The sequence below is a fragment of the Mizuhopecten yessoensis genome, unplaced genomic scaffold, assembly GCF_002113885.1.
Source record: "Mizuhopecten yessoensis strain PY_sf001 unplaced genomic scaffold, ASM211388v2 scaffold2329, whole genome shotgun sequence".
Lineage (NCBI taxonomy): Eukaryota > Metazoa > Mollusca > Bivalvia > Pectinida > Pectinidae > Mizuhopecten > Mizuhopecten yessoensis.
Window position 1 is genome coordinate 3,040,875 of NW_018404492.1, and position 144,179 is coordinate 3,185,053.

At 35.5% G+C, this 144,179-nt stretch overlaps 7 protein-coding genes across 10 annotated transcripts in view; 5 read left to right on the plus strand and 2 right to left on the minus strand.

Moving 5' to 3' along the window:
- LOC110445722 overlaps positions 1–5,111 on the plus strand; it is a 47,586-nt gene extending 42,475 nt beyond the window's left edge. The window contains exons 29-32 of the mRNA XM_021490501.1: positions 1–67; positions 619–645; positions 1,817–2,002; positions 3,081–5,111. The exon at positions 1–67 is cut by the window's left edge and continues 205 nt beyond it. Coding sequence (XP_021346176.1) covers positions 1–67; positions 619–645; positions 1,817–2,002; positions 3,081–3,122 — 322 coding nt within the window. The 3' untranslated portion in view covers positions 3,123–5,111. The remainder of the gene's footprint in view (positions 68–618; positions 646–1,816; positions 2,003–3,080) is intronic.
- Positions 5,112–10,172: 5,061 nt separating this feature from the next.
- On the plus strand, positions 10,173–16,494 carry LOC110445724 (hillarin-like). The gene is made up of 9 exons (XM_021490502.1): positions 10,173–10,328; positions 10,664–10,780; positions 11,490–11,716; positions 12,106–12,308; positions 13,143–14,041; positions 14,583–14,751; positions 14,958–15,238; positions 15,663–15,848; positions 16,252–16,494. Exons 1-9 carry the CDS (start codon positions 10,173–10,175, stop codon positions 16,492–16,494), a joined length of 2,481 nt encoding a protein of 826 aa, XP_021346177.1.
- Positions 16,495–25,353: 8,859 nt separating this feature from the next.
- LOC110445725 (hillarin-like) lies at positions 25,354–38,271 on the plus strand. The gene is made up of 9 exons (XM_021490503.1): positions 25,354–25,452; positions 28,631–28,744; positions 29,613–29,830; positions 31,639–31,847; positions 34,182–35,110; positions 35,599–35,764; positions 35,923–36,203; positions 37,245–37,439; positions 38,212–38,271. Exons 1-9 carry the CDS (start codon positions 25,354–25,356, stop codon positions 38,269–38,271), a joined length of 2,271 nt encoding a protein of 756 aa, XP_021346178.1.
- Positions 38,272–49,655: 11,384 nt separating this feature from the next.
- On the plus strand, positions 49,656–72,275 carry LOC110445726. Its single transcript, XM_021490505.1, has 13 exons — positions 49,656–49,732; positions 52,245–52,464; positions 54,626–54,739; positions 55,396–55,613; positions 56,481–56,689; positions 57,095–58,026; positions 58,902–59,067; positions 59,224–59,504; positions 59,863–60,057; positions 69,740–69,905; positions 70,052–70,332; positions 70,796–70,924; positions 72,153–72,275. Exons 2-13 carry the CDS (start codon positions 52,363–52,365, stop codon positions 72,273–72,275), a joined length of 2,916 nt encoding a protein of 971 aa, XP_021346180.1. The 5' UTR covers positions 49,656–49,732; positions 52,245–52,362.
- Positions 72,276–77,121: 4,846 nt separating this feature from the next.
- On the plus strand, positions 77,122–84,474 carry LOC110445613. 2 transcript variants are annotated; one of them, XM_021490302.1, is made up of 2 exons: positions 77,122–77,269; positions 80,726–84,474. In XM_021490302.1, exon 2 carries the CDS (start codon positions 80,841–80,843, stop codon positions 83,433–83,435), a length of 2,595 nt encoding a protein of 864 aa, XP_021345977.1. In that variant the 5' UTR covers positions 77,122–77,269; positions 80,726–80,840; the 3' UTR covers positions 83,436–84,474. The 2 variants fall into 2 exon arrangements, with proteins under 2 accessions (XP_021345977.1, XP_021345978.1); XM_021490303.1 differs by lacking the exon at positions 77,122–77,269 and adding an exon at positions 77,671–77,820.
- Positions 84,475–84,600: 126 nt separating this feature from the next.
- On the minus strand, positions 84,601–111,267 carry LOC110445616 (15-hydroxyprostaglandin dehydrogenase [NAD(+)]-like). 3 transcript variants are annotated; one of them, XM_021490306.1, is made up of 7 exons: positions 97,688–97,858; positions 90,940–91,063; positions 88,897–89,003; positions 87,942–88,038; positions 86,937–87,013; positions 85,407–85,537; positions 84,601–84,931 (listed from the first exon to the last, which is right to left on the minus strand). In XM_021490306.1, exons 1-7 carry the CDS (start codon positions 97,778–97,780, stop codon positions 84,811–84,813), a joined length of 750 nt encoding a protein of 249 aa, XP_021345981.1. In that variant the 5' UTR covers positions 97,781–97,858; the 3' UTR covers positions 84,601–84,810. The 3 variants fall into 3 exon arrangements, with proteins under 3 accessions (XP_021345981.1, XP_021345980.1, XP_021345982.1); XM_021490305.1 differs by lacking the exon at positions 97,688–97,858 and adding an exon at positions 94,958–95,123 and having other exon boundaries at positions 84,602–84,931; XM_021490307.1 differs by lacking the exon at positions 97,688–97,858 and adding an exon at positions 110,771–111,267 and having other exon boundaries at positions 84,605–84,931.
- A 15,332-nt stretch (positions 111,268–126,599) lies between these two features.
- Positions 126,600–127,112, minus strand: LOC110445727 (protein RNA-directed DNA methylation 3-like). The gene has a single exon (XM_021490506.1). It carries the CDS (start codon positions 127,110–127,112, stop codon positions 126,600–126,602), a length of 513 nt encoding a protein of 170 aa, XP_021346181.1.
- Positions 127,113–144,179: the final 17,067 nt, after the last annotated feature.

A 144,179-nucleotide genomic window follows, 5' to 3' on the forward strand; every position in this document is an offset into this window, starting at 1 on the left:
AGTAGCCATTCATGAAGTCATGAAGGCCACTTTTCTACTTCTCGGAGAAAGTGAATCCGGTACTGTGGTAAGTTTTGGTACAGTTTGATATATATATATATATATATAATTGCAACATGAAGAAGATTGTGTAAAACGATAATATCCTGTTAACTCTTAAACACGTATTCTAATATGATTTGCAACAGTTTACAATTTGAACATTAATCTGAAAAAAATGTTTAGAACTAGTTTCTATTCACAACTTAGATATGTTTGGTATTTGTGAATGTGAGTTTTCCACGATTGAATTACACTTGTTTTTAAAAATGGTTCTACTTAGATGAATCAATCCAAACGCAAAAACAACGCAACGCTATTAATAGATTCAATGCTTTTCAAGTAAAAGTGTTAAACGTTGAATTTACCATCGGACAACAGATACATGCATAATAAAATTGCTCGAGTCAGTAGACAGGAAATCCTAAAGGCTGGAAGGATGTTTCAATAAACTAAAACTCTCTTACACGTATTTAACGGACGGATGTGTGGCTTGCGTTCGATACATATTTTAGATAATTTACGATTTCTCTTCGTTATGAATTATGGATACATGTTTTGTCTTTATACTGAATAAAGGGGGTCGGACCATCGACGTCTCTCAAGGTAACATCATCAAAGGGCGTTCATGTTCTCAGTATCATATTGCATACTATGCATATATTGCTTTTTTTATCAAATATATGCGACTTTGCTCTTTATCTATTTTTTCTATTTTACTAATAAATGCTGTTTTATGACTCATATTACAACTCAGCAAACTATTTATGAGCATAACGCTTAATGAGTTTATTCAACGAGACATAACTTTCTGATCATTTATTAAATGGTGTGGGTTTTGTATTTCTGCTGTGGCAACGTGTTGATACACATATTCAAATTAAAACCTTGAACCTTGATAAGATTAGGTAAATAAAACATAACATGCAAAATACAAAAATCATTTTTCATAATTGATATGTAGATATCAACTTGAAATGAGAAGATTTAGATATTGGCTTTGCTGGCTATACATGCAGATTTCAACTTCAATATTTCGAAGTGTTAATATGATAACGAGACGGTTAATTGGAATTTATTGACATATCTCGTCTTGACTATCGTTTTTCATTTAATCAACAAGAAATATTTATCAAATCACAGTCTGAGTTGGTATTACAATAATATAAATTATTCCACAGTTGTTGTTATGTGTATATTTGAGGCTGTATATCATTTGCTAAATGCAGTTGTCACATCATTTGCATATTATAGTAATGGGCATATCCGGTATAACAAATCTTACTATAATGCAAGGATCGTTCTATCTGCTGCAATTGTACTTTATATATACGCATGCTATTTATCTGTTTGAACTACTAACAGAATTACACAATTTTATCGTATTTCGTAAGATATGTTAACATAAGATATAATTTGAAATACTTGTGTTTGTAATTCAGTGTTTTTTTTTGTATTTTCATTGTGGTTTGACAATCTATTACATAATTATGTTGATTTTATTTTCCTGTTGCCTTCATTTATATGCGGAATAAACCCTATTCACCTATCTGTCTGTGCAAATTATACATCTTAAGCTGGATATTAGTTTACCTTATAAATATATCAATACAGTTTCACGGATATATCAACACAATACAATGTTTAAATATTAAACACGCTCTAATACAATTACTATCAGGGTGGTGTTTTTTTTTTCAATTACCTTTACTATATTTTAAACAAAGTGTCATTATCGTTCACGACATTACTTTTTCTTTTCATTGTACTTGCATAGGAATGGATAAATGTCCAGAATCTGCTGAGGAAGACGGGTGCAGGCAGTGTTATTTCTCGAGTGAAGAAGTTTGACGCCCTTTCGGTTCCACTGAAGACGGCTAAAAGGGTCCTTGCTATACTAGACCCATATGACAGATTTGAGGTCACTGACGCCAGTGCTGGAGCAGGAACATTCTTTATCTGGGTAAGGATGACACATAGTGATGCTTGAAGCCTATTTATCTAAAGTAACATACATAATAAGACAGTGCTTCATTTGTAGACCATGACCGACTCTATCTTAGTTCGGAGTGGATAGAATGAGGCAGTATAGAAACAGACATCTTTTTTTGTCTGGCTAATCATTAAATATAGCGAGACATTGATGAGGTGTGCTTCATTTTCTATCCAACTGGGTAGATATTGATAAGAATGGGAGAGTGCTGGGAAGGAAACTTCTCTTCCTGGTCAAGGATCACAAAATAATTGTCCTTCTGTATATTAGTGCGGTTGAGATATGATGATGCAATGCAGGAGCAGTCATCTTCTTTACTGGGATCATGATAGAACATACGCCTTCCCGGAGATATGAGTGAGGTTAGGGTAAAACGATGGCGTGCAAAAGCAGTCACATTATTTATCTGGACAAGAACTGGGTATTGCCAGACAGTGATAGATTCTACTCCTTATCTATATCAGTAACGATTACTAGAATAAGGAAGTGGAGGAGCAATACACTTCTTTATCTGGTTAACAATTTAGTATAACGAAGTTTTGATATGACAGCGCCTCCATCACCTGGTTAAGGTAATGAGAGGTAGATATAGAAAAATGATGTCAACATCGGTTATGCTCTGTACGTAGAAGCAGAACAATCGTTCCAGTTCGAATAGTTAACAAGAAAACACATTACCATTTAAACTTATATTCATACTTGATCGTTGACATTAAATCACCTCATCTGTTAATAGGATGCCCAACCCAATAAAACAAAACAAAACATTTGTCTGTAAGCTGTTTGGGAATAATTCAATCAAAACGGTAATTGATCATATTGGTACGCATCAAGATGTGCATCAAAATACAGGACCGTGTAGTAATGCTATTGGTATTTAATGATAACTGTATCTTTCGTCTGAATATCAAACTTTTTTTTTTTTTTTTTAAATTGTATAATAAAAATGGTTGTTGTGAAATATCATACTTATATCTCTCATCTACAATATTGTCTGTGTTGATTGTAGGGGATGCGTTAATTAGTCGTTTCTTTGTTATATTTCCAGGCCAGTAACATTGCCAATGACGTGGTTTCCATGCATACCTGATTAGGCTACATGTGACGGATATCGATTCATTCCATTTTGTTCCCAAATCCCATTGGCTTAGTAGTCGCCATCATTCGTTCAAAATACTTTAAACATTTTGGATTGAATTTATTTACTTTGAATATCAGTAGTATTCAGTTAGTGCTTATTATTGTTTACATTGCCAAAAGTGATTTCCATATCCATGTGTTCATTTCATCTCATTTCTCTGATTTACATGTATAAAAGACGCATGTTGAGAAATGGATATTTCATAAATATAAACAAATGTAAAGTCTGGATCATTTCGAACTGTCATAAGCATCAAATGCAATACATATATACAAGTATTTGATGTATTCATATGTATATAGTTCATTTGGGAATTATCTACACCCTCTTGACATAAATAAATACTACGTTCATCTCCAGAACTGCAATTATTTCTGACATACATCAATTCTCCTCTCAAAAATAGACCTCCACACAAAGAAAAATATCGTTAATCATCCGTTTTAACAATATCTATTGTGATACAAACCGTATAATGTTAAAAGGACTGTTTGAAGCTTTAATGAACCGCTAATCATTCATTAGCGTTAATGAACGTTTGAGCAACGTCATAAAATTCCTAATGACGTCATGCTATTTAATGATTTAATGAAGGTTTAATGAAGGTTTAATCCATCATTAACTTTTAATGAACGTTCGAGCAACCGGTCCTGGTCTACATATTGTCAGCATAAGTTTTAAGTCGATTATAATTATGACAAATAAACACTCAATACAAAATAGAAATATGAACATGTAGTTGTATGTCCCCGATTTTTTATACACTGCTTTACTGTATCGAGATATACAACACTTGCTTTTAGCAAGACTAGTACTATAGGCTTTATACGTTACTCCTTCCTAAACTTTTGAATGTACGTACTTTTAGGTCTGACTAGTTTGAGTATCCAATCCAAAACAGAACACAGAGGGCGAACAGGTTTTTGCATAGGGTGGAAATATATCAAGTGAGTTTACACACAAGTGTCCTCGTTTTTTTGTTGTTGCCATAAGCTTGAGTTTCTCTTTTGTCCTCAAATATAAGTTTTATTACCACATAGAAATGAAAAAGAAAGTGGGAAAGGGAAACAAATAAATTTGAGTTAGCTCCCTTGATGTGTCTATATACACTATCAAGCCGCCTTAATCCAGTATGTGTGATGTCGACAATATTGAAGTTTTCTGTTCAAAATTGACGCAGTAATACATTTTCACTTATCAGTTTAATGTAATTTAATGGTATTTTTTTTAAACAGCTGTCAGTAAGAAGGTTTGGAAAATATTATTCTTATTTCAAGGTCTATATAAAAAACCCGTCTATGTTTCTTCTGAAAACTAATATTTTGCAGGATTTCTGAATTTATATATTAACAAAAAAGTCCAGAATAATATTTATTCGTTATCCAAATAGTAGATCAACATAGACTTAAAATGAAAACGACATATCATAGAAGACAGATGCGCATCCCATGTACACTTTGCAACTATATGTATGTATGTGGTTAATTGCTTAAAAACATACTTCAGTTGTTGGCATTCATATGCATATATCTTTCTTGAGCATTTCTGGTATGGTACAAAGTGATATCCTTTCATTATTAATCATCATTAAGTTCCAATCAAAAAGCAAATATCTTGTATACTTGTAGTAGTGAACCTTCTGGTTCACTACAACACATTGTGCCCGTCTTAACGTCATGATGATAATAAATCATTGTCATGTCATTTATTATTGTTATGAATGTCAAATACATTTATTGATATTTTGAACAATATGGTTTCTGTTTTAATTATTATCATTGATATGAGTTACTGATATTGTTTATGGAACTTGTTTCAGAGATGGATCAATAAATATTCAATAAAACTGACTATATGATTTTAAATCTTGTGTAGAACGTCATTATCACCTTTCAACATTTTAACAATCAATAAAATGAGAAAGGGAATATAATAAAAAAAAACATCATTTGTTTCTGGCTTAAAGTGTTATTCATTCGACTAAGAAAGGAAACAAGCACACAAAGGCATCAAGACACAAGGACAAATTAGAAAAAATCAAAATCGATACAAAAAATAAAGAAGAGGATCTAGGAAGATATCCAAACATACGGAAAACACAATGAAAAAAAAGTCGAAACTTGATGCACCAGTGGAGGATGCCAAAACGATATCCCATTAAGTCTGAGAAAAAGTATAACGGTCACAAACAATTTTAGGCTAGGAAACAAATTGTACCAGATATCGTTATCGTATAACTAGAAATTAGGTAAGGGTGACGACTGTTCCTTTATAGAATATCAAAACCTATCGGGTAGGTACGATCGGCAAGGCAGGTCATACACATATAAAAACAGGTACTAATTGTAATGGGGGACCATTACAGATGTCCCCCAAACTGCCCCCATAGTCGCAAAGATGCATCAGAAAAGGATCGCATTGCCATAGTAAACCTACAATGTACATACTGTACTAAATTTCAGTGAAATTGAGCAATTTCTAAATTGCAACCAATCAGAAGCCTCTGTGTTGTTGCTATGGCAAAGAATCCTATGCGGTTGAATTCACAGTCCCCTACTATCCATATATACAAATTTTGATCAAAATCGAACAATATCTTAACTTCGACCAATCAGAAGCCTCCGTGTGGCTGCTTTGGCAACAAAATTAATGCGGATGAATTCGCAGTCCCCTAATAGCCCTATATACATGTACAAACTTTCAGCAAAATCGAACAATATCTAAATTTCGACCAATCAGAGGCCGTGGCGGCCATCCTTGTTGACCGATCGGTGAAAGGTCATTTGCACACACCCTGACCATGATGAACACTTCTGTAAAGTTTCATTTAGTTCCATCCAATAGTTTTTGAGAACAGTACCGGAAACTTTTACGGCGGACCCGAGAATAATAATAATAACCAGAATTGCAATTGCGAGCAATAGAGGAAGTCCTCCCCCCCCCCCCCCCCCCCCCCTGCTAATTATACAGCCATTTTCTTTTTTACACAAAACGAACACCGCAGTTGTGTTCGTAGTGACATACTACACCTACATACGAAATGTAATCAAAATTGGAAGATATTTAAATTACGACCAATCAGAAGCCTGCATTTGGCCGCCATTTTGAATTACATTTCGAAACTCAGATTACGAAAGGGACCGGTGTCCCATGTTATACCTAAATACCAAATTTCATGAATATCAGACAATATTTAAATCTAATTTTTTTCACAAAACGAACATCTCAGTTATGTTTGTAGTGCCATACTTCACATTCATACCAAATTTCATCACAATTGGACGATATTCAAATTTCGACCAATGAGAGGCCAGGAAATGGCAGCCATTTTGTCGAAATGTGAAACTAAGGCTAAGAAAGTGACCGGTGTCCGATGATATACCTACATACTAAATTTCATGAAAATCAGACAATATTGAAATTTTGACCAATCAGAGGCCAGGAAATGACAGCCATTTTGCTTTTTTACAAAACAAATACCGCAGTTATGGTGGCAGAGTACAGTAGAAATGGCTTGACCCTAAAAATAAATGGCATGTCTCGGATAAACATGGATAGCGGATTCATCCTGCACATATATATTTATAAACGACATTTCGAATAGGTGTTTTTTAGAAGAACCTTTTTTTTTCAAAAAGTTATTTCCCCAGATTTGGGACTTCTGAAAACCATGGTTACCACATCAAAAAACACCAAAATATGTAAAAAATCATGGTTTTTAACCCAGAATTTGACCCCCGCAAGTAGAATTGTTTTTCTTAAAACCTGTCTGAAAATAAATATCGCCTACTCGGTAACAGAAATACTCACGTTTTAGCATAGGTCATTCCGGTGGATTTTTCACAATATTTACACATGTGCTGAGTACAAAAATAGACTACATGAAAAGCTAGTTTTTGTTGTGTAGACACAGATTTGTAAATGCCCAAAATTGTAGTCTCAAACCGAATTCAATTTATTTTTTTGAAAAATTATGAAGCCCACATAGTCCACTTCATCATGTATATGCCAATTTTAGTGCTGATTTGTTTTTAAAAAAATTGATACATGTTATATTACAGGGGTTATTCATTGTATAAAAATATCACCCATGGCCACCGTACGCTACTGTACTCTGCTACCTATGTTCGTAGTGCCATACTACACGTACATACCAAATTTCAACGAAATTGGACGAAATTTAAATTTCGACCAATCAGAAGCCAGCATTTGGCCGCCATTTTGAATCCAAAGTGAAATATTTTTTGTCGAAATATTTTTTGTGGAAGAATAATAATAATAAGTAAGAAACGGACCAATCACAATAAGTCGCCCCGACTTCGTCTGGGGTGAATTCATAATAATAAGTAAGAAACGGAAAACAACAGTAAGTCACCCAACCTCGTTCGGAGTGACTTAATAATAAGAAACGGAGCACAAAAACAATATGTCCCCAAACTTTGTTTGAGGGACATAAAAAAATTCTCTTAAGGCTTTAAGAAAGAGAATCAAATGAAGCTGCTATATCACTCAGGGGGGAAAAGGAAAACAAGATTTGTTTTGGTAATTTAATTCGTTGAGTTTGTCAGAGATACGGCCAGCGAGAGCTTATTCATAACCATATGTGTTAAGGAGTATATTTAATGCAATTGTGTCCGACATTCTGGAGAAAAATAATCAATCATGCAAGTATTTTATCTGCAATCTTTAATAGCGCTGGAAATATTTGATACAAAGACACGTGTACAAAATAAATCTCCTTTGAGTTACCGAATATACATTTTAATTATTCTTTGATGTTCCAAATGATCGAAAAATTGATATCTGGTTTTAAATTTTTAGACTTTAGAGAGTAGTGATAGGTAGTAAGAAGAATTATTAATAATTTTGAAAATACACAACGTTTTGTGTTGGAAGTGTACATGATGTTGTACGCTTGCAAATATATTGTTTTAAAACGTTTTTAGTGGATATGTCTTATCACCATCAAGGAAGTTTGATTTCCAGTTTTAAAAGCACGATCATGTAGGAATTGTTTGGGTTTTCATTTTCTTGATCAGGTAAGATATTTGAGTCTGTATCATAGGTCAAGTTTATTAAACAAAATCAGACAGAGCATCATGAAACTCTTTTTAGAACAAGAAAGAAAATGTTAAGTTAAATAACACAAGCAACTGCAACGTTCGTTTACATTTCAAACCATTACTTGTATATGTAATGTTTCCTATATGTGTGCAGTGGTAGGAAATGTTTGATCTTTTACATGTGAATTTTCAGAATTAATTATATTGGGTAATGTACAGGTGTTCATTTCGTTAATTGCCTTATAACAACAGAACACGTAATTTTCGGTTATCAAATCAGAATGATGGAACACATAGTTTTTGAGGTACTGTAATAATGTACCAAAGGACATTCTCGGGTGTGGAAATATTCGCGTTGTAACTCTTGAAACTGATCGCGGCGTGGAACCTTTTGTGTAATCATAGGTACTGTGGTATATTTATACATGTACTACATAATTATCTATAATCATTAAATATTTATTTGCTTCGAGGTAATTTACTCAACGCCAAAAACACAAATATTTCGAAACTGCAAAAACTTTTTCAGTATGCTGTCGAATAGATATTAGAAATAAAGGTAAAGACGCACGTGAACTAGAAAAAATGACTGAATGACCACATGCTACGACACTGCTTGTTTGGTTAATTGTTCCGACAAGTTCGTCGGGATTATATAGAAGAAAGAAAAGTTAACTTATGAGAATATACCTATACTATTTATGCTAATGATTGAAAGTGGTCATTTAAAATTATTGGTGACACACTTGTCCTCACAATAAGCCCTATTATATAGGTAAATTAGCCATAGAGCTAATCTTCTGAGCACTTTCTATACGGGAATTATCACCAAGCGTGGCAGGAATAACCCGGCTTAAGATCAAAACACACTGTTAAAACATAGCATATATATATAGACATTGTGTATATAAAACAAAGATCTGATCTATAAAACTTAAATAGATAACCCATATACACAAGATACTCAAAGAATATAAACACTTTGATAACACTTTGTATATTAAATCAGTATTGGGTAAAGTTTCATTGGTATAACCCTGGAATGAATTAACGATCAACCGCAGTACTATCCGGCCGTACAAGGGTCTCGACCTGACCCAGTGTGTGCTAGCTGACCCGACATGGTGTACTGACAATCTGTTTGTATCCAATGTGGGTTATAACTATCTTCTTCGACGTCCACATGTGTAATTCGAGAGGGTACATACGTCCACATGTGTAATTCGAGAGGGTACATACGTCCACATGTGTAATTCGAGAGGGTACATACTAGCACAATGCTGGTAACAGAGGATCGCCTTTATCGGGTAGTGGTAACTACATTTCGGACATACTGGTTCAATCAGCAATAAAAATGGAGACGTCTGGGCCAGTTATAAGTGACAAGGTATGTTTATGCTTTTTAATATATATGTTTAGGGTCGAAAAATATTATTTTATATATAAACCAACATATTATAAACATCAAACAAGCACAATAACAAAAGATCGAAGAAACCAGTATACATGTAGTTAATCTGTATAATTAAGTAAACTGCGGGTTGATATCCTATAATCTATTAACATGTGTAGAATTATAATAATGCTTTATTTAATATTCACGCTGATACATACCTATACATGACCACTGCCATGCAAGTACTTTATTACGCTATTCGACCAAAGAAATACTTAAAACAAGAGCAGGAAAAAGTAAATGCATTTCTATCATTTCCTGTTATATATTGAAAAAAGTTATATATACTTTATGGTTATCAATTTTTATAAGCTTGTCAGCTTCAAGGTTATGCTTGTTTATGTTGCCTTCATGTTTTCTTCGTGTGTTTAAAAAGGCAATTGTTGGTCTTATATTAATATCCGTTGTTTATAACAAGTCATTGTTCGTCGTATATGAAGTTCCGTTGTGTTTTATAGGTAATTGATCTGTACTATCACAATGGGAGGTAGTCCATCAAAGAGTTCATATCGAACACAACCGGGGGGATGGCTGACTACGAGGACTCCTGCAGAAACGCAGGAGCCGCCCACAGAGACTCAGGGCACACAGGAAACAGCGGCACTGCCTCCTAGGAATGCCGGGAGTAAAGATGGCGTACGTATGACATTACACATCTCGGGCGAATGCCGAGAGTTATGATATAATACCTATCATTGTGTATGTATAATTGTATATTATCCTGTTCCTGCATTTTTTTTAAGAATGTATACTAATATTTAACTTTTGTTGTAAATAAATTACTGCTTTCAATAGTTTTAAAGCAACACAAATCACTGTATACAACTTCACTACTGGAGAACAAATGGTAAACTGAAATGTTCGCATCCCCTAACACCGACCCCCAACATACATATATATATTTAAATGAAGACATTTTTTTCTGATTGATTATATAATGATTATATAATGATTTGCTTTCCTGATTATAGAAACGTTCGTTGTATACCATGGAGCCTGGCTATCCAACACCAGTGCCACCTCCGAACAATCTCGTTGGTATCCTGAGTGTTACGGATGTCACAGTTCCGAACTCCCTCGCAAAAGAGGTATTAAACATACATTGTCGTTTGCATGAGACACTTGAGAGCGATTCGATCTTTTTTCAATATGTAAATAAATATAAGATCATCACACTAATCAATGTTAATTTATTGATTGATCGTTTATTATTGCTGAAATTAGAGAATTTTATGTGGAACTAATGTTTAAAGAGCAAGCGTTTTTTTATGAACCCCAAAAAGCGAAAATGTAGATGTTCTTCTTTTAGTGCCTCTCCCGCTGTATATAATGCGATAATCTTTTTCAGCGCCAACTATATAAATATATGTGACAAGTGAATACGACTTATAAATCATAGATCTAATTTACCATTGGGCATCACGATTTTGCACTAATATATCAAATGCACTGCGAGACACAGTATGTCTGTGTTAATATGTGCTCAATACATCGTTCACCTTATGATACACCAGGAACAGTACTCAGATTGTCCTATTTCATTAAATAGTTTATATAATAGAAATGTAAGTCAGTCACACTGGGTGTCTGATCTTACAAACGGCATTTTCGTAAACACGAACTAATCGCTGGTCATTTCCGTTTTTGATTTAAACATATTTTATTGCAAATAACAGATGGTGCAAACGAAATGGACACAAGTTTTGCCAACTTATTGAAGTCCTCTTCGACAAAAATAAATTGATTACAATGTTAGAGCTACTTAAATATACATATGAGTCATTTCCGTTATTGCAGATAACTGCAGACTCTTGTAACACCATGGAAGAATTGGTAGAGGAATTAACCGGTGATTTTAATATGGATATCCTCAAAGTAAGGGCCATTTTTATGTGGGTTGGGACACAGCCCTTCACCGTCCAACAGTACCCCGACGACGCCGACCCCGAGTCACCAACTGGATACCTGCGACGGATGGCCATGGGCAAAATGTCATATGCCGAGATATTCACGATCATGTGTCGGTAAGTATAAAGACAACTACAGTGAGTTCAGTTTGTGCTTAATCACCTTGTAGTTTTGTTAAAAGATCTATTCTTTTATAATTGTTTAAAAATAACCAATATTATGTTCATATACTTAGTGAGAAACATTTGTCTCCCCTATCGCATTATACGTACAGCATGTTTAAGATTTAATATTTAACGAATAACCTCTTACAATGTACAATTATATTAATTATTTTTCTGTTTATCCTCATTATGATGACACATTGTGTTTTGTTTAATTGGGTCTCCACTGTGATTCTGTATTTTACATACGTGTAATGGTTATTGATAAATATATGTATATTAATATCAATTTCCGTTCTAAAGATTGTGAAATTATCATGTAACGATTATGTACCGTTCAGACTGGCTAAGGTGCCGTGTGTAATGATACCCGGGGTAGCAAAGTCCTCTGCGTATGAGGTGGGCGACGAAAATGTAGACAAACTAAGGAATGTGTGGAATGCAGTATATGTGGCGGGAGGTTGGAGGATCATTTTCCTGCTATGGGCCTTCCGATCCATTGCCGGCAAGAGCACAGGAGTCGTACCCATCGCTGATCCGACAAGTACGAATACATATTTATTAAATGCGAAAATTCCATCTCTCTTTGTGAACTGTGAACCGTTATATTTGTTTGTTTGTTTGATTTTGTTTAACGTCCTATTAACAGCTAAGGTCATTTAAGGACGGCCTCCCCTGTGTGCAAGATGCATGCGTGTAGTGTATGTGTGTGTATTTTGGGAGGCTGCGATATGTTCGTGTTTGTCTCCTTGTGATAGCGCGGAACTGATGCCGACTTTATAGTGCTACCTCACTGAGACATACTGCCGAAGACACCCAGCAGGACGCCCCACCCGGTCACATTATACTGACAACGGGCGAACCAGTCGTCCCACTCCTTATTTGCTGAGCGTTAAGCAGGAGTAGAAACTATCATTTTTAAAGACTTTGGTATGTCTCGGCCAGGGGACCGTTATATTTTCACTTTGCTATTTGTTTGGCCTAGCGTGTGTCAAAATATTATTTTTTTCTGTTCCGAATTCACCTACCTTCCCGTTTCAGATTTATTTACTCCACATATGTATTTGAAACGAAAATAAATTCAATCAGTAGCATATGCATGGACTGAACATTTTCCTTCGTACGACAATTCGATGCTATTAATTTGTCTACTGCCATACTTTCCATCAAGTACTTTTAATATTAAGCTATGGATATTATGTGATCATGTGGTTCCTCAATTATTGATTATTTGAATGCTGGATCCAATTTTTTTTCTTTACGTTTGGGTTTCAACGTAAACCTTAATAACCTAATGTGAACACCGAATTTCTTCGTGGGTTAGTTCTCCTAACAGGGTACATACTATTCGGAGTTCACTTTATATTTCTGTTTGCAGGCGAAGATTACAAGAACCAGGAAAAGATGCTAAAGGAAAAGATAATATCTACTGTGAAAGAATATTACTTCCTCACCAGTCCTGAGGAATTCGTGTATAGGTGTTTACCTGATGAGGAAAAATGGCAGATGTCTTATAAAAAATTCAATAAGGCAAAATTTATAAAAATTCCGTATCTACGTCCAAAGTTCTTTGAGCTTAACCTGCAGTTATCGAGTGCCCCCGAGGGTATTCTGACGACAGACAATGGCGTGAGTGAGGTGATGATTAAGCATGGTGCTGGGCCCGTGGCTTTGGTACACGACCTTCTATACAACGAAAGTCAATCTAAACAGAAACTGCCTCCAGGTGTTCAGTTACCCCGATACTGCGTTATCATAAATGACGGCGACAAAGTACGCTTTAGCATGCGTTTTCCTTTCGCTGGCGTATACAAACTACAGGTTCTAGATGCGGAGTTCGAATGGCTTTGCTCCTTCAAAATCATATGTAAAACTGCAAAACAGCTCTGCGAGCCTTTCCCTGAAGTGTCTAATATCGGATTTGGGCCATGTCGGGCGACACTTGACGCCAAACTCACGGCCGAATCCCACAATGAGGGTGTGATTAAGGTGATAGAAAAGAAGGAAATTGAGATGATGTTCTCTGTTCCCCAGACCGTATCTGTGAAGGCAGTGTTGAATAGTGCTAAAATACCGGGAAAAGCTCTAAAAGATTGTGTTAAACAGCGGGTACAGTTTGACAGTCTGACAATCAAAGTGACTGTACCTCACAGAGGCGATTTCTGTCTTAAATTACTGACTAAGGGCAAAAATCCCTCAGACAAATACCGGGTGGTCTGTAATTACTTACTTACTACAGACGAGTTTAACTCGAAGAAAAAACCGAGAACGTACGAGGTGAGTGGACATGTTTGTGTGTTGATGGTTTTACTGTGTACGTCCACCTCGTGACACCTAAGGTGATGTGAAGACAGCAGTCGGTATGTATAGCTTGATGTGATTTTTAATTATATGTATAATTACAAAGGAAGCCACACAAGTACATAAATTGATCTATGTACATTTACTTGCCTAACGCTTTAATATAGCTTTACAAATGTAATAAGGTAACGTTTGAATGTGTTTATATAGATTATATTTCTGATACATTAGGAAAAATCATTCAAACGGACAACACAATTCAGTTTTGGATGTAATGATGTCACAATCCAGCAAGGTAAGGGTTGGTCAGTTGTAATCAATGTTCAATTAGTTTAAGAAACATGGTTTCATTTCAATATTGTAGCGTAACATGTTTATGATGAATTGTATCCTGTTATCCAATATTATTGAAACTTCATATGTTTTTTAATTTACTGATTGAGTTCGTTTTGTTTTTTCTATATTTGACGTTTTTGTTTTCATGACATACGTCTTGCATACACTTGTTTATGTTCAGAACGCCGAAGAGAAGAACGCACGTACACGTCTATTCAACGCACTGATAAAGGGGGATAACCCCGCCGAACTTCAGGAAGCAATAGACAAATTCAACGTGTTAAACCTGCCTGACGACGGAGAGGTAGCGAAGGCTAAAACCCAGGTGTGCTACCTTAAAACAATGAAAGGTGAGTACAAATGACAAAGGTATGCTACCTGAAAGCGACGAACAATTTTTGTCAGAAATAGCATGGTGCTACATGGTGTCAATAATGTATGAACAATGTTCTTCGCATTTGTCTCCTATTTATGACAGGGTATGTCTTTTAAGCAGCGTTTATCATTTACTTGATATGCTAAAATGGCAAGGGAAACGTTTGCTTGTACATTACAGATTTTAAAGAAGGTCTAAGTCGACGAAACCTTCCCATATTAGAAAAGGCTATGGAAAACTCCAAAACCCTGCCTAAAACGGATGAGATAAAACCTTTAATACGTCAGTCCTCAAAGATGGTCAGGAACCTGAGAACTCTGAAGAAGCACTCTCATGATGTACTTGCATTGAGTTCCAGAACAATATCAGAACTTCATCGGTACAAGGAACCCGTGCCTATTATGGTGGACATTATGCGCGCCACCTACCTACTTCTGGGCGAAAATGAGTCTACAGTGGCAGTCAGTATATTGATGATATGTCCAAATACAACAATAAAAAGGAAACCTTCTATGACATTCAAACATGTTGTAACTCTTAAATATATTTAATTATGGAAATTTAATTATTAATCTCAATTTGGTATAATTAATATATGTTTAATAGAAATTACGTAAATAATTTCTTGCTGCAATTTTTAAACACACAGAATTAATGAACCGCATATCAGTCCTTAATGACTTGCACTGCATAGCACACAGCAAAATTACACAAAGTTATAGTTTGATTGCCCTTGGACTACAGGTGCTGTTGAACAGGCTTGTATAATGTTAGGTTTTAGGTATGGTTCATGGTAGTTTTTCATGATTTCATAATGATATTTAAATCGTCCGTAATTAACGTTTGTACGCAATTAAAGGAAACATCATAAACGTTTTATTGTAGGAGTGGGAAGACCTCCAGACGTTAATGAGGAAGACAGGTCGTGATAGTCTAAGTGTTAGAATTCGTCTTTTTGATGTAACAAAACTGAAAGTTCCATTGGCCAAGAAAGTGCTCGGGATCCTCAGTCAGTACGACAAAGAAACAGCTCTCGGGGCCAGCGCCGGCGCAGGCACCTTCTATCAGTGGGTAAGGCAAAACAAAGGGGAGACAACTCCTTAAGAGTTACTGCAATCAGCATAGGCGTTGTTTACATGCAATTAAGCTTACATTTCTTTACCGAACAATTTCATACCTATATACAAAATTTGCAAGAAAAAGGACAATGCATTTCATTTTATGTAGAACAGGGAACATATTGAAATTATTTGATATATTATTTCGTAATATCTCATTTCAAAGTTAATACATGTTATTCGTTCATATTTTGCGTGAATCTAGTCGTTTGTAGCTCATAACTTTTGTGAAATAATCCCTATGTATATATGACTTTCAAGCGTTTGACTTAACAGTAAGTATAATATATTAGCACAGTTGTGTTATTTACTGAAGTGTATTCGTTTTAATAAGCTTTACTATTTGATTTTTTTAGGCAAGTGGCGTAGCCCAGGATGTGATATCCGAAGAATCCACTACACAGACAGATAATTCATCCACCCCTTTGGACAGCCCTGACACTCCACAAGGCAAACAACGTGACACACCACATGATACACCACGTTTCACACCTATTGACACATCACGTGACCAAAAACAAAATACTGAGGAGAACGGAGTACCAATAACTACCAGGAGCGATTCAGTTTCACCGTGTCTTAGCTTGATAGCTACATAGGTGTCTATCATTTATATATGATAATTTAATGTAAAAAAAAATATCGATTTGACATATTTCTGAGTCTATTTTGCCATTTCTGCCGTTTCAAATATTCAAATGCTATTGAAAATTATCAATATTCCTAAATAAGGAAAACATTCTTAAAAACTAATTACACGCTGTGGTAACATTTTTTTGCATGAAGAGTAATGAAGTAACAACGTCGATCTTATAGTTCCCTATTGTAATTGTATTCGTCCCGACTGTCAAAGTTTCTAATCCGTAATATAGTATTAATTATCACACGGGAAACTGTGCACTGCCTCTAAATAATAGTTGTGTTTTTGTTTTGTTTCTGTTTTTATGTTGTTGAATGTTTGTAAGGGCTAGTACAGTAAGGAGATAAAAAACACATTTTCAATCCTTAAATACAGGTAACAGTATAAGATGTACTGATGATGACTTATCCCTGAAAAACATAATTTTACGAACATATTTACTCCGTTTTATGTTCGATCTGTACATTGTCCCCTTCATCAGACACATGACCAGTGAAGCGTATGTACACAAGGGTGTAAAATGTGTACGAGTTGTCAATTTTGTGGACAACTCGTACACATTTTACACCTTTGTGTGCATACGCTTCACTAATCATTTGTCTGATGAAGGTGATAGTTAACATACCGTATTAGTCATCTAATCGTCACATAGAATATCTTATTGGTTGTGTAAAAAGGACTTCATAACCCATACTTAGAAAATGTTTAGAAATATTTACTCCGCTGACTAGACAAATGTGTATTAAATAATATACAAATCCTTTGTGACGAAGGCAGAGAAATCTCATTACGAGGTGGGGTATTTTAAGTAAAGCGCAAGGCTTTACTGAGTAATAACTTAACAAATATATCTCGAGGTTTTTTTGGCGTCACACAGGAGTGTTAGGTTATTTTCTCTTCAATTTTCTATCGTAAAAAATAATATTAAATAGTTTACCCAGTGCATCGCGCTATGATCAAGGGCGCATGAAATGTGTTACAAAATCGATTACTCTACATAAAGTGATGACGCGATGAATACGTTGTCAGAATAAAACCACTAGGACTAAAGACAGTTGATATTTCCATTAGCAAAAACGATATTTCAACCGGATGTTATCAAGAATCCATTTGTCTTTCTTTAACAACTAGTTTCGAAGCAGCTTTTTGTGAGAATCTTTGCTGTCTTCTTTTTTGTTTTGGTGTTGCCTCAGTTTTTACTTTTTTTCCCTCGACCATCAAGGATTTTGTCATTGAAATAAAACGCTATGGTTTTGTTTGTTTGTTTTTACATACAAATGTTTCCTTAGAATTTTCAATCAATCTGACACAACGTTACAAGCGAAAACAGATATTGTATATCTAGGGACTCGGAATTTTTTTAACAGATCAACAGATACAATAAGTATAACATAATTGGCAATTGAAGGTGTAGTGCTTTAGTCCATGTATAAGAAACTATTTTGTCTTGTAATTTTATATACTTGACTGATGGCGTCTTTAGGAGATGTTGAATGTTATTTATGATAGTTTATGATACAACGCGGTAACTACTACAGGTAGGTACCATCAATAAATCGTTGTATGCCGGTGCAACATGTTATCGGCCTCGTTTGTTGGTGCGCTAAGCCATGATATTAGGCCTATTATTGATTTTCACCCACAATATTAATGCTATTTAAGGAGTTTAATATACACGAGTATACCCGAAAACTGAATATACATCCACATGTAAATTTATGATAAAGACCTCCAGGTATTCGTCTTAAAAGTACCCACCTAAAAGAGACAAATTAAAATACCCTTCTCGATGTACTCGTCTTACGTACTTACCTAAAGTGACCCACCTAAAAACGTACCCTGCTAAAAGTACCCACTGTACCCATCTAAGTGTACCTACATAAACGTACCGTCCGTAACATAACCTACCAAACGTACCCTGCTAAAAGTACCCACTCATAAGTGCCCGTCTGAAAGTACCGATCTAAGTGTACCTACATAAACGTACCGTCAATAACAAAACCTACAAAACGTACCCTGCTAAAATTACCCACTCAAAAGTGCCCGTCTGAAAGTACCCATCTAAGTGTACCTACATAAACGTACCGTCCTTAACAAAACCTACAAAACGTACCCTGCTAAAAGTACCCACTCAAAAGTGCCCGTCTGAAAGTACCAACCTAAGTGTACCTACTTAAACGTACCGTCCTTAACATAACCTACAAAACGTACCCTGCTAAAAGTACCCACTCATAAGTGCCCGTCTGAAAGTACCGATCTAAGTGTACCTACATAAACGTACCGTCCGTAACATAACCTACCAAACGTACCCTGCTAAAAGTACCCACTCATAAGTGCCCGTCTGAAAGTATCAATCTAAGTGTACCTACATAAACGTACCGTCCTTAACATAACCTACCAAACGAACCCTGCTAAAAGTACCCACTCAAAAGTGACCGTCTGAAAGTACCCATCTAAGTGTATCTACATAAACGTACCGTCTGTAACATAACCTACCAAACGTACCCTGCTAAAAGTCCCCACTCAAAAGTGCCCGTCTGAAAGTACCCACCTAAGTGTACCTACATAAACGTACCGCCCTTAACATAACCTACCAAACATACCCTGCTAAAAGTACCCACTCACAAGTGCCCGTCTGAAAGTACCGATCTAAGTGTACCTACATAAACGTACCGTCCTTAACATAACCTACCAAACGTACCCTGCTAAAAGTACCCACTCATAAGCGCCCGTCTAAAAGTATCAATCTAAGTGTACCTACATAAACGTACCGTCCGTAACATAACCTACAAAACGTACCCTGCTAAAAGTACCCACTCATAAGTGCCCGTCTGAAAGTACCCATCTAAGTGTACCTACATAAACGTACCGTCCGTAACATAACCTACAAAACGTACCCTGCGAAAAGTACCCACTCATAAGCGCCCGTCTAAAAGTACCCATCTAAGTGTACCTACATAAACGTACCGTCCGTAACATAACCTACCAAACGTACCCTGCTAAAAGTACCCACTCAAAAGTGCCCGTCTGAAAGTACCCATCTAAGTGTACCTACATAAACGTATTGTCCGTAACATAACCTACAACACGTACCCTGCTAAAAGTACCCACTCATAAGCGCCCGTCTAAAAGTACCCATCTAAGTGTACCTACATAAACGTACCGTCCTTAACATAACCTACAAAACGTACCCTGCTAAAAGTACCCACACAAAAGTGCCCGTCTAAAAGTACCCATCTAAGTGTACCTACATAAACATACAGTCCGTAACATAACCTACCAAACGTACCCTGCTTAAAGTACCCACTCAAAAGTGCCCGTCTGAAAGTACCAATCTAAATGTACCTTCATAAACGTATTAATTTTAAGTATCAACATAAATGTGACAAGTATTGCGATTTATAAACATACCCACCAATACTTCTTGTGTTTGATATACCTCCTACCTTCACGTGTCAAGATACATTTAACGACCTACAAGTATCAAGCAGCAATATCAGTTTTATTAAACACCTACCTTGCACGCCTCTTGTAACCCGGCACCCTGTCTTTGTTGAGATATGTGAGTTTAGTCACGTTTTACTGTTATGTTGATTATATAAATTTCAATTGTTAAGTTGTCTAATGTGATAGGTAGACATTTAAACCTGCCGTTGAAATTCGACATCACTGAAACATGCTTCACGAGTATATTGTCATAGTGTTGTATTCTTCATGAATAATAATAAAATAGAAAATAAACTATGTACTGCTGCTTGTTTTTTTCTCTCAAATATATTCATGGACTATAATAAGTGAAAAAAACACCATTTAAAGCATTTTTGATAACTTCTGGAAAAACTCAAATTTTCATCTATATCTTAAATAATGTCTGTTAAAACCTTTGACGCAGTGTATAACAAAACATATTTTACAAATATTAACCTAAAATATATCATATATCACTCAACTTGTAAACGCTGATATTAACATATAGAAAGTCTAGTGGACTAGAATTGTGTTGTTGAATAGCTAGCAAGATCACCGAGTTACCAGAGACTCATATCAACAACTGGAATGGAAATCTAGACTCTAATTGGTTGCATGGTAGAGTACGTCTGGCAGTGGCCAATTCAAGTTCATGTTAAATTGTATTCAGAATGAGTCACACCTGTTGGATCTGTCTATAAATCTAAGTTGAAAACTAAACAGTACTCAGCTGGAGACTTCCATAAAAATAATGTGTCTTTGTTCACTTCAAAAAGGAAATATAAACAGTCATAAACATCGACATTACAACAGTATATAAATGATGAGGTATCACTAATAAACCAACTGCATTGTATTCGTTTTACTAACATATAGTAACATATTTAGACATTTGTCTAGTTTTCAATATGGCCCTGTAAAATACATAATATATACATATTACATACACAATATGGACGATTCACAACTGACATGTAAACAATGTTATATACCACAGAATTGAACACAAACATTGTAAGATACAAGCTAGTTAATTAAATCTTCATTTATATGACAGATATTTATATTTGTCTATACTGCATTCCAGAAATTCAAAACTGTCCCCGTAAACAACATTTTTTCGCTGGCTTATAGTATCCTTTTATCAGATTATAGTGTATTTCGACACTGTATACTGTTAGTGGAAAAGTTTAAACGTCGAATTTATTGAACTCAAAGAAGGATTTTTTTAATTTTAATTTTCAATTTAGACCACCTTTCATTCAAAAAGGTTTCCTCAAAAGGAATGCATTTGTTCTCCTAAAATGAGAGCTGCATATTCCAAGAAAGGCGTTCAGCGATAGAAATACTGGTTGTACAATACTTTGGGCATAATCTGTGAAAACAAACCAACAAACAAACGAATGAAATATACTAACGATGCAATCTATGAACCGTCCTCTCCTGGTCTACTTGTTTTGTTGTCATATCAGAACAGGCGACATAAACCTTTTCAAAGTTCTTCGTTTTCTTTTCAAACTATATCGACGATGTGCCGTAGTTAACTAACAGGCACGTTCTTGACCACATCGACCGGGTACGCCCTCCTGAACACGAAATCACTTAAAACTATTCTACATAAGTCGCTTTTCTTTATCTTATCTAAAACATGGCCGTGATGGACAGCTTACAACTCAGCATGTCGATTTCAGTTATCCTATATTGAACTTTCTTTTGCTTGATATTCACTTCCTTGCATATTCCACCACCGATGTATAAATGTCGCAGTTGAAATCATTGTTACCGTGATAGATATCGCACACTGAAAGCCATACTTAAGTTCCGTAAGGTTTGGATTGACGAAAACAAAGGACATCTTTTATCCAAAATATTCTATTACTTCTTGTCACTTCTATATATTGACAGTTTTCAGTATGCACATCAATATGCCTTGTGGTCTCGTTGTCAATATCCCTGTTATCTCTTTGAAAACGTTCTATTACTTAAATTTGTTCTAGACTTACATTGCAGTACACCTTACCCTTTCGGACCGCTTTATTTGCTTTGGGTATTTTTTACTTCGTTTGTTATTATTATCCAAAATTCATATCTTTTTAGTCAGAGTGACGGTTTTATACAGAGTTTTTTTCAAATCGACAGAATCAGATTTATTGACGCTGTGGTATTTCTTTACTTATTTTATTTAACTTATTGTCACATGACGCATAATGACGGTGGGGATGCACTTTTCTTAGGCAGTGCTTTAACTGTTTTAATGTTTCGGTCCATATTTTCTTGGGACCAAAAGATATTATTTGATCTGATATATTTACACAGCAAGGGATTAACTTTGGTAAATATCATATATCAAATTTGATAGGTATTTTGACTTTACCTTTTTTTCCGAATTTAAAAATACTCTGCTTCACCTATTTACCTGACCCAAATCGTAAATTGACTTAAATTGCCTAGCTACCGTAGCCAGAGAGTGTGTTATGCACTAATTGATGTACACACGTTGAATTGCTGTTCCAACAAAATTGATCATTTTTCTTCGTTATTATTGATTGGTGGTTACATATTAGATGTGGTGCAGGGCCGAGCTCTGACAAGGAAGGTACAGGTACGTGTTTATGTAAAACCATTAATACACATATTACATTTGCCAGCAAGTTCACTGTGCAATGTTTTGATTACTGATCAGGATATAAGGGATGTTGTGTATTAGTCGAGTTTAAAAGGAAATTGTTAACATGAGAGGAAAGAAACGAGCTATTTGTTAAAGGAGATCAATACATCTTTGTAAATCAGTCACTTTGCAACACAGATCAATAGTTAGAGGTAATCATCTACCTACTACCTCAAGTCTTTAATATATTTACATTATAACAACTCAATATCCTTAGCGATTGATTATATTTGATGTTAACAAATACATTAAATCGGGGTTACATTTTTAGATTAAAAACGTAAAGAATGTTATATAAACTACTCACCTTTTCTTCATCACTTCTGAAAAAAAGAGTATAGTTATATATCTTTAAAACACTGTAATTGCATATTGGTGTTCTGTTTTACTGATTAAAACCTCTATCGCTATAATCGGCAAACTCTAAGTTCCCTACTTCTTCTTCAAGGAACCTGATGCACGGTTTGTAACTGTAAACCACAATTTGCAGAATAACTATTATATATGTTTTATTTTTTTATTTTTTGTAATTCATACTCTACACATAGATAAATCCCCAATAACACTAATTATGGAATGAATTATGTATTGAACCCCATTAAAAAGCCGGTCTAACAAACACCACGTTAACAATATTTTAAAACAAAAAGTTGCATAATGGAAATATGCTATGTTACAACGCTTTCAAAGCTAGAGATAAGTAAATGATCTACGATGATAATGCATTGTGAGACTCCCAAACTCTGATGAAAATTACTTCTCATGCTTACTAACAGTAAGCATGTGAAGTATTTTTCATCAGAGTTTGAACATCTTATACACTGTTACCAACTATGATTTCCTTCTGGGAAACAGATTTTTAAAATTGGCAGAACAGATCAACGTGTAGTAAATTACAACAGCGTCCAACCAGGAATATTGATTATTAAACCCTCAAGCGAGCTCTGAGTAAACATCGGGTTTGCATTACGTGACACAATACTGAAAAGAATGTGAAATATATTGACACAGAGAGTTATCAATAACCGCTTTTCTCCTAGGTGCATTTCTCATTTGATACCGACACAGGCCCGATGATATATACAGCGACTCATATGGGGCTGCAAGGTAATCCCACGTGCACTGAGTATTGGGTGGGTATGTTCTTTGTTTCCTATCCAAATTAAAGTCACTTTTATGTTTTCTTCTATTTCAGCAATTTTATTGTCTGTTTCAATTATCACGATTTTATAAATTCATCATTTTAAACTTTAAGATATGTCTATTCATGATTTTTCTATTCACAACAAAACAGTGTATTGCATTTGAATACTGATATAAGCATTCAATTCATATTATCCTTCTATGATAACCCTTCGGCATACATGTATTTTGTTTTCTGTACCAGCAGCAAATATATTTTTAGTTCATATGCCATACATACGATTTAATAATATCTGCTGCGGGAATTTTGCAAAAAAATTCATTGATACTAGGATCAGTTGTAATCCTATGAGTGAGAAGTTGTCAGTAGGTTGTACACAAAAGCTTTGTATTAACATTACTGTTATGATGAAGTCAATGTTGACAAAAACATAAAACCTTTGATATGAAAATTCAACAACGAACTGTCTGCAAAAGGTCATATAATAAACATGTTGATCAAAATTTCTGTTCTGGATTAAATTAACATCGACATACTCGTTAGGAGAATGCACGTAGATATAATATTTGTATTATTTTAATAATATTTTTTTTTATTTTTTTATTTGTATTTGTTACTTACATATGTAATATAATAATCAAACATTTGGTTGGTTTGTTCGTTTTTGGGGTCAAACATCATTGCAAGGGTCATTTAAAAAACGGGTGCCTAGTAAACATCGCCGATCTTACACCCCATAAGGGGTGAGATAGGGGATCTCAATCCAAGGGGGGAAGGGATAATTAAGTTGCCAATCACGAGGCTTAAACTTAATTCTTTATGTTTGTGTATGGTGGTTTATGGTGATATGACAATTATGGTTGTTTTAGCAAATTATCTTTTACATATGAAATTGACGATGATGGGTCTACTTTATTTGTAATTCCATGGTGTTGATGAGAACAAAAAATAACCAATTTGAAACTATGGTTTAATGCCAAGTTAAGCGATCAGGCGGTTATCTTATCTCCTTTTCTAAAATGCATTTTGTGAGGATAACATTTGTGGTATAGACTGACGTGTCAAATTTAAATTTAAACGCTCAGCAGATATTGATGAGATTTATCGTCAGTGACCAGTATAATTCGACACTGAAAGGAAATAGGTCAAGTTTTAAGAGTGGTTGGTTACGTTTTTGCTTAGTCTAGATACAAAAATATCTTGCCGGTATGTATAACATTAGATAATATTGTAAGATCAACATTGTTATCTTCGCAATTTTGAGAGTCAATATATCTTCAACTGGACTATCCTCTTTTACTTGTTCAATGTAACTAGAAAAATGGAAAATCTCGTGAATTAATTAAACAGAATAAACATATTGTTCAACTAGCAATGTCTAAATATTTAGTCATCAATTGTCTAGTGTGTCTTATCATAAACATACGCTTCGATTTTCAGCTGTTTTGATTTTCACTTCAGTTAAAAACAGTTCGGAAGCCGAGTCAAAGGTGAATGCAGTGCCACCTCATCTGTGGATGACGACTGAGCTATAGAGAATGGGGTGTGGTTCAAGTAGCGGTACTAATGATGTTACCATTAACACCAAGAGCAAGAACAGCGGCAGGAACATCCTGGTGGAACCCCTGACTGACCCGGTACGTAACGAAAACACCTTTACGTTGTACAGTTGTCAGCGGACGGAAACATGTGTTAAACGACATCAAATAAGGAAAGGGTAATCTGGCCAGTATGATATTGTGTCAGTGAACATAAATTTATCGGGATCAAGGTGGACAGTGTGAGTTGGCTGACTATGACGGTGATACAATAGGAGATCTTAAATGTTTAATGTCCGTGATGTCAGGATTCATCATAATCAATGAGTGAAAGAGTACCATACCTACATAACTAGGAGTAAGTTTTCTAATTTACGTTACCCAAATTTCAGCAACATGTTTCCCATATCATATCGAAATCCGTCGCAACCACAATAATCGATTTATTAAATACAGACAATGGATAAAATAACGTATTTGAAGGGGAAAAGGCCTGTTACTACTCGCTAAGTTAGTATAGGGAAACGTAAAGAATGCACTAGCTCAATCATAGGTAATTTAAATATAACAAAGGTTTAATTATGAATTAATTATAATAAAATCTAAATTCGAGTTTGTACATAATTGAAGAAGATAAAGGTCATGGATACCTTTTAAAAATCAACACAGTAGGTGGAAACACTGTAAAACTAACACATTACATAGGCTATCACTCAAAATACTTTTCACAAACATTAATGATTATCATTCATGGAAATGTTATAGGTTTTAATAGACTTTTTTTAAATGTAAATTAACATTTTAAGTGAACGAGAGAAGGCAATACCATGATACCTCGAACAGAGCAATGAACTTTGATGTACGTAACCAACCCATGTACAGATAAAGATGTATCCGGTGTATATTTAAAAGTGTATAAACATTCACGGACTTCATCCTAAAATCTTTTCATTTTCTCATTTTATTGGGCTAACAAGATACTCGCTTGTTTTTTTCTCCCTAGTATGATACATGTAGTTATTGTGTGCAAACTGATATAACATTATACAGATGCGAGTCAAAAGTATTATGAAAAAATTGTAACAAAAACATTAATGTTTAGTTATTGTTAGTAGTTGTACATACAATGTTACAAATTGATACATCCCGTGTATTTGTAAGCTAGGTCCTGTAGATTTGGAGTAATGAATGATTAAAAGATCACGTAATCTTAAACAAAACAAACAAAGAACATCCAGGGTGCGGTTAATTATTTTTAAGGAACAATGAACACATTGTTTGGTCAATCAAGATTTAAGCAGTTGGTATGAAAACAAAGAAGAGTTATTATTCAATAAAAAAACATCTTTAAGTTCGGTAAATTAATAATGTAATATTTACAATTCGTTTAATAATCCTTCGATAAGCATACCAACCAAAATGTTGGCATTAACCAATTATATGAATAATTCTCTGCATGTAAGTGTTCTCTTACTGTTAAATTAATCGGAAACAAACTAAGACATGTTGTCGAATTATAATATGGCAGAAACCCCAGGAAATGTTTTCTGACGGAACTGGTAGTCATCGAAAACAAGACATTAATCACACAAAATTGGCTATATGTTTTGGCTAGATATTTAACTAGGCGAATTTTATCAACCTGGTCATAGACCTTATGATATAGGTCACTTTGCTGTCCACAGAATATTTGTTTGATGTTGAACCACCTCGTAACAGCAAATACAGTACATGTGCTTGTTTATTTCAAGTTGAAAAGAAGTTAACTTTCACTGTCCTGAATACTTCTATATGTTTTACTCGTGTTTCGGTATACGTCGTTAAATATGATGGCATTCAACGGGTAGGATAACCTAATATGTATTCATATATAGATAACTTATCTAATACTTTGTTGTACACACAATACACAGACTTGTGGAGGCCAATAGGACACTGTGCTACCGGGTATGTGTTTTACCTTATATAAAATATGTAACACATTATTGATTCCTTTTTATCGTGATTTATTGCATGAAGTGTATCAGTCGTCTAACAAGGCTGGAAATCGTCAATAACAATGGGTTTTAAACAAACAGCCACATAGTATGTGTTAGCACTTGACCCAAAATGTTAACCGTTAGTTTCTGACACATGAAGTGGTTCAATAAATTATTAGAAACCCGGCAGGAGAGTGTTTTTTGCATACTCCGAGTGATTTTTTTTGATATATTTTGATCAACTGGCGTTATCACAACGGTCTAGAATACAATGTATATGTTTCAAATTGAGAGAGAGAGAGAAATGAATAGAAACAAAAATCAAGAAATTACAATCGAAATAAAAAAATAATTGGGAAAGGTTTGGTTAATAATAAGGTATGTCTCACTAAGTGTAAAACATTATGGTACCTTTGCTTTAATTTTTTCAACGTTGTTGTGAAGGGTATTATATGTAACGTTTTTGTTAGTAATTAATGTTAAAGATTTGGTTTTATTATGTTTTACGTCCTGTTAACATCTAAGGTAATATAAGGACTTATATTTATGTGTTGTGTATGCAAGCATGTGTGTTTGTGTGCCGGAGACAGGGTATGTTGGTGTATTTGCCTCCTTGTGATAGCACGGATATGATGCCGACTTTATAGTGCTATTTCACTGAAATACCATGACGAAGGCACCAAGCACAGTATTTCGCCCGGTCACATTATACTTACAACGGGTGAGCCAGTTGTTGCCTTTACCTATTGCTGAACGTTAAGCAGGGAAATAACATCTACCATTTTAAAGATTTGGATATGTCCCGGTCTGTGAACAGAACCCATTGTCTTCCTCACCTGGGCAAACGCTCAACATTAATGCCAAATTTAAGGTGTTGCCAAGCAAGGCGCTAAGAAATCAAAGGTAGTTAGAATAAGAGAGAAATATCAATATCCCAAATATTGCAAAAGGTGCAGCAGATTAAGTTTGGTCGTTTTTGTGTCCCAAAGTAGAAAGCACAACATCAAATCCCAAATTATGCAAGGGATTCCCTCATTAGTCGCCTCTTACGATACATGCAGTGGGTAACAGCAGGTATATTCTGTTATCGATCCCCGACCTGCAGGGGTTTTTATGTTTAAGAAGAAACCCTCAAAGCTACACACCTCATTTGTTTTATATACTACATCGAACAAGTTCAATGTGCCGATTAAAGCGAATTTTACTGATTTGTTTTCATAGTATATTATAATATTACGTTTACACTTTCTTCTTTTAATTCTTCTCAATTTATCATGGTATGTTATTTAATATTTCAGGCCGATTTCCCTTATATTCCTGAGGGGTATCCGCCTCCAAAACCATCGCGGACAAAAAAGGCTACCCTTTTTGACGAATCCAAGTACACCAACATTGAAAAGCGAGCGATAGATGTAAGTGATTTATTACTTACTGCACATACGTGCACATGAATAAATCTTATCCAACTTTTCGTATCAGCGACGTCCCCATAGAAACATTGACAGGACCGTTTTCAGAATGATGCCACGGGATACGGTTTCATGCTACCCTGCCAATGATTCATGTTTACTAAATTTCAAAAAGTTCATTTTTTTTTTATAAATCTCTTAAATCATACACACCAAAAGCGGTTTACCACTTTCAGTCCTTTCAAATATTCCCCCAAATCACTGGGAAAATATGCAATTTATATAATTTATCACCGAAACAAGGAAATGGAATTGAGCATATACTTTAAAGTTTGGGCATGACGGTTTCGGAAATGCAGACAAAGGTTATATATTTCAATTAGACTGCACTTTAAATAGGCGTCACGCATTTTGCGGACACCGTCATCATAGGTTCTGTCCTGTCACAAAGACGTAAAACCCCAATCGATAAATCACAGGCCCCTTTAGGTTTATTTTCAAAAGACGTCGTTACTATTGCAGTGTGATGACATGTATTTAAGACATCATGATGTCATTTTTTACTAAACCTGAAGAGCCATGTGAAGGGAGAAAGCTGCTCAATCATTCATGACTTCACATGAACATTTATTCTTTTTAACAAACATTTTTTATGTATATCATATTTAGCTATCTCTTTAATAAATATGTTTATTAAATATACATCAATGCGAATGCACAAAACACTAACATATTTCTTCAAAAAGACAAACGGATAAAAAAAAATGGAAGTTATTATCTTATAGACATCAATCATTTGATTGATAAATGTTGACCTTCGTCATTGTACTTCATTGATTAATGCGTTCCGTATCTCATCAATGAATTGAAGGCGCCTGAAGCAGCTGGCAACAGTTATACGGAATTATTTGAGCATCTATTCAATGGGCTGAATAAAAACCTTGAGAAAGTTAGGGCTATATTCTGTTGGATCGGACACAAAAACCAGACACCATGCAAAGGTGGACCAGACGATTCTCCAAATGCAATTCTACAGCAAGTCCAGAATGCGAACATGTCGTTTGCATACATGTTCGCAAGATTATGCAGGTATTTCTTACATTATATTCCCCTATTACATGTACAGCCCTAGGGAAAAGAGGGTCTTTCCAAACGTAATATAAAACACCAATGTTCTATCTTAGTGTCACAATGCTGTACTATATTTCTATTAAGTTCCAACAAGCTCCTTGGAAAATGGTATAGCCTTTCTAAATGTCAACCCTCAGATAATCATATTCAAAGACTCAAACTTATATATGGACTTGCATTAAAGCGAATTTGTACACTAACTATTGAAATTGTACATAGCGACGTTTGATTAGTCTATAAGAAGGCTTTAAGGCTGATGTCTTCATGAAAGTCGTTCACCGGATTTATAACATATCATTCTTTTTGCTACCCAAATGATTCCTACGAAATTACATATTATCTAAAAATGATTTATATATTGATGTAGATGTTGCTATGTGAAGTCCTTAAATCACAGTAAAATTCCCTGATAATGTATTTTGGCAGATTTAAATCAGAAAACAAAGATGACGTAACCTAGAACGATTAATGAACTGTAAATGATGTGTCATTTCATAACACTCTGTGATGTTGCAAATGCGATAGACATGTTATCAACTTTGTAAATAAAAGGTGTTATAGTGTTATTTTTTTCTAGTTTTTATATACTGTGTAACAACAATAAATGTTTGGAAGGAACAATGTATGGGAAGCTCATGTATTCATTACAGTTACATGGCAACATGTGTACTCAGACAATTTACCATGACGTTTGTGCACTCCATTAGCCACAATCATCGTCTACATGAAGCCCCGCATGTCCTAGGCATATACAATAACTTCAGATAGTATAGCGTCTCGCAGCATTCAGCTGTGTTACAAACGAGATAAACATTGTACAAGTCCACTGAACGATTTTTAGCAAGACCTCAGCCTTAATACCATATTACTGATTATGTTAACCTCGTTATGCACCATTCTCTTAGCTTTGTTCAATACCTTTAAATTAAAAATAGGACTTCCGACTTTTAATAAGTGTCTTTAGATATGACTTATCAGGGGGTTGGTATTTTGGATGACCATACAACTTTTCCAGGGGCTTCAGAAACCTTAACTCTCCGGAAGCAAAATGTTGTTCCGCAACGATAGATTGTTACTCATATTTATCTATGTGATATTCTCTAATTGTTATATACTTTTTGTAACATAATGCTGTTATTTTTTTTTCCTTTTCTATTTTACTTAATGATCATACAACCCTTTTTCCAAAACATTCACTGAACGGTCAATAGTTTTACCCGTGGAAGGTTTGTTTTGTCATCCCTACGGTATATTTTCTCTGTCACCCGTATGGTATGACAGATTGCGCGCGAAATGGAACGCGGAATACAATGAAGTCATGGGAACAATAAAATATATGCCGTCATTATCAGATTTTAACACGGGAGGTCGTGTGTAAAATCACATATAACCATTGCTTTCATATATATGATTGACAGGATGGGAAAAATAAATTAATCTCCTACAATGATTGCATACCATCGAAATAGCAACCCTCGGTGTGGGATTCTTTAATGTTTAACCCTTGGCTTGAAGTAGGCCTCGAGCTATACAATACATAACATTACCACTTCGTTTGACATTTCTCACGATAGGGGAAAGATCTATGTGTTATATGAGCTTATTGTCACACGTGTTGTTCTCGGTATTCTTCGATAATAATTGTGTTTATTCTATATTTTCGAAGCTTAAGGAAGCGCATTATCATTAATATTATTACGTTATTGTTATTGATTTATAGTTCCATACTTATATTTATGCTGATTATTGTTGGTTTTCGAAATTAGGGAAGCAAATATCCCCTGTGTGATTATCAGGGGAGTAGCGAAGAGTGCTCGGTACGAAGTAGGGGATGACGAGGCCAAAGTTAGTGAACTAAACAATCGGTGGAATGGAGTGTTTGTGGCAGGCGAGTGGAGAATTGTTTTCCCACAATGGGCATTCTCGGCTCTCGCTGGACATAGCACTGGCAAATTTACCCTCGTAGAAGCAGAAGGTAAGGCCCACTGAATTCTTTCTACTGCTAAAACGAATTTGCATTTCCCTGTAAACACTCGATTTTGATGACAACTGGTCGTGTAAAATAATAAGTCGAGGAAATAGGTAGTCTACATTAAATCAACATACGATATGTGATAAGTTAATAAAGAAGGAATATAAAACTAATGTTAATTTCAAGACACTGACGGATTCGGAGGAAGACTATGCCTGACAATGGGGACAACGAAAGCATTCTGAATTACATTCACTTTCTTAGTGCGTCGCATCTATCAGGTCCATCGTTTTAAAAGGAATCAGATGCTTAAAAATTAAAGTAAAGGAAAATTAAACACTGTTTTCTTGATCCGGTGTACAAATCACACTCAACAATATGCCTTTTAGGTGTGCCATGCTTGTGTCTGTAGACGAAGCATCTAATAACTTATAAAAAAAACGTTTTAGCGCTGGCTCTTCTTGTTACTCCCCCACACATTTATCAGAACTTCTCGCTTCCATTATCAGTACCATTGTATCAGGGTCACGGTCATGTTGTGACGCTCTATATGCAAAAAGTGGAATTAATGTTTACATTTCGTAGTTGATTCGCTATTCAAGAGCTTGCTTAGAATAATATGATAAATGTCGACTGCTGACGGACAAACTGTCAACCAGGGGAGGGTTTCCAAGATGCAGTTTGATGAAGACAAGTTTTATGCTCGCCAACATGGTTTCATAGGAAAACATGTTTTTTCCTTGCATGAGTTAAAAGTCCATGTTTTTGATAATGATAAAAAGTGTGCCATGTTTTAAAGTCACTACCAGAGTTTCGATAGGACGACGTGACCTATATTTACAAAGCAGAAGGCGCTTACCCTCCTGTAACACCAGGTCTTACACGTTTTCAATGGTCTTCATGTAAATAGTTTTTTCATATTCTTCCCAAGTGCTATTGATTTAGAGTTCGAATAATTTTGTTGTTGACACTTGACACACGAGTGAAAAGGTAGTCGTATACGAATTGCTACTTCAAATGACTTTTAATGAAACGCGCTTCAGTTACGAGTTTAAAAAATATCATTTGGAAATGAACGAATTTAAGAGCTTTTTGAGTTGAACAAATAAACATATTTTAGAATATTCACATTTGATAACTATGAAGGAATCATGGTGTCATCATGTAACTTGATTTTAAGCAAACAAATGTAAATAAATGAAAACTCGTTTTCAGACTTGATACCACCTGTGGCGCATACTCCTTTCATTTCTGTTCTATTAAACGGATTTTGAGTTTTGAAACACATACTGTGGTAGAACGTTTAGTTATTTCAGACGTTTTGTATTGGTGATCAATTATTCTGGCTAACAAATTCTTAGTAACCTCTTGATATTGAAGTGTATGTGAAAATGTGCCACACGAAGTCAAATATACACAACGCAGAATGCAGAGGTTACGGATCGCAAAACAATATACGATGTGCGGTGAGCGCAGATTGCCTACATGGTGTCTTTATTGTGAAAACACTGTGTTCGAACATCGAAAGCTTTGCAATAGCTATCCTGTTAGGTATAAGTTAGGAACAATATTCGAATGGATTACGAAAGAAATTTATTTCTGAACAGCTATATTTCCTGATCTCGTATGTCAACCACTTTCATTTGATTTTTATTAATCTATATTTTATTTTATTTTAATTTTTGTTCTTTTTGATTGCTTGTTTGAAACGAATTTCATCAATTTACGGATAAAACATCTTTCAAACAAGGTATTGTACAAGTATACCGATAAACTTGGTCGCCTTCCTTGAGTTGTTTAATCAAACCATTCTCGTAGAAAGATAAACGTTTCACCTGTACACAGGCCGAACAATTTGAAGAAGCTAGCAAGGTCAGAACGGAACCATTTATAAGACCTATGACGACTGAGTACTTTTTGATAACTTGTGTAACCTCACACGCCGAGTTGTGCAAATGGCGTATGTGACACATAGAAGGAGAAACCACAGGCTGAATATATGCTAGAGAAGGTTTTCAAAGCGCAAAACTAATTGCGTCAGAACACTGGGCACGCAAAAATATTACAATGTCGAGTTTTGTTTTAATGATGAGTGACAAATCACCGATCAGCCCTTTTTTCAGCGATCAACAAGAACCTTCCAATTCCTTTTGGTTCCGTTATATTTAAGAACAAATCGTCAGTGCGAAAATTAGTGTACAACGGGGCCAAAATTGTTTAAATGCAGTATTATGCGCACAAGATGCGCACGATTTTTGATGCCTTAAGCGGTCAAACAATTATAGGTGATTTACTGATTTCTTTATTAAGCACAAATTATTGTTGCCCTATTTGCAGGAAATGCAGCTCGGGAGAAGCAGACGAAATCAACGGGTGTGAGTATTGTTCAGTTGAATGAGTATTACTTCCTGCCTGACCCTGAAGATTTTGTGCATGAAGCTATGGCTACAGAACCAAAATGGCAGTTTATTGCAAAGCAGTTTAACATGAAAAAGTTTTGTAGTGTTCCGCTCCTTCAGGAAAGCTACTTTGACCATAACGTTGAAATAACCTACGGATTTAACTCGCGTTTATACTCTGAATACGGCGTGGTGACAGTTGGATTCAAAGCAAGAAATGAAAAATGGGAAAGCTTTTTGACGTACGAACTGTATTTTAATGACGAAGAATCCGATTCAGTCTTGCCGACAGATTTGCAGCTGGACAGGTATGTTGTGATGGAGAGGAATTTCGAAAAATGGACATTTAGTATTAGATGCCCTGTCACCGGAGTGTACAAATTATGCATTTATTCTGAGTCCAGTGCAACAAAAACATTGCTTTGTGAATTCAAAATGTTCTGCGACGAAGTGACGGTAGGTGGCACCAAAGCTCTTCCGTTGAATGTTGGTCCAATTGGCTGGGGTCCAAGTAATGAAATGGTTAAGGCGGGGCTAACAACACCATCACAAAGTAAAGGAATCGTCAAGGCCACGGCCAAAAAAGAAGTAAATTTCAGTTTCACTTGTTCGAGAACTGTTGCTATAAGGACAGTTCTTGTTCATAACGAAACATCTACAGAGGAACTTCAGTCATATGTGTCTCATAAGCGTGACAAAAAATCCAACAAGTTGAATGTGGCAGTGTGTGTGCCTGATGAAGGAGAGTATGCACTGCAGATCCACACCAAAGACAAAAACACGAACAAAGAACTGAACGCATGCAACTACATTATCTCTACTGAACCGACACCACAACAAAAGAAAAAGAAAAAAAAGAAACGGGAGGTAGGTGACATGCTTTTACATGTTGATTAATGAATATCCTTGGTTTAGCGTGAGGGCTATCAGTAAGTAACACATAACAGCATTATTAAATAATATAGTCAAAGTCTACTTCATATTCCAGATAGATTAAAGACTTTATCAAAATTTCAATTGTCATTCCATTAGTGTTTCATGGATGACTTAGCAACGTTCTAACATAGAATATATCTAATGAAAATATGTTGAATATACATGTTAGTGTTTGGAAAAAGACAGCAGACCTCTAGGTATCCCCCCTTTTTGTATAAGATTTAACAAAATCTTATATCATTTGTTAACAAAGATATCGCCCTTATGAGCTCTTCGAGAAGATCAAAGTTAGATAACTATGGAGTCAGTGACACTTGATAAACAGCATAGGTTACTTGAGCACTCATTTACGACATATTAGTATACCTTTTACCGCCTATTTTCCATTTTCACGCATTCGCTATCGCTATCGCTTTCAGAACGTGACCGAAAGGAAGGCAAGAGATGATTTGAAAATGACATCGACTGGAAACGATTTGGAAATATTGACAATATCCATAGCTAAGTTCCAGACGATGGGTTTAGAAGATAAGGGTGATTTAGAAGATGCTCTGAAGAGACAAAACGTTCTTAAATTGGAGAAAGGTACCTTTCTATTCTTTAAAAGATAAAGATAACTATTTAAAATGTGTGCTTTCTTACTTCTGTATTTGTAGATTTAATGTGTTCTTCGCCTTGATGTCGCAGATTTTATAGCATTTTGTAGATTATGTAGTAGTATATATGTTTTTGTTATCGCAAAGGTCTAAACGAAGCCATTATGAGGCGTCATATTGACATTCTGGATACTGCCATTGACAAGGCAGAGAAGTCAGAATTCAAGTCTCAGCTCGCACCAAAGATCGGAGAGGCGGATCAGGTGAGGCAGGAGCTGATCAAACTGAACAGATTTGCACACGACATACTGGCTATGCGACAACCAACGGTATCTGAGCTCCATAGCTACAAGATACCAAAACCCCCTGTAAAGGACGTGATGGTGGCAACCTTCACTCTACTTGGAGAATCAAAAGATAACTTAGAGGTAACTGTATGGAACAGGAATAATATTAATTCAAACACAAAGGTTTATGTGATATCAAGACATATCATATTTTACAACTAACCTCATTTCTGAGAAACGTAAAATCTGTTTTTGGCCTTTGTAAAATAAAAATAAAAATTAAAAAAATCTTTCTCTGAATTTTCTCATCTAATTTTATAGTTTCTCTGTAATCGTTGCTGTAGTTTTGCAAAGACTTTGATTCACCTATTTGTCCTGAATATTGACGATAGATAGATATTTATTTATTTTTCTTCTCATTTTGTTGCATTGTGTGTTAGTTGAGTGTATGAAATCCTTGCATAAAAACTGCAGGTTCGGTGAAAGAATGCGCTTGCTGTACCCCATCCCCATTGAATGACCTAAGAGGCGATTAATGGGGTGCCCCTGAAGAGTTACTGGTTTTCTTCCTTGTCTTCTGTTAAGGGTATATTGAAGAGAACAAATTGATCTACTAACCCAATAGTAACATCTTTACATTTTCTTCCTCTCCCTTAAAATTTTTGATCCTTAGTATCTTGCTTAGCAATACCGTTCTTTTGGCCGTATTGTTGAACGTTCGTCCAAGTGTGGTAGGAAATGGGTTCCTTCCCTAGGCCGGGACATTCCAAAGTTCTTAAAAGTTGTAGTTGTTATTCCATGCTTAACGTTCAGCATTTATAGTAATTTCACAAATGGGTATCCCGGCATGGTATTTTAGTGAGGTAACACTCTAAATTCGGAAGCAGATCCGCGCTAGCATAAGGAGGCAAATATTACAACATACCGCCTCTGTCAAACATACACTCATGCTCGTGTACATTTCACACACGGAGGCACGTCCTTAAATGACCTTAGATGTTAATAGGACGTAAACAGAATAAATTATAACCAAATCAAGAAAGAAAATCAAAAGATAATTTTGTCGAAATCCAAAATATGTTTTAGAAAAAGTGTAAAACAATAATCCAATTCCGTAAAAAAATCGTTGTTTTCATCTTTGCTAAATTTTAAACTAGTCTAAGGTAATTATCATGTTGATAGGTTTGGCAGGACATTAAGACCTTATTGAGGAGGGTAGGACCTAATTCCTTAATGCGTCGTGTCCGGCAGTTTCCTGAAAAACAAGCCCATAATGTGGATGAGAGTACCGCGAAGGAAGTCCAGAACATGATCCGGGTATATGAAGAGGACACAGTCCGGCTTTGTAGTCCTGCTGCTGGAACATTCTACGTCTGGGTGAGAATATGTTTTGGTATCAACTGCTAGCTTACAGCACGCCAATAAATTAACAAACATATGAATAACGATAGTTGTATAAAGTTCTCAGTCGTTGATGAACCAGTATGTAAATATTAAAATAGACTTTAAGCAATTTATAATGAGAAATCAAAGGACCACGATATACACATAGCATTAGAGGAGGCACGGTAGTCTAGTAGTAGGACGTCGGGCTCGTGACCGAAGGGTTGCGGGTTCGAGTCACGGCACGGCACTGTGTTGTATCTTTAAGCAAGGCACTTTACTACGCTTGTTCCAGTCTACTATAATGCCCTATAACCACGGATAATAATTTGTGAACCGCTTTGAGACGACACGACCTACAAACAAGGTTGTGATAAAGTGGTATATACGAAACTCGAATTATTATTATTATTATTAGGATATTAAACTTGAACACATTTTGTGTACAGAACGGAAATACACAAACATTTTACATACATATGTATAAAGATATGTAATTAAACTATAATTAAACGGCACTATGATATCATATTTGTCCATATCTATATATAGAATACATATTATTACACGGTGTATTAGAAAACTAACGTATAAGCATTAACCGAACGTGTTAATATGACATCTAACCGCTAATTGTGTAACAGGTCAAACACTTATTCTAAACGAAAATCAGGACAACAAAGCCAGTCATGCAACAAACAATTCGTGATATTTCAAATAATGAACAGTACGATAATGAACTTATAATTCCATGTGACTGTTACAGGTTAACAACATTGTGACAGATATCATCGAGAACGGTAATACAAGGAATAAGGGTACATAGACATTGTAGCCATTACAGGAAAAAAGATTGGCGTCGATAGTTGGTTCTCGGAACATCACTGCACGTTACGACATGAAGAGTGTTTTCAAAACTCCACTACTGTCTAATCTCGTCGAGTCGAGGGAATCGTTGTTTACAAATACTGAAAAGTCATTTTCCTAGTTCGCTATGCCTGAAGCTGTCATAAGCTTATCTTCACTTATCGTGGACTTGGTTGGTTTGGTGTTTGAATAGCTATGGTAATTTAAAGACGTGCCAGGTTATTGTGGTGGAGGAAAACCGGAGTACCCGGAGAAAAATGTTCCGACCTGCGACCAGTACCTTGCGAATGTCCAACTTAGGCCTAGAGCCCGCGACCAGTGGTGGTGGTGGTGGGGGCTAGTGATAATTCCATTCAAAATATATTTTCTTTATTACATTATAAATCGGATTGGCAACATGTCATAGATGTCAGACACCAGAACCACTCAGCCCCCGTACACAGACATTAGTTTACATTTTTATCAGATTAATTTGTTTTTATCCGAATGACTCAAATATGAGGTGTTGATTGTGAAATTCCGTAAAATGTCCTTTGAAAACAAAATGTACGATATCAAACCGAAATTTATTCTATATGTTAAGTGTTAAATTGTAAAAAATCAAAACGTAACGCAGCCATGATAATGAGTGTTACATTAGGACTGTCTCACGTGTGATGTGTATTGGCAGTAGTAACGTGGTAAGGCTATAGCTTATTTTAATTACAATTTATTTGATTTTATTTTTAAAAAGACGTTGGTTTTTTTTTCAAGATTTAAAAGAATGACAAAGCGGATCCCAATACAAGCAGTATTCTGCTGATGGAAATCTGCGGCATGACTCTGATAACACTTTAGTCCAAATGTTATGTTTTACATTTACTTGTATTTATACAATTGGTGATAAACTACGTAATGCCAAAACAGCATGTACATTCTAGTTATTTATATTATACTTTATTTACATATATTTGTTCTCGCTTTTTTAACTTATATTGTACACTATTAGTGTAATATTTATGTATATTTTTATTATTCATTTGTAATTAATACATGAACTGGAACTATGTTATGTATATCTATATCGATTGGAATTGTACTTTCAATTTGTATTCTAATGTATATTGTATGTCATTTATATTCTAATGTTTATATTATTGTTGCTTTAAATAATATATTTCCCTGTCTATTAATGACAACAATTGCAAATTGAAATATAGCTGTTTTTGATTTTGGCGAATGTTAATCTTCGCGAATGTGTAGCTTGTAGCACAATCTTGAAAATATGTACTCGTAATATCAAAATGATACGAAGAATTGAATACACTCTCTATTTATATCTAACATTTACACCTGCGTTAGAGTCACTATTGCTATTCATGTGAAATCTTAGATCTTATATATATATATATCTTTGAACACTAACATTCGTTTTTATCTTCATTAAAGCATTTTGCATGTATTTAAGTCCCCAACAAGGGACAGTGATGCCAAATGTTTTGTATCACTTGCACACCTACGTTCAGCTCTGATTGGAGGAGCTACGACATGTAAGGAATCTGTTACAGACCCCATTCTATCGACAAAAAAGGGTCGCGTACGTATTCCCAATTAGCAGGTTTTTGAATCTCTTATAGACTAATCCGAAAAATAGAATAAGTCTGCTACAAATTTACAAGTCTCATTGGAGAGGAGACTTCACGTGAGGAGTATGAAACAATCTTACAGACTACATTGTGGGAATAACAATAAGTGTTAGAAACTAAAATGGATTATTCCATCATTTGATTTAGAATATTTCAAATGTGACATACGTCATCATTGATATACCTCACATTACATTACACCTTNCCCCCCCCCCCCCCCCCCCCCGGACTTATACCATGTCAATCTCTTCTACGACCCAAATGAATACTAAGAAATGACCTTATTTTAAGTTTCGTTTTGTAGATTTTAATTGGATGCATATAGCGGTTGTTACTTTTACCAATGCTAATAACAAATGCACATTTGTTTTTATTTAAGTATTTCGATCTATGTAAAAATAATTTCAGCCTCTTTGTATTACATTGCTCCCTATACGAGTTACCATATACCAATGAGTATTGCCGGGTGCGCACTAGCCTTTCACTAAAACGGCCTGGGTGCAACTCCCCTTTCGTCGTGAAATGTTTATTGATGATCCTAGCCTTCTGCCAAATTCCAGAAAGGAAATGTGTTTTTGAAATAGATGCAAGCAGAGTTCATTGTACCGATCATATCATGTAAAACCTACTACTGCCACGTTTTAAGTTAGATACACGTATCTGGATGTACACATCTACATGTACCAATCCACACGTAAACCCTTATAAACTTACTCACCTAAACGTACCCTCCTTAACGCATTCCCGGAAAAAGTACCTAGCTACAAATACCCGAATAACCATACACTCCTTACAATTACCCCTAGAGGTACTCATCTAACGTACTCACTTTATTGTACTGATGTAGGTGTATCCCTTAAATTACCACGTTCCCATAAAAACTATCAACCTACATGTAAAGTATAAACACTTAGATGTTATAGATACAATAATTAACATACCCACGCATGCATATCGTTTTCAATATCCCTCCTAACCTCACGTATCAAGATGAATAAAACGACCAACACGTACCCATGAACACTTACTGCTTTGTTAAACTCATATTTACGTGTCTTGTAACACAGCCTCGCCAGTGTCGTTATATTCATATCAGTGATAAATGTCGAATTCTGAAAGACAAGCTTACTACACAGGGTTTAGTGACATGCTTATTAATGAAGACCAAGGGAAAGATCTATGGAAATCTATTTCTTTGTGCGATATGGATATCGGCTTTTTTTGTTAACCTCATTAGCACGCCTTGTGTTTTTTTTGGCAATGTTCCATATTCGTTCTGAGGACGCGATATTAACTGGATTCGACCTAGCCGCTTACCCTTCCGGACCACCTCGTCCTTATTCTATTGTGCTTTTCCGAGGTCTCCGAAAAGTATTTTAAATTTGGTTTATTTTTATCCAGGAGGTAGTCATCAAATTTCATTTAGAAAAAGATTTGTTGGCGATTATATATTTCCTTGTTTACTTTTCCATTATTTTGTAAAATTAAACAAAAATGCAAACAGAGACAATTAGCCTTATTGATGTTTTTTTTATTCATTTTTTATCTTTATTTTACTGATAGTCTGTACGTATAAAGACGGAGGTGAGGCAGTTTTCTTACGTAATGATGTCACAATTTAAAAAAAGGCTTACAGCACGAGATATATTTTATCTAATAAATTTACATATAAAGAGATCAGTCTTTGATCTGATATATTAACACATAAAGAGATCAGTCCTTGATTTATATAAAATATCACATCAGATGATTATAATGACTTAACACTTTTTTCTAAATTTTAAGTTACTCTACTACCCATGTGTACGAAAACTGACTAAAATTGTTTAGCTACCGTTCCCCAAAAGTACGTTTGTACACAAATCAATTGGTGTAGTAGACATGGAGGAATGTAGTTTACCCCTCGTTTTACAAACGATAAATTCCTGTTTAAATGTGATGTATTTGTAATTACATGTTAATGTATATATTCGGTCAAGGCCAGGCTCTGCTAAGGAATGTACCGGTACATATCTTAGGTAAAAGTATTCATACACATATAACATTTAACAGTGGGATCCTTGTGCACTGTTTTGATTACAAAAAAAGGAGTTTGTGTGTGACCAGTGTTTAAAGGAAAATGTGAACATATAAAAAATAAAACGAGCTGTTTATAAAAGCAGATCAATACAACTTTGTAAATCGGTAAATTTATAGTACAGATCAATACAACTTTGTAAAACAGTAAGTTTGTAGCACAGATTAATACAACTTTGTAAATCGGTAAATTTGTAGTACAGATCAATACAACTTTGTAAATCGGTAAATTTATAGTACAGATCAATACAACTTTGTAAAACAGTAAGTTTGTAGCACAGATTAATACAACTCTGTAAATCGGTAAATTTGTAGTACAGATCAATACAACTTTGTAAATCAGTAAGTTTGTAGCACATATCAATGCAACTTAGTACAACAGTAAGTTTGTAGCACAGATCAATACAACTTTGTAAATCAGTAAGTTTGTAGTACATATAAGAACGTGGTCTTTTTGTACGTCTTTATTAAGATCAACAATGAACACAGTCTGAACATTTACCAAACGATGTGTTGTTCCGATGATAAACATAATTAACATTGGAAACGAGACAAAAGAATAATTGACACAGTGCATTAATGAACAATAAGTAAATGTAGTCAATGTAGTAACATAATAACTGAGTATCAATGATTACTTACAAATACTATGCCTTAAACAGGCTAATGTAAGAGTTTCCTCAAATGACTCCATTTGTATTACAAATGGCGAGTTTCCATCCAAGGGGAGTAACTCTGAAATGCCTCGATTATAAAGGGAAGTAACTATGTAATTATCATTGTCAATAAACAATTATCATGTATCCCCCTTCGAGTCTTTTGTAATATTATGAAACAAAGGCTGTTGTGAAAAGGAATTGTATCATATGTTTTAAATTACATTGACTAGAGCCTTGACTAGGCAGAACACTTAAGCAAAACAACGCAAACACAGAAATAATGACGAAGTCAGAAAATATTTACGAAGTCCGAAACGAACCGCGGTCTTATCAGATTCATAAGACGTGTGTCGTGATAAGACACCTACATATCAAAGTCACTATGCCACGCAGGCTTTTTTGTTGCGCGACTCGACTTGCGCAGTGGTGTAGTCTGCACGGAATGGCTTGGTGATGGGTTATTTCGTTGTATGGTAAGTGTGAGTGGAGGCACGAGAGGGACTGATGCGTTGGTAGTTGGCTCCACCGGCTCGCTGACTGTGGTAGCAGTTGTTCTGTGTGGATCTGTATGTGGAGGTCTATTGACTCTGTGGATACGAGGGACGGTCGTCATAAGATTTGATGACTTCCATTGCGATGTATCTGCCGTCGCAGGCGGCAATGTTGAGCTTGTTGTCTTCCCTTGAATGTACTCATAACCAGGATCCGACGAAGGATTTATTGGCTGATCCTTCGGTCCGGTTATGGGCTGTGGTGGGTATTGTCGACATAGTGCTAAGTCTCTATCAATCGTCAGTTTCGACGGTGTAGGATAAACTGGGGCAAAGCGTCGCAAACAAATTCTGTTACGGAGTGTGACTCGTCCTGATCCATCGATGCGAACCACGTATTGATCGAACTGGCGGACTTCAATAACTGTTCCAGTTTTATCCCATTTCAGGGGATGTTGGCCTATTTGATTCTGGATACGGACATGATCTCCCGTAGCCAATGGTGGAAGCCGTTTCGTATGTTGTGATAATCGCTCTTTTTCTTTCATGTGGCGCTTCCTCAGAGCGTCTTCTCGTAAAGCTAAGGTGTCGTGCCAAGTAGCATGAGGTTGATATCGGCCAGGTGGGATGGGGATAAAATCACGAATAGGGCGACCAAAAACGCACATGGATGGAGAGTGTTTAGTGTCTCTATCTGGTGTTTTTCTGTATTGAAGTATGGCCCTTTGGAAAGAGTCTGTATCAAGACCCCCATCTGGTTTTGTATTGTCCATTATGAGGCGTTTCACAGTTTTAACCCCAACCTCTGCACGACAGTTGCTATGAGGAAAAGCCACTGATGAGAGACGATGGTGGACACCCCAATTCTTTAGAAACTTGCGAGTGGCAGTGGATGTAAATTCAGGTCCCCCATCAGAGGCCAATTCATCAGGGATGCCAAAAGTGACGAACGTACGACGCAGACATTCTATCAAACCATAAGCTCCGCAATGTGCTTGCTCAACTATTGGCCAGTTGGAGTATCTATCGACCACCAATAAGTAGTTACAGCCCTTATAGTGAAAGTAATCGGCGCACACGCACTGGAATGGGTAATCTGGGTCTGTCAATGGCGTTGGTGGTGCGCTAGGGTTGGAAGGAGCTATACGGTTGCAATGCTGACAGGTTGCACGTAGATTGCTGATGGCTGGTGTAATTCCTGGCCAGAAGACTGAGGATTCTGCTCTAGCCGTCATCGCTGTAACACCTTGGTGCGCGGAATGCAACGAGTCCAGAACCTCCTGTCTAAGAGATGGTGGAATGACCACTCGATCTTTGTATAGAATCACTCCGTCCGCCGTGTGCAAGTGATCTCGAAAAGGGAAAAACTCTCGCAGTGTTTCTGGGATCCCCTGGCGATTGTCCGGCACACCAGACTCGATTATACCCAGTAGGGTGTGCATGTCTGGGTCACTTGAAGTGGCAACGCGAACGCGATCCCACGTAACTGACTGGATGGCATTTAAGGAAGAAACTGCTGCAATCACAACAGTATCGTCTATCAGCGAAACTGTGTCAGAGGTACGGAGTCCATACATCAGCGAAGGGTTATGAGTGATGACAGGTAACAGAGACTGCACTGAAGCTATATCATCTGTGAGCTCCATCTTTTCCGGTTGGCCAGTCGGGTGTCGAGATAAACAGTCAGTTGCCCTATGTTTGACACCAGGGATATGGACCATCCGAAACTTATAGCGCAGTGTCTTTTCTTTCAGGTTTCGTAGACGTGGGTTGGAGATGTCCTCGATAGATCTATCACCAAGTACCTTGAGTAACGGCTTGTGGTCAACAGCAACGATCAATTGATTGCAGCCTAAGACAAAATACCTTGTCTTATCTAAGGCGTCTGCCACAGCTAGGGCCTCACCTTCGATTGGGGCATATCTTGACTCTGCGCTATGAGTAAAACGGCTTCCGACAAGGGTAATCTTCCAACCATCATTGCAGCAGAATGGTTTAGAAATGGGACAGGAACAGTGTTTCTGTAGCAGAAAGAAGCCAATTCCATCTTTCGACCAGTCTGTTGCCAAACACGTTGGTTTGTTAGGGTCGAATATTCGAACACCCTGTTCGATTTCACCAGCAATTACGCGTTTAGATTCTTCGAACAAGCCTTGTAGTTCTTCTGTCCAGCGAAATGGTACATTTGACTTTAACAGTTGTCGGAATGGCATCATCTTGTCGGCCATGCTGAATGCGAACGCAACTTGGTTGACAAGCCCAAACCACGAACGTATGTCCGTTATATTCTTCGGCGTTGGGAAGTCGAGGATTGCTCTAAGGAACTTCTTGCATGGACGGACGTTGTCTTTTGTTAACTCAAAACCTGCGAATTCAACTGTGTCCTCAGCAAAGACAAACTTCTTGGGGTTTAGGGTAATGCCGTTCTTGCCACATAAGTCTAACCAACGAACTGCCTGAAAGAAACTTTCCTCTATGGAATCGGACCATAACAACACATCATCTACGCATTTAGTCTTGTTGGCGAAGTCTGAGACAAGTTCATCGTACCTTCGTGTGTATCCGTCACCGGATGCAATGTACCCCTGGGGTGCTGTCTTATATCTGTATCGTCCCCATGGGGTGATAAAGGTTGTCAGGTGACGGTCTTCCTCACGTATGGGTACGCTGTGGTAACCGTTCCAAGCATCAAACACTGTTTTCTTTTTGCCATGTGGGACGGAACGGGCTTGGTAGAATGGTGATTGAGTATGATGAGTTTCACGTGTCGCGTGAGCATTGAGGGCTTGGAAGTCAACTGTCCTGCGAGGCTCGCCGTTTTTCTTCGCGCATATGACCATCCTGTGACACCATGTCACAGGTTGACCGATTGGGACTGGCTCAATAACGCCTAAACGGACATCTTGGTCTAATCCAGCCTTGACAGACTCGCGCCAGTGAATAGGGACAGGTATAGGTGTATGGTGGGCAATGGGTTCCGCAGTGTTGTCTACCATGAGTTTCATCGGGTGTGTGTCCATCAACGGCAGTGGCTGATGCTGGCATGTGTTGAAGGTACTAGCACTGTAGTGGTCTAAGAGGAAGGTTTTTAAACGCTGTAAATTCTCGGCCGTCCCAGGGAATGGCATTCTTTTGGGAGGGGGAGGGGGCATTTGACGTTTTGGACAGTCACATGGATGCGATTCCACTGGTGAGGGGTGGGGGTTCACGGTGATAGAATTAGCTGCGTATGCACCAACCGCGGGGAAGGCATCGGGAATAATACCTAGTGCTGAGCAGGCTTCTCTGCTGAGGAACAACCTGTCAGTGGTATCACATATGTAAGTCAACTGTCTAGTCTCAATTGGCTTGCCTGTATCGTTAGTGACGCTCAAGCGGAGTATTGTAGCACCGATGATCTTGATTCCAAAATTTGTGGCTGTATGCATGTGCATGGTCACCGGGATGAGGTCTGATTCACGTAGGCCTAACTTATAGATGACTCACAGACCAGCTAGGCAGCTCTGACATCCTGTATCTGCCATGTCAGGTACAGTAGCTAAAATAGAGCATTTGTTTTTCAAATCAAAACCAAGGGCAGAGTAATCATCATGAGAAACTTTTGCAACAACATTAACAAATGGTTGAGAGGCTGATCGTTTCTTAACCTATGTGTCTGTGAGTTTATCATAAACATGGTGGTCAATGCGTAATGCACGCTCAACACCAGAATCACTTAACGTGCAAGAATCATCAAAGGCATTAACAATAGTATCATTGACAGTACATAGAGCATCAAACACAGCTGAACTCTTTGAGAGTTTGTTACTGTTTCTGGTGAGTTTAGGTTTATTTTTACTACGACAAACACTTTCAAGATGATGATTGCGATTACACAAGTTGCATATGTGTCCGTATGCTGGGCACTCATTTCGTCGAACACTAGATGGGGCGCCTTTTCCATGACCTCTGGTACCACAATATGTGCAAGTTTCTGTTTTGTCCTTGGGTGTGGTTTGATTTTCATTTTTGGCCTTTCGATACGAGCTGCTTGCAGCTGCCACTGCATTGGAGTCCAACAGTCTCGAAGCTGAGCGCTTTCCCGCCTCCTTCGCTTCCACGAACTTAAACACATCCTCCAGATTCATATCCTGGTTACTGTCACCCAGGAGGTCAAGTTGAATTTCTGGATCAGCGAGTCCTTTTGTAAGTACATCGCGAAGAATGGCGTCAGTATAATTGACGTCTGTATTACAGTTGGCACATTTTACATTAAACTTGCAAACACCTGCTTGGCCTCGTATACGCGCACCAAAACTTCTCACGGTCTCATCACGATCCTGTTTCATGTTATGTAGGTTTACCCTGGCCACCATTGTATTCTCTTCGCGAACGGCCAGTGGTTTGATGGCTGTGAGCACCTGATCTGCAGTTAGTTCCGTTAGTGTGACCGTTTGTACGGGTTAAGTCCTTCCTGAGACGTTCATCACAACATTCTAATAACTGAATCACTTTGGTGCGACCTTCCAGTTTAGTAGCGGCGACATAATCTTTCCAACGCGAGAAATAAGAAATAAGCCCAGTCCTCACCGGTACCAGCTAATGCGATGGTGGGCCGTCTGACTCTCTCAATTTTGGCGGATGGGCCTGGGGCGTGAACCATGGAATGAGCCGTTATCAGTGCAGCTACAATCGCTGCCTCAAGGTCTCCTGTCACGTATTCGCATCCTGGTATTGGGCAGTTTGCGACTGGCATTGTGATACTGTGTTCATATAAGAACGTGGTCTTTTTGTACGTCTTTATTAAGATCAACAATGAACACAGTCTGAAAATACATAAATGAGAAATACTCAGATATTTACCAAACGATGTGTTGTTCCGATGATAAACATAATTAACATTGGAAACGAGACAAAAGAATAATTGACACAGTACATTAATGAACAATAAGTAAATGTAGTCAATGTAGTAACATAATAACTGAGTATCAATGATTACTTACAAATAATATGCCTTAAACAGGCTAATGTAAGTGTTTCCTCAAATGACTCCATTTGCATTACAAATGGCGAGTTTCCATCCAAGGGGAGTAACTCTGAAATGCCTCGACTATAAAGGGAAGTAACTATGTAATTATCATTGTCAATAAACAATAATCATGTAGTACAGATCAATACAACTTTGTAAAACAGTAAGTTTGTAGTACAGACCAATACATCTTTGTAAATCAGTAAGTTTGTAGCACAGATCAATACAACTTTGTAAAACAGTAATTTTGTAGCACATATCAATTCAACTTTGTAAATCAGTAAGATTGTAGTACAGATCAATACAAATTTGTAAATCAGTAAGTTTGTAGTACAGTTCAATACATCTTTGTAAATCAGTAAGTTTGTAGTACAGATCAATACAACTTTGTAAATCAATAAGTTTGTAGTACATTTCAATACAACTTTGTAAAACAGTAAGTTTGTAGCACAGATTAATACAACTTTCTAGATCAGTGAGTTGTACAGATCAATACAACTTTGTAAATCAGTAAGTTGTACAGATCAATACAACTTTGTAAATCAGTAAGTTTGTAGCACAGATTAATAGACACAGGTAAGCATTTACCTAATAGATAAAGATCTTTACATAAGGTGATGTGTAGGCAAGCTGATACCTTACACTATAACAGCTCAATATCCGTAGTGATTGTTTATTGGTTATTTCCGTCTTTTAAACAAAAATTAAATTGCACTTCGATTTTCTATTTCGTTGCTTTAAATCTCTATCGCTATTACCGGCACAATCTAAATTTCTTTTAAATAAAGAAGCGTCCCACCTTCAAGCAGCTTGATTCATGATTTGTAACTGTAAACCTCTATTTGCAGTATAATTATTATTTTAGCATTCTGTTTAGTTATTGTAAGTCACACTCTCGATAGATAAACATTCCGTATTACAGTACTGGAATATAATATGGCTTTTCTACCACTAAAAGCCAATCTTGTCTCATTATAATGTAACAGAGCTTGTCATATTTAAAAAAATCATTAACGTGCTTGTCATATTTTTACTCCCAAGACCATTCATTCTGATTTAAATCTTTTAAAATTGAATCTATTCAAGTAAAACGTTTGGTCGGAAGGTAACGAAAACCTATACTAGGTTAGATTGTTTGTGTTACATGTAAGATTCAATGTACATTTACGTTGATAATGGAATGTGGGCCTTTCAAACTCTGATAACAAATTCGTCTCATGGTAAATGTTATATCAGTCATGAACAGTTTATAGTCCACTACAATTTCTCTCTGGGAAACGGATTTATAAAATTCGCAGAACAGATCAACGTGTATCAGAATACAAAGGACGCCCACAAAGACTATTGATTATCAAAATCTGAAGTACCATCGGAGTGGATAACGGGTTTACTTTACGTGACACAATACTGATAGGAACGTGTGATTTTATCAACATAGACAGTAATCAAAAACAGTTGTCTCCAAGGTGTACCTCTGTATAGATACCGACACAGGACCGGTGACATAGCGGATCAGGGGGAGTTACAAGATAAACCAACATGTGCACTAAATGTGTAATAGGTGAGCCTATTCTTTGTTTATCTTGCACACGTAAAGGATTTGTAATAACATCCCAGGTAAAAAAAAACTGATATCAATATTTTCTAAAGTTCATTAAGATGATTATATAAATAAATCCCTTTATGTTATAAGCTTACTAAATGTACACAAAATTCGTTACTCACTTTAAATATATCTATACATATACATGCATTATTGAATACTTGAATATAACTCACATCAATAACAGTGCATTTCCGCAGTATACATAATTTATTTGTATTACTATTGGTTTTACCCTGTTCTTCTTCTTCTTCTTCTTCTTCTTCTTCTTCTTCTCCTTCTTCTTCTTCTTATTCGTGTTCTCTTCTTCCGCCTTAAACTTTTGTCTGCGCGTTTTCTCAGAAACCATTTCTTGGATTCCATTGACACTTCACATGAGTATTTGGGCATATGCTTAGATGTGCAAGACACCTTTTTTTCTAAGCTCTGTATCCAAGATGGTCGCTGCGACCTCTGATTGGTCAAAATTAAATATTGGTCGATTTTGCTAAATTTTATATGTAGGTGTATTTGGCACTGCAAACATAACTGCGGGGGTTTGGGGAACTTCTGTAATGGTCCCCTATTACAATTAGTACTTGCTATTATTATTATTCTTGTTCTTCCGACGTAACATTTTGACAGCGCGTTTGCTCGGAAACTATTTGTTGGATTCCAATAAACTTCACATGATGCAGCTGCGCATCAAAGATGGCCACCGCGGCCTCTGATTGGTCGAAAATAGATATTGGTCGATTTTGCTCAATTTTGGTATGTAGGTGTATTTTTGCATCTTTGCGACAATGTGGACAGTTTGGGGGACTTTTGTAATGGTCCCCCATTACAATTAGTACTTTTTTGCATTTGACATTGTGTGACGACCCGGCATAGTTTGTTTTCTGTGTCATCACGAGTTAGCTGTATAATGTGCATATCTCAAGGAATATCAATTAAGTACAACCAAACATAATTGTTAGACTTACTTCAGGCCTTTATGTCCAGTTGGCATGGTCCAAAAACAATAAACCAGTTTCAGTTAATATGTTATATAACGCACATCTTGTTCAAAAGTTCTGTTCAATTCTTAATAGCATATAGGTACAAGTTAGGAGAACGCAAGTAGATGTTGTTTTTGTGTATGCTTATTGAGAAATTTTATATACAGTAAATAGGATGCAAGAATACTGTTGTTTGCATGTTTTGGGTTTTACGTCTAGGAACAGTTATGATCAGAATGAAGACGGATGCAGTGTCTATAGAGACACATCCGAAAAGAAAGAGAAGGGAACGGGAGAAAAGTAAAAAAAAACATGTACACAAGTGGTGCAAGTGGGGCCGCAGATCGATTTTGTTTTTTTCAATATCAATAAAGCAAAAGACACAGGAAAATTTCAGATTCCGCAGGGGTTCCACACATTAGTCTTATAGTAAGAAAGCATGCAGCGGGATACAGCAGCACTATTCTTTCCTGTATTTTACATTTATATATTTAGCAGTGAAATATAAGAGGTATTCTACCTGATGGTAAATATAAGTATAGATTCTATATCAAAGTGGGTACGGGACGACAGCAAAAGGCACTTACAGACACCTAAACATACGGACAGACATCAGAAACACCCACAAAGGACAATGGTTAGGAAAAGGGGTGCTCAAAAAGGGTTCTGATCCACATGTGATACCTGGGATAATGTCCACGGTGAATTCGTAAAAAATATAAATGACAAACGAACTAAGACATAGACACTAGAAATAACCTTGGTCGACGGCATGTCGATATGACGACCGTGGGAGTTTTGGTTTGAAGCCTTCAGGCCGATGATATGACTCTATCATATGTAAATATGTAGGACAGAAAAGACACGCGAGATAGTTTAGAATTTGGGGCAAAACAGAGACTTGATGGGGTGATCGAACTTACATATACCCAATAGTGCAACATATATAAATTCCTGTAGCTCTAGAAAACACATTGTTATTTCGCGGAAAAGAAATATTAAAAACAAATGATTTAATGTAATTTTTAGTACCCGGCAAGCATCTAATCTCCTTCCAATATAGCCCTAGTTTAAGTGATTGTTTGTGGTATTGACCGACGTATCATATCTACATTTAAACGTTTACCAGATATTGATTAGCTGTCTGGTCAGCGATTATTCTACACTCCATAGGAAATGAGTTAGGGATTTGAGAGTGGATTGGGACAGTTTTCTTGGTCTAGATACAAAAATATGAGCTGGTATTTTCATTAGCTACGTCTGGAGTATTTACATTTAAAATGCAGACAATCTAGTCTTATTTTCGCAATGGAGACAGTCAACAAGTGTACATCTTTAAATGGAGTATATTTTTACTTGTAACTTAATAAAGACAGCTCGTGAATCCATAAAAAATTATCGCTAAAATAAAGATACTGTTCAACAGATATTGACAACACTTGAAGCCGTTATCAGTATAATGTATCTTATCTCTGATATACCTACACTTGTAGATGGTTGTCTTTCTTAAGACTGCCGGTCTGAAGGGTCAGGGATGTAGGATATTGTTTAAGTAGAAAGCCACGTCAGAGGAGATTTCCACGTCATCTGAAGAGGTCAGAACTATAGAGGATGGGGTGTGGTTCAAGTAGCGATGCAAATGATGTTACCAAAAGCACGGACAGTGGCAAGAACAACGGCAAGGACAACCTGGTGGAACCTCAGACAGATCCGGTACGTAACAGTTAATTACCTTCATGTTGCACTGATACGGGTAAACGGAAACCTCAGTTTATCAACATCAGTTATGAAAAGGGTAATTTGACCAGGTATGACATTTTGTATTAAACTACAATTTCCCGTCATCAGGAGGGACAGGGTGAGCTGACAAGTCATGAGGGTGTAACTCTAAACTTGGTTTAACGACATTAAATTTGATTAGATATGACGGTGTTCAAATGAACAAAAGGGACAGTGTTATGTGGTCAGATATGGTACATAACGTTGTGCTGATGAACAAAATGGACAGTGTTGTGAGGTCGGATGTGATATACGACGTTGTGCTAATGAACAAAAAGGACAGTGATATGCATACAATCAAGGATGATATGTTTTATAGTTAACATTATCATAGGTTTCTATATTGCCATTAACATATCGAATGTAATGAATACACTAGTTCATTCATAGGAACTATAATTTGGTTTAAGTATGAATTAACTACCTCGCTAGCGTTTTAAATGTAATCGTATAGAGCCAAAATTGAACATATATATAATAGATGTGTATAAAGGTCATGGATATACTGTTTAAAGATCCGCCAAACAGGGGGATACACTGTTATACTGACACATTCAATTGGCTTTAACAAATTATTTTCTTTTAAAAATGTGAATCAGCATATTAAGTTATCGGGAAAGGGCGGTATTATACGACCTCCAACAGAGCGAAGAGCTTTGATTTACGTATTCAACGACTGCGCAGCTAAATAATGATGCAGTGTATTAATTGGGAAGTATATATAAGCCAGTTGCAAGTATAACATTTACGGTGTTCGTACTAATGTCCGACTAACTTTATAGAGCTACTTGTATAACACATGTCCTTTTTTTGAGAGTTAAAGTTGTTAGGTGCTAACTGATATAACATAAGATAGAGGCGAGTTAGCATTGTTCTAAAAATAAATTCGGCAACAGAAATAATAAATTGTTAATTGCTGTTAGTGTTTATAAAAGAAATTCTACAAATTAATTTATCCTATGACTGTAAAACTAGATCCGGGTAATTGAGATAAAATATATGATCAGAGGATCACGTATTCTTTAATGTTGCTACAGCAGAAAAAGTAGCTCTTTGGCTGTATTTTATTGTTTTGCCAAAACGTAATTTAAGCATATGAAAACGAAGAAGAATATACTGCAGGTGGATAGTGTTCCCCTGAGGATACTCTACACCTAATAGCATTACCTCCATGCATTGATAGAGAGGTTACTGATAACATACTGGTTGAGTCGGCGCCCAGCAAAGATAGGATTCCCTAAGTATATCTTACTGGTACAAGATCCACTATCGTTAGATCTACATTATCGATTACGAGTTCAAATAATGGTTTTGTTTACACTTTGGTATTATCTTGTTGTGTGTTCAATAAAACTTCACAAGTATTTTCAGTTCGGTATATAAAAGAATTGGTTTCCCGTCAGTTTTATTGTTTATATTGGCCGAATCCTCAATAGTAATAAATAGTTTCACGTGTTTCTGTAAGTGTCCAAGCTTTATAAATATAGATGACATTTAAAGGGAGCAACGAGGACGTGTTCAAGTATACTTAAGGTTGTTGGGTACGAACAATAGCGAATCTAATACATCTACCGGGTGTGTGTTTTACCAGATACAAAAATGTAATCTTTACGATTTTATTGAATTATAATTCATTGCATGCAAGGTATTGATCGCTAACAAAGCTGATAATACACAGCGAATAAATCACCAATATAAAAGGGTATTAACAGTCATACGTATGTTAGCACTTCACGTAAAAATGTTCCCTGTTTGTTCCTGATATCCAAAGTGCTAGGATAAATTACTTGAAAAGCGGCGTGGGAGTATGTTATTTTCACGCTCGCTCGTATCACAACTGGATAGTCTGCACGTCTTTAAACGTCTTTAACCTAACTTAAGTAGCAAAGTGTAAGAGATATGATACGATAGGTTGCATTGGTTTCTTTGATGTTGTGAAGGGAACCGTTTGCAATATTTTTGTACTAGTAATTTTATGTTTTACGAGGGAGCCTTTATAACTGCAGAAACTCGCACAAACATCATTTACTATAAACACTCTTATTTTTGTCTATAATGCAGTTTGTTTATATTTATCATTACATGTTATTCTCAGGCTGATTTTCCTTACATTCCTGATGGGTATCCTCCACCAAATCCATCCCGTACAAAGAAGGCCAAGCTTTTTGACGAATCCAAGTACACCCACATTGAGGAACGAGCAGTGAATGTGAGTGATCTATTATATTCAAGTCCGTCTTAGATTAAAAAACACTATATACTCTCGTGTTTTGCGTTGTCTCCCTTTAAACATCTACTAGCTCCTTTTCTAATTGCATGCTCTCCTTCTCTTGAACCATACGGATGACATCTTTCTCTTGATCAAGCATATATGCTATGTTTAATGAGTTTTCTTGTACCTCGCTTAATTTATGTGACACTGAAAACGGTATTTATAAGCTTTAGCATAATAACAATTTCCGTAATACAGGCATAGCTTATGACAGTTCAGTCGACTGACACTGAAAATGGCATTTGAGTGTCGTTCTAGTTATTATTGTAAATAATCATTGTTCTAGTACCGAGTACAATCGGGTAATGGAAAAAGGAAACTGGTTGATTTGTTTTTTATTAATTAATTTTTTATTTTTTGTAATTGAAAAATAATCATTTAATTTAAATGAATTCACTATCTCTTTGATCAGCATATTTGGATGAAAATATAATAAAGACAAAAAAACAAAAATTCTAAGAAAATACTACATTCGTTATATCAGAAACACAGATCTACACAACGTATCCATTCCTAGGAAAAACACAATTTAGGAAAGTTAACCATATGTCAGCTGTTTGAAAATGGGCTAACAATGTTATCTTTAATTTCAGGCACCTGACACAGCTGGCAACAGTTTCACGGAATTATTTGAGTATCTATTCAATGGGTTGAATATAGAACTTGAGAAAGTCAGGGCTATATTCTGTTGGATCGGACACAAAAACCAGACACCATGCAAAGGGGGACCAGACGATTCTCCAAATGCGATTCTGCAGCAAGTCCAGAATAAAAACATGTCGTTTGCCTATATTTTCGCCAGATTATGCAGGTATATCGCTGAACTCGTACACCTACATCTCAAGGAAAAGGATATTTTAATAGCGTATGAAAACTTCGTTAATTGATTTGCATACGGTTTTGCAACGACCGGTTGTTAGTTATCATGTTGATATATTTTCATTCGTGACTTGAAATGCTATTTTGTTTCAAGATATACATTTTTCATCCATCCGTATTCTAATTTTTCCTGTGGAATCATGCAGCATTTTATTACCACCACTTGTAAACCGTTTTACCTGTTCAAAATTGGTCTGTTAATATCAAAGGCATGCTTTCTGTTTCACCACTAGGGTATAACAGATAGGATGTTAAAAGTAGTAATACGATTACGTCTTGGGACCAATAAATTTGATGTCACAATAACCTTTTGACGGGGAAGATTAGGGTTTTAAATGCAAATAAACGTTGTTTTCAAACATTTTACAAATAGAATTGAAAAAAGAAGAAATCAGCCCCTGGGGCTATTATGTACCAGAGAAATCTCAATCTTATTATTGATTTTTTGAATGTCTAACCCGGTCTAACCAGAAGCTTGGACCAATCCTCTGGTTAAACAATATCAGTAAAATATCAACTGTCGGGTTGAGATTTCTATGTCTTACCTTCTCGATAGGGGAAGATTCTGTTGTTCATACTAAATAGAAATTACACTTGTTGTTCTCCGGTTATATATTCTTTTGATATCGTGATATATTTTCATGCCAAGGATACATTTTTTTTCGATAACAATTTCGTCAATAACATATTTTCGAATCGCAATGAAATGCATGATCATTTTTCTATTTCTTATTACAAGCATTACCAATTAATTCGTCAATACATATTTCTATAATGATTAATGTTGGTTTTCAAACAGAGAAGCAGATATTCCCTGCGTGATTATCAGGGGTGTAGCTAAGAGTGCTGGGTACGAGGTAGGGGATGACGAGTCCAAAGTAAGAGAACTAAATAATCGTTGGGCTGGAGTGTCTGTGGCGGGTGAGTGGAGAATTGTTTTCCCACTTTGGGCTTTCTCCGCTATTGCTGGACATAGTACTGGAAAATATACTCTCGTCGAATCAAAAGGTAAGGAAAAAGATGATTTGACAGATCGTATCTAAAAGCAAGCTTTCATTTTGTAGAAACTGTCATGTTGACAAATCATGTATGTGTAAAAATAAAAACAAAAAAACTTCATTTTTACACATTTCATTAAATTCAAATTGGTAATGAGGGCTATTTCACATATCATATATCGAAAGTGTATATAATGTTGCTATTACACTACAAAGTCAGCGTTAATATATGATTAATTAGATTCCCTACCGAGTGGTGCTGGCTTATTATGATGATCTAATTCGTGTTAGTGAGTTTTCAACGTTTCAACAGGGCCAACGATCGGGTAAACAAAGGGGTGCCCACAATGTTTTGGTGTGCTATGTAAGTGATTTACTGGTTTTGATTAACCGATCACAATTGTTCTCTTTGTAGGAAAAGCAGCTCGAGAGAAGGAAAAGAGGTCGACAGGAGAGAATATTGTTCAGCTAAATGAATATTATTTCCTGACTGACCCTGAAGATTTTGTGAATGTCGCTATGGCTACCGATCCAAGATGGCAGTTCATTGGAAAGCAATTCAATCTGGAACAATTCTGTAATATTCCGTTTCTCCGCCAGAGCTACTTTAATCGTAATGTGGAAATAACTTCGGGATTTAAATCATGTTTGCATTCTGAATACGGCGTGGTGAAGGTTGGATTCAAAGCAAGAAATGAGAAATGGGAAGGTTTCTTGACATACAAATTATACTTTAATGACGAAGAATCCGAATCAGTCTTGCCAACAGATTTGCAGCTGGACAGGTATGTTGTAATGGAGCGGAATTTTGAAAAATGGACATTTAATGTTAGATGCCCTGTCACCGGAGTGTACAAATTGAGTATTAATTCCAAATCAAGCACATCAAATGATATATCGCTTTGCGACTTCAAAATGTTCTGCGATGAAGTGACGGAGGGTGGTACCAAAGCTCTTCCTTTGGATGTCGGTACAATTGGCTGGGGTCCCAGTAATGAAATGGTGAAGGCGGGGCTAACAACACCATCACAAAGTAAAGGAATCGTCAAGGCCACGGCCAAAAAGAAAGTAAACTTCAGTTTTACTTGTACGAAAACAGTTTCCATAAGGACAGTCCTTGTTCACAACGAAACATCCTCAGAGGAACTTCAGTCATATGTGTCTCATAAACATGACAAAAGTTCCAACAAGTTGAATGTATCAGTGTGTGTGCCCGATGAAGGGGAGTATGCACTGCAGATACTCACCAAAGACAAAAACACGAACAAAGAACTGAACGCATGTAACTACATTATCTCTACTGAACCGACACCACAACAAAAGAAGAAGAAAAAAAAGAAGCGGGAGGTAGGTGACAGAAATGTACATGCTGGTTCGTGAATGCTTAAAGTTTAGCAAGACGATTATTAGTAAGTAACATATTTCAGCAGGATTAAAACTGGACCATATGTGAAATTTATTAGAGTCATAGTAAACTTCATTTTATATACAGAAAAGACTCTTGAATGCAGTTTTCATCAGATTAGTGTTTAACTGGATGACTTGGCTAACGTACGTATGGATTGTGTCTTTTGAAATTAAAAATATGTTGAATACACAAGAAACAACAAGAGAATACCGAAGTTTCAATAAAATCATAATTCGAACTCGACATCGATAAAACTAGGGTAAATATTATGAAATGAACGGTAGATCTACACGGATACCATTGCAAACAACAAAGATAATTAGACCAGGTATCCCGGAAGAGTAAGCGTACTTTGCTAGGTCAAAGCCAAAAAATGTTGCGTTCTTACATCGAAAATTCGACATCGACAACAACACCACAAGGCACACTAATGAGCATAATTAAATAACATCAACCCCTTTATCACACAAAGAAATAGTTATTTCCCAATGAGTCCACGTCACGGTGCCTACCGCTTCCATAGTCTTGAATACCGAACCAAAAACCGTAGGTAGGGGAAGCAAAGCAGACTAAATGATTTGTATGGCTGGAAAAACGTAGGGTTCTACAGGGTTTGGTTTTGTCAAGATTGTTTTTTTAATTAAATGAATTTCATATTATTTATAAACCAAACATATCGTTTATATGAAGTCGATCGATGAGGATAATATTGAAATAAAGGGCAATTGATCAACGGAACAGTTAGTAACGTACGACAATCCGGTTTACTTCTTCATACATTCCTTAGAGTTATAATGCCTGCTATATTTTACAGAACGTGACTGAAAGGAAGGCAAGAGATGATTTGAAGAAGGCATCGACTGGAAACGATTTGGAAATGTTATCAATATTTATAGTTAAGTTCCAGAGGATGGGTTTGGATGATAAGGGTGATTTAGAAATTGCTCTTAAAAGACAAAACTTTCTTGTGTTAGAGAAAGGTACGTATTTCCTCTTTTAAACATAATGCTAACGTGTTGAAAATGCACGCTTTCGTACGTCTGTATTTATACACTTGTTTCGCCTTGCTTTCGAAGATTCTATAGTATGCTGCAGGTTATGTAGTATATATAATATCTGATATTGTTATTTCAAAGGTCTGAACGAAGCAATTATGAGGCGTTATATTGACGTTCTCGATACTGCAATTGGAAACGCAGAGAAGTCAAAGTTCAAGTCTCAGCTTGCACCAAAGATCAAAGAGGCGGATCAGGTGAGGAAGGATCTGAACAAACTGAACAGATTTGCACACGACATACTGGCAATGCAGCAACCCACGGTGTCTGAGCTCCACCGCTACAAGATACCAAAACCCCCGATAGTGGACGTGATGGTGGCTACCTTCACACTACTTGGAGAATCAAAAGATAACCTAAAGGTAATTCCCTGGTAATAGCAATAATTCAAACTCTAAACGTCTTATAGCACAAAGGTATATCAAATATATCTGCAACTTAAAAATCCCAATTTCGTTTATATTTGTGTATTCCCATGTGTTTTGATGGATCCTCAGTCATTGCTGAACTTTTGTAAAGACATCGAGTTCTGAATTTGTTCTTGTGTATTGACGGTATGATACATATTTGCCTTTGTTTTGTAATTATACGTCAACAAATGGCTTTTTTAAAAGGATCGTGAAACAAATTTTAAAATTCCTGAAAGCAATTCTACATAACTGCCTTTCTTAAATTCTAAACTTTCCTAATGTATTCTATACATATTGTATACTGTTCTAGGTTTGGAAGGGCATACAGACCTTGTTGAGGAAACTCGGTCTTAAATCCGTAATAAGTCGTGTCCGGCAGTTTCCTGAAAAACAAGCTCAGTATGTTGATGAGAGTACCGCGATGGAAGTCCAGGACATGATCCGGGTATATGACGAGGACACAGTCCGGCTTTGTAGTCCTGCTGCTGGAACCTTTTACGTCTGGGTAAGTACATGCTTTGGCCTTTCAATTGCTTACTTACAGCACGCCAATATATACTTGTGAATGAATATAAATGACCATAAATATATAAAAACATGCGGTTTTTATATCAATCATTAATGCACGAGAAAGTAACATAAAACTAGACTTTAAGCACTGTATACGAACTCAAAGGACTAATAATAAATACAGCATGAGGGTGTTAACTATAAAACATGTTGTGTCCAGGACGGGTTGATGAATTGGTTGGACTTGAAAAAAACCCAATAAATGTTGATTTTTTATTTATTTTTTATCAATAATTGCAACTTATGAAAGTCCATTCTGATAGTTTGTCACATATTTTGGAGCTTGTGCGAGCCTACGTATTGACGTAATGTACAGAAATATAGTCCGTCATTGAAGAGCCATCATTCAATATGATGATGTACGCTGATGTTTCAGTACAGCCAAATTATGAAGAAACAAAACAAACAAAAAACACACATTTTAAATGCCATATCCAAGTTTTGTTGATGAATTCATACGTTGAAATATAAAAACTTCTCTGACGCGTCATCGCGGAAGAATCATCTCCAGACGCGGTTCGCAGGCTCAGCTGCAAGTCTATGACAGTCATCTTTATACTAGCTCAAAGGGGAGAGTCGCTAATTCCGAGGTTTTACATTCGGAATGTGAAGCTGCAGTTATTGAATGTCGAATTAAACAATAAACCAGACGTTAAATAAAATGACAAAACGATTTGATATGGCAGTTGACTGTTCGACTACATGGCATATATGACTTGACGACATGTGTGAGCAACGTTGTTTTCTATTTGTACCGGGGGATGACACTGACATAAGAGGCAGAATGGGTGTTGGAGGGAGAATTTCTAGGGCAATACTTCGATTGTCACTATCGCTAGCAAACGCTGATATTGTTTTGCTGATTGATCGTTTTGGTCGCTTGACCAATTTCTTGTGTAGCTTCATCAAAAATGTAAAATCTCATATAAGTGGTATCTTCTTTGTTTGCAAGTTCTGCTAAAAGTGTCAATAGTTACTGAATATGAACGGGTAAAATTTGGTAGTTGCATTTATTCAAAGTTGAATAGAAATTGAATTTTTTATAATTTAAAGACATTATGATATTTTCTACACTGTATATACATATATTTACAATATACATGGTTACACGTGTATAAGAAAAACTAAGGTTTTATTATTGACCGAACGTGTTAATATGACATCTAAAAGCTACATGTAATTATGTTCCATGTCAAACACGTATTCTAAATAGATAACCAGGACAATAAAATTAGACGTGCAAAAACAATTCATGACCTTTCAAATAATAAACAATACGATAATGAACTTCTATTGCTTTATTTTCTTTTGTAGGTTAACAACATTGTGACAGATATCATCGCGAACGGTAATACAAGTTATAAGGGTACATAGACAATGAACCGTAGCCATTACAGGAAAATAGATCGGCGTCGATAGTTCTTCCTTGGTACAACACTCCCAGCACATGTACAACATTCTACAAAAACTGAAAACTCACACACTTCGAGTATAATTTTTTTTTTATTTAAAACTACTGAAAATGTCATGGAATTGATTTTTCTAGTTCGCTATCCCTGAAGATGAGACTTGGTTGGTTTTGCATCTTACGTCCTATTAACAGCTATGGTAATTTAAGGACATGTCAGGAGGTGGTTTTGGAGGAGAACCTGCGGTCAGTACATGACGACTGTCCAACATAGGCCTCCAACCTGCGACCATAGGCGGAAAGCTAGTGAAAATTTCATTTTAAATACATTTTTATTGATTAAATAATCAATCGGATTGGGCAACAAGCATTGCCTATATAAGCCTTCTCCCCATCATATATGTCCACTCGTAGACAGACCTTGGATTTCATTTGATCATACTGATTTTGTTTATCCGAATGACGCGGAAGAATATTTAAATGAGGTATTGGTTGAGGAATTCCCTACAATGTTATTTGAAAGATCGCAATAATACGACATTTAAAACCGTAATGTATTCCAAATATTACTCTTAAAGTAAAAACCTAAAAACATGACGTAGCCATACTAATGAGTGTTACATTAGGTCTGTCTCAGATCTTATGTAAATTGACAGTGGTGACGTTGTATTTTAGAATTTATTGTATTTATCTATTTTGTTTTCAAAACGACATAGTTATTTTACAAGATAAATTAATGACAAAACGGATCCCAATACAAGCAAATGTTATGTATAACATTTACTTGTATTCATACAATGGGTGATACACTACGTAATGCCAAACAGCATGTAAATCATATTAGTTTATATTATACTTTATTTGTATACGTCTTTATCTTACGTTGTACTTTATTTGTGTTTATATTAATGCACATTATGTATATCAATTCATAGTTTATAAATGAAATTAAACTATGTTTATATTTATAGCAAGCATACATATATCTATTGGAGTTTTTTAATTCTATTTGATGTCAGTTACATTCGAATGTATTTCGTGTGTTATTTACATTGATGAATATTTATTTTATGTTTTAGCTTCATGTACCAAGATAAATAAAACTACCTACGCGTACCCTTCAACATTATCATATTTGTTAAACTCATCTTCAAGTTTCCTGTGATACAGCTTCGTCAGTGTCGTTAGATGCATTTCGTTTTCTTGTTATTAACTCCCCAGCTTCTCCCGCCTGCGGTGTAAACATGTTGTATATGAGTGATATGTATAGTCTTGCTCGTAATATCAAGTTTCCCATGATAAATGTCGAATTCTGAAAGACAAACTTACAATACAGGGTTTTGAGACATGCACAATAACGAAGACTAAGGACATTTTTATAGTGATTTATATTTTTCTTTGTGCGATATGAATATCAACTTTTTATTAATCTCATTTGTATGCCTTGTTGTTTCATTGTTAACATCACATCTCTCGTTCTGAGGACGTAATATTACCTGGATGTAACATATATTTACTTTGCATATGCCGAAAAAAAAGCAGAAACCGTTTACCCTTCCGGACCTTCTCGTGTTGTTCTACTCGTGCTTTACAGGAGCCACCGTAAAATATTCTATTTTTGTTTGATTTTTATCCCTGAGTCATCATGTTTTAGTTAGAAAACGATTTGTGCATGCTTTGATATTTCTGTGTTATCTTTTCTGTTCTTTAAAAAAAACAAAAAAAAAACATAAATGCAAACAGACAGAATAAGCATAATTGGCGTTGTGTTATTCATTTCTCACCCTTTATTTTACTTATAGTCTGGACGTATAAAGACGGTGGTGATGCAGTTTTCTTATGTACTGATGTCACTGTTTTTAAAAAAGCTTACATTTGCAGGGACCACAAGATAACTATGATATCATCTACTTAAACATCAGAAAGTCAGTGTTGGGTAAATTTCATATATCAAATCAAGACATAATGACTTATTTTCTGATTCAAAAATACTCTAATGTTACACTTGTATACCTGACAAAAATCATAAAATGTTTACATATAAAGTATAAAATAAGCCATTTAAAGACTAGGCCAATACATCTTTGTAGATCGGTAACTTCGTAACACAGATCAATACATCTTTGTAACTCGGTAACTTTGTAACACAGATCAATACATCTTTGTAAATCGGTAACCTTGTAACACAGATCAATACATCTTTGTAAATCAGTAACTTTATAACACAGCTCAATACATCTTTGTAAATCGGTAACTTGGTAACACAGATCAATACATCTTTGTAAATCGGTAACTTTGTAACACAGATCGATACATCTTTGTAAATCGGTAACTTTGTAACACAGATCAATACATCTTTGTAAATCGGTAACTTTGTAACACAGATCAATAGTTAGAGGTAATCATCTACCTACTACCTCTTTTATTTAACATACGGTGATAAGCTAGATAATACTTTACACTTTAACAGCTCAATATCTCAACATCTTGATCACTCTTGCCAAAAAGGAGAAAGTTTATTCCTTCTTTAAAGGCAAATAATTCCATATTGATTTTTTTCTTTGCTGATTTAAATCTCTATGGCTATAACCGGCACAATTTCTTTTAAATAAAGAAAGCATTCCCCTCCAAGCTACATGTAACGATTAACGTCTATTTGCAATGTAGTTGTCACTTATGCATTTGTTTATTTGCTATAATTATTATTTTATATATAAACACATCTACAATAACACTACTGGAATGTAAGTTGGCCTATCGTCAACTAAAAGCCAATTTTGCCGTATTAACACTACTTTAATAATTATGTTTTTTTTCATCGAACTCGCGTGTCATAATATTTTTCCGAAAAGTAGAGCTAATTTCGCCATTCATATTGGTAATGGAATGCTTGCCTTTCAAACTCTGATAAAAAACCAACACTTCTCATGCTTAATGTTAATTCAGTCGTGAACAGCTTATAGTCCTATATAATTTCTTTCTGAGAAACGGATTTGCAGAACAGATCAACGTGTATTAGAGTACAAAGGACGCCAACAAAGCGTATTGGCTATTAAAATCTAAAGTGTCATTGAGTTAAGGTAAAACGAAGGTGTCAATTTATCAACATAGACAAAATAAAAATAAAAATAGTTGTGTCCAAGGTGTACCTCTGTATAGATACCGACACAAGCCCGGTGGCATGGCGGATCATATGGAGTTACCAGACAAACCAACAAGCGCACTGAGTGAGTAATAGGTGAGCATATTCTTTGTTTTTCATGCACACGTAAAGGATTTGTTATAACATCCCTGGTAAAACTTTCGATATCAGTATTTTCTTATCTTTCATTAGGATGATTTTATTAATTAATCACATAATATGTATAAGATTACTTTTTTAGATGAAAAGATGAACACCGTAATCGTCACTCGCTTTACAATTAAATATATATATACATTTACACGCATAATTGAAAATTTGATTTTTTTTATTCACATCAATAACAGTGCATTTTAAGTAAGGAGTACTGAAGTAGATGTTGTTTGCATGTTTTTGGTTTATCGTCCTAGCAACAGATACTGTCATAATGAAAACGGGTGCGGGAGCCACCACAAAAAAAGTAGAGACGAGTGGGGAGAAAAGAAAAACAAATATACATATCACAAGTGGTGCAAGGGACAGCAAATCATGTTTGGTTTCTTTAATATCCACTCAGCAAAAGACAAAGAAGATAACTCCAGATTCTGCAGGGGTTCAACATTATTCGCATCGTAAGAACACACGCAGTGGGATACAGAAGGACTACACTTTCCTCGAACCTGCTGGGGTTATACATCAATACAGACCATAAGTTTTTGTTTAATTGTTATTAAAGGGATTATCTATTTAAATCCCAGTTCTTGGCAAATGAGTCTGTTGAATATTAGACCACAATTAACATGCAATGCCATTTCATGTTGTTCTGCCTTTTGATTTTATGTCCCTTCGATCTCTGTTGTTGTCTTATAGTGACATGTTTCAACCGCTTTCTTGTAAGTAGATTAACATTTTAATATTACTTAAAACAGTTTGGTTCTGAAGAATATTTTATGTTTTTTGGCGGCTGCAGCTTTTGTGAAAGAAATTATCAATCTTGAAACAGATTTTGGAAAAAATGTTTCGCAAATATTGGTAATGTGAGCAAATATTTTTGGGGTTCAGGATGTATCTTATTTTGCATGAAATGCGATTGTATATTTAGCAGTAAAATATAATATAATATTCTGTCTCATCGTAAATACAAAAGAGTCCATCGTAAAGAGTCCATATTTTAAGTGGATAGCCAAAGCCACATGGACTGAAGGACACTAAAACAAGCAAAAAGACATCAGAAACACCCACAAAGAACACTGATTAAGAATCGGGCAGCTTCAGGAGGGTTCTGAACCACATGTGATAACCGGGATGATGTAACTGACAAACGATCTAAGACATATACAGTACTCTTTATTTATGGTAGACAGTGAAATGGCTTCGGAAATATACATCGACGTAGCTCTGGAAAAAAGTGTGTTCTTCGTAGGAAAATATATATATAAAAAGATGGTTTAATGTAGTATTTGGGATCTGCAATGCATCTAATCTCCGGACTAAATAGCCCTTGTCTAAATGATTGTGTGTGGTATAGACCGACATATCATATCTAGATCTAAAAGTTTATCAGATATTGATAAGCTGACTTCTACAATCAATGGGAAATAGGTCAAGGATATGCGAATTGTTTGTTGTGGTTTTTCTTAGTCCAGATAAAAAAATATGACGCTGGTATTTTCATTAGCAAAACATGCCGTATATACCGTTATCAACGAGACAATTTAGTCTTATTTTTGTCAACAAGTGTGCATCTTTAACTCTGGAGTATATGGCTTTTATTTGTAACTAAATATATACGACAGTTCGTGAATCCATAAAACATAACCGGTAGATTAAGATATTGTTCGACAAAATGATCAGAACCCAAGACAGTCTATCATAGCCCTACAATTTTAGCTTCCTTTTGCATCTTTGTTTCTTTCTTAAGTTCTTAAGAAATGCAGAGTCAGTGAAGTAGAGGTATATTGTATAAATGGAAAGCCAAATCAGAGGAGATATCTGTTTCATATGTACAGTCAGAACCATAGAGGATGGGGTGTGGTTCAAGTAGCAGTACCGATATTGGCACGGACAACCTGGTGGAGCCTCAGACAGATCCGGTACGTAACACATAATTACCTTCACGTTGCACTGAATCAGGTATATGGAAACCTCAGCTTACCAACATCAATTAAGAAAAGGGTCATTTAGCAGGGTATGACATTGTGTCATTTAAGTTAAATTTACCACCGCCATTAGGAGGGACATGGTAAAACGTTATGACGATGTAACACAAAACTGGTTCTACCGAAATTTTGGTTACATAAGACGGTGTGCCAATAAACAAAAGGGACAGTGTTATTGTATCGGATATGTCGATATATCGGTAAAGGTTTAAAGTCCGTGAACTCAGGAGTCATTGTATTCCAATTCAGATAGTTTACCATACATATATATATCAAGGATGACATGTTTTTCTATTTAGCGTTGTCCAAGGTTAAGGCTAATGTTGCCGATATCATATCGAACCCCCAGGATCGGTAGGCTATAAAAGGCGATAGGTATAGCATGCTCTGTGAAGGAAACGGACATATTTCCGCAAACAATGTTAATAAAGGTCAACGTAATTAATGTACTAGCTCATGCATAGGTAGTTTAAAAATCACTCCTGGTTTAATTATGATATAACTATCTCTCTATCGATTTAGATATAATCGCATGAAGCCTTAATTTGAACATATATATAATAGAGGTATGTAAAGGTCATGGACATAATATTTAAAGATCCATCAAGTAGGGGGAAACACAGTCAAACTGACATATAAAATAGGCCTAACACATTCTTTTTAAAAACATGCGAATCAGCAGCATATTACCTTATTGGGAAAAGGCGGTATTATACGACCCCGAAGCGGAGCGAAGCTATTTGATGTACGTAACCGACAACAGTGAAGCTTAATAAGCATGCAGTGTAATCTTTCAGAAGTGTATGTAAACCAGTGGCAAGTACTTCTACTTTAACTTCTAAATGGTACTGACCAACTTCAACAACTTGAAGATAAAATGTCAGACGAGGAGTGAAACATGGAAAGAGATTGTTTTTAAAAGATACGAGATGGTCTAATTTGCGTTTGAAAAGTGATGGTAGAGGGCTGATTTGAATAATTCCGTTGTGGGGCTCGAAATAATGTCAGGTGGGAGTTTATTCCACTCGGGTATAGTTCGAGGGCAGAATGAGCCTTTCTGGTCTGGGTTTTTGAGTGGGGAATTTGATACGAAAACTGGTGGTTTGTTCGGGATTTTCTAACTGTAGGGATTAATCTGTCTGATTTTACGATAGCGACTTTCTGGTTTGCAATGTTATGAAGCATGGTCAGACGAGCATCTCTACGTCTATCTGCTAGAGGGCGCAGCTTTAGGTGGTCCAACATTTCTGACACACTGGAGGCACGATTGTTGTACCTGTGCTTATTGAGCACATAACGCGCTACCCTTCGCTTGACCATTTCCAACTTGTCAATATTTGTTTGGGTGTGAGGGTCCCATACTGTACAGGCATACCCAAGTGATGGTCGAACTAATGATTTATATGCCTGTACTTTGGCTGATGTTGAGCCATTTTAAGATTTCGTCTTAAAAAGCCTAGCGTAGAATATGCTTTTGGGCAGATAGTATTTATATGTGAATCCCATTCAAGGTCAGATGATAGTGTTACACCCAGATACTTGGCCTGACTAAGATGTTCCTGTATGTGTCCATGTAAAGTATAATTATGGACTATTTTTGTTTTGTTTTTAGTCACCGACAACACATTGCATTTATTTGGGTGGAATATAATTTTCCATGTATTTTCCCAGAGCGCTAGTTTGTCAAGATCTTTTTTAAAGTGAAGTATAACATTTACAGAGTTCGTTCTTAAGTCCTACTAATTTTATAGAGCTTCTAGGATACTCGTATGTCCTTTTGAAAGATAATATATAGACACCATATTGTTCGGGGGCTAATAAAGAGCTTGGTAAATCAACCGGGTGTGTGTTTTACCAATTACAAGAATATAATGCTTTTTTCGGTTTGTTGTAAGATTACTTATTGCATGTAACGTATTGTCCCTCTAACAAAGCTTATAAATAAACAGCGAATGAGGCCCAAATATAAATGGGTATTCTAATTCATTTGCGACAATATAACCAGGGGTCCCAGTTATGAAACGGTTCAGGCAGGGCTGACAACACCATCACAAATAAAAGGAATCGTCAAGGCATCGGCCAAAAAGAAAGTAAGCTTAAGTTTTCCTTGTTCGGAAAAAAAAAGTTTCCATATGGAGATTTCTTGTTCACAACGAACATCCTCAGAGGAACTCAAGTCATATATGTTAAGCAACATGACATAACGTCCAAAAATCTGAATGTGTCAATATGTGTGCCTGATGAAGGGGAGTATGCACTGCAGATCCACACCAAAGATAAAAATACGAACACATACCTGAACGCATGTAACTACATTATATCTACTGAACCGACATCACACCAAAAGAAAAAGTCGCAAGGGGAGGTAGGTGACATAAATGTACATGTCAGTTTAAGTTTAGCAAGACGGTAATCAGTGAGTAACATATTTCAGCATGATCAAAACTGATATACATGTTGAAACTATTAGAATTAAACTATACTGTATATCACAGATAGTTAAAAGACTCTCTTAGAATGCAGTTTTCATCACATAAATGTTTTTACTGGATGACATATGATTAATTTCCCAATGAGTTCATGATAACTATCATAAAACTTGCCCATAGTCCTTATCAACGTGCACCTTTGGAAAGCCTTTGTTATAAGATTGTCAATCAGCAGACGATAAATCAGGATTGCCATTGTTTGGTTTTTGCTTGCTTGTTTGTTTGTTTGTTTGTTTGTTTGTTTGTCTCGTGTTTTTTTGTTTTTTTAAATCAAATACATTTTACATCATTTATAAAAAAATATATCGTTTATTTGAAGACAATCGATGGGAATAACATTGAAATCAATGCCAATTGATCGACGGAACAGTTAGTGACGTACCACATCCTGGTTTTCTTAACACTTTCCTTAGAGTTAAAATGTCTGCTATCCTTTACAGAATGTGACTGAAAGGAAGGCAAGAGATGACTTAAAAAACGCATCGACTGGAAACGATTTGGAAATATTATCGATATCTATAGCTAGGTTCCAGAGAATGGGCTTGGATGATAAGGGTGATTTAAAAGTCGCTCTAAAAAGACAAAACTTTCTTGTGTTAGAGAAAGGTACGTATTGCTTCTAAAGAATTGACAATGCACGCTTTCATACGTCCGTATTGTTTATATTTATCTTGTTCTTCATCTTGCTTTCGAAGATTGTATAGTATGCTGAAGATTCTGTAGTACAACATTTGTTATTGTTATTTATGAAGGTCTGAACAAAGCCATTACGAGGCGTCACATTGACGATCTTGATACTGCAATTCGCAAAGCTGAGAAGTCGAAGATCAAGTCTCAGCTTGCACCAAAGATCAAAGAGGCGGATCAGGTTAGGAAGGAACTGATCAAACTGAACAGATTTGCACACGACATACTGGCAATGCAGCAACTCACGGTGTCTGAGCTCCACCGCTACAGGAAACCAGAACGCCCGACAGTGGACGTGATGGTCGCTACCTTCACACTACTTGGAGAATCAAAAGATAAGATAGAGGTAACTTTCTGGTAAAACCAACACAAAATGTTCTGCGACATCAATATGTATGCAACCTAAAAATATGATACATTTTTTTACCTCTGTAAAAGTAAAATATATTTTTTCGTGAATCTTTGTGTATTCCCATCTGTTTTGAAGGCTCCTCGGCCATTTTTTGTACTTTTGTAAAGACATTGAGTTCCTAATTTGTTCTTGTATATAGACGGTACGGTACATGTTTGTCTTTGTTTTGTTAATCATAAGCCAATATATCGCGATATGTACATTTACAAAATGTGTCGAAATATTATTTGTATAAGTATCGTGAAACAAATGATCAAATGCTATAAGTTATAACCTCCTTAAATTCTAAACTTTCCTACTGTATTGTAAACGTATTATGTGATGTTGCTAGATTTGGCCGGACATACAGACCTTGTTGAGGAGGGTAGGACCTAATTCCTTAATGTGTCGTATACAGCAGTTTCCTGAAAAGCAAGCCCATAATGTGGATGAGAGTACCGCAAAGGAGGTCCAGAACATGATCCGGGTATATGACAAGGACACCGTCCGGCTTTGTAGTCCTGCTGCTGGAACCTTCTACGTCTGGGTAAGAATATTTGTTAGCCCTCCATATGCTAGCTTATAGTACATCAATACATACAAAACATATCAAAGGCAATAGCTGTATAAAGATTTGTTTCATATTATACAGTATGATAATGTTAAAATAAAGTTTAAGTTATGTGTAAAAAGAATTCAAAGGACTGCATAATGAATACATCATTGGGGTGTTCATCTATAAAACTTGTAATAGTTATCAACCGGTATATGGTTAATATGTATATCGTCACCACCAATTTAACTAACAATAAAAACAATATAAGATAGACAGTGACCCCTGCAGTTATCGATACCTGACTATAAGGGAAAAGTGTATTATCTGAAATATGTGGCTCCCAAAAGGATGGTGTCGTTGTATATTTTACTACACCAACAACACGCCCACTATCTTGTTCGTGTAGAACTGTGTGTCGGTAAAGGTTTCATAGCAATAAACTGTTCAGGCATTAATCGACTGTCTATGATTTAGGCAGCAGGAAAATGAGAAATTCGTGAATAACTCTTTTATTCTATTATACATTCTAATAAGAATAAGAACAGTATTCCCGAGCTATGCCTTAAGGAGTATCAAAAAGAAACGAGAACAAATGTATGATTCGAAAAACATCGTTGAATGGTTCAGTTCAATGTAACAGCAAATAAAACTTGATGGTCCCACTACAAACAGAACACAATACATATACGTACACACGTAGGCAAACACACATAGGGAGAAATTAGCAAGGTGGCATAGGACTAGTAGTAAGCACCTGATAAGGCAGCTCCTGCGAATTCCTCAAATTGTATTGATTAATGTATATGCTAATTGTATTGATTTTATTAATTGCATATCTATGTACTGAAAAGCGCCTTAGAGTGGCTTATTCTAGCTAGATAGGGCGCTATATCAAATGTTGTATGTTATTATTATTATTATTAAAATTTCCCCGTTCCTTCCCACTATTCATGTCGGCTAATGATTTCGGTCGTTGTAACTAAGAATGTACCAATCAGCTTATAATAAGACATTAATCATTTTCCATTTGCCCACCCTTTTCAATAAATATGATTACAAATTATACATAATGTATTAACATTACAATTGTTAACATGGAAAATTAATGGGTTATTTCTGCCATATCAAGAATGTGTTCCAAAATGAAGTACAGGAAAACAAAATAGATTCATAAACAATCCGTTGATCTTTAGCTTATATTGACCTCTTTCTTTTAAAGGTTAACAACATTGTAACGGATATCATCGGGAAAGGCAGTTCAAGGAAAGAGGGAACAGAGACAATGGACTGTAGCCAGTGCAGGAAAAAACGTCGGGGTCGGCTGTGCTTCCTTTGTACTTAAGTCTACGTACAAATACAACTTTGTATTTATTGTGTAACAGTATTTGTAACAGTATAGAGAAGTAGTATTGATAGTATATTATCGATTCAATATACTACACATTACCAATGTATGTTGTCAGTACAGTAACCTTATTAATGCCCTATCAATCACGAATCAATGTTCAAAATGTGTTTTTGTTCGTTGAAATGATAAACGTAGTATTGACTGACAAATGTTAAATTAATAACTAACGAGTCTTACAATGAACCAGTGCTTAGTGTATAAGATGCACAGTGCTTTCCAAACTGTTCCGTTATTTACTCTTGTTGAGTCCAGGAAAACATAATTTATAACTAAATTCTTATTTTCTCGTCCATTATTCATTTAGTTCTCACGAGCCTATTTTTCACTCATTGTAGACAGACACTGTTTTAAGATATTTTTTTCAGATTTATTTGTGTTTATCCGGATGATCCGACAAAAAATGAAATGAGATATTTATTGTGAAACTCCATTAATCATTCTTTGAAAAATAGCCAAAGTATGAGCTTTATAGACAATATGTATTTTAAGTATAAGACATAAAAGCATGATGAAGTTATGCGACTGAGTGTACATTATGATCTTATGTAAAATTAACAATGACGGCGTAGTATACATATATTTTTGACAAGACGACAGAATTATTTTTTTAATATTAAAAGAATGGCAAAGCAAATACAAGTAGCAGACTGCTGATGTAAATCCGTGGCATGACTTTGATATCATGTTTTCGTCCAAATGATATGAATTGCATTTTCTTGTATTTTTAAAAAGGGCGATATCCATATTTATATAATACTTAAGTGATATTCGTGATCCAATTCATGTTGTACTTTATTTGTGATTTTATCTTTTTATATTAATTTGTGATGAATACATGAAATGAACTATGCTAATGTATCAAGCATGTATATCTATGTCTACTGTATAACACGAAATGTTCGTGGGGACTTTCCTTCGTGGTTTGAAGCCATTTAGATCATTGCATAGTACAAGCTTTCGTGGATATTCTATATTAACAAACAGTAGACACATATATCATTCAATTTCGTTGTATTTATTTTCATAGTTCGATAGCAACCACTACCCAAGGATTTGAGAAAGATATTGGCTGGTTGCAAAAGCCCTATAACCACGGATAACAATTTGTAAAACGCTTTTAGACGACATACGGACTAGGATGTGATCAAGCGGTACAGTTGTATATAAGAAAAACTCGAATTATTATCATTATTCAAGTGAGGAGTATAAAGGTCTCGTACAGACTACTTTAAAATAATAGAAATACGTGTTACAAAAAATAATGCATTATGTCAATCTTCGTTTTGAAAAAAAATGCATAAATATAATGTGACGTGCGGAATGAATGGGAAGACTATAATAGACATAGGATGAACTAATTGTTGGCATCAGTTTCGATGTCTCCATGAATTACGGACCTGTAAATCATTGTAATGCCTCACATTACAGCCATACTTATAGAATATTTACATTCACTTGTTAAATACTAACGCATTACAGTCTGTATGCCTCATGATATCTTAGTGTAACATTCGTGATTTCATTTCTAGTTATTCAAGATATGTAAATCGAATTGTAATAACTTTGAATTATGCTACCCTCTATTAATATCCTTATATCAATGGGGGTTGCCGGGTGTCACTTTAAGTAGCGCATCAGCCTTTCACCTGGATGGCTGGAGTGATTGGTTATTTCTAATTATTGCTTCCAATAGTCTTGGTGTCTAACATCATCATGATTCATATTCCAAGATGTTTAATCAATGTCTCCTTAAGGAATCCTGACACACTGCCAAAAATGTAACTTGGTGTTAGAAATTGTTTTACTCCGGTATCACAATAACTGTGATGAAAAATCAATTCTGAAAAGAAAACGTTATATTGTGGGACTTTGATTAGGAATAATACAGATATAAAAAAAGAAAGAAAAAAAAATCAACAAAGTGTTTAAAGTAGTAAAAAAAGTTCAGCGGAGCTAGACCGGGTTTCGAACACTGGGTCACATGAGATTATTATACTTTCGCTCTAAGCTATTGAGCTACCTGGTCAATGGAAGTATCCTAACCCAACCGTGCTATACATGTAGTTATACCCAAACGGCAGCTAAAGGGAGGTTACTAACTGTGCATACGGGAAAAAATCCAGTGGGACAGGATTCCTTAAATTGTGTATCATGTTCATTATTGTGATTTCACGTCAAACGCGGTCACGGATTGTTATAAAATTTGAAAGTATGCTTATACTTATAAAAATAAGCTTGCCATGACTTTGATGGGTGGTCTGTGATTAAAGTCAATAAAACAAATTTGGTTCAAGTTGTAAAATACCTTTCTAACTATGTTATATTGTACAGGTAAGAGTATGTGATTACTAACTGGTTTGTTTGTTTATGACCTTTAACATGAGTTAATATCACAATGTTTATATTCTAACTAATGTGACGTTGCCTTGTGTATACATATTGTTTGTTTATTGGAACAAAGGCGGTTATAACAATTTGTGATTGGACCCCATTCACTATACTCATTTATATGAATGAAGACAGTTTTAGGTATTATCATATATTTGTGCAAACTTACTATATGGTTCATACGTTACTTTTATATGTCAATAATAATAAATACCACCTTTAATGGTAGTCATTCCTAATCTTGATGTAATGTTTTGTTGTGCTTTCAATTATGACAAATAGAGATTCAAGGAGATATATAATATATACACCACACTGGGTTATGTCCGTGATGATATTCGCTGAACGCGTCATACAATACACATACCCTGCACGTGGCTGATAGCGCTTCACAAACGTCACAAGTTATTTGATTCCCTGTGTGAATTAGGCCAGATATCCACATCTTGTTAGTGCGCTTCATGATTTAACATAAGTCACAATAGGGTACCGATATAAACAAAAGCATGTAGCAGTAGGGATAAGCTTTTAGAGCATGTTGTAAATACGCTAAAGGTTACTGATTATGTCAAATTTGAGTTGTTGGAAGAAGACGATCAGTACCTGTTTCTCGTAGGTAGTAGAATGGTGATGGAAATAGATGACGATGAAAGAGAGAACTGCATCATCGGAGTCGTCGCAGGCTGTGTAGAGCACATGCTTTCTCAAGTTAACATTTGTCTTGGGAAGTGAATCTCAATTTCGGAGAGGTCAGTTGTACTGACCAATGTAGTATGTAAATAATCTGCAGTGTTGATAACATAACATAACAATATGACATGTATATACCATGTTTTCTATAATTGAAACGAATTTATCATTGTAACAGTTCACGCATGTAAGACATGTTATCTCTATATGGAGGAAATAAAGAATATGACTGTCTGTCTGAATAAATTACAGTCCCTAAGTAAAAAAAAAAAAAATCAGTAGCATGATTCCGAGAGCGCGGAGTCGTCCATGAATTCAATCATGCTTTCATAAAGTACATGAAAACAGCTTTCCACTATTATTTAGATGTAGCAAGGATTTCATGTAAGGTTTTTTTCTTATTATAGTAATAAATCCTTGACAGAGTTTACTTTTTATAGTTACCCTTCCCGTAATAATTCAAAATATGCATTTCCTAACAAAACAATCCAGGTTAATGTACATCATTCCCTTCAAAAAGTTGTCCACAAGAGAATGATCATAAGTTACACTCTGATGATTGCATCTTCAAAAATAAATTTTGTAATAAAAGCATTATTCCATGAATTGCATGCACAATACAAATGTTACGTCCTTTCGGCGACTCCTCGGTGGTGCCAGAGACAGAAAAAATCAACGTTCAAATTGCTTTACACTACTGTTGAAAGAGAAACATGAGTGGTGGGAGGTTGTGTGTGGGACGCTTTAACAATATATATATATATATATTTATCACATAATCGGCCTGTTATCCAGTGAATTCGCCCGTGTAATATTTTTACATATGTCACTAGTGTTATATACCCTGGAGCGTTTTTTCATTGGCTGTGCCAGTCAGAAATCGATTGTGACGTCATAATAAGGACAATGACGTGACCTCATAAATTGTGAATGGCGCAACAAAATGGCTGTCTCCGGTTGATTAAGCCCTCTACAATTTGGCTTTAAAACCCGTCAAAATGTATTTTTTTTGAGTTATGTGATAAAAAGTATCTTAGATTTGTTTTCATTCCATATGAGCTTTTTATGAAACTAGAAGTTTTAATGTTTGCTCTTCAAGGCTCGCAAAAATAAAAACTCCCAAGACTCGTTTCATAAAATTTCATATGTAATGAAAACTCATTTAAGATCCTATATATATATATATATATATATATATTTAAATTAGAGGAGCACTGGTTAATTACAAATTGAATAATGAGTATCGTGTGTATATCATTAGCCGTGTCACTTAAAAAAAGAAATTATTATGGCTGTCATGTTTTCGATAAATCTTGGGACTAATGTATCATCTAACAGCGTCTACCACCTTGTATCCCGAAAGATGTTAATAATAAAAGGAATCCTCTACAACCACTACCCAAGCTTTACAGCAAACTATGTATGTAAAATCGGAGGTAGAACAGGATGAGAAACAATCACTGAAATGCGATAAAATTGATTATGTAAACCATGCATTTTCTGTAAAGAATATGTGAAACTAACAATGCGTATTCGATTGAGTATACAAATTCCTTCAGGGTGCATTTAATTGTGTACCCGCGTATATTACGTTCTTTGTTCGATTGAATAGACCAGACGACACAGAACGCTGAACTCACTAATATACGAACCACATATGTGCTAGCCGCTTTGTAACAGAAACACCCATATGTAATTTGTCTGCGTGTGCACTGTTTTGCGGTATGATGACGTACCATAATCCTGCCAACATTTACGAGGAGGCTGCTGACGAATCAATATTTTTAAAATGGTGGACTCAGATGACACATAATGCTCTGGACGTTGTAAACCTCATTCCGTATTGACTTGTAAGTTCGGCTATTTCACATATAATGTAAACTTGCTCTCAGATTAATTTCAGACATTACATGGTTAACCAAAATATGTGAGAATAGGGTGTTCATGGCAGACGTTTTGAAAGCCGTCAGGGATCGATGAATACGAATAAAGCATTGTTCACATCTGCGTGTTGAACATTTTGTATTATAACGTCATGTAACGGGATATATATTTTATATACTTCTTGTTTAGTGAGTGTTTAATTCACATATTAAGTTAGGGGATGTATACTGTTTACAAGGGGTGCTTAATAAAGCGGAAATCAGAATATCGTTATGTAATGCCAATGAAATGTCCGATGATATGTTTCTGTATGGGGGAACGTCTCGACGAGGATTATAGTATTTATAAAGCAATGCAGTGGTGGTACAGCTGGTAGCTTAACTTGATTGCCTTGTGCACTGGAGTTAACAAGAAAAGTGAACTTCAGTTCACATGCTTGTGCACTGGAGTTAACTCTGAAGTAAACTGGAGTTCACATCGATGTGCACTGGAGTTCACATCAACTACCGTTCACAAGGTAAGTTTCTTAGTATCCTTTTATGAAAATAGCATAATAACTATATAGCGTGATGACCTATTTAATTATTAGCACATGCACCGACTTGGACCCATGGTACATATATATACATGTATTGATGATTTAAAGTTAATAATACTTTGTCTTAAAGACATAATCACCATTGAAGTTCCTTTATAAGTATCACAGTGCTAGTATTACGTCTACATCAAATATACAAATATAGCTATATGATAGTGAGTCTTTTTCTGCATATTCTTTTCGAAGAAGAAAAATGGAAAGCTCATGTAGGTGAATAAGAACACATACTATAAATATATGTATTGTCTCATTCATGATGTACTTCAGTTACAGGAATAAAGATCTTAATTACAACAAAACATTTATTTGTTAAGAATTAAATATGTAGGTATCCAAATTGACTTTTCTACAGGTAAATTTAACCTGTCTGAACCGTGAAGCTAGCACAGGAGAAAATTGTCTTATTTGTTTCAATTCTCTCTTTGTAAATCAAGTTATCAAATAAACTTAGACTTTCTTAAAAACCCACTAAAAACAAATAATATTGATTCTAGAAAGTGTGTAGTTTTCTAGTACGAAATAAGATTCTCTATAAGTCTGTGTTTCTAGTAAGAAAATATATTTAACTACATGTCAACCAAGTTAATTAAGTATTGTTAAATGCACATTATTGAACGGTGTTTTGTGTATACTTTGATGTCACTCGCCTGCCTAATCTAATTATGTTAAGAGAATGTTATATGTATATATGTATGTACCTATAAACCTAAGAGTTTTTGGCTAATAAAGAACAGAACAGTGATGTAAAACAACAAGGGGNAAAAGGGGGGGGGGGGGAATGTGTCAGGGGGTGGTTACATTGCCCTAGTAACAATCTTTAAATCTACCACTGAAGTAAAGTTGTAACTGTATGATTAAAACTTGAAGTTCCCTGTGAAACTTAATTGATTTGGTTTTTTATTAGTAAATCAATCAGCTTATTTCATTTTTGTACATATATATATAACTTTACCTACAGGTGCTTGCACCCTGCAACCATGACTTTTATCATCACTTTAACAAGTGGCAATGCATTACAATACCACCAGGCCAGCTGTATACCTGCTACACTGGTGAGGGGAACACAGTAGACCAGGGGAGGGGGTGGTGGTTTGGGATGTATTTTCTTAGTCAACCATCAGCATGTACATGTACCTGATGTGTATATATATATAACAAAGAATATATCAAAATCAGACTAACTCAAAGATTTTTTCTTCAGGCAACTTTGGATTAACAAACTTAGATTAATTACACATCTTTAGCTTGATATTTACCTTTTATCTATATAGTCCATGCCATGATATAAGCTTTTGTTTTACATTTTATATTTTCTTGACTTGTTTATATAAAATAAATAAGCGAATTACTCTATTGATGTTGTGTTATAGAAAAACCTTTCATAAAAAGTATAAAATTATAGGAAAACTGACCACATTTACCCATATCACATAACAGATACTGATCCCCTATCCTGACACTACAACATTGATATGAAATGTGATTTAACTTACTATGATACTTTTAAACTTTTTCATTTGAAATAGTACAGCTATCTATAAATTTTCTATAATCACCAGAGATAGTGTACACATTCCTTTTTTGTACATGTACATGTTCAGTTGAAATTTTAAGCAATAGAAAAAATACATGTGTATCGTTGATTCGATATTATGAAATATTCAGTTGAATGATTCTTTCTTTTCTCTTTCAATTTTCATATCACAAAGAAACCCTTTTCATTATAAACAATTATTGAAATATGTACTTCAGTCTTTTAAACTTGGGAAACACTGTAGTGCACTGGAGCTAACACTGAAGTGAACTGGAGTAACATTTAAGTGAACTGGAGTTAACACTTAAGTAAACTGGAGTGCACTTCAATGTTTTTGTCAAGTGCAGTTCCTTGTTCACTACGTTTGCACTACAAAGTGCACTATATATCAAGTTAAGTTTGCTCCCAACTGTACATTCAAAGTAGGAAAATGTAGACTTACGCAAAACGTACTATCCAGCATAATAAATAGGCTTGATGATAGGAGTGTGACGTAGCCTCAGATACTTTTTTTTGGGTGGGAGTGGGGGTGGTGTGGTGTGGGGGTGGGGGGTAACACCAAAAAGGAAGAGCAAGGTGGTGATAGAAGAAAAGTTGCCTGCATGGCATGGATCCTTTATAGACCAGTTTTAAAGTACCATAGTAGACTAAATGAAATAAATTGTATCACGATTACAATAATGGAAAATTCATACATGCATATTCCCATTGTTTAATGGACTCGATACGTCATGCGTCATGTGGAATCTGACCTGTAAATGCCAAAGAAAGCTATATTAAATGATTTAACAGCGGATTCACCACCGCACTCTCAAACTTCCCGTATCCCTTTTACTTATGCAATATCATGTGTTACTCTATCTCTACCGTGTGTTCCACTTAGTTTGCTATTTCAATCAGTGAGTTGTGAACAAAGCATCCAATCGATTTTTAGAGTTAATGTATACTTAAACTCGGAAAATAATACATGCTGTTTTTTATAAACATTATATGAAAATAATTTCACCAATATTTTCCTTGTAACGTTTTGCTGTTATTATGATGTGCTTGTTTTTGCAAGTCGTGTTTAGATTATTGTGTACAAATTGTATTATAATTAAAAGCCTTTGTAGTTTTTCTCGACTGCTCGATACATTTAATAAATACAGCAGCTGTGAAAGATGGATATTTTGATCACAGCAAGCATCCAGAAAATAAGAAAAAAATGTACTTTGGAAAAATATAACTGAGTTTATGGTAAGATTTTGTTATGATATACATCTGCATGAACAGTTGTTTTTTCTTTTTCAGGACGGTTTCCCAAAAATGGAAATAAACACGGGATATCCTTTTTCAACTAAATGATCCGAAAGATTTAGTGTAATACCCAGCATCCTACAACTACTGTGGACACGGAATCCCAACGATGGAATCTCAAGATTCAATTGGCGAGCTACTTACACATGCCATAGATTTTGCCAATGTCATGAGCAACTCAGTGGATAGCATTTATCGGCCCATTGCAGAGGAAGCCGTTGCCTATGGCAAGCGTCTCAATGTGGATGTGGTGAAATGTGGCAGTCATGCTGAGCGTTTGTATCTCCCCTACTTCAGCAGAGCGAACGATGATGCAATATGGGCGATTGACGCCAGTACAGATATAGATATGATGTTTGTGTTTGAAAACTATCATGTAGTTTCAGACGTGGAAAAATCACATATGAAAACTGACATCATTCAATATCAATTAGTGGAAGCAGCCCATCCAGGGTACTTCTTCATAATTCCTTCAAAAGATCTGTCTAGCGAGGACGTTACAAAACTTACAGTGTCACAGGTCCAGAATATTGCGTTATCGAGTGAAACGTTGAAGAGGCAATTAGAAGAATCTATCAAGCACAGCAGGAAAGGGGCAATCAATCTTATATTTATGGAAACACCGACTCTGAATGGACCATCGGTTACCTTCGAGTCTCGTATGAACAGTGGAGTAATGGTTTCAATTGACTGCGTCTTCGGTGTGAAATGCTCATCGTGGCCAAAACAGCTGGACAACTTCTTCACTAGGGAAAGACATTGTGAATGGCCATGCGTCACACTACTGGGAGAAATTAGAGAACAGGGGTGTCATCTGGTGGCTACCGGGGCACACGGCAGCTGCTTACGCCCCTTCGAGTGGAGATTATCGTCAACAAGGGCAGAGAAAATGTTAGCATGGTCTTTATCAGAAAAACAACGCCTTGCATATCAGATTGCAAAGTCGTTGATCAAATCACACGACAAGACGAAATGTATCGCATCCTACTACGTTAAGACGGCTCTTTTCTGGCTTTGTGAAGAACGTCAGCAAAGCGTCTGGACGGCATCCTCAAATCTTGAGAATATAAAATGCATACTGGAAAAAATATTTCATTTCTTTGCCAACAAAAATGTTCCAAACTATTTTGTAGAAGAAAACAATCTTGTCGACCACTTTGAAGACGAGATATTCGTGCATGCTATTGAGGGTCTTGTGGAGCTGAATGAAATGTTACTACCCAGACTTGCACAACTTTTACAACGCGTGTCAGTTATGCCAGTGGAGTTTCAGCAAACCCCAGCAGAAATGATTACATCGGAAAATTCAAAAGCGTTACTTGAGTATTTGTGTGTTAACTTTTGTTTTGGAAGTATAGCTCACACAATTTTATCTCAGATAGAAAACAAAACGCATGTCAACTATTTGTACTTGGCTGAAACTATGTTCAAACATCTGACAAGTTCATCACACGTCGAACAAATTGACACAACTGTGAAACACGCAACAAATGAGCGTTTATCGTGCCAAGAGGTAAACAAGGACCAGACGCAAGACGTGTTATTGAACAAGATGTGGTCTCTATCAAGGTCAGGCTTACATTCTGCATGCAGTCTTCTAGAAAATATAATCCAATACTTCCAGTCAAAGGAATCCGACATGGAAATAATTTGGAAACTTTGTGTAGAACTGGAAAATATTGCAGCTACCCTTTTGAATGGTTATTGTCAGCCACAAAATGCAGGAACAACTGTTGTAAATGACTGTATTTATTTGCTGGACAGAAGCGCGCATCTGCATCATGAGTATGCCTTCACATACACACAGAAATATTGGAAACAGTATCCTCGATATCGTATAGAACCAACAAATAATCCAAACAAACTCTCATTTTATTTCTTGGAAATGTGGATAATATTGCTTATCAAATATCAACGAGAGGGTAACTGCCAATTTGGGATCATAGGTCGAGGGAACAAAGACAACATGCGACTTCCAATCTGTGTTCGACGACTGGTGGATTTCATGCTTTTCTATGACAATGATAAAACATGGGTTCTTTTGCAGATCGATTCAGCCTTGTTTGGTGGGAAACCAATTGCGAACTCCCTAAAGATAAAATGTATTCAGCATTCATCTACAAACTTGAAAATGGACGGGTTAATCAATTTAACAAAACTGAAAATTCGTGCGAAAGCATACAGGACGGACGTAGAAAAGGGCCACCTGCAGGTGGAACTTGGCAAACTGTGTTGCATCAAAGGAAAACAGTGCAACTACTCAGAGGACCAATCTAAATGGCACAGCCGGTCTCAGGAATATTTCAGAGATGCTCTCAGTTCTTGCCCCTCGGACATATCAGTGAAAGTTGATTTTGCGGCTTTTTTGTTTACAACCAACCGTAATAATGAAAGCATTGGCCTTCTTCAAGACGTCTTCACATGTGCAGGGGAAGGAACCACTGTGAATACGTACAATATCAACACATACCGTACCCTCCCTGAAGGGTTACAAGAACTCGTAGGCAACAAATTCCCAATAGTCATACCATCACTTTTGATCGGGTGCTACTACATTCTTGCAACTTACAAAACTATAAAGATGTCACGAGATCATTCTTTATTTGGCAAAATAGTGGCTTGTCTAAAGGATGCAGTTTCTTCAAGTGACGAGGATACTCGGAAGCTAGGGCAGCACATAATTACAGCTTTCTTATCTCACTAAACTCTATATCTGTATGTTTATTTTCATATAACAGCAAATATGACGCTCCCGAACTAACCTTACTAAATGGCATCTTTCCGTATAATTTTGACTACCATAAGCAGATCCGATATGCGTTTCTTATTTAAAATGCATGTATCTCTTTTATAAACAAAGAAAAACAAAAAGATACAAAGGCTTTCCTACTGGAAACTCTGAACACCAGTGAATAATACTTTAACTGTTTTTTAGAATAAAGGTTAAGCTAAATAGAAAAATTGTCGAACCTATACTGGAACTTGACTACTTCTGAAGTGATTACGGAGAATGTATTTGTACAAATGTTTAAATGACCCAAAGTTGCACGTCTATACTTCAATAGCGTTCAGTAAATGATAGGTAGCTCGTTTCGTCCCTGGTCCCTGCTGAGGGAATATTAGCCCCTTCCAATTCAATAACATACCTGGCGTTTAGCATGTTAGAGAGAGCAGAGTTCCCTATATTCTGTCCTACCTGCATTCCAAGACTTTGGCTGCAAGGGCACTCTGTGGCACATAGACTCCACACATCTGTACAGGCTATTATGTAAAGCTTTTGAAATTTCCCCTGAAGTTTTGTCTTTGGGTACTTCAAGTTTAGAAAATTAGATCTGAGGCAGTTCTGTGCTTTTAATGTACTGCTAACCCCAGTTGTTGTAAATCCTCATTAGACCTTAAGAACTGACTGTCCGTAACGAATGGTTATAATGGAGCATTGACTGATCATCTAACACACCTCCGAGACCGGTAATTGGTCGGATTGTGTTGAAATGTTTCAATGTCTGAAAGGCCCTTTCCTCGTGGTCTTAGATCATAAGAGATTGATGTATTCACTGATGTTCTATATCCTTCATTGTGATGGTATGGCTCTGTGTAGTAGCGCTCTTACGGTACTTTTCTTGTGTTGCAGCCGATGATGGTAGTCGAATATTAATATAAGACACAGACATAAATATGCGAGGCTGTAGTCTATTTAAATGGGTATTTTGGAATATATAATTTGTTCACAGAAAATAACCAAAAACGTAAGCAATAACAATTAATAAAAACATATAAAACAATTTCAATATATCTTTATTATAACAACCTTTATATAAATATATATTTGAATATAAATATTTTAACACAAGTTCACAGTTGATATGATAGATAATGTTAATTTACGAATTCATTTTCATCAGGATACATTCCATTATTTGTGGGATGCGTAAACGTTTGAGTTATGTATTCTTAATATCTCAGTTCTACATTTAACATCTAATTTTAAATAATACAGGTAAGACAATTTTTAACATTCTTTTTTGAGAAAAAATCGAATAGACGAATCCTCATATGGTTTAATATAATATATATTTGTTTCATTTGCTGTTGAAATATTTCATATGTTGATCCGGATCGACCTGGTTCACAATAAGGCCTTCGCCATTATTGTCGGTGTCGTTTAAAAGCTTGAAGAGTGCTTCTGTCATCACATCGGTACTGAAAGACAAAATAAAAAAGTTACAATAAGTTTACTGTGTCTTCCCCTTTTAATTTGAACGTTATAAATTACAAATACCAGACCGTAAATTCGTGGGATACACATGGGCATATCACTGATAATACAAAGGAGTCTCGATAAAGTGGCTGAAGTAGGAGATGACTGGACCCTTGGTACAATATACCTAAAGAAAATATGGACATGTTCTTTTAAACACCCGATGTATAAAGGATTAACGGAGTTACGGATAGTTGTGACCGAGGTTAGGAATATTGACCGAGGAATGGATAGTGGTTACTGAAGTTATGAATCACATTTTTTGTTATTTTGATGCTATAATTAAATGCACGCCAATATATGTAAAAATAAAAAAAAAACATTGTACCTTTCTTTGTTTTTATCTATAAAGAGTTTTTTTCTCAAATAAATGTGGTTACAAACAATATGTGGAAATGAAATGGTGGCTGTCCCTACCTCATCAGGCTCGTATCACCGAAGAACTTTTTCCTCATCTGCTGTATGTCATCAGTGATCATTTCGGTATCTATGGCTCCGGGACAGAGACAGGTAAACTTCACTCCGTTTTCTTTCATCTCCGGCATTTCCTTTGGGTAGGTATACGTAAGAATTTAAAAAAAAATCACAACAAAATGATAACAAATTATGATAGAACTGTGACAGGACCTACTGCTTCTATCGGGGATCAAACTAGCGACTCTACTTGCCCAGCCCGCTGTTCTACCGACTGTAGGAATGAGAAACTTACTCTAGCTTGAAGCTTGAAGGCGACTTTGACTCTCAAGCTAACCCAAAACATGTTCATGTTTCCTCCCCGAACACCACTAGACAAAGTTTAAACATTTTATTTCATAATATTTTATGGCGTAAACAATAGGATTGACAGCAGGCTAGGCCTATATAAGTTCTCTCCTTAGGTTGACATGACAAAGACAAAGATGAAACGGTTAGTAAGAAAATATTGATACAAATTATATATTATAAGTAGCATAACTCCCCAGTCTATATATAGCAGATGGCATAGGGGAGATAAATCCATGAATGTTTCAATTATAAATTATATATAGATATTTAATTGACATTTTGAGCTATACAATGCTCTTATTAAAAAGTCAATCAGAATTAATTAGTAATAGGCAAGCAATGCCCTAATGATATAACATAAAGAGAAATTGCTACAATTTTATTTTTATTTTTATGCAAGTCATTAATGCCCCCTGTTCATACCCTGCTGCTGTTACACAAAGTAGTTAAAAGTATAGAACCATGTAGTATCAATATATATCCATTGGTATGAGTGATAAAAAAGTAAGGGATATAGCAACAACAAAATATAAAAGTAAAATGAGGCAATTCAGCTAGAAGATTTTGAAATACATGAAGTATATGTGTAAGATGTATTGCCAGTGTTCTATGTGTAAATCTTTCATTCCATGGAGTTTCAGGCAAAAAATCTCTAACGGCCTCTACCGTTCACATATCATCCACTCGAGAAGAATCCAGATTTAAACCCGGAACACTTAAGCATTCAAAGTTAGCACAATTTAGTTTTACTTTATTGCACCCATCAGTAAAAACAGAACCCAAAGCTTAATCCTTTAGGTGTATAGGATAAACATCAATGTATACATAACAATCAGTTGAATCACATAATGCCTTTCTGCTTTCACAATTTGTAAATACATCAGAGATATCATTATTGAAACATATTTCATTATATTTAGTAGGGGAATGTAGATCTGCCGCGAAAATTAAGCAGTATATATAACGTTATTAATGTCCCAATCAAAAGCATGTAAGTATCAAATACACTGCCAGTTTATTCTTAACAATCGTATCAAGCATGTCGTATAGAAACAATTCGGCAATCTCGGTTGAAACAATTATGTTTTAATATTTCAAATAGTAAACAAAAGTGTTACACAGGTTTGATACTATACCATGATCGAAGTTTTGAATTTGATTCCTGTTAACGTTAGTACTTACCGCAAAAGATTTCGTCAGGCCAAACACTCCATATTTACTGGCAGAATAAACTGGCAGTATCGAACACGGTTGGACACCTGTACAAAGGAAAAAGATATTTCAATAATTTTATGTATCATCGACGTAAGTTGTTGTCTGCCCTTTCATGCTTGTATAGAATTCAGTGTCATAAAAATACAACAGTATACCAGCTAGAACTAACGCAAAGTCCACATAGAATGTATCTAGCCTGTTCAAATCCAATTCGCAAGAACGTTGTAATATTCAAAAAAAATAAATGGATACTTTGTTCTTTTCAATTTAAATCATTGAAACATTGGAGAAACAAGATAAAATTTTATTTATTCCAGTAAGAATACAAACAGTATTGTAAAAAAAACACACCTATATCATAAGTTCTTTTTATTCAATAGAAAGACGCTGGCGTTCTTCAGATTCACTTCATCGTACAATACCAACAAGTGTCATTCTCTCAATGGCTAGCAAATACAGCTCGAGTTTTGACCATGGTGAAAAGATTATAATTAAAGAGAACATTAAATGTGTACGAAAAATCCGGTTAAAATTGTTTCTAAGAGTGAAAAATTGTGTCCTATTGAGATAGAGAATCCCCGCACTACTGCCAGAAATGGTTACTATGTGTTGGAAACTTCTGTTTCCTGCATGACTATAGTGTTTTGATCTCATACAGACAAAACAGAAACAAAAACAGAAAACTAGTCCTTGTGGAACTTATCAAGATGAAATATATTAGTAAAAAAAATCAAAAACAGTTTTCTGAGTGTTAAAACGCAATGGGGCCACCCCGGCTTTAAACCCTTTGATACCGATCATTCCGATAAAAGCCAAATTAAGGGGAGGTTACCTTGTGTACAAAAAACTTGATTTTAGGCAGATTCGACTGTTAAACATTAACAATTAATACTTGAAGAAAGCTTACCACTGTTAAAACCAACAAATCAACAAAAAGAATTCCCGGAAAGTTATGTATCGCTTATATCTCACCAAATATGGAGCACATGTTGACCACTATACCACCATGGCCACCCCGGTCCTTCCTTAACGCCTCCGCAGCAAGTTGTGTTCCAAGTATAGATCCTTTCTGTTGACCATTTCAAATTAGATGAACAAATGAATAGTAGCTACTTTGTTATAATTACGTATTATTGAGCAAACACACATTTTTCTCGTGTTTACAATATGTCCGTTTACAAGTTTTGGATGATTTCAGAAGTACATTTCTTAGATGTCAATGATTGTGTGAATAAGGACCAAATTTGATTTCTGAATCTGGAATATAAGAATGCACATACTGTATAGTAGAATTCGAATCTAATACAAAACCATGAAAATAAAGCGTTTTATCGCTGGCTCTGCTGGATGCTCAACCAATCTATTATCCAAACTTCTAACTGCCATTCTTAGTACCATAATTATGTTCAGGGTCACTGTCATTATGTGACATCGTACTTCAGACGTAGAATCACGCCTTGCAGGAAGTTTCTCTCTTCATCGATGCCAACTAAAACTGCTCGGCTACTTGGACTTATAAATACTCATGATGGTGAGGCAGCAAACGATTTATAGAAAGGTAAAAAAAAACAGAGAGCATATTAAGGCAAAATAGATATGATTACACTGCTTATACTGTATACCGGGAAACATTCGTCCAGTAAAATATCCGCCCTTCACTGGTAAAATCTATAGTCGCCCAGTGTTAATTTCGCCCTTCGCATGTACTAACTATAAAGGCTAAATTGTGTGCATACATTCACTGTTAGGATAAATTCGCCCTTATTGCGGCGGGCGTAAAGGGCGAAAATTAAATTGGAGCCTTAATCTTCCGGTTTACAGTATTTTCATGTTTCTGTTAAACTGCTTATGATAGAAATATCCATATGTATTAAATTAGGTTTTTAATGGAATACGAGTAAAAGAGTCAACGTTAAATCGATTTTACCAAGTTTACGTCAACGACTTTCCCCCAGTTTTCCTCGTCTGCTACTCCAGCATTGTTTATGACGATGTCGACCCTTTTGAATTTGTTCTTAGTTACCTGAAACACATCTGAATATGTATATTAAAATTAGTAAGATTTAATCCCATTTCATTTTTCAAGTAAAGCATCTGTATAAGAAATGATTATATTTTTGGTGTGGTAATCATTATTTATTAATTACCGGTAGGTGTTTAGTATTGCTTATTGATAGGATGTGCAGTATAAACTGATTAATGATAAGGTATTCAAACTTAATTGATTATCTGTATGATGTTTACCCTCAGTCATTATACCATAAATTCCACGCCCGAACATTCACCTCTAGTTATATAGACTGCCTAATAGCGCCATGATAGTGCCATTACATAAAACATACAGCTACCGAGCTCAACAATGATTTTATCTTACACTCAACCGCTTGCGACAAACTTACGCTCTCATGGCCTTAGATCTGCATGTAGACACATGACATAGCTAAATTGCTATTATGGAATACAGGGTGACAATACAGGACTGTGCAGTATCTGAGCTGAAGGAGGTTCTGAACAAATATGAAAAGATATGTACTCATACTTCAGTTATTCACTAAGACCAACTATGGTAAAGACTCAACCACGTTTATCAGATGATGATCGAGGTGAAACCGAACTAGGCCTAAATGAATTCCGGGATCCATTCTGGCAAAAATGACACACAAACCTTTTCTATCGGTAAAAAAAGATAATATAAACCTACCTTTGTTTATTTGAGGAAATCCATTGTGTTTTTTTCGCATGAAGCCTAAAAGCTAACAAACAATTCATTTCGAAACGAAAGTGAGTATTGCGCAGACTCTGTTAGTTGTTGCTAACGAGAAATGTATCTTCATCAAAACGAGTTCCAACGTTAGTTACGTTTGCGTCAACGTCTAAACCTACCTTTACGTGCAGTATTGTGAAACGGACTTGACGTAAACGTAAATATAATCGTAACTCGATTTACGTCTACGTTTACGTCTACGTGTAATGTTACGACTTTTAGTGAAACTGGGTCCAGTAGTGTAAGTTTGCTATTATACATGTAGAAAATGCTGAACGTAACATAGAGTAATTGTTTTTTGAGTTCATTGGCATGATATTGCAGATGAAATAAAGATAATATTTGGATTAGAGCTACCTGCTGCACACGTAATACGTAGCGCAGACACTTTATTTGTTATTATAGATTAGCAAGGTAACTCAATGCCTTTCTAGAGATGAACGTATGCTGTGTTTAGAGACTTGCTATAATAATTCCTTCTCTTCTTTTTGTTCATTTCAAAAAGACATTTTTATCATTGACACTTCGTCCTAAAGTGATAGGTATTTGTTTTAATAAAAGAAGTACCTTGCAGCTGGAAATCATTCTCGCACTGTTAACATTAAATACTACATAGTAGTTTAAGAATATATTACCTCTTGTTACCAAATCTTGGTACCTTCTGTAATACCTCTATATATGTTTCGAAACACTTCACAAGTGGATTTTCATTCCTTTTTTGTCTTTCTTACTACTGATGAATATTAAATTGACAGAAATACCATTTAGTGCATTACAAATGTTTACGTTATTTGGCTGTGTCTGCGAGTGCAGCCACGTACACAGACCACCGTTCGGTTTTTTAATTCTTCTTCAAAATGGATTTTTGGCTTTTAACATGCTTGTGGACTTTCAAACAGCCGGTTTTTGTCACTGTTTTCATATCAATTTAGCTGTTGCGAGAATAAAAAATCTTAAACGAACAAATTGTAGTACGAGTTTATATAATGACATCCAGCGAAAATTGCTTCTATAGCAACACAGATTTCATCCCATATTTTTTTATTTTTTTTTAAATCGTACTGTTTATAAATATCGTATTGTTTACAAATATATTAGTCATAACCCTCGACATGAATCCTCAATCATCATAGGCAAGACTTCAATAAGTATATTATGAGACAGGCGACTATCTAAAAGGCCAAGATAAAAACAACAGTAACTTACTTTTAAATTGGTCTTCATTCCTTACATCACATACTGCAAATATCACATTTTGTTCACCGTAAGTTGTTGCCAAACTCTGTCCGGTTGTAGTTACCAGTTCTTCATTTATATCTGATATGCAAACCTAAAACAAAACAAAGTACATATATATATGTAACTAGATAAAAGTATTATAGATAAAAAGCTTTTCCAACACATCACTTATCAAAAAAAAAAAACTGTTGAAAATTGGTGACCTTTGACCCAACTACGAAGATTTTTTTTTTGTATTAATATGTAATGAGTCATTTTAAAATTTTGATCTATGACCATTGGATTTTGACCTACTTAAAAATGTTTTAATGACACCTTTTGACCTTCGCCTACAATAAACTTGAAAGACTATAAACACATCTGCTACCAATCAAAAGATTAGGTGGCCACAAAAACATGGCAGAAGGAGAAGAAAGGTAAACATAACAAAAACAATAGGTCCTTTCTCCATTAGTGAAAGCCCTAATAAGAAACATAACAAAACAATAGGTCTTTTCACCATTAGTGACAGCCCTAGTAAGAAACATAACAAAAACAATAGGTCCTTTCTCCATTAGTGAAACCCCTAATGAGAAACATAACAAAAACAATAAGTCCTTTCTCCATTAGTGAAAGCCCTAATAAGAAACATAACAAAAACAATAGGTCCTTTCTCCATTACTGAAAGCCCTAATAACTAACATAACATAAACAACAGGTCCTTTCTCCATTAGTGAAAGCCCCAATAAGAAGCATAACAAAAACAATAGGTCCTTTCTCCATTAGTGAAAGCCCTAATAAGAAACATAACAAAAACAATATGTCCTTTCTCCATTAGTGAAAGCCCTAAGAAGAAACATAGCAAAAACAATAGTTCCTTTCTCCATTAGTGAAAGCCCTAATGAGAAACATAACAAAAAGAATAGGTCCTTTCTCCATTAGTGAAAGCCCTAATAAGAAACATAACAAAAACAATAGGTCCTTTCTCCATTAGTGAAAGCCCTAATAAGTAACATAACAAAAACTATAGGTCCTTTCTCCATTAGTGAAAGTCCTATTAAGTAACATAACAAAAACAATAGGTCCTTTCTCCATTAGTGACAGCCCGTATAAGAAACATAGCAAAAACATTAGGTCTTTTCACCATTAGTGACAGCCCTAGTAAGAAACATAACAAAAACAATAGGTCCTTTCTCCATTAGTGAAAGCCCTAATAAGTAACATAACAAAAACAATAGGTCCTTTCTCCATTAATGAAAGCCGTAATGAGAAACATAACAAAAACAATAGGTCTTTTCACCATTAGTGACAGCCCTAATAAGAAACATAACAAAAACAATAGGTCTTTTCACCATTAGTGAAAGCCCTAATAAGTAACATAACAAAAACTATAGGTCCTTTCTCCATTAGTGAAAGTCCTATTAAGTAACATAACAAAAACAATAGGTCCTTTCTCCATTAATGAAAGCCCTAATAACTAACATTACAAAAACAATAGGTCTTTTCACCATTAGTGACAGCCCTAATAAGAAACAAAACAAAAACAATAGGTCCTTTCTCCATTAGTGAAAGCCCTAATAAGTAACATAACAAAAACAATAGGTCCTTTCTCCATAAGTGAAAGCCCTAATAACTAACATAACAAAAACAATAGGTCTTTTCACCATTAGTGACAGCCCTAATAAGAAACATAACAAAAACAATAGGTCCTTTCTCCATTAGTGAAAGCCCTAATAAGAAACATAACAAAAACAATACGTCCTTTCTCCATTTATGAAAGCCCTAATAAGAAACATAGCAAAAACAATAGGTATTTTCTCCATTAGTGAAAGCCCTAATGAGAAACATAACAAAAACAATAGTTCCTTTCTCTATTTGTGAAAGTCCTATTAAGTAACATAACAAAAACAATAGGTCCTTTCTCCATTAGTGACAGCCCTAATAAGAAACATAGCAAAAACAATAGGTCTTTTCACCATTAGTGACAGCTCTAATAAGAAACATAACAAAAACAATAGGTCCTTTCTCCATTAGTGAAAGCCCTAATAAGAAACATAGCAAAAACAATAGGTCTTTTCACCATTAGTGACAGCCCTAATAAGAAACATAACAAAAACAATAGGTCCTTTCTCCATTAGTGAAAGCCCTAATAAGTAACATAACAAAAACAATAGGTCCTTTCTCCATTAGTGAAAGCCCTAATAAGAAACAAAGCAAAAACAATAGGTCTTTTCACCATTAGTGACAGCCCTAATAAGAAACATAGCAAAAACAATAGGTCCTTTCTCTATTAGTGAAAGCCCTGATAAGAAGCATAACAAAAACAATAGGTCATTTCTCCATTAGTGAAAGCCCTAATGAGAAGCATAACAAAAACAATAGGTCCTTTCTCCATTAGTGAAAGCCCTAATAAGAAGCATAACAAAAACAAGATATCCTTTCTCCATTTATGAAAGCCCTACTAAGAAACATAGCAAAAACAATAGGTATTTTCTCCATTAGTGAAAGCCCTTATTAGAAACATAGCAAAAGCAATAGGTCTTTTCACCATTAGTGACAGCCCTAATAAGAAACATAACAAAAACAATAGGTCCTTTCTCCATTAGTGAAAGCCCTAATAAGAAACATAACAAAAACAATAGGTATTTTCTCCATTAGTGACAGCCCTAATAAGAAACATAACAAAACAATAGGTCTTTTCACCATTAGTGAAAGCCCAAATAAGAAACATAACAAAACAATAGGTATTTTCTCCATTAGTGAAAGCCCTAATAAGAAACATAGCAAAAACAATAGGTATTTTCTCCATTAGTGAAAGCCCTAATTAGAAACATAGCAAAAACAATAAGTCTTTTCACCATTAGTGAAAGCCCTAATGAGAAACATAACAAAACAATAGGTATTCTTTCCATTAGTGAAAGCCCTAATAAGAAACATAGCAAAAACAATAGGTATTTTCTCCATTAGTAAAAAGCCCTAATTAGACTTTAAAATAATGTTTTATTAAGTGACAAAATTTTTCCTGGCAATTACTTCAAAATGCATTGTATACAAAATAGATATCATAGTAGGCAGGAAATGGCATAAGAGTAATGACTGTTAGACTAATAAACTGCAGATGAGGTGTGTACACTTACAAGTTTTATACTAGTTAGGTCAATTACTGAAATACCACATAACAAGATATGAACCGTAATATTAACATCTGATTGCTTCATAATCTGGTTATTTTTGTTCGGGACACGGAACTTTAATGTACAGAGACGTATGTTTGTTTGTTTGGAATATAACGTCATTACAACCAGTGTCATGTGAGGACGGGTATAGGAAAATGCATATACATTATATACCAGTGATACCATACGTGATAAAATTAAAACTGCCCTTACCAGGTGAACCCTGATGTTGACTGTGTCTCGTTATCAGTGACATCTGCCATTACATTAAATGCACTTGTTGGTTAAATATGAATGATGTATTTATGTTAACCAGTGGCGGAGAGGAGAGGGGTACCTGGTAATTCCCCTACTCGCACTCCCGTTTTTAGAGGGGAACTTTACAAAACACACTAAAACTTAGGAAACTTTACCAAACGAAACATAGACAACAAATGTATGTAAAATTCAAGCACATCACAGTTATCATAGATATGAAATGTGTCAATATCATTCGCCCCCGAAATCACTCACACCCTTGTCATTCACCTCAGTGCCTTACTTGGTATCTATTACATGTACATGTAACCATATGCATTTAGTTTATATAACACGCTATGGCCCATTTCCAGCCTTTCCTCTTTCAGAAAGTCATGTATCCACATGTGACAACAATGTTTCTGGTTCTGGTGAACAGAAATAAGACCCTAACATTGTGTGATATACTGTAATGATTATGCAACGTTGTTTAGTGCCGAACACAAAAAGACGACAAACGTGTCAATATACGAATGTGCAAAATGTTATTTTTAAAAACTATCGTAACTCAGTGATCATTTGTATAAACCTACCTTCATTCCCTTCGCTAATAAACCGGTCGCGAAGGCTTTACCTATGCCTCTGGCTGCACCTGTAATGATGGCAACTTTGTTGGAAAAATCCATATTTAAGAGTAATGATTTTGTTTTGGTAATGTAGATGTATTTACAAGTAAACACGATACGACGATATGATTAGCATCAGAGTCGTATATATAGATAGATCCTCGATGACGTCACGCATATTCCTCGTGTTCTTCTATCTGTGTCAAGCCAGGTCACTGATTTTTGTAATGTAAACAAAGCGATAATAGCTGTAAGCCATGGTTCACACGTGTGTTGTTTGGGGTTGTACGAACCGAGCGGATCCTAGTTGTGCAAAACGAGTTTTTCGATATCCCGAAGATCGTCAAACAGCAGGGAGAACAAATTAAGAGAGCGACTCTCAACAGATAGACGGAATCTTTGTCTGGCGAGAATCAACAGAGAAGGCTTCAATCCTGATCCAAACAAGCGTCATTATAAACTGTGTTCCGATCATTTATAACTGGTAAGATGTAAAAACTTGCGTTTATAATTGAATTGCAAAATTAACGGTTACTATTAACAGCTTTCACGGTTTATAGGTGTATGGAGACTGTGTGTGTGTGTGTCACTGACTAAGTGTTGGGGAGGGTATATATATATATATATATATATCTTCAAATTCAAAATTTTATTTGCACATTTTTAACTACAAAGTAATTTGAAGGCAAAATAGAAAAACACAGTGAAATATATACATAGACATGTACATGTAGAAAAGTCGCAAAGTGATTGCTTATATTTTTAATATACATTAACAAAATTAACCTAGCTTCAAATAGAAAATTTGATTTAAACATTTTTAGCTGCAAAGTGCATTCCTTATACTGTCAGCAACCCACTCTCTCAGTTCTAGAGACTGTTTAATGAATAAGCAAGAGTCCAGTATAAATTGGGAGCTGTTTGTAGATAATATTGAGGTCAAATAATTGGTATCTAAGGTAACATCATTGTGATTAGGAATTTATTTTTGGAAGTATTCTTTTCTAGCAGATTCATTTAGGGAACAGTGAAAAAAGAAGTGTACTTCATTTTCTAACACACCACATTTTTACAGAGTCTCTGGTCTCTTGATATACTTTTGAGACGCCCCATGGCTAGCTCCAGCTTGTGTTCACATAACATAAATTACTACTGTTAATATTAAGGTATTTTTCAGGGACATACGCCATCTTTAAGTCTTTATACATGAATAATGTATTACTCTCGTTTAAATTTTTTAGTATATTAAAGAATCGTATCTCATATTTCTTTTTTATATTTTGCTTGGTTTTAATTTTAAGTCGGTAATTACTGTACAATGCGTCAGGATCCTGTATAATTTGATGTAAATCATTGTCTAATGTCATATCATTAACATAACTAAACCAGGTTTATGTGCCATTTCCATGTAAAGTTTTATTTAATAGATAAGCCTCCTTTATCAAATGGTTTAAATTGTCTGAATCTTGTAGGATTCTACTTAAATAGCCACATGCTTGAGTGTTTATAAGGGTCTCAATATGATAATCTCCCAGCTCTGCTCTGGAGCCTAGATTTACTGCTCTTTTCCCAATCCCTAGCGTATGTTTACAGAATTTCGAATGTACTTGCTCAAAAGAAGATTTATCAATAAAGGAGAAATAATTAAACTGCTTATTGCAGTTTAAAGCCCTAATTAGACTTTAAAATAATAAAATAGTGACAAAACTTTTCCTGGCAATTACTTCAAAATGCTTTGTATACAAAATAGATATCATAGTAGGCAGGAAACGGCATAAGTGTAATGACTGTTAGACTAATAAACTGCAGATGAGGTGTGTACACTTACAAGTTTTATACTAGTTAGGTCAATTACTGAAATACCACATAACAAGATATGAACCGTAACATTAACATCTGATTGCTTCATAATCTGGTTATTTTTGTTCGGGACACGGAACTTTAATGTACAGAGACGTATGTTTGTTTGTTTGGAATATAACGTCATTACAACCAGTGTCATGTGAGGACGGGTATAGGAAAATGCATATAGATTATATACCAGTGATACCATACGTGATAAAATTAAAACTGCCCTTACCAGGTGGACCCTGATGTTGACTGTGTCTCGTTATCAGTGACATCTGCCATTACGTTAAATGCACTTGTTGGTTAAATATGAATGATGTATTTATGTTAACCAGTGGCGGAGAGGAGAGGGGTACCTGATAATTCCCCTACTCGCACTCCCGTTTTTAGAGGGGAACTTTACAAAACACACTAAAACTTAGGAAACTTTACCAAACGAAACATAGACAACAAATGTATGTAAAATTCAAGCACATCACAGTTATCATAGATATGAAATGTGTCAATATCATTCGCCCCCGAAATCACTCACACCCTTGTCATTCACCTCAGTGCCTTACTTGGTATCTATTACATGTACATGTAGCCATATGCATTTAGTTTATATAACACGCTATAGCCCATTTCCAGCCTTTCCTCTTTTAGAAAGTCATATATCCACCTGTGACAACAACGTTTCTGGTTCTGGTGAACAGAAATAAGACCCTAACATTGTGTGATATACTGTAATGATTATGCAACGTTGTTTAGTGCCGAACACAAAAAGACGACAAACGTGTCAATATACGAATGTGCAAAATGTTATTTTTAAAAACTATCGTAACTCAGTGATCATTTGTATAAACCTACCTTCATTCCCTTCGCTAATAAACCGGTCGCGAAGGCTTTACCTATGCCTCTGGCTGCACCTGTAATGATGGCAACTTTGTTGGAAAAATCCATATTTAAGAGTAATGATTTTGTTTTGGTAATGTAGATGTATTTACAAGTAAACACGATACGACGATATGATTAGCATCAGAGTCGTATATATAGATAGATCCTCGATGACGTCACGCATATTCCACGTGTTCTTCTATCTGTGTCAAGCCAGGTCATTGATTTTTGTAATGTAAACAAAGCGATAATAGCTGTAAGCCATGGTTCACACGTGTGTTGTTTGGGGTTGTACGAACCGAGCGGATCCTAGTTGTGCAAAACGAGTTTTTCGATATCCCGAAGATCGTCAAACAACAGGGAGAACAAATTAACAGAGCGACTCTAAACAGATAGACGGAATCTTTGTCTGGCGAGAATCAACAGAGAAGGCTTCAATCCTGATCCAAACAAGCGTCATTATAAACTGTGTTCCGATCATTTTATAACTGGTAAGATGTAAAAACATGCGTTTATAATTCAATTGCAAAATTAACGGTTACTATTAACAGCTTTCACGGTTTATAGGTGTATGGAGACTGTGTGTGTGTGTGTCACTGACTAAGTGTTGGGGAGGGTATATATATATATATATATATCTTCAAATTCAAAATTTTATTTGCACATTTTTAACTACAAAGTAATTTGAAGGCAAAATAGAAAAACACTGTGAAATATATACATAGACCTGTACATGTAGAAAAGTCGCAAAGTGATTGCTTATATTTTTAATATACATTAACAAAATTAACCTAGCTTCAAATAGAAAATTTGATTTAAACATTTTTAGCTACAAAGTCCATTCCTTATACTGTCAGCAACCCACTCTCTCAGTTCTAGAGACTGTTTAATGAATAAGCAAGAGTCCAGTATAAATTGGGAGCTGTTTGTAGATAATATTGAGGTCAGATAATTGGTATCTAAGGTAACATCATTGTGATTAGGAATGCATTTTTGGAAGTATTCTATTCTGGCAGATTCATTTAGGGAACAGTGAAAAAAGAAGTGTACTTCATTTTCTAACACCACATTTTTACAGAGTCTCTGGTCTCTTGATATACTTTTGAGACGCCCCATGGCTAGCTCCAGCTTGTGTTCACATAAACATAAATTACTACTGTTAATATTAAGGTATTTTTCAGGGACATACGCCATCTTTAAGTCTTTATACATGAATAATGTATTACTCTCGTTTAAATTTTTTAGTATATTAAAGAATCGTATCTCATATTTCTTTTTTATATTTTGCTTGGTTTTAATTTTAAGTCGGTAATTACTGTACATTGCGTCAGGATCCTGTATAATTTGATGTAAGCCATTGTCTAATGTCATATCATTAACATAACTAAACCAGGTTTATGTGCCATTTCCATGTAAAGTTTTATTTAATAAATAAGCCTCCTTTATCAAATGGTTTAAATTGTCTGAATCTTGTAGGATTCTACTTAAATAGCCACATGCTTGAGTGTTTATAAGGGACTCAATATGATAATATCCCAGCTCTGCTCTGGAGCCTAGATTTACTGCTCTTTTCCCAATCCCTAGCGTATGTTTACAGAATTTCGAATGTACTTGCTCAAAAGAAGATTTATCAATAAAGGAGAAATAATTAAACTGCTTATTGCTATTACATGATCTGATTTTTCTGCTTAACATATTTTGGTATAAATCCATGTTCCATACTTCTGCATTATAAGTAAGGACAGGTTTTACAAGGGATTGCAAGAGTTTACACTGGGCATCTACTGGATATTTTTGTATTGCAAAAAGAACTTTTGGACCTTTGTTGGACAATTCCTTTACAGGCAGTGTAAATTTACCTGCTGTATTTATCAGGTTACCAAGATATTTATATTCTTTAGTCATGTCTATATTTTGGTTACCAATATTAAATTTGAAGTTTTTAAAAACACGGTTTGTTGAATTGAATATCATTGCTTTTGTTTTCTGGGTATTTATTGAAAGTTTCCATCTATTGCAATATGTCTTTAAATCATTTAATGATTTTTGTAATCCTCGGCTGTTTCAGACAATATTAACTGAACATCTGCGAACATAAGGCAACCTATTTCCGAGTCGACAAGCTTTAAAGGATCATTTTTTAATAAATCAGGAAGATCGTTTACATACAAATTGAACAGAGAGGGGCTCATACTATTCCCCTGCTTGAGTACTCTAAAACTATCAAAGTAATCGGAGAAGAACAAATTAAATTGTAAGGCAGATGTACATATTACTAATGACTTGAAAGAGTTTGCTGCCGATATCATATCTAGCTAACTTATAGAGCAAACCTTTTCTCCATACCGAGTCAAAATCCTTGTTAAAATCACCAAAACAGGCAAATACTTTTTTCTTTTGTCCGTAATCATATTTGGTAGTGAGAGATTTAAGTACAAATATATATAGCATACACTGTAGGATGCATGTATTCAACACAGTACATATTCACGAGTACACACATCAGCATATCTGCAGTGACATTGCCACTGTAATAAATGTGCCTCTCACAACTGTATACCGTTTATGCATGTATCCTGTGTAGTCAAACCTTGATAGTACACCCTTCACTTATATTTTCCATCGATAAATGTATTCACGTCTAGATTATTTAGGTTATATCATCTTATATAAGACCAGCGATCACTGACCCGGGAATATCGTGCTGGATAACCGAACTACTCGGTAGTGAAGCGGACGTAAAACCTAGCAATCAATCAATCTGACCCGGGGTCAATATTTTTCTCTCTCGTTGGAAGACAAGGTAATTATTATTATAATTTGTGAATAAGGACCTCGCTATACTTACTTATACGGTATTGCCGGCGCATTGGCTTAGCGCTGAGTACGCCGGGGGACGCCAGGAGCGCCAGGCAAGTGACGCTGCGTATACGTAGTCCACATCGTGGGTCGACTTTAAAACACATTTCAATATGTGTGCGTTAATCAATAAGTGGTCGTATGGTGAAAAGGGAATGTACCTAGCAGTAAGTTTGCGCGGTTAAGCGCAGGGCGTTCTAAGTAATCTCTTAGACAGCAAAAAGTCTGATTACGACCGCTGATCTGCTACGTCGCAACAAAGGTTTTCTCCTGTCAACCACACAGAATTATACCGCTCACAGTTGAAGTGTCGTTCATTAAGACCCGGCGGAAGTTTGCCTGAACTTGAACAAGTTATTTTGCGGCTAACGCAGTTGGCGTATCCGAGCGCAGCGACTGAACTTTGGTAAGTGTTAGCTGAAGACGCGTTTATTGACGCTTTAACAAGCTCCGAAATCCGGTGACGAGTGCAACAGAGTAGACCGAGCAACCTCAGCGATGCTATTCGTACCGCCGTAGAACTTGAGGCGTTTGAGAAAGCTGAAAGTGTCAGAACTGATTATAAACGATTTGCACGAGGCGCAGAAGATACAGAATGTCTTCAGGTCCATGAAGACACAGATAGTTCGAAATCAATACAAAAGATGATACAGGAACTGAAAGAAGAAATAGATGAATTGAAACGTCGGCGGCACCGGAGGCAACGATCTACTGTTATGGATGCGGTCAGCAGGGTCATATCAAGAAAACCGAACCAGATAAAGTTCCTGTTCATCTTAATCTCAGTTCAGGTTATCAATGCAAGCTGAAGCTGGAATGTATGTCGCCGCTCCAATAAACGGAACGGCGTCCGATTTGCTTGTAGATACCGGCGCTACCGTAAAGCTGATTTCGTCAGCACTCTTTGATTCTATCGCCATAGACAGGAACCCTGATTTGTGCCCGTTGCAGAAAGATGTACTTGCAGCAAATGGGCAACCGTTACATACAAGGAGAAAGGCTATCTTCAAGCTCGAAATTGCAGATCAAACGCTAAGTTTCAGCACAGTCATTGCTGACCTGACAGCAAACGGTAGCATAGGGTTTGATTTTCTACGAATAGCATTCGCCTGTGTCATGTATCTATCATTTTGTTAGGGTACCCCTATCACTCAACCTGGTGTTATGCAAGGAGGTCCACATCGGTTTTCAGTAGCAATTATGAACAATCATTTACGCAGTTATTGATCATTTGTATGTATCTACATATGGCAAAAGAATAAAAGAAATCAAAGCGGGGGCCAAATGTTGACCCCACCTTTGAATTTGACCAGTGTGAACAGACATTGTCCAGACAAGCAGACTTGGCAAGACATAGAGAGCGATGTCACGGCCCAAGTTCCCGTTCCCGTTCGCCAAGGGTCAGAAAGGCTACTAGTCCGAGGTATGAGTCTCCGACACGCAGATCTCTACGACGACTAGCAGAAGAACAACGGAAGGCCAAAGAGAAACCCGTGTTGTTAACACACTCTTCGCCGGCACCGGTTTCTGCAGCAACGTCAAAGCCAAGAGTGATGGATGATGTGCTCGACGACATCGGGACAGAGCCTGATGTGCAATTGGATCACTTGCACGCAACACAATACCAGTTTTGCCAGTTGCGACACTGAGAAGAGTTTTGATGTATAGACAACCAGTCGATATGGAAGTAATAACCAAGGATTGTGGGTTACAGTGTGACCTTATAACAACGAAGCAGCGAATTCGGGAGGAAACCATTACAAGAGTGACAGTTGTGGATGGCGAGAGTGTCACGAGGACATCAAGACATGTCATCACGTGGGAGGAGAGGGAGTAGTATTACGCGGGACGCGCTACGTAACGCGGGAAACGGGACGCGCCAACGCCGGAAGATCCATGAACATTTTGTATTTGCTCATGTATATGTATCATTTTGTGTTAAGTATGACTTTTGGCTTAGCTTATTTTCTTATGTCATATAAAATTGTACTTTGAAAATGTTTTGTGAGTTTGGATATATCTGAGTTTGTAAGTATTGCGTCGGAGTGTGTTTGTATCTTCATTTTGCTAAATATCATTGGGTTTGTGAGTATCGTGTGGAAGTGTGGAAGTATGTTCATTTTTCTAAAACATCATATTTTGTATGTTTACAAAAACGTGTTGTGCTTATATAATTTGTTTTATTATAATCATTATTTTTCTTGATGGCCGAACATTCATCTGTTTTACTTTGACCGGGACGGTCAAAAGTTGAGCGTGGGTATTGTAATAAACGTGCCTCTTACAACTGTATACTGTAACTGTTAGGTGTTATTTTTAAAGTGTTCATATATAGTTTGTAAATAAGAGAGTATTTTGACCTTAACAGTGCTTCCTAAAAAATGACAAAAACAAAGGTTAAGGGTAGGCACATAATTAAGTAGGAAACAACTTTCTGTGATGACCCAACAATGCTCAAACAATGCTGCTTTAGTGCATTACAGTATTTGTTCTCTGTTTTTAAAAGGAAAAAAAGCAGATCTGTATGAAGCCAACAACCCAGACTGGGCGCCATCTCTGAAAATGGTACCAGAGTTACCATGTAGTAAACCTGTTGATCCACAGTCGTCCAAGAGAAGGTATCAACGGGCAAAGGGAAGACAGGAGAAGATAACACGTTTCAAAGCTGCAGAGGCTCTCCAGAGTGTGGTGGTTGGAGATGACATTGAGCCTGAGGAAATTCTGGAAAATAACTTGATTAGCGATGACAACGACGATATCCAAACAAACAACACTAACAGTGATGGGCATGAAAACATGGATTTGAGGAAAAATTTGAAAGAAAAAGTGTGGTCGCCAGAGTCACTGAAGGATGACAATGACAAAGAAAAGCATTACACTGGACTTGAGTATGATGTACTTATGGCTGTATTTAAATTTGTGGAAACACGAATTTCAGACAGGGCAATTAGTGCATTGACAAAATTTGAAAAAAACCTTATATGGGTTCTTATGAAACTAAGACTCAATATAAGTCACAAGACTTGGTTTACAGATTCAGAAGTTCTAAAAGTTGTTTGTTAAAGGTTTTTCTAGACATGATTCATGTGGTTTTCCTCAGACTGAAGTGTTTTATTCTTTGGCCAGAAAGAGAGGAGCTACAGATGTCAATGGAATTTCGCAAATAGTTTGGAGTTAAGGTTTCAATAATAAATTATTGTTTCAAACCTCCTTGCAAGAGCTGAAATATAACTATAAACACCACAACACTGTTAAGTTCCTAATTGGGACTACTCCACAGGGGAAAGTGTCATTTTTTTCATAGGGATAAGGTGGCCGAACTGTGGGCTCTCACTGGAGACATTATGCTTGCAGATCAATGATTTGATATAAAAGAGAGTGTGGGACGCAAATGTTCAGAGGTAAAAATTCCGGTCTTTACCAGAGGAAAGAGTCAGTTATCCCAAATTGAACTTGAGACGACAAAGAAAATAGCACACACAAGGATTCATGTTAAAAGAGTTATCACACTTGTTAGGAATAAGTTCACTATTCTACAGAGTACCATTCTAATAGACTATCTCCACTGTAGAAGTGATCGAGTGCCAACAATTGACAAAATAACCACGGTATGCTGTGCGTTGTCAAACCTTTGTGACTCAGTGGTGTCGTTTGATTAATTACTTACAAAACAAGAATGGTCAAACAAATTTTGTATTATTTTAAATAAAGTTATGGACAATTTTCAAACAAGTGTCAAAACTAAAGGACCCGAAGGTCGTTGCCTGCTAGGCAACCTGACGAGCTCTTGCAGAGCAAAACGGTCAAACAGAAATCATACAAATACAATAAAATCTGTGGTTTGACTTACGTGTTTGTGGGTTTTTTTCATGGTTAGTCATTTCAATATTAAAACAATTTTTCAAACCATAAAAAATACTTATCATGGGTCCTCCAACTTCAAACTATGATGGTGTAACCTTCAGACTTAAGTATTAATCAGCATGTCATTGAGATATCTTGCAATTTCCAGTTTACACTTCCATTCACACAAATCACAGTTATCGCAAACCAGAGTTATTGCGTCATAACCTGACTATCAAATTTCTACGACATCAACAACAAAATATGTGGTTATGTAAACTCTACCAATGAGACCATCGAGTGACATCATTAACAGTAGATTCAATTTCAGGCGGTAAATATAAGGAAACGTTTTCTATTGTGGTCAGGTTATGAGGTTATAACTCCAATTGAGTATGAGTTAATTTATTGTAGATGGTTTCTGTGCCGTCTATGATAATTTCACTCATGATTAACTGGATTTATGATATCATAACCTGACCAAAATAGAAAACTATTCCTTAGCTGCAGCACACTTTGTAGTGCCAGCCGACTGAAGTACTGTGCCATATCAGATACAAATACCCTGCCAAAAACCATCAGAAGGCAAAACCTACAACACTGAAAGCGGACGATTTATAACCAACTGAGCTTTTTGGGAGGGTTTTGACAGAACCAACACTGAATTAGAATATGAAAGCAGTTTATTTCACTGTTTCACCCTATGAGAGCTCATCAGGCTGTTTGGTAGACAACGACAATGTTTTTCCCTTCTTTTTACAAGTCAATTTACTTCCCATTATCACTTCAAAAGTACTTCAGATTTTTGTCTTCATTCGCTGGCTGGGCATTTTGGTCTGTTGATGATGACGAGGCCAGAGGTGTACATGATAGTCTTGAAAGCAGTTTTCCAACTTATTCTGGTAGAACCACACTTTTAAATGGAAGTGTTGCACTTGTCACCATTTCCTGACAGAATACGTGATCAAGATGTATCCTTTGTGTAAAAACACTCTGTTTTCGTCCAAACAACAAAGTCGCAATATTCCGCATTTGATAAAAGTAGCTGACACTGCACTTAATAAAAATAAGCATGGTTACGCTTTACGCAGAGTTGGTTCCAGACAATCTATGGCATCTGTTATTGCTGCATCTTTCTGACAGTAAGGACATTTCACCTCAAGTATAACCTCTCCACAGCAGTCACAGTAGGCAACTTCATCTGGAGATGCACCGGTAAAGGGATATCTTGGATTGATGATGATCATGAGGCCACAATCCCTCAAATGGAAATTCTCATGCATCTCTGTCATTTCCTGCTGGTATTGTTCTTTTGCTGTCTTCTTGTGATGACATCCCCACTTCGTAGCTGAATTTGAAAAGCTTTTGGATGTAGGGTAGCAAATGTCCTTCACGAGACTCAGTGATGGGGCTTTAGGAGAGTCCTGCAGGCTCCTTCCATTCTTGATGCTGTTATCTGTCCTGCACGAAACCGAAACCATGGTTTGTTGTTTGTCTTTGACCTTTTGTCCATCTCACAATTTTATGCTTCTTGCTATGTAACTGTCAAATAATTAAAACACTTTTTCACATTTTATCATCAAAGTTTCTCAATCAATGGTTGCATATGAGTCGTCGTAGACCTCCGATAACACTTTTGGGTACCTTCTCACCCGGGTGAGAAATCGTGCAGAGGTGAGAAATCGTGTTGCGAACTCAGCATGTGAGAAATCGTGTCGGGGTGAGAAATCGTGCCGTAACACATGTAAGTTTGGGGAACATGTTAGTTGATGTAAAATGAAATGCATCCAATCAAAACTGCATTTAAAATTACCTAGCTGGCACGTCCAGGTGATTTGGGGTCAACAATTTTTCGAGAATGCAGTTTTTATAGTTACTGTATTTATGGCAGCTATTATATAGTGACATATAGTGACAGATATTACAAATATACAAACTATCACAGACAGATATTACACATGTACACACTCTCACAGACAGATATTACACATGTACACACTTTCACAGACAGATATTACACATGTACATACTCTCACAAACAGATATTACAAATATACAAACTATCACAGACAGATATTACACGTGTACGAACTCTCACAGACATATATTACACATGTACAAACTATCACAGACAGATATTACACATGTACACATCTCACAGACAGATATTACACATGTACACACTCTCACAAACAGATATTACACATGTACACACTATCACAGACAGGTATTACATATGTACACACTAACAAATACAGGTATTACACATGTACACTCTCACAGAAAGATATTACACATGTACACACTCTCACAGACAAGTGTAATACTTATTTTTGATAATAAACAGTGTTCTACTTTCGTTTTCAAAGAGATACAACAAAACTAGAGAATAATTTCCATTACAAAATGATTTCACTTCAATATATATAATTATAAACACTTTTACCTGTTTGTGTCCGCATTTTCTTCATTGAAAGCGTAATACATGAACTGCAGCCGGTAATTTTAATTAGGAACAAAAATACGAAACTAAAACAAAATTTGTGTATAAAGGGAAATAGCTCGAGAGAACACATTTGACTGATACTCGTTACACTGTTGGTCGAACCGACTGTTTTCTGCACCAAATCACATATTTCCCGATAAGAAATGAAAGACTACCCCATACGACCCAGTTATGAACCAAATACTTCTTTATTACAGTGAAATATCACCTTTGTAGACGTATTTACTTCTATCTGCCATATTTTTTCGGGAAATATGCGATTTGGTGCCGAAAACATCACCGAATTGCCGTGACTATGACCCAATACTATATTACTTCTTTGACCCTTACATATTACGTAATATATACGTCTTTGATCATCCGAAAGCAAAATACTAAAAAACATGAAAACTTGATCCATATATACTTTTAATAACCCTGAGTTTGTGACACTAATTAGGAAATAACAGAAATCTGTTATCTGGAGTACGACTCCATTCTGGATTCGGGCAAATATCCCGGCTCTGTGCCCCCGGGCACTTAACAATCCAAGTTCCTGATGTCTTCCGAAGAATTACAAATTCCACTTGCAAACCACTTATATAATATGAACAGAAGACGTAGCAGTCTATGTGATTAGTTATAATTTTGAACAGTGTCATGTAAGCCATTTTAGGCTGAATATCATATACAATTACATTTTCTATGTTATGCATTTGTTAAATATGATACCAGGTGTCAATCAGAAACATTTTTTATGAAAATAATCTTCCGTTTAAATTATAATTAGCTACTAGTTAGTGTGAAGTTAGCAGACCTCGCTGGTAGGGGGCTCCCCAATCCTTGGAAACCTAAATTTCACTACAATGTAGAACGAGGAAATTATTCATTTCATTTATCACCATTGTTATTGGGTTTTTTAAAGGCATCATGTTTTAAGGCAGGAAATGTAAAAGAAACCTTTTAACTATTATAGTATTTAATATGTAAGGACAAAATCCAGGATTTTGTTAGATAGGGGCTGTCCCAATCACCTGCTCTCTGGATTTTTTTTAAGTTATAACAACTATCGATATAATATGTATAAATATAGATTTGTTCCAATATATACTAAAGATACATGGTTGTGAAAAGTAAATCTACTCTTACTAAATACTCGTCAAATTTATTTAAACAAATTTAAGTCTTTAAAAACATCAAGTTATATGAATGCATAACCACGGACTTTATCCAATTCCGTGTACAATATCTAATTTGAACATAAACTTAGTCCCGTGCAATTGAATAGATTCTTGATATATGAAATCCATTTAAAATCAGCGAAATCATTTTCATGTAATGCATAAGCTTGTACATTATACTAGACAATTTATTTTCACCTGTAATTAGTTTATACCAAAACATTATCATTCTAGATTTAATTTCATTATTCAGAGGGTACTTAACCGTTTCACCATATACCATTATATTATATTTGCTGTGGAGCTTCGTATGTTTAAAATTCTTTTACAAAACTGTACATGTAATTTCTCAATCATATTGGTATTTTTAAACACCAAAATTACAAATGGATTGGGGATAATAAAATATCAAACAATTTTAATTGTAGGTCAATTGGTAAAATAATATTTCTATTTTTTTTATATAATGCATACATTGCTTTTTGAGCCTGTTCAACAAGTTTTTTTCTTGCTTTACAGAAACTGCCATTAAAATGAAACAGCAGTCCTAGAAACGAGTAGCTTTCATGTGTTTGCAACTCTTCACCAAAAAGAGTAAAACGAAAATTGTGTGCAATTACATTTCCTTTTTTCAAAGATAACAACTTTACTTTTATTGAGATTAACTTTAAGTTTCCAAATAATACAGTAAGTTTCAAATTCACGGAAAGCATTCTGTAGACCTTTAGCTGTTTCTGACATAACAACTGTGTCATCTGCATATGTAGCAGAATAAATAATTTAACAAATATACCCATGCGTTCTTGAAATAAATTGTCAATATACTGGAGTTGGTCAACTTTACTTTGCATGAAAAAATCTTCTAAATCATTTAAATATATTGAGAACAAAAATGGGGAGAGATTTTCACCTTGTTTTACCCCGACGTGACAAGTGAAAAAATCAGTCATACCATTGCTAGATTTTACGCAAGTATTAGTGTTTGCATACAGATTAATTATAGCATTAAATATATTTCCTGTGATATAATTCTTTGATAATTTCTTCCATAAACCTACCCTCCAAACAGTGTCAAACGTTTTTCTGAAATCAATGAATGAACAGAATAGCTTTTTATTTTTTGAAAAGTATATAGATATTAAAGCATGAAGGATAAATATATTTTTAGTTGTAGAGTAGCCTTTCCTAAAACCAGCTAGAACATTGGAACAAGAAGTCTATTGTCTACTATTACGGAAATAGATAATCAGTTTTGACCACATCGGCCTTTGAAAAAAATTGAAACATAAAGCGTTTCGCCGTGTTTCTTTCTTCTTTACATATACAATTAATATACAGTATTGTTTTTTTCTAAAACAGATAAGGCCTAACAATCCAACATATGGACTTCAATATTTATTTACGTACAACACGTATTTCAATTAAATTATATTTACATATAGAATTATATTTAATTTTCAGATTGATGTCGCTTTTTTGTGTTGGAAAATTTCATATTTTATTTTATTTTAAGATCGTAGACGTGATGGGATTATAATCTACACATTAACACCAATTAATTCACTCAAAATATATTCATGCTATTTATTAAAAGTTGAGTATAAGTTATGAAGTTATTAAAATTTAGTTATCATAATGTCATTTCCGATGTTTCAGGTGTTATGGCATCGCAATAACAATGTCATATATATAAATGAGAAAATAACCCAGATACATATTTATTATATATGTAATATATAATTCTCAGAACAACCCTTTTTATAGAATAAAACAGAGACAAATATATGTATATGCGAACCTCGGCCTGGCAATTTATATATATATATATAGAATAAAAATAAATTTTTCAGATCGTCCGCTAGGCCTTTCTGCCTTCTAGGGCTTCTTCAGGCGGATAAATATATATATTTAGTCCTATCCTGCCCCGTTCCTGTAATTGCAATTCTTTTATCAAATATACCTTATACCCGATAAGGATAATTAGATATCTACAATAAATATATATAAATAAGTCCGATCCTGCCCCGTTTCTGTCCATTCCTGTAAATCGTCGCCCGTTCTTGCCCGATCCATATCAATACAATACTTTTAATTCGTTGCAATCGTTTTATCAAATGACGTATCTTGTACCCGATAAAAAAGATATAATAATATAAATATATATAATTTAGTCCGATTCTGCCCCGATCATGTCATTGCAATCCTTTTATCAAATATATCTTATACCCGATAATGATACTTAAATGTATCTAATATATAAATTCATTAATGTATATATAATAATTAATAGATTTCTGCCCGTTCCTGCCCGTTCCTGTAAATCGTCGAACCCCTATAGTCACGGCATTTCGGTGTTGTTTTCTGCACCAAATCGCATATTTCCAGATAGGATGTGACATATAGAAGTAAATAACTTCAAGAAATGTAATATTTCACAGTAATAAAGAAGTATTTGGTTCATAACTGGGTCGTATGGTGTAGTATTGGGTCATAATCACGGCAATTCGGTGATGTTTTCGGCACCAAATCGCATATTTCCCGATAAAATATGGCAGATGCAAGTAAATAACGTCTACAAAGGTGATATTTCACAGTAATAAAGAAGTATTTGGTTCATAACTATTGGGTGGTATTGGGTAGTATTGGGAAATTAGACGCTCCCTAATTTTAAATCTATGTCGCTCTCACCGTGGACATGTTCGGTCTTGCATAATCCCCTCCACGCTTACGGTGATGTGTATTGCATTATCGCCTATTTACCTCCACATATTAATCCCTCCACACATTCTTTCCTATTGTGTTGCATATTAATCCCTCCACACATTCCATTGGTTTCCGTCTCCTATTGCGTCATACATGCATATCTAGGTCAAAGGTCTGTTTTACCGGCTGGGCCTCCACACATTTCATAGGTTTTCCCTCCCCTATTGCGTCATACATGCATATCTAGGTCAAAAGGTCACCCTCCACACCCTCCACAAAATGTGTAGAGGCCTAGCCGGTAAAATACCACTACTGCTTCCACTAATTGATATTGACTGATGTCAGAGTCTGTTTCCATATGTGAGTTTTCCACGTCTGAAACTACATGAAAGTTTTCAAACACAAACATCATATATATATCTGTACTGGCGTCAATCGCCAAAATTGCATCATCGTTCGCTCTGCTGAAGTAGGGAGGATACAAACGCTCAGCATTTCTTATTTTCTGGATGCTTGTTGTGATCAAAATATCCAATTTTCACAGCTGCTGTATTTATTACATACATCGAGCAGTCGAGAAAAAATACAAAGGCTTTTCATTAAAATACAATTTGTACACAGTAATCTAAATACGACTTGCAAAAACAAGCACATCATGATAACAGCAAAATGTTACGAGGAAAATATTGGTGAAATTATTTTCATATTACGTTTATGAAAAAACAGCATGTATTATTTTCCGAGTTTAAGTATACATTAACTCTAAATATCTATTGGATACTTTGTTCACAACTCACTGATTGAAATAGCAAACTAAGTGGGACACACTGTAGACATAGAGTAACAAATGAGATTGCATAAGTAAAATGGATACGGGAAGTTTGAGAGTGCGGTTGTGAATCCGCTGTTAAATCATTTAATATAGCTTTCTTTGGCATTTACAGGTCAGATTCCACATGGCTAATGACGTATCGAGTCCATTAAACAATGAGAATATGCATGTATGCATTTTCCATCATTGTAATCGTGATACAGTGTATTTCATTTAGTCTACTATGGTACTTTAATACTGGTCTATAAAGGATCCATGCCATGCAGGCAACTTTTCTTCTATCACCACCTTGCTCTTCCTTTTTGGTGTTACCCCCCACCCCCACACCACACCACCCCCACTCCCACCCAAAAAAAAGTATCTGAGGCTACGTCACACTCCTATCATCAAGCCTATTTATTATGCTGGATAGTACGTTTTGCGTAAGTCTACATTTTCCTACTTTGAATGTACAGTTGGGAGCAAACTTAACTTGATATATAGTGCACTTTGTAGTGCAAACGTAGTGAACAAGGAACTGCACTTGACAAAAACATTGAAGTGCACTCCAGTTTACTTAAGTGTTAACTCCAGTTCACTTAAATGTTACTCCAGTTCACTTCAGTGTTAGCTCCAGTGCACTACAGTGTTTACCAAAGTTTAAAAGACTGAAGTACATATTTCAATAATTGTTTATAATGAAAAGGGTTTCTTTGTGATATGAAAATTGAAAGAGAAAAGAAAGAATCATTCAACTGAATATTTCATAATATCGAATCAACGATACACATGTATTTTTTCTATTGCTTAAAATTTCAACTGAACATGTACATGTACAAAAAAGGAATGTGTACACTATCTCTGGTGATTATAGAAAATTTATAGATAGCTGTACTATTTCAAATGAAAAAGTTTAAAAGTATCATAGTAAGTTAAATCACATTTCATATCAATGTTGTAGTGTCAGGATAGGGGATCAGTATCTGTTATGTGATATGGGTAAATGTGGTCAGTTTTCCTATAATTTTATACTTTTTATGAAAGGTTTTTCTATAACACAACATCAATAGAGTAATTCGCTTATTTATTTTATATAAACAAGTCAAGAAAATATAAAATGTAAAACAAAAGCTTATATCATGGCATGGACTATATAGATAAAAGGTAAATATCAAGCTAAAGATGTGTAATTAATCTAAGTTTGTTAATCCAAAGTTGCCTGAAGAAAAAATCTTTGAGTTAGTCTGATTTTGATATATTCTTTGTTATATATATATACACATCAGGTACATGTACATGCTGATGGTTGACTAAGAAAATACATCCCAAACCACCACCCCCTCCCCTGGTCTACTGTGTTCCCCTCACCAGTGTAGCAGGTATACAGCTGGCCTGGTGGTATTGTAATGCATTGCCACTTGTTAAAGTGATGATAAAAGTCATGGTTGCAGGGTGCAAGCACCTGTAGGTAAAGTTATATATATATGTACAAAAATGAAATAAGTTGATTGATTTACTAATAAAAAAAAACCAAATCAATTAAGTTTCACAGGGAACTTCAAGTTTTAATCATACAGTTACAACTTTACTTCAGTGGCAGATTTAAAGATTGTTACCAGGGCAATGTAACCACCCCCTGACACATATTGTTTTTTTTTTTTTTTTTTTTTTTTTTTTACATCACTGTTCTGTTCTTTATTTGCCAAAAGCCCTTATGCTTATAGGTACATACAAATAAACATATAACATTCTCTAAACATAATTAGAATAGGCAGGAGAGTGACATCAAAGTATACATAAAACACCGTTCAATAATGTGCATATAACAATACTTAATTTAACGAATTACAATAATGGAACACCACAATACATAAACATTAAATTAACACCTCTTAAAAGCTAAATATAAATATTTTCCTAAATTGGATAGCTCTCTAACATTATTATCTATATGGTATCTACCTGAGAATATATTGGCAATGATCACCCACTGACCATTCACCTGCGGTCACATGGGATTCTGATGGGCTGAACACCTTGTGTTAAGGCAATTAATTTTGTCAATTTATCCAGCCCATTGTTTGTCCAGTAGATACATAGGTAAATCAGTACACGATTACAGGTAAGATACTGTGGCTACCCCTTTGTCCAGAAATGACAGCCTCGGGCACAATTCTATTTCAATACAGTGCCTTTGAAGTGTTTCACGCTACCTTATCCCTCAAATGGTTTACAAACTGGGTGTTACATAAATAGTCAACACTAGTTGAAAACACACCCCAGCATCAATTAATTGGTCACTGAAACATGATAGAGCCTTTTTGTACATGTACGTTCAGGTTCCATAGTAGCCACAGGGCACACTGATGTTACAATAAAAGAACCAAAAGGTCACTTAGGAAATTAAAATTTTGAAAAAATCAAGATAAATCGGTAAGGATTATGAGAAGGTTCGATCTTACCTTTTTAAAACACACTCAAATCTGTTCTTTAAAAAAATATCCAAGGTCTTGGAGTTGTTAACATTATAGTTCATTTATCTTTTTTTTTAAAACAGAATTACATACACACACATATATACATCACTATGGTATTTTTTATGCATAAATCATCTATTCTTTGGATAGGTGATCTGACAAAACCATTAGGTGTTTATTTTGATTGGATTATACACGTTTTTAATTTTTAGACATATTCAAAGTTAATTCTTATAATTTATTTTCATTGTTGACATGTAGTTAAATGTATTTTCTTACTAGAAACACAGACTTATAGAGAATCTAGTTTCGTACTAGAAAACTACACACTTCCTAGAATCAATATTATTTGTTTTTTAGTGGGGTTTTTTAAGAAAGTCTAAGTTTACTTGATAACTTGATTTACAAAGAGAGAAATGAAAAAAATAAGACAATTTTCTCCTGTGCTAGCTTCACGGTTCAGCGGGTGAAATTTACCTGTGGAAAAGTCAATTTGGATACCTACATATTTAATTCTTAACAAATAAATGTTGTGTTGTAATTCAGATCTTCATTCCTGTAACTACAGTACATCATGAATGAGACAATACATATATTCATAGTATTTGTTCTTATTCACCTACATGAGCTCTCCATTTTTCTTCTTCAAAAAGAATATGCAGAAAAAGACTCACTATCATATACTGATAATATAATGCTATATTTGTATACTTAATGTAGACGTAATACTAGCACTGTGCTACTTATAAAGGAACTTCAACGGTGATTATGTCTTTTATGTCTATTAACTTTAAACCACCAATACATGTATATATATGTACCATGGGTCCAAGTCGGTGCATGTACTAATAATCATATAGGTCATCACGCTCTATAGTTATTATGCTATTTTCCTAAAAGGATACTAAGAAAATTACCTTGTGAACGGTAGTTAACTCCAGTGGACATTGATGTGAACTCCAGTTAATTATTTCAGTGTTAACTCCAGTTCACAAGCTAGTGAGTTGGAGTTCACTTTTCTTGTTAACTCCAGTGCACTAGGCAATCAAGTTAAGTTTGCTGCCAGCTGTACAGCCACTGCATTGCTTTATAAATACTATAATCCTCGTCGAGACGTTCCCCAATACAGAAACACATCACCGGACATTTCATTGGCATTACATAACGATATTCTGATTACCGCTTTATTAAGCACCCTTTGTAAACAGTATACATCCCCTAACTCGACATGTGAATTAAACACTCACTAAACAAGAAGTATATAAAATATTTATCCCGTTCCATGACGTTATAATACAAAATGTTCAACACGCAGATGTGAACAATGCTTTATTCGTATTCATTGATCCCTGCCGGCTATCAAAACGTCTGCCATGAACACCCTATTCTCACATATTATGGTTAACCATGTACTGTCTGAAATTAATCTGACAGCAAGTTTATATTATATGTGAAATAGCCGAACTAACAAGTCAATACGGAATGAGGTTTACAATGTCCACCTCATTATGTGTCATCTGATTCCACCATTTTAAAAATCATGATTCGTCAGCAGCCTCCTCGTAAATGTTGGCAAGATTATGGTACGTCATCATACCGCAAAACAGTACACACTCAGACAAATTACATATGGGTGTTTCTGTTACAAAGCGGCTAGCACATATGTGGTTCGTATATTAGTGAGTTCATTTCATATGATATTTTATGAAACGAGTCTTAGGAGTTTTTATTTTTGCGAGCCTTTGGGAGCAAACATTAAATCTTCTAGACGAGTTTCATAAAATCTCATATGGAATGTAAACAAATCTAAGATACTTTTTATCACATAACTCAGAAAACTTACATTTTGACGGGTTTTAAAGCCAAATTGTAGAGGGCTTAATCAAACGGAGACAGCCATTTTGTTGCGCCATTCACAATTTATGAGGTCACGTCATTGTCCATATTATGACGTCACAATCGATTTCTGACTGGCACAGCCAATGAAAAACGCTCCAGGGTATATTACACTAGTGACATATGTAAAAATATTACACGGGCTAATTCACTGGATAACAGGCCGATTATATGATAAACATATATATCTATATTGTTAAAGCGTCCTACCCACAACCGCCCACCACTCACGTTTCTCTTTCAACAGTAGTGTAAAGCAATTTGAACGTTGATCTTTTCTGTCTCTGGCACCACCAAGGAGTCACCGACAGAACGTAACATTTGTATTGTGCATGCAATTCATGGAATAATGCTTTTATTACAAAATTTATTTTTGAAGATGCAATCATCAGAGTGTAACTTATGATCATTCTCTTGCGGAGAACTTTTTGAAGGGAATGATGTACATTAACCTGGATTGTTTTGTTAGGAAATGCATCTTTTGAATTATTACGGGAAGGGTAACTATAAAAAGTAAACTCTGTCAAGGATTTATTACTATAATAAGAAAAAAACTTACATGAAATCCTCGCTACATCTAAATAATAGTGGAAAGCTGTTTTCATGTACTTTATGAAAGCATGATTGAATTCATGGACGACTCCGCGCTCTCGGAATCATGCGACTGATTGTTTTTTCTTAGGGACTGTAATTTATTCATGTACATGCAGACAGACAGTCATATTCTTTATTTCCTCCATATAGAGATTACATGTCTTACATGCGTGAACTGCTACAATAATAAATTCGTTTCAATTATAGAAAACATTGTAAATAAATGTCATATTGTTATGTTATTAACACTGCAGATTATTTACATACTACATTGTCAGTACAACTGACCTCTCCGAAATTGAGATTCACTTCCCAAGACAAATGATAACTTCAGAAAGCATGTGCTCTACACAGCGTGCGACTCCGATGATGCAGTTCTCTCTTTCATCATCATCTTTTTCCATCACCATTCTACTACCTACGAGAAACAGGTACTGATCGTCTTCTTCCAACAAATCAAATTTGACATAATCAGTAACCTTTAGCGTATTTAAAACATGCTCTGTAAGCTTATCCCTACTGCTACTTGCTTATGTACCTATCATGTTTTATGGCTTTTTATAACAAGATGTGTATATCGGTACCCTATTGTGATTTATGTTAAATCATGAAGGGCACTAACCAGATGTGGATATATGGCTTAATTCACACAGGGAATCAAATAACTTGTGATGTTTGTGAAGTGCTATCAGCCTCGTGCATGGTATGTGTATTTGTACAAGTACGTTGTATGGCGCGTTCATTGAATATCATCACGGACATAACCCAGTGTGGTGTATATATTATATATCTCCTTGCATCTCTATTTGTCATAATTGAAAGCACAACAAAACATTACATCAAGATTAGGAATAGCTACCATTAAAGGCGGTATTTATTATTATTGACATATAAAAGTAACGTATGAACCATAAAGTAAGTTTGCACAAAAATATGATAATACCTAAAACTATCTTCATTCATATAAATGAGTATAGTGAATGGGGTCCAATCACAAATTGTTATAACCGCCTTTGTTCCAATATACAAACAATATGTATACAAAAGGCAACGTCACATTAGTTAGAATATAAACATTGTGATGTTAACTCATGTTAAAGGTCATAAACAAACAAAACAGTTAGTAATCACATACTCTTACCTGTACAATATAACATAGTTAGAAAGGTATTTTACAACTTGAACCAAATTTGTTTTATTGACTTTAATCTCAGACCACCCATCAAAGTCATGGAAAGCTTATTTTTATAAGTATAAGCATGTTTTCAAATTTTATAACAATCCATGACCACGTTTGATGTGAAATCACAATAATGAACATGATACACAATTTAAGAAATCCTGTCCCACTGGATTTTTTCCCGTATGCACAGTTAGTAACCTCCCTTCAGCTGCCGTTTGGGTATAACTACATGTATAGCACGGTTGGGTTAGGATACTTCCATTGACCAGGTAGCTCAATAGCTTAGAGCGAAAGTATAATAATCTCATGTGACCCAGTGTTCGAAACCCGGTCTAGCTCCGCTGAACTTTTGTTACTTCTTTAAACACTTTGTTGTTTTGGTGGTTTTTTTCGGTTTTTTTATATCTGTATTATTCCAAATCAAAGTCCCACAATATAACTTTTTCTTTTCAGAATTGATTTTTTAATCACAGTTATAGTGATACCGGAGTAAAACAATTTCTAACACCAAGTTACATTTTTGGCAGTGTGTCAGGATTCCTTAAGCAGACATTGATTAAACATTTTGGAATATGAATCATGATGATGTTAGACACCAAGACCATTGGAAGCAATAATTAGAAATAACCAATCATTTTTAAATTAATTGTCAAATTTTCAAAATGATTTTACCTCGATTTTTCATTACACGCACTGCCTTTAACGACATCTTTAAGCTTTTACTATTGGTGGAGGGGATACAACTCACATTTACAATGGTTAAGTTCCTGATTCAGTTAAGCTTGATACAGTGCGTTTTAGGCAAAAAACTGATACAGGGTAGCTTACACAAGGTAACAGATACAGATTAGAAACAAATACAGGGTAGCTTACACAAGGTAACAGATACGGGGTAGCTTATACAAGGTAACAGATACGGGGTAGCCTACACAAAGTAATTAATACCGGGGAGCTTACATAAAGAAGCTGATACATGGGTCTTACACACTGTAACTGATTTAGCGTCGCTGATAAATAATAATTCAAACAGCATAGCAGATACTAAGTAACTGAAATAGGATAGCTGACAGAATATAACTGATACAGAACAGAAATATGGTAATATTTAAGTTCAAGTTTGTGGAGTTTATTTTATTTTAAGTCCCATCTTTTTTGGTTCTTTGTACACCTTATTATAAAAATCAACACAAAGATGTATACATATGTTCGATTTCTGGCATTTAGAATAAATGCTCATTTTCGACAATTTAAGTGTTTGTTATTTTATCGACAAAAACATAGCAGAGTATAACCTGTTTGTGCTGTTGGGTTTAATGCAGACTAAACACGATAATATAATTGTATTTATGCAATGCATAAAGTAATTTATATTATCTGGTTAGTATATGATATTTTTATTTGTTATATTTTGTTGGTTCCGGATGGAGGATAACTTTCCGTTTTTGAAACTAGTCCATCCCTATAGAAGTAGTCACGTGATGTTTTGGTGTACTAAAGTCACGTGACCTGTGCAGAATATTTTTCCATGCTGACATTTTGAAAAATCTCCTTAAAAATCAGCTACCCTCCTCCTCCCCTATTTTGTATCCACCTTTATGTACTATTGTGTAAAAATGTAATTGTTGCACATCTTTGGTTTAAATTTTGTTTCATTTGTTGTACATCTTTTAATTACAAATGGTGCGTTTATTTTGAAGCAAGCCCCATCTTTTTTGGTTCTTTGTACACCTTATTATAAAAATCAACACAAAGATGTATACATTGCAAAGTATCAGATACAGGTTAGCTCATACAAAGTATTTGATAGCGAAGGGGTCCTATGTAGAGGTAGTTTTAGTACCTTGGAAAATCCACGTGGTCGGTCAGATACTTTTTCACTTCCGATCTTGAAGTCGCACTCCAGCCATCCAGGTGAAAGGCTTGTGCGCTACTTATATAAGGTTATTAATAGAGGGTAGCGTAATTCAAAATAATTACAATTCGATTTACATATCTTGAATAACTAGAAATGAAATCACGAATGTTACACTAAGATAGCATGAGGCATACAGACTGCAACGCGCTAGCATGAAACAAGTGAATGTAAATATTCTATAAGTATGGCTGTAATGTAAGGCATTACAATGATTTACAGGTCCGTAATTCATGGAGACATCGAAACTGATGCCAACAATTAGTTCATCCTATGTCTATTATAGTCTTCCCACTCATTCCGCACGTCACATTATATTTATGTATTTTTTTCAAAACGAAGAATGACATAATGCATTATTATTTGTAACACTTATTTCTATTATTTTAATGTAGTCTGTACGAGACCTTTATACTCCTCACTTGAATAATGATAATAATTCGAGTTTTTCTTATATACAACTGTACCGCTTGATCACAACCTAGTCCGTAGGTCGTCTAAAAGCGTTTTACAAATTATTATCCGTGGTTATAGGGCTTTTGCAACCAGCCACTTTCTTTCTCAACTCCTTGTGGAGTGGTTGCTATTGAACTACGAAAATAAATACAACGAAATTGAATGATATACGCGTCTACTGTTTGTTAATATAGAATATCCACGAAAGCTTGTACCATGAAACGATCTAAATGGCTTCAAACAAAGAAGGAAATTCCTCACGAACATTTCATGTTATACAGTAGACAAAGATATACATGCTAGATACATTAGCATAGTTCATTTCATGTATTCATCACAAATGAATTTAAGTAGATATAATCACAAATAAAGTACAACATGAATTGGATCACGAATATCACTTAATTATTATATAAATATGAATATCGCCCTTTTTAAAAATACAAGAAAATGCAATTCATATCATTTGGACGAAAACATTATATCAAAGTCATGCCACGGATTTACATCAGCAGTCTGCTACTTGTATTTGCTTTGCCATTCTTTTAATATTAAAAAAATAGTTTTGTCTTCTTGTCAAAAAAATATATACTACGCCGTCATTGTTAATTTTACATAAGATCATAATGTACACTCAGTCGCATAACTTCATCATGCTTTTATGTCTTAAACTTAAAATACGTATTGTCTTTAAAGCTCATACTTTTGCTATTTTTCAAAGAATGATTAATGGAGTTTCACAATAAATATCTCATTTCATTTTTTGTCGAATCATCCGGATAAACACAAATAAATCTGAAAAAAATATCTTAAAACAGTGTCTGTCTACAATGAGTGAAAAATAGGCTGGTGAGAACTAAATGAATAACGGACGAGAAAAAGGAGTTTTCGAGGATATTTTTAGAATTTAGTTGTAAATTATGTTTTCCTGGACTCAACAAGAGTAAATAACGGAACAGTTTGGAAAGCACTGTGCATCTTATACACTAAGCACTGGTTCATTGTAAGACTCGTTAGTTATTAATTTAACATTTGTCAGTCAATACCACGTTTATCATTTCAACGAACAAAAACGCATTTTGAAGATTGATTCGTGATTGATAGGGCATTGATAAGGTTACTGTACTGACAACATATACAGTAATGTGTAGTATATTGAATCGATAATATACTATCAATACTACTTCTCTATACTGTTACAAATACTGTTACACAATAAATACAAAGTTGTATTTGTACGAAGACATAAGTACAAAGGAAGCACAGCCGACACCGTTGTTTTTTCCTGCACTGGCTACAGTCCGTTGTCTCTGTTCCCTCTTTCCTTGAACTGCCATTCCCGATGATATCCGTTACAATGTTGTTAACCTTAAAAAGAAAGAGGTCTATATAAGCTAAAGATCAACGGATTGTTTATGAAGCTATTTTGTTTTTCTGTACTTCATTTTGGAACACATGCTTTATATGGCAGAAATAACCCATTAATTTTCCATGTTAACAATTGTAATGTTAATACATTATGTATAATTTGTAATTATGTTTATTGAAAAAGTGGGCAAATGGAAAATGATTAATGTCTTATTATAAGCTGATTGGTACATTCTTAGTTACAACGACCGAAATCATTAGCCGACATGAATAGTGGGAAGGAACGCGGAAATTTTAATAATAATAATAATAATAATAATAATAATAATATACAACATTTGATATAGCGCCCTATCTAGCTAGAATAAGCCACTCTCAAGCGCTTTTCAGTACATAGATATACAATTAATAAAATCAATACAATTAGCATATACATTAATCAATACAATTTGAGGAATTCGCAGGAGCTGCCTTAACAGGTGCTTACTACTAGTCCTATGCCACCTGGCTAATTTCTCCCTATGTGTGTTTGCCTACGTGTGTACGTATATGTATTGTGTTCTGTTTGTAGTGGGACCATCAAGTTTTATTTGCTGTTACATTGAACTGATACATTTAACGATGTTTTTCGAATCATACATTTGTTCCCGTTTCTTTTTCCTTATCATTACTTGTATATCTTATCCGTGTTAATTAATAAAGATATTTATAATGCTAATTATTCATACGTCCTGATATGAAGGGGTTCCTTATCATTACTTGTATATCTTATCCGTGTTAATTAATAAAGATATTTATAATATTAATTATTTATACGTCCTGATATAGAGGGTTTCCTATCATTATTTGCATATCTTATCCGTGTTTAATTCTTATAGATATTTAAAATGTTAATTATTTATACGTGCTGATATAGAGAGGTTCCTATCATTATTTGCATATCTTATCCGTGTTTAATACTTATAGATATTTAAAATGTTAATTATTTATACGTCCTGATATAGAGGGGTTCCTATCATTACTTGTATATCTTATCCGTGTATAAAACTTATAGATATTTAAAATGTTAATTATTTATACGTCCTGATATAGAGGTGTTCCTTATCATTACTTGTATATCTGTTAAAATGTTTATAATGTTAATTAATTATACTTTCTGATATAGAGGGGTTCCTATCATTACTTGTATATCTTATCCGTGTTAATTAATATAGATATTCATAATGTTAATTAACTATACGTTCTGATATAGAGGGGTTCCTATCATTACTTGTATATCTTATCCGTGTTAATTAATATAGATACTTGAACTACGTTTAAAAGTAAGCTACTGTTTTAAGTTTTTATATTTCTTTCCTTAGAACTCAGTAACTATGCCATCATGCCTTAAATTAATGAGATAAATTCTCGGAAACGGATTTATATAAGTTATTTCAACTTGTTTCCGGATTCCATTCCTCTGTACTTTGTATGTTATGTGATGTAATGCAACTTAATTTGAAACGAAATAAAGTTTATATTAATACAGATACTTATAATGTTAATTATTAATACGTCCTGATATAGAGGGTTTCCTTATCATAACTTGTATATCTTATCCGTGTTAATTAATAAAGATATTTATAATGTTAATTAACTATACGTTCTGATATAGAGGGTTTCCTTATCATTACTTGTATATCTTATCCGTGTTAATTAATAAAGATATTTATGATGTGAATTATTTATACGTCCTGATATGAAGGGGTTCCTTATCATTAGTTGTATATCTTATCCGTGTAAATAATTACATATAGATATTTAAAATGTTAATTATTTATACTTCCTGATATAGAGGGTTTCCTTATCATTTCTTGTATATCTTATCCGTGTTAATTAACAAAGATATTTATAATGTTAATTATTTATACGTCATGATATAGAGGGGTTCCTTATCATTAGTTGTATATCTTATCCGTGTTTAATACTCATAGATTTAATGTTAATTATATAGAGGGGTTCCTGTCACTACTTGTATATCTTATCCGTGTAAATAATTACATATAGATATTTAAAATGTTAATTATTTATACGTCCTGATATGAAGGGGTTCCTTATCATTAGTTGTATATCTTATCCGTGTTTAATACTCATAGATTTAATGTTAATTATATAGAGGGGTTCCTGTCACTACTTGTATATCTTATCCGTGTAAATAATTACATATAGATATTTAAAATGTTAATTATTTATACGTCCTGATATGGAGGGTTTCCTTATCATAACTTGTATATCTTATCCGTGTTAATTAACAAAGATATTTATAATGTTAATTAACTATACGTCCTGATATAGAAGGTTTTCTTATCATTACTTGTATATCTTATCCGTGTTAATTAATAAAGATATTTATAATGTTAATTATTTATACGTCCTGATATAGAGGGTTTCCTTATTATTAATTGTATATCTATCCGTGTTAATAAATATAGATATTTATAATGTTAATTTTGTATACGTCCTGATATGAAGGGGTTCCTTATCATTAGGTGGATATCTGTTAAAATGTTTAATACTTATAGATATTTATAATGTTAATTATCTATACTTCCTGATATAGATGGGTTCCTATCATTAGTTGTATATCTTATTCGTGTTATTTAATATAGATATTTATAATGTTAATTATGTAAACGTCCTGATATAGATGGGTTCCTATCATTAGTTGTATATCTTATCCGTGTTAATTAATATAGATATTTATAATGTTATTTAGCTATACGTTCTGATATAGAGGGGTTCCTATCATTACTTGTATATCTTATCCGTGTTAATTAATATAGATATTTATGATGTTAGTTAGCTATACCTCCTGATATAGAGGGTTTCCTTATCATTACTTGTATATCTTATCCGTGCTAATTAGTTTAAACTTTATTTTATTGATGTTTAATTACAATAGTACATGGTTATAAATACAGAAAAGGATCCAGAAACAAGTACATAGTACTTATGTAAATCCGTCTCCTTATAGACATAACAGCAGCTATGGATCAGTACTGACAATATTATAATTCATTTAAATAAATATAAATATATGTAAAGTATAACATGTGCAGGGAAAAGAAAGAGAAAGGGTGCAAGGATTTATAGTTGGATGGGGGATGATGTTTGATGGGGAAGCGATGGGCATCAAAACTGCATTGAGAGAACAAACGCTGATTGCATGAATACAAACCATAACAAACATGATTACTGATATGAATGAAGTTAAAGTTTCTCTAAAAGCGTCTAGACTGAATGATGAAGTTTTGAACACAGTCAAAAATAATTTCATTTAAGTTAATTGGTAGTTCGGGTCTACCATAAAGTAAAAAGCTTACATTATAGTTAGGAGGTAGGCGACTAAAACATTGGATTCTCAGCTGCTGGTAGTTAGGACATTGGAGGAGGAAATGTTCTGTAGTTTCAGTAGACAAATTACATGAGCACATGGGACTATCAACTAAATTTCGTGCAAACAGGTGAGTGTTTAAGGAGCTGCAGTTCATCCTAAGTCGTGCATGATGGATCTGACCTTGTCTGCTTCTGCAGTAGTAATAGTGCTGAGGAACAGAGAGAGTGTCGGCATTAAGAATTTTTTTGAGGTTAGTAATTGAGGGATTGTATTTTACGTTATCTGGTAGTGCATTCCATCAATCAACAGAAGAGGGGAGGAAAGAGTCTTTGTATAGATTAGTTCGACAGTTGACTTGACAGAAGTTGTTAGCCCTTCTTGTATTGTAAGTATGTATATTTGAATGGCGAGCAGGTAGAACGTTAGCAAGATAAGAAGGGCACTGACCATGAACAATCTTATGAAATTGGATTAATTTGTGTTTTCTCCTTCGGACAATAAGGGGGTCCCAACCAGATTCTGCATATAGTCTGTCGTGACTTGTGAGTTTGGTTGCCCCAGTCACGATTTTGGCTGCTTCGAGTGGTATGTTTTCAATCAACTGGCTTTGACCTTAAGTTATGTTGTCCCATACAATATCACCATATTCTAATAAGGGTCTTATAAAAGTATAATATATCGTTTGAAGAGACTTTCTATCAATGATAAATTTTAGATTCCTAATTATGCTAAGTTTTTTAGAGGCTTTACTAATAATGTTTTGAATATGGTCACTCCAACTTCCATTGGCTGAGATAGAGATACCGAGATGTTTATGGCAAGTGACTTCAGTTAAAGAAATGTTGTTCATATACAGAGAGGGATGGATCGGTTTTTCGAGTTTCTTACTAACAGTCATTGTTACAGTTTTGTTAGGATTAAAATTTACAAGCCAAGTTTTAGACCAATCGTGAATTTTCATTAGATTATTATTTAACAGGTTTGCGGTCGGACCCGGTTACTCCACTTTGACATATAGAGACGTATCGTCAGCAAATAGCTTTATAGTACAATCGATGTCTTTGACAATATCATTTATAAAGATTAAAAAGAGTAGTATATCTTATCCGTGTTAATTAATATAGATATTTGTAATGTTAATTACATATAGATATATGTATGTGTAAATTAAACATACACATAAGTCGACAACGATATAATGTACGAACATTATTTTCACTCAGGCGACAGACATCGGGTATGGACGATTGGAATCGGTTGCCAAGCGCGAAGCGTTATTACTTTATAACATCAGGACGTACTTGACCCCTAACATCAGTGGCCAACTCGAACTAGATGCAGTCGCGGACAAACTGCTGCAGTCGAAGACGACGGCATATCAATCAAGGTCTGAATGTTCAACGGGAAATGGAGATTGTTTGTTCAATGCGGTTTCAACCCTGCTGGTCGGAAACGAATCTCTTTCGAATGAACTCCGCTACAAAACTTGCATAGAGATGATTACCGGACGCAGACATGTCGTAAACCATCCCCAAAGGCGGAGCTTCGTCTGTCTTTCACCAACCTATTCTGATGCTTGCCTTAGTGCTGCATTATTTGGCAACGCCTATTCAAGTGTGTGGACTATAATGGCCCTAAGTAATGTTATTCAAATCCCCCTCACTACACTATGTCATGCAGTAAACTGTACACACACACTACCTTTCATCAAACTAAACACTACCTTTCTACCAATAGAGACCTACTCAGCAACACCAATTCGCGTGCTGTGGTCAAGTATGAATGCTCCGAGAGCAGGGACATGGACACCGAACCATTTCGTTCCGATAGTCCATGAGTCGTTGGTTAAAAGACCAGCTTCTCGCACATCATCTTCCCGCCAAGCCTCCTTAACAACCCGCCCAGCCTCATCGTCTTCCCGCCCAGGCCCAGCCGTCTCATCATCGTCCCGCCCAGAACCAGCCTCATCATCTTCTCGTCCAGTCCCAGCCGCCTCATCGTCTTCTCGTCCATTCCCAGCCGCCTCATCATCGTCCCGCATAGAACCAGCCTCGTCGTCTTCTCGCCCAGTCCCAGCCGCCTCATCGTCTTCTCGTCCAGTCCCAGCCGCCTCATCATCGTAACGCCCAGAACCAGCCTCGTCGTTTTCCCGCCCAGGCCCAGCCGCCTCATCATCGTCCCGCCAAGAACCAGCCTCATCATCTTCTCGCCCAGTCCCAGCCGTCAGCTTCATGTGCAGTTGAACCAGCCCCATATACGCCTCCAGTATCACCTCTCTCCTCGCAACATGTCTCACCACTGTCGACGCCCAATGTCACACCTCTTTCCTCGGCCCCAGTCTCACCACTCTCATCTCAAGCTTATTTGCCATCACTATCTCTAGCTTCTACCCTAGATCCAAAGACGCCCAATGTCACACCTCTTTCCTCGGACCTAGCCTCACCACTTTCATCTCCAGCTTCTTTGCCATCACCATCTCTAGCCTCTACACCAGATCCAAAATCTAAATATATTAATCGTAAGAAAAGAGTTGTCAGCCCAATTCAGGGTGGCGACGTTTCGAAATCAGAGAATAGTTCGAAATATTATGTTGTACCATCAGAGAAACGACGCACATCAAACTCACCTGACACCTCGGATTCTTTTATTGATGTTAATAGTGATGATTATGTAGTCGTTGATGTTCCGTCTGTACCCAAAGTAACACCTGCATCAGAACCATGTGTGTTGATAAGTGCACCAAATGCAAACAAGTTCATGACCCATGAACAAGCATTTGATGCACTGGTCAACACTAAGGCGCAACGTGTTCCTCTGGGAAACAAGGACAATATGCATTTGGTTTGCGACAACAAACGGAACATAAACAGGAGAACATGTGATTTTCCTGATGATTGTGGTACGTGGGACTCGTCAAAGGGAACAACATCCAACCAGTATTTTATGTTGTCAGCATCAAATAAAAATGATCAGCATATACAAAAGGGATGGGTTGTTTTGCACACAAAAAAACAGTGAAGGGAACAATTGTATACGAGCCCTACATACCACAGCCGTCAAGAACAGTTACACTCCACAGGTATTATACTAAGTAAAAACATGGAAATTATAGAAAACGGGTGACAACAGTAGTTGCGGCTCCTACAGACTTTGTTCGGGGAAAAACCCAAACCGCTCAACATACCCCATGGGAATTCGAAATCGAATAAACCTTATATAAGAACAGACCCTCTTATTGATTGTGCTTCTCAAGCTCAGACGAAAACAGCAACTGAGGTATGTAACTTGGCATCAAAAGATAATAGTGTTTTGGGACCCAGGTCTGGGAAACAAATTAGAAACAAAATTTACAATAACAAGAGGAAAAACAACCCTGGCAAAAATGCGCAAAACAATATCGCAGATGAAATTATAGAAATACTTTCAGAAATGCATACAAATCCTCATATTCAGAAAGTCGAGCATGAGAAGCACAAACTTCCAAATATTATTGTGTATTCGGATGAAAAGGTAGCAGATATGAAGTCAAATTGTACTGGGGAAGGTGGGAGCGTGATAGGGATAGACAGAACGTTCAATTTGGGAAAATGATTCGTGACACCAATGACCTATAAAAACCAGGGGGTAGTACACGGGGAGACAGGGGAACACCCAATCATGTTAGGACAATTGTTTTTACACTGGGATGGGGAGATAACAACATACCATTCTTTTTTTCTCCACATGTTAGGGCTAGGTTAGGAACTGATGATTTGGTGATAGGAACAGATGAGGAACGTGCCATGACCAATGCACTACACACAGGTTTTCAAAATTCACCTTTTTTGCTCTGCACCAAACACTTACGTGAAAATGTTAAAAGATATTTAGAAAAATCAGGCACATCATTTAAAACAAGACAACTTATTCTCAAAAGTATTTTTGCACACGATGGGATAGTTTTCAGTAAAGATGACATAGAGTACAATGCAAGGGTAGATTAACTTAGAACATTCTTCAAGGAAAATGACAGATTTAGAAATTATTGGGAAAGGTATTTAGAACAAAAACTGAAAACTTTTGTGATTAAATCCTTGAGACAGAAACTCATTTCAGAACTTTGGACAAACAACAATTCAGAATCGATAAATAATAGGCTTAAACAAGTAGCAGATTGGAAACAACATAAGTTACCTGATTTAGTCAACAAATTGGAACTAGTTTCCAAAATTCAGATATTAGATTTGCGGCGTGCCTTGCATGGTACAGGAAATTTCCAATTGGCCGAGGAAATGAAATCTTCATTGGTACTTCCAGATTCTTGGGTAAACAAGTCGAATGGGGAAAAAGACAGAATATTTTGGAAATTTCTTAAAAAGAAAAAAAATGTAACTGACAGCAACTTTGTAAAAGCATTTCGAAGTAATTACCAGTGTGTGAAACCAAAACAAACCTGTGGGAAAAAACCAAATCAAAGAAAAAGATCCAAGTCAGAAAAGTCGAAAACGTTCAGAAAACAGTAGCTGACAAGTACCGTGCAAGGCCGTCGTGTTAAATGTTAGATAAGTGTAAATAACTTTTAATTATTTACAGGTTCATCACCCCGTCGGGTGCACTATATTGTGTAGATCTGTAATTATTATTTGTAATACACTATGTTAACTTTTTGTACTGGTAATTTCCATGGGGTTAGTTGAGCTGGACTGTTTATACTAGAATTAGTGTTAACAATTAATTATTTACAGGTTCATCACCCCGTCGGGTGCACTATATTGTGTAGATCTGTAATTATTATTTGCAATACACTATGTTAACTTTTTGTACTGGTAATTTCCATGGGGTTAGTTGAGCTGGACTGTTTATACTAGGATTAGTGTTAACGTTTAATAATTTACAGCTTCATCACCTCGTCGGGTGCGCTATATTGTGTAGATCTGTAATTATTATTTGCAATACACTATGTTAACTTTTTGTACTGGTAATTTCTATGGGGTTAGTTGAGCTGGACTGTTTATACTAGAATTGGTGTTAACGTTTAATTATTTACAGCTTCATCACCCCGTCGGGGGCACTATATTGTGTAGATCTGTAATTATTATTTGTAATACACTATGTTAACTTTTTGTACTGGTAATTTCTATGGGGTTAGTTGAGCTGGACTGTTTATACTAGAATTGGTGTTAACGTTTAATTATTTACAGCTTCATCACCCCGTTGGGTGCACTAAATTGTATAGATCTGTAATTATTATTTGTAATACACTATGTTAAACCTTTTGTACTGGTAATTTCCATGGGGTGTATTTCATTAAACAACTCTTCTGAACCCTCTGAATAGCGAAGAGGCATAGGATAATGATATTTGGCCAGTAGCATGCACGGATGAAGGGCTACCAGGTTATGTTCAAATGAATTACCTTTACCCTTATTCAAGGTCACACGGGTCAAATATGTCAATATAGAACTTATGAATATCAGAAATGCACAGGGTGATGATATTTGACCAATATCCTGTTGTGGCGAAGGGCTACCAAGTTTGTTCAAATGAACGACTTTCACTTATAAACAAGGTCACAAATTGTTTAAAAAAATCATCTTTAACAACTTCTGAATAACCAAAAGGCCCAGGATGATGATATGTTGCCAGTAGCATGCTAGAATGAAGGGCTACCACGTTTGTTCAATTAAATGACCTTAAATTGTTTTCAATGTCACAAGGATCAAATATGTTCAAAAACTTCTTCTGAATAACCAAAAGTCACAGGATTAAAATTTAGACAAAGCACCTAAACGTCTTTTTATTCACAAAAGAGAGTGTTGATTCTCGGACATCTGAATCTGAAGAAAATTTCTGAAGCGAATGCCAAATTAACATTTACAATATCATAACCTCTTCCACAAATGATGATTCCTACTAGGCTTTCTTAAAAGAATTCAAAAAAATATAGTTCACTTAAGACATTGTTCACTTCTACTGTAGGGTATTGTATATCCATCATTACTTGAATATTTTACCATATAAAGAAACAATAAAATCACTAAAACTGATGGATGGTATGCTCCCCCCCAAAATAGTTGAACCAGAATTAAGGTTACATGATACATGTCTCTTTTCCAGAAATTTATCATGCCTGGCACTTTTATCATCTCTGAGGTTACTTAACTGTGTAAAGTGAACACCAAAGGGGTATGCAACAAATACAACTAGTAAAACATATTTTATGAAATTTAATTACTTGCAGAATATAATTTCAATCGAAACCCTATGACCCCCTCCCACCCTCTACCCAACCCTCATCTGCCTACTGATAACTCTCACCAATCTCTAATCAACCAGACTCACATACTCCCAGTATCAAATCACAACCCCTCCCCCTCACATATACTTCCCTCATCAAATCCTGACCCGATACCTATACCTATCCATGCACTAATATAACCCAATATAAAAATCCAATGCACAACCTGCCAACCACAACCCCCAACCAATTTATTATACTCACAAACATATTTATAAAATGTCAGAACAGAGAACAGTTTCAGATGAAAGACAAGGAAAGGTTTTTTAAGAACGAGAAGATTTGTATTGAAGGAAAGTTTTCCATAGTGTGCAACAACTGGATTCGGGTTTCAAGAAGGAACACCAAAAATCAAGGCTAATTAGCACTTGCACCGCTTGCATGACACCTAACCACTAAACACTAACATCCAGTCCGGCGGAGGGGACTATAAATGGTGTCCCGTGTGGGAGGGTCCAACCTGCACGTAAAAGATCCCTCTGTGTATTGTCGCAAGAGTAAGCGCGTTAACGCCGGCACAGAGGATAGGGAAAGGTTAGCTATATTTTCTAAGATGATTCGTCGGACTTCCAAAATATAAAACCCAAACAAAACACAAATAGAATATGCTAGGGTTATAGGACAGCATGGTTATGGTAGACATGCCCTCCTCCTGCACACACGCCATATAAGACATCCTGATACGATATGGCCAGCGACCGTATTATTATAATAATCGAATTTATAGATATATATATTATTAGCTTAGTAACTTATACATCCCTCTCTTAAAGCCCTTCCGCTACCCGCGTCCTAACTGCCAATTTATAGCTTTTTTGATTGCTCAAATATTTATCAAACTTTTATATTTTTATTGGTTTAATATGTATTAACATACACCATAGATTAAAAGGTAACAAGAGGCCCAGATGGCCTGTATCGCTCACCTGAAAATATGTTTAAAAGCATTGGTATGAAGTAAAGATATAGCACTCCATGGTAGGTGTTATAAGTATATATGAAATTTCAACACACCCACGCTTATACCCAAGCCAAGTATGCTCCAGACTAAATTTGGATTAAATCCCTTAATCCCTATGGTAGAAGAAGGATTTTATAAAGTTGACCTCTATTTCCCCTATTAGGCCCCACTAACTTCCCTCACGCTGACAGAACACCGACTTCCGTCAGTGAGAAGTAACCTGCATGGGTGGAATCATGTAGGTGAACAAGAGGCCCAGAGGGCCTGTATCGCTCACCTGGATACCAAAGCAATCATGGCAAAATATTCTCCGAATGAGATCAAGGGAATATGCCAGACCCCAAAGCCCATCTTTGTAGCATATCTGTATTATATATTTTCATGCCCAGCAATTTTATGTATGGTTATGGGGTGGGGATCTCAACTGTTTCCAAGCTTTGACTAAGAAACTAGGTCCCTATGGTTGTGGCCAGACCCCAGGATCAATTCTAATATCGTGGCTGCATTTGTCTCTTTTTGCCCAGCATTTGTAATTATAGTTTTGGGGTGGGGATCTCAACCGTTTCAAAGTTATGACCCAGGGGTTACGTCTGCAAGGGTGGGGCAGACCCTGGGGTCAACATCATGACTGCATTCGTCTTTTTATGCCCAACAACTGTATATATAGTTTTGGGGTGGGGATCTAAACCATTTCGAAGTTATGACAAGGGGTTAAGTCTCCAAGGTTGGGGCAGTCCCCAAGGCCATCCTGGAAGCATATGTGCAATCATCTCTTTATACTCAACAATTGTATATACCGTTATAGGGTGGAGCTGTTTCCAAGCTGTGACTAACAAACTGGGTCCCTAGGGGTTCGGTCAGACCCCAGGGTCTATTCTGATGTCATGACTGCATTCGTCATTTTATGCCCAGCATTTGTATATATAGTTTTGGGATGGGGATCTCAACAGTTTTAAAGTTATGGCCCAGGGACTATGTCTCCAAGGGTGGGGCCAGACGCAATAGCCATCATGGAAGCAAATGTGCATTCTTCTCTTTATACTCAGCAATTGTATACCATGGTTATATGGTGGGGATCTCACCCATTTCAACCAAGTAATACACTTTTTTTTGGCCCCACCCCTTAGCCCGGGAGGTCAGCCCCACCATTTGTACAATTTTCAATCCCCGCCTCCCATGAATGCTTCCGACCAAATATGATCAATATCCATGGCATAGTTCTACAGAAGAAGGCGTTCGTAGCAATAAAGCCAAATTGCCCCCTTTTGGCCCAGCCCCTCAGCCCCCTGGGGGGTCAGCCCAACCTTTTGTACAATTTTGAATCCCCACCACCTAGGTATGCTTCCAGTCAAATATGGTTGATATCCATGGCATAGTTCTATAGAAGAAGTCGTTTGTAGCAATTAGGCCAAATTGACCTCTTTAGGCCCCGCCCCTCAGCCCCCTGGGGGTTCAGCCCCATCGTTTGTACAATTTTGAATGCCCACCACCTAGGGATGCTTCCAGTCAAATATGGTTGATATCCACTTCTTTGTTCCAGAGAAGAAGTCGCTTAAAGCAATGAAGCCAAATTGACTTTCCTCTGTGTTGTAAATTCACCAACCTGCAAAATGAAAGCCTCACTTTATCTTTAGCTTAATGATTCGATACATAATAGAAATTAATTGTATGAAGTTTGAAGATCAATGCATAATTGTAAAGATCATTCTAATGTTAGCAGTGCTCTCACAGCTACAGAATTTAATTAGCTACAAGTCGGCTATCATATACAGCTGACAGAACAATCATGTACATACTCAACTATATGCAGTTAAATAAATAATAATTGTAATATTCTCCTTAATCATAATATAATATATAATGGATAAATATCTGTATCAAATAAAACTTGAAATGCCAATGTATACACATACACGCTCTCACAGACAGATATTACACATGTACACACTCTCACAGACAGATATTACACAACTACATACTCTCACAGACAGATATTACACAAGTACATACTCTCACAGACAGATATTACACATGTACACACTCTCACAGACAGATATTACACATGTACACACTCTAACAAACAGATATTACACATGCACACACTTTTACAGACAGGTATTAAACATGTACACACTAACAGAGACAGGTATAACCCATGTACCCGCTCTCACAGACAGATATCACACATGTACACACTCTCACAAACAGATATTACACATGTACACACTTTTACAGACAGGTATTACACATGTACACACTAACAGAGACAGGTATAACCCATGTACACACTCTCACAGACAGATATTACAAATATACAAACTATCACAGACAGATATTACACGTGTACACACTCTCACAGACAGATATTACACATGTACACACTTTCACAGACAGATATTACACATGTACACACTCTCACAAACAGATATTACAACTATACAAACTATCACAGACAGGTATTACACATGTACACACTAACAAACACAGGTATTACACATGTACACTCTCACAGAAAGATATTACACATGTACACACTCTCACAGACAAGTGTAATACTTATTTTTGATAATAAACAGTGTTCTACTTTCGTTTTCAAAGAGATACAACAAAACTAGAGAATAATTTCCATTACAAAATGATTTCACTTCAATATATATAATTATAAACACTTTTACCTGTTTGTGTCCGCATTTTCTTCATTGAAAGCGTAATACATGAACTGCAGCCGGTAATTTTAATTAGGAACAAAAATACGAAACTAAAACAAAATTTGTGTAGAAAGGGAAATAGCTCGAGAGAACACATTTGACTGATACTCGATACACTGTCGGTCGAACCGACTGTTTTCTGCACCAAATCACATATTTCCCGATAATAAAAGAGAAAGTTAGAAGTAAAAAAACTTCAACAAAAGTGACATTTCACAGTAATATTGCAGTAATGGGTTCATAACTGGGTCGTATGGGGTAGTATTGGGTGGTATTGGGTAGTATTGGGTCATAGTCACGGCAATTCGGCGGTGATGTTTTCGGCACAAAATCGAAATATAAAATATAAAATCCCGATAAAATATGGCAGATGGAAATAAATAACGTCTACAAAGGTGATATTACACAGTATTAAAGTAATATTTGGTTCATAACTGGGTCGTATGGGGTAGTATTGGGTAGTATTGGGTGGTATGGGCCCGTATTGGGTCATAGTTACGGCATTCGGTGATGTTTTCGGCACAAAATCGCATGTTTCCCGATCAAATATGGCAGATGGAAGTAAATAACGTCTACAAAGGTGATATTACACAGTATTAAGGTAATATTTGGTTCATAACTGGGTTGTAGGGGGTAGTATTGGGTAGTATTGGATCAAAATCACGGCAATTCGGCGATGATTTCGGCACAAAATCCTATATTTCCCGATAAATTATGGCAGATGGAGTAAAATAAGTCTACAAAGGTGATATTTCACAGTAATAATGAAGTATTTGGTTCATAACTGGGTCGTATGGGGTAGTATTGGGTAGTATTGGGTGGTATTGGGTAGTATTGGGTGGTATTGGGTAGTATTGGGTAGTATTTAGGTAATTAGACGCGCCCTTAAAAATAACCTTATACATATGTAGAGGGTAGCCTTCTATACACAGTCCAGGAAGAAAGAATGTGTGGAGGGATTAATATGTGGAGGTAAATAGGCGATAATGCAATACACATCACCGTAAGTGTGGAGGGGATTATGCAAGACCGAACATGTCCACGGTGACGACAACATAGATTTAAAAATAACATTATAACTATGTAGAGGCTTCTATACACAGTCCAGGAAGAAAGAATGTGTGGAGGGATTATGTCACACTTCTATACACAGTGAGTTGAAATAGCAGTGATGCAACCTTATGTGTATATAAGATAAACATTTAGAGTCTTCAGACTAGGTCCACCTGGACATTATACCAAATCATATATGAATATATACACATTAGAAAACACTCTGCACAGCCTGAAATATTTAATGAGACAACTAATAGAAATAAGCAAACAAAGATGTTAGATTTTAACAATTTAATCACCAAAATTAAAATATTACACATCATTTTGATTAAGCAATAACAAGTTTCATATAATGTCTGTAAGTTGAGTATTTTGTCAAACATTGCAAACTTTATACTCCTACTACAAAAGTGATAGAAATGTTGAAATTAATTCAACAAGTATAGAGCACCAATGAAATAATACTCTCTCATAAAGACTTGTAAAGTTTGACTAGTGCAACTTTAACAAGTTGCACTAGTACACACAAGTAAATATAAAAACTATAATAAACAATATATATATATATACACAAGATTTGCATAGGATGAGGTAGTATTTAAAAAACAAGTATTTTCAAAAATGTACTAAAAAAAATGTGGAGTGATTGAATGTTTTTTTCGTCAATACCTTAGTACATAGGACAGGCTAAGCTTTAAATACATGTGATTCAAACTCTGTAATCATATTGTTGTAAGGAATGAAATTAAGTTTGTCAAAGTATACAACCTTCCAACCTATATTGTTAAAGGCATAACGATGTTAATATAAAAGTAAAACTTTAAAACCAAGAAATATATACACAACATTTAGCATTCACAGACAAGATATACGTAGAACGAGGTAGTTTTTGAGCATTTAAAAAACAAGTATTGTCAAAAAAGTAAAAACCAAGATTCGGAACGGTTATATCAATTCATAAATTTGCATAAAATGTTTTAAAATAAAACTTTACAAACTTTTTGATGATTCGACTAGAAATTTACATAAAAGCAATAAATGGTTTAAGGAATAAAGAGGCCAACCAAATTAAATAAATTCCAAATATAAATCTTTCTCAAGTTATGTTTGTAAAAACTTAACAATGTTAGATAAAAATAATCACAAGACTTTTATTATCAAGAGATATATACACAACATTTTGTAGAATAAACAGACTTGCACAGTGTGAGGCGGATTATGGGAATGAGTTCTAAAAAGTTTTTATCATTTAGTTATCATAAAATGTTTCAAAATTTAACTTTAAACACAAGTATAGTGGTTTAAGTACATGGGATGCATTATACAATGATTTAAAATAAAAGTTTTGATATATAGATAGTTGATTCAAGTACATAGTGTTCACTCAGCTTTTACTACAAATAAACAACATCTGTTATACCTCAATGAAGCATCACTAGATCCAGTCTACTGAATGTAACCTTTGTCAAACAAAAATTCTAAAGATGTCTAAACTCCTAAATTACAATATAGCCTAAGGCTAAGTCTAGTGCAATGTCTATTCATACCATAGTCAGAACATGTCTAGGTATTAAGCAACTCTTTCCTTCAAGAAGATAGGCATGATATGTAAGAATAGGAGGAGGGATAAAACGAAATTGGAGAGAATAGTTTTACTTAGAAATGTGTTACCTTCTTTGGTATATATAGTCATTTAACAATGTCAGGTAATTAAGTTAACTGATCTTATACACAACAGCCACCATACACCCACAGGTCACTACACAAGTCAATCCCCCACCAATCCAAACAACAAGATTAGTACATTCTATATACAACAAATCTAGGATTTCCATCTATACCTACAGTACTGATAAATTATCAGTTCTCTAGAAGAGTCTACACGTAAACCTTCTCAGCCTGTCTGAGACAATTTCTCATTTTCGTCGTACAAATCCAATCAAATGTTTGGAACAATTTCTTTTTTGATTTCATATAATATATAGACTTCAAGAGACCCAGTTCAGTTGACTTTTTTTATACAAAGTAACCTATAACATTTGTCTGATTTCAAGATGCCTTAAATGATCTAACTCAAATAATAGCTTTGCATAAGTCAAGTGGAATAGTTGCCAGTCTTGTACTGTCTATATTGCAAGAAAAAAGGTCAACACAATATTTGTAAACATGTATGGAACTTTATCATCATATAATAAAAACACAGTATTTGTAAAACAATTTCAATCAAGAAACGATATGGAAAAAGGTTTTTACAGTGTGTGACAAGTTTGTTTTAGTATTCATGAAGATTTACAACAACGAAAGTCTTTTCAAGTTAAATTTTAACAGGTATGAGTTAAATTGTTTTGTTAAAGAAATTGACACAAAAGTATGATGACGGACATCTTATAACATATTTTTATTTAAATGTATACCTACATTCAAATAAAACCTCTGACAGATGTGAGCTAGTTTAAAATTCACAGCATTTGTAAAACCATTTTAATCAGAAAACGTCATGAAAACAGGTTTTTACATAGTATGTGACTGTTTGTTTTAGTATTTATAAAGATTTACAACAACGAAAGTCAAAAAAAACCTCTGACAGACATAGTAAACAGTATCTGTAAAACCATTTCAATCAAGAAACGTTACGAAAACTGGTTTTTACATAGTAAGTGACAGTTTGTTTGATTATTTATGAAGATTTACAAAAACAACACTCTTTTCAAGTTACCCTTTTAACAGGTATGAGTTAAATTAAAGTATTTTGTTAAAGAAATTGACACAAAATTATCTTGACAAACAACTTTTCATAAGATATGTGAAAACAGTGAACACCAACAACAAATGTAAGATACAAGATATATCAAAGTCGATTTGACTTCTTTTGTCATATTCCCATCTCCACCCACAACACTGATAACTTCTAAGTTTACAAAAAAAATCTGTCAACATGTTAGGTGTTAGCATAAAAATGGAAACAACATATACCATTTATTTAACGAGTGTTAGAATCAAACAATTGAAAAAGAGTTTCAAAAGAAAATAATACTTTGTTCTTACACTTTTTCTCGGAGCAGTGCAGATACAACAGTACAGTAGGTACATTTGGTTACTAATACGAATGAGATAAAGTCTCCGTTAGAATACATATGTAAATAGATGTATACACTTCTCTGTATTTAGATATCTATAGAAACAAACAAAAGTTTCCTATTTGAATCAATATGTGTTAGTAAAATCAAATAATCTTTAAAAAGGGGAAAAATAAAAAAACAGCATTTGACAAAGTGCATGACAAAGAAAAGTTCCTAATACGCTGTGATTGAAATGTACGCTACAATTTAGCTGATTGATATTCAACTACTTTAACAAATGGATGTTTTTGTTGATACCTTTCAAAAGTATAATTGCTTTCGGCTCATTTTATTTGTTTACTTGATATGGCTACTTTTATGACGTTAGTACTGAACATGTATATTAGTATAAAATGCAAATAATTGTCGGTTGCAGATTTTATGTTGTTTTTTTGTAATCGTAAAATGTTCTTTAGTGTTCGATGCTGGTGATAAAATACCTAATGAGACAAAAAAGAAGCCGATGCCGTAGAGATGGTTAACCATTGGAACTGAGAACAAGTTACTTACTCGTCCATTGCATTTGAGTTGACAGAATGGAATACTCACTATTCTACAGGAGGATATATTTTCTGAAAGAACTCGGAAATACCAGAGTACTATATAGAAAACTCATGGTACGAAGTATAAACGTTGATCAGATGGAAGCTCTCGCGAAAATTGTAAAATTCATGCTGAATGGCTCGCTCAACATCTTGCAACATGATTATGAGACATTTAGAAGACACATGATTATGCTAAGACAAGTCATTTCTCCGGCTATATCAAGAAAACGAAATAGTCTTTTGAGGCATCATAGTTTACTGCCTAGATTATGAAGGGAGTATTATCTCAATCAAACGATCATTCTTGAAATTCCAAACGCAAACGAATAGATTCGTATATAGCATTTATATTCTATCTTCGAGTCAATACCACTACGAAAGATTCTACGGACCCATCTTTGGGAGGATGCGATGCGTGGTTGCCAATGATCTGTTCGAGGATTAAGAATAATCAGAAATTGTTCCTGAAGTTGAAATAACAGAATATTGTTTGGAAAACGAGGAGAACAGGGTGCAATCCTCTGGAATACCGTGAAAAGTTGTAAGATCGTAAGTCACTGGTGCAGACTTAAAAATCTCGTACACTTGGCCTGCTACACATCAGATAGTATCCACTTCATATAACTATATATTTACAAGAAAAAAAAGAAAATGCAAAAAGTAACAAACTAAATTTTATTTTGCAACCATACAAAAAGTATACTTCTCTAAAAATGTACAATAAATAAGTAAAATGCTTGTATTTTCTACCTTTTGACAAGCTTATTACATTCATTAAAATTGTATTCAATGTATATCGTTTTTTTATTTTATAATGGCCATGTCACCCGTTTCACCATTTCGTTTTACGTAGCGTTTGTCGTCAAAACTACAGAGGCCGGTTTTTCTGATGGTGTATACGTGCAAGTCTTGTCTGTCACTTCTGATGGAATTCATATCACACATTATCGTCTTAGATTTAAACAGTCATTCTAGATACATATCGTGACGTAAATCATGCACGATGGTACATTTATTGATACCCTTAGCTATCTGTTTTGACTTAAGGTCAGAGCTGTTATCGTAAGCATAGGAATACATTTTAGGTCTCAGTCCGACAAACTCTTGTAAAATCTTCCCACCCAATTCGTCTTTAAACTTTCCCGGTATTTTTTTGTTCGTAACGTCATAGATTGGATGATTGGTAGGATAATTGGATAGATCGAACAGGTGTTTGTCTTCGTGTAGTGTTTAGTACAGGTCTGAAACCTCCGATATTTCGTACATCAAACTGTCAGTGTCAGTCATTAACAGACGTATGTTCTGGTATTTAGATAGCATGTGGTTGTAATGGAAATCATACATGATACATTTAGAGAGATCCAAAATACACTGACCGACATATACAGGTTTGTCGAGTATCAGTTTAATTTTACTGTTTTCTATTCCCACTAAGTCCTCGTTGAATATTTTAAATCTTTGAAAAGACGGTTTTGCTACGTACTTTTTCATTTTCTTTTTTGTGCGAGACAGTTTTATGTCAACCCTGTTGCGTACGTTCTCCATCGTTTTACCAAAGACAGAGTTATTCATTAATTTAAAGAAATCTTTTTCGAATTCGTAAGATGTTTCCCTTCTTTTTTGATTGTTAAAATCAATGTAAGACTTCAACCACGTTTCATTCCTAACTCTAAGTACAGTTGTAAGTTTCTATAATGACATATATATTTCGTCTTGTTTTCTAGCGAGGGTACGAGTTTAGGGGTGGCAATGCGTCCCCACAGTTTGCTGTAGGTATGTTTGGGACTGGGGTGTAATTCTTTCCATAATTCTTTGCTATGAGGGGATAACATTTCATCGGGAATGACTTTAGTTTCCGGAGCGAGCGAATAGTCCGAATGGAGATTGTGTAGTTCTGACGGGTATTCTAGATCTACCTCTAAGACGTAACCCGTATCACTATCTATAGGTATGTTTTGAACATCAAAATGTTCCACATTGTCAACCCACTGGAAATATCCCATCGGTAACGGCTCGGACATGGCCTTACCGTACAGATTGTTACAATCTGTATAGAGAATATATTTGTTGGGTTTAGAGGAATCATAAGTTTCTGGATTGTTAGCTTTGGAGTATTTGTTTGATATCATAGACACACCACCCCGTACCCCGCTCTCAAAAAACAGATACATATCTGAATCAGTCAGTAATTCTAAACTAACCCCAGTCATTTTGAGTGCAGCACTCCATGCAAGTCCAGGACTCGTATAAAAATGAGCCGGATCTAACTTGTAATAGTTCATTCACATGGTTCTAAAATTTTCAAACTCGTCTGCTAGGAGACGAACATCCGTCTTCAAATAGAGATCATGATATTCTCCTAAATTCCTAATGTTTAGTGTATTCCAAACACTCTGCGCATGCTCATAATCTGTTTTGCTAATGTTTGATTTGCTCAGTTGACTGTAAAAGGCTGACTTTGATGGTCAAGATGTTTCGTCAAATCTGTCTGCACTGTCTACATACTCGTATGGGTAAACTCCTTTTCTCAACAACAATTGTGCATGCTTTGTCGAAAATTCATTGGATAGATGTTTGAATGACCCTAATCCTTCTTGAGCTAGATTGTTGACTAGTGATTCTAGACTCTGAGACATGAATTGGAACGAATCTATGAAACGTAGATTTCCCAAACTGAATGAAATGTATTTTTCCATGTTAGTTGGAATACACTTGATATCATGATCTTTAAATAAACCCATAGTTTCACATAGGATGTGCCCATCAAAACCTTTAAGATTGTGAAATACGACGGGAATAAATGTGGGAAACTGGAAATTGAGATTACAATCCTGCCAGCTAGCCCCTCTAAATTTACCCGTCAAATGACAGTGATCTCTGACTTTGATGATTTTGTCTGTAAAATGTTGACTACATATGTGACATTTTGTGCTAGTTTGAAACCTCCGCTCATTTTATGGAGACATGACTAAAGGTTCTACATGTTTTAAAATGTCTTTGATTTCGATTTCTTCTTCCAATATGTGTTCCAAAAACGTTTTACTCACGTTTGGACCGCGATAAATGACAGGAGGTTTTGTATACTTTTCGTCTACGCTAACAACCTGATAACCAAACTCGCAGGGTTCGAATTTTGTACTTAAAGTCGTACTCGATTGTTTTGGATCGGGTAGGCATGTATCCATTCTCTGAGCGAACGTTTCAAATTCAGCATAGATGACAAATGGTACTTTTAACTGTTTAGCAAAACTGACAAATTCTAATATGTCTTCACCTTCATCTGGAAGTTCTACATGTTGAGAATCGTGTTTGGAACAGTATTGAATGTGATTGTCTGATAAGTCATTTCTAGTAAACCCCTGAAGACAATAATGACAAAAATAAGTCTTATGTTGTGTTGTTTTCGTTCTAGATAAAAACTTATCAAGGTTCCTAATGAGACAATAATGACTCTTCCCACCTTCTTTTAAATACAATAAGTTGACATGATGACGTACTTGCCGTATTTTTGTGACATACATGGGAAATATGTCCTTATCCTCGTATCCAAACACATATACAGAAATGTCATTTTTTTTCAAACTTGTCCAACTGTGAAATCGTCATGGGATAAACAATCCCAGTCATATCCAGTTCCTGTTCATAAGACATATAGTTTGTCACTTGTTCCGGAACCTGATTATTGGGATGGGGAGACGCCATGATAGACCATAAGAAACATTTTTCGTCTTTGTTGATAACATTGATAAAATTAAAAGATTTAAAGGTGGCCGGTGTTGGTAAGTAGGACGAACCACTCAAAGGTGAGTAGTTGGTAGTACTAATTTCCAGTTTCACTATTTTCTTGAGTCTCCAATTAGATCCCTCTCTCAAATACTCTTGAAACGAGACCAACATTTTCTGAAACGCTTCATTCAAATTATGAAGGGAAAAAGTTTCATTTGGTAAAAATACGTAGTTTTTGCTTCGAAAATGGGGGTAGGATTGTTGTTTGTTTCCTTCGTTATCCTCCTTCTCCAGTTCTACTTGAATGCAGATGTACCATTTAATGCCGTGTAAAGAATGACACTGCTCTGTAATATGTTTCACTACTTCCTCCTGCGTATTACTAAAGAAAGTTAGTAAATCGGCATTGTCACCATCATCAGGGTAAACAGATCTCACATTGGTCGAGCCATTCAAGCTCCTTTCATCCGAAAACTGATGCGTAACCGACGTGACAGGTTCGACTATGGGGGTTTACCTATCTGGTATGAGAGACTGACACGGTCCAGATGTGGGAGACTGAGATGGTCCAGGTATGGGAGTCTGCACGTGAGAAGGTCAGGGTATGTGAGATGGTCTAGGTAGAGTTGAAACGTTCCCGCCGACTTGATGATTCTTTAGAATATGTTGATTTAAACTGTCTTTTCTAGAAAAGTATTGCAATGTGAACATGGGAATGGTTTCTCTTCTGCCAAATGTCTCTTGAAATTGTCTAATCTTCTTATACGTTTATTACAAACGTGACATTGGTAGTCCTCAGAGTCGGCCAATCGTACTTTTTTAGGAGGTGGTTGGTTTTCTTTGTCTTCTCCGAGTGTCTTTTTAGCTTTCGTAATTGTTCCGCTACAACATCGACGGGGAAGTCTCGCAATATCTGCTCTATAGATGGT

What these genes read in the sequence shown, in the direction of transcription:
- LOC110445727 (XM_021490506.1), bottom strand. Translation starts at nt 127,112, where the DNA reads ATGGGGCTGGTTCAACTGCACATGAAGCTGACGGCTGGGACTGGGCGA.
- LOC110445726 (XM_021490505.1), top strand. Translation starts at nt 52,363, where the DNA reads ATGGGGTGTGGTTCAAGTAGCGATGCAAATGATGTTACCAAAAGCACG. An exon ending in TGGAACCTCAGACAGATCCG is followed by an intron (nt 52,465 to 54,625) that starts GTACGTAACAGT and finishes TGTTATTCTCAG; the next exon opens with GCTGATTTTCCTTACATTCC. An exon ending in CTGGAACCTTTTACGTCTGG is followed by an intron (nt 60,058 to 69,739) that starts GTAAGTACATGC and finishes TATCCTTTACAG; the next exon opens with AATGTGACTGAAAGGAAGGC.
- LOC110445724 (XM_021490502.1), top strand. Translation starts at nt 10,173, where the DNA reads ATGGGAGGTAGTCCATCAAAGAGTTCATATCGAACACAACCGGGGGGA. An exon ending in ATGCCGGGAGTAAAGATGGC is followed by an intron (nt 10,329 to 10,663) that starts GTACGTATGACA and finishes TCCTGATTATAG; the next exon opens with AAACGTTCGTTGTATACCAT. An exon ending in AAAATGAGTCTACAGTGGCA is followed by an intron (nt 15,239 to 15,662) that starts GTCAGTATATTG and finishes GTTTTATTGTAG; the next exon opens with GAGTGGGAAGACCTCCAGAC.
- LOC110445725 (XM_021490503.1), top strand. Translation starts at nt 25,354, where the DNA reads ATGGGGTGTGGTTCAAGTAGCGGTACTAATGATGTTACCATTAACACC. An exon ending in TGGAACCCCTGACTGACCCG is followed by an intron (nt 25,453 to 28,630) that starts GTACGTAACGAA and finishes TTAATATTTCAG; the next exon opens with GCCGATTTCCCTTATATTCC. An exon ending in ATGTTCGCAAGATTATGCAG is followed by an intron (nt 29,831 to 31,638) that starts GTATTTCTTACA and finishes TTTCGAAATTAG; the next exon opens with GGAAGCAAATATCCCCTGTG.
- LOC110445616 (XM_021490306.1), bottom strand. Translation starts at nt 97,780, where the DNA reads ATGGATTTTTCCAACAAAGTTGCCATCATTACAGGTGCAGCCAGAGGC. An exon ending in TATTAGCGAAGGGAATGAAG is followed by an intron (nt 91,064 to 97,687) that starts GTAGGTTTATAC and finishes GTTTTGTTTTAG; the next exon opens with GTTTGCATATCAGATATAAA. An exon ending in AAGTCGTTGACGTAAACTTG is followed by an intron (nt 88,039 to 88,896) that starts GTAAAATCGATT and finishes AATGGTCAACAG; the next exon opens with AAAGGATCTATACTTGGAAC.
- LOC110445613 (XM_021490302.1), top strand. Translation starts at nt 80,841, where the DNA reads ATGGAATCTCAAGATTCAATTGGCGAGCTACTTACACATGCCATAGAT.